At 42.6% G+C, this 144,179-nt stretch overlaps 1 protein-coding gene across 2 annotated transcripts; it reads left to right on the forward strand.

The window, feature by feature from the left end:
* The first annotated feature begins 19,627 nt into the window (after positions 1-19,627).
* LOC117711165 (histo-blood group ABO system transferase 1-like) lies at positions 19,628-87,890 on the forward strand. 2 transcript variants are annotated; one of them, XM_076937667.1, is made up of 6 exons: positions 19,628-19,725; positions 77,181-77,250; positions 77,838-77,894; positions 83,267-83,302; positions 83,820-83,954; positions 86,043-87,890. In XM_076937667.1, exons 1-6 carry the CDS (start codon positions 19,713-19,715, stop codon positions 86,728-86,730), a joined length of 999 nt encoding a protein of 332 aa, XP_076793782.1. In that variant the 5' UTR covers positions 19,628-19,712; the 3' UTR covers positions 86,731-87,890. The 2 variants fall into 2 exon arrangements, with proteins under 2 accessions (XP_076793782.1, XP_076793783.1); XM_076937668.1 differs by lacking the exon at positions 83,820-83,954.
* The last annotated feature ends 56,289 nt before the right edge of the window (positions 87,891-144,179 follow it).

Consider the following 144,179-nt stretch of genomic DNA (forward strand, 5'->3'; position numbering starts at 1 on the left):
GACACACTGCAGCTTCTGCAATGGTATGTTTTCTCTTTTGGGGATTGCAAGCACAGAGGTGGGCAGAAGGGGAAGGGGAGATGAGTAGGATTGGGGTGCATGGTGTAAAATTTACAAAGAACCAATGGTATTTAAAACAATAAACAAGAAATTTTGCTGGTCAGGTAACAGCATCAGGTAATTCTTGACTAGGGCAGGTTTATAATTTCTTAAGATGGTGGATTCACCCTGATCTTTTGATAGCTTATCTCCATGTATCTGTTTCTCTCTTGGCTATCCTTCAAATCCTAAGATGAGCAAGAGTGAAGAAGACCCTAGATCCTCCCAATGCAGAGAAAGACTAACATTAAGGAAGCATGACAATGCTGTCATTCTTTCACCCAGTGTCACAGAGCTCTGTCCTCTGTGTATGACAGATGTTATCTTCATCAGAGCAGCTGTGATTCTTGCAAGGGAATCCCAAGATCAGAATTCTTGATGTTGTTCCTTCATGGAAAGAAGTGGTAGGATCCTTACCTGAGATTCTGCCTACCCTCTCAACCCCCTCCCACACCTCCTATAGTTGCATGTAATTCTGCCACAGGAGCAGGTGGCATTTGCTGTTTGGCCGTCTACTTTGAATTGAACGGTTCCCTCTGGGAGGTCTTAATAAGCTCAGGAGATAAACAGGGTCACATGTCTGGGAAATAGAAACTTGGAAGATTCTGAAAAGCTCCTCCCTAGCTTCATAAAAGGAATAAGCAGGTGTTGTAGGAGGCTAACTGACCAGCCAGTCCACAGAGAGGACAAGCTGTGCAGAAAGTATCAACACTGCAGCTTTCTTGAATTGTCACCCATGTTGGCGTGAGATTTTGGTAGTGTGGCTCCTTTTAACTTTCCCCTGTTCAGATATGTAACCCTTTATCTCCACTCCTCTTAGTAATCCTAATAAAAAAATGCTTGCTTGCCATGGCTACCTCAGCTTGCTTTCTTACACAACACAGGACCACACACCTAGGGATGGCACTGCCAAGAGTTAGCGGAGACCTCCAACATCTATCTTTGATGGAGGATATTTCCAAAGACTTACCTATAGGCAATATGATGGAGGGATCATCTCAATTGAAGTTTCCTCTTCCCAGATGACTCCAGATTGTGTGAAAATTTCCAAAACTAGCAAACCCACTCACCAAAAGAAAAGAGCTCTCTTCTACAACAGTTTCCCTCACATTAAAAATTTTTCTCCAGGATGAAGGATGAGATGAATCCTCCAGTGATTTTAAAAACAGAAAATAGCAGTGGAGGGTGGGCACTCTGAGCCCCGAGCTTCAATGAGGACATTCTCGAACCTGTCAGCTGCCTTCAGTCTACGCAGCCAGCTCCAGAGTCACAGTCTTTGCCTGTGTTGGGGAGACTTTACCATAATACACCTGCTTTGGAGTCTTTCCTGCTTTTTGTGTAACCCCTCACCTACTCTCCTGTTGGGAACCCCAATAAAATCTCATTGGTTCATGAAGAGGGTCTTGGTTGCAATTGTTAATTTGGTCTGACAGCTCCCTGTTTATGGTGAATTGAATAATTTATTGCTTTACAGATTTTATTATATAAAAAGGGAAAATAGGAACTCCAGATAAGAGTCGAAGGCATGTCCATAGAGGAATGCTGCTAATAAGCTTGTTTTTTTCTGGCTTGAACAACCATTCTTATGTGGCCCAGGCCTACTTTCTTAAAAATGAAACTATCTCCAGTAGGTTGGGTCCTCGCACGTTAGTCAGCCATTTAGAACTTTACCTCAGATGTGCCCACAGGTTAATCCTTGGAGCAGCTTCTTCAGTTGAGGTTCCCTGTACTAAGGAATGTCTAAAGTTTGTATGAAGTTGATAAAACTTACTACAAGATGCCTCCAAAACTAACAGATAATTTGTTTTAAGGAACAGCTGTGCTCTGCTGAGTTTGGGTTTTAAAGTTGGTCTCAGTGCTAGAGACTGTCTCAGCAGTTAAGACTACTTGTTCCTGCAAAAGATCCAGTGTTTAGGTCCTAGCAACTACATAGTGGCTTACAGCCATCTGAAACTCTGGTTATAGGCTGAATGCCCTCTTATGTTCCTTTGGACATCATGCATATGTATAGTTCACAGACATACATGTAAATAAAACACCCATTCTATAAAATGAATACAAAATTTTAAAACTACTTATAAAAAAACTGAACTCATAGCCGAGCAATTTTTTATTGGATATTTTATTTACATTTCAGATGCCATCCCCTTTCCCCTTTTCCCCTCCCTAGAAAACACCTATCCCATACCCCCTTCTCCTTTTTGCTTTTATACAATTTTTTAAATGTTAACCATAAATTTGGTAATGCTCAATATCAATCAGAAGTATAACCTAATACCCAATCTAGATATATCAACTATCTTTGACTGGTGGAGACATGTGAATATCTGCCTCCATGTCTGCCTCTCTCTTTCTCTCTCATCACCTGGCTCCTCCTCTCCTTCTCCTCCTCCTCTCCTTACTCCTCCCACCTTAGCTCCTCCTACATATCACCCTTCCTGTTAAAATAAAACTTTTCTCTCAAAATACAGTTAGATCATAACTATACTAATTTATGTCAGTTAGGTGCAAGATAGACCTAATACCCAGTCCATCATTTTGTTAACTAAGCAGAACCTCTGTCATCTCTCCTAAATAAAAGACTTAGTTCTGAACCTGGCTTTTCCCCCCCCCTTGGCTTTAGAATGAATGTCAGCTGAAAACCATCCTCTCAAATCTTTTCTCTGAAAGTAAATAGCAAGGATTGGCTATCAGATTATAAGTTTTCATCCCCATCAGAAATCCAGAATGACTGAGTTAACTGAAATTATGGGAAGCACAAAGCATAATAGCTGAGCAATTTTATGAGGCCACACCCTCCCGTGATCTCCTCACTTAATGTACCCCTCCATCAATCTCCTTTTCTCATTCATATACCTGTGTTCTCCTATCCACCCTGATATGATCTCTTGATAGTTTATTTCCATGTGTCTGTCTCCTTGGTTATCCTTCAAATCCTAAGAATGAGCAAAAGTGAAGACCCTCGATCCTCCCAAGGCTGTTTTTTGAATCATCCCTGCTCCTAGAAGTCGCTGAGCCCTCGTGCCTGCTGTGGTTAGTAATCCCAATGAGACCTCATTAGTTGGGCTTTGCTCCAATCATGACATCATTCTTAATCACTATGTGTTCCCTTTTGGGGGTGAAAGACACAAATGTTGCATCATTTTACAAAAAAGCCACTCTTACACATCATGTGACTTTCTTCCTTAAACTCTTTAGGGCCTTCACAGATAGTCACAGAGGGGAAGAACTGGGGCTAGAGACAAGGCTCAGTGATTCTCAGTGATTAAGGAACACTTAGTGTCTATTTTCTATTTTCATTTTTTATTTATTCACTTTACTTCCCTATTTCTGTCCTCCCTCTGGTCCTCCATGTTCCATAGTTCCTCCCTCTCCACTTCCCCTTCTCTACTGAGAGAGTGGAGGTAACCTCTGGGTTTTCCCTGGCTGTGGCACATCATATCTCTGCAGGGTTGGACACTTCTTTTCACGCTGAGGCCAGAAAATAGGTGAGTTAAGGCAATGGATTCCATGGACAGGCATTAGGGATAGCCCCTACTCTAGTTGTTCACACCCACATGAAGATGCAGCAGCACATCTACTACATGTGTGTGGGGCCTAGGTCCATCTCATGTATGCTCTGTGGTTGGTAGTTCAGTTTCTGAGAGCCCCAATGGTCTAGATTAGTTGACCCTGTTCCCATCCCCTTTCAGAGTCCTCAATCTATCCCCTAGCTCTTTGATAAGAGTTACCAAGCTCCACCCAGTGTTTTGCTGTGGATCTCTGTATTTTGCTGAGTCAGTTTCTGGCTGGAGTCTTTCAGAAGACAGCCATGCCAGGCTCCTGTCTGCAAGCATAGCAGATTGTCATTAATAGTGCCAGGGATTGCTGCATGCCCAAGGGATGGGTCTCTAGTTGAGCTGGTTATTACTTGGCCATTCCCTCAGTCTCTGTTCCATCTGCATTTTTTTTGTAAGAAGGATAAATTTTGATTTGAAAGTTTTCTGGGTGGGTTGATGTCCCTATGGATACAGTGTGGTTCCTGCCTGGCTACAGGAGTTGGCCACTTCAGGACTGAAATGAGTCTCAGCTAAGGTCACCACTGTTGAGTCAGGGGAGCCTCCTCTAACCCAGGTCTCTGGCATGTCCTTGGAATGCAGACCCTACCCCTAGTTGCAGATTTCCATTCAATTTTGTGGGCACCTGCCATCTCCCCTGTCTCTGCCCATAACCAATCCTAGAAGCCCTCATTCCCCTCCCTGTCCCCTCCCCACCCAGTTACCTCCCTCCTTCTGTTTCCTATAAGCATTTTATTTTCCTTTCTAAGTGAGAATCAAGTATCCTCGATTGGGCCTTCCATCTTGTTTACAATTTTGGGCTTGTGGAATGTGGCTTGGATATCCTATATTTTATGGATAATGTTCATTTATAAGTAAGCACATACCACCCATGTCCTTTTGGGTCTGGGTTACCTCTCTCAGGATGATATTTCCAAATTTCATCCATTATGTCTTTGTTTTTAATGGCTTAATATTCTGTTGTATAGATGTGCCACATTTCTTTATCCATTCTTCAGTTGAGGGATGTCCAGGCTGTTTCCAGTTTCTGGCTATTATGAATAAAGCTGCTATGAACATAGTTGATCAATCTTCCTGTGGTATAATGGGGCATCTTTGGGTATATGCCCAGGCGTGTTATACTTGGGTCCTGAGGTAGAACTATTCCCACTTTTCAGAGAAACCCCTAAATTGTTTTCTGTTGGGCTGTCCTTTTATGGTCCTACAGTTTTCCAAAGTGGTTGTACATGTTTGCACTTCCACCAGCAGTGAAAGAGTGTTTGCCTTGCTCCACATCCTCACCAGCGTGTGCTATCACTTGAATTTTTGATATTAGTCATTATGAAGGGTTAAGATGGAATCTCAGTGTTGGCCTGATTTGAATTTCCCTGATGACTAAGGACTTTAAACATTTTAAACTGTTTCTTGGCCATTCAAAATTTCTTGGTTAAGAATTCTCCATTTAGCTCTGTGCCCCATTTTTAAATTGGGTTATTTGGGTTTGTTGGTGTCTAAACTCTTGAGTTCTTTATAAATTTTGTAGTATTAGTCCTTTGTCAGATGTGTTTGGTGAAGATCCTTTTCCAATCTGTGGCCTCCTAATTACAGTGTCCTACACCTTAAAGAAAAAGCTTTTCAGTTTCATGAGGTCCTATTTATCAAGTGTTGATTTTAGAGCCTGATCCATTAGTTTCTGTTCTGGAAGTTGTCTCTTGTACCAGTGAGTTGATGGCTATTCCCCTTGTCCTGTTCTATTAGAATTAGTGTTTCCAGTTTTAGGTTGAAGTTTTTGATCAACTTGGAATTGAGTTTTGTGCAGAATGACAAATATAGGCCTATTTTCATTCTTCTACATGCAAACATCCAGTAAGACTACCAACATTTGTGAAGAGCTTGGTTTTTTCTTTTTTTTTTTCACTGCATGGTTTTGGCTTCTTAGACAAAAATCAAGGATGTGGGTTTATTTCTGAGTCTTTGATTCAATTCCATTGATCAATCCTAAACCAATACCATGCAGTTTTTAATTACTCTGTAGTACTGCATTTGGTCAAGAGTGGTAAGACCTCAAGAACTTTTTTTATTGTTCAGAACTGTTTTAGCTATCGTGTTTGTTGTTGTTGTTTTTCCATATGAAGTTGAGAATTGCTCTGTGAATTTCTGTTAAAATTGTATTGGATTTTGGTAGTAATTTCACTCAATTTGTAAATTGCTTTTGGTAAGATGACAATTTTCACTGTTAATCCTAGTGGTCCATGAACACAGAAGGTCTTTCCATCTTCAGATATATTCCTCAAATTCTTTCTTTAAGGATTTGAAATTTTTTTCATTTTGGTCTTTCACTTGTTTGGTTAGGGTTACACCAAGATATTTTATATCATATGTATCTATTGTAATGGTGTTGTTTCCCTAATTTCTATCTAGGCCCCATTATCATTTGTATAAAGGAGGGCTTCTGATATTTTTTAGTTAATTTCATATCCAGCTATTTTGCTGAAGGTGTTTGTTAGCTGTAAAAGTTCTTTGGTAGATATTTTTGGGGTCACATATGTATAATATCAAGTCATTCAAAAGTATTGATATTTGACTTCTTCCTCTCCAAGTTGTATCCCCTTGATCTCCTTTCATTGTATTATTTCTCTAACTAGAACTTCAAGTCCTATATTGACTACATAGGGAGAGAGTGGACATCCCGTCTTGTCTCTGACTTCAATGGAATTGCTCTAAGTTTTTCTCCATCTAATTTGATGTTGGTGTACTTGCTGCTTTTTTCCCTAGAACTTTCAGGTGTAATTTTATATTCTGGTAAAAGAACTTTCTAATTTCTTCATGGAGGCACTTAGTGCTACAAACATTCCTCCTAGTACTGCTTTCATTGTCTCCCATAAGTTTTGGCATGTTGTGCCTTTATTTTCATTGAATTATAGAAACCCTTATTTCTTTCTTTGTTTCTTCCCTGATCCAGAGATCATTTAGTACAGAGTTGTTCATTTTTTATGAGTTCGTAGGCTTCCTGATGTTCCTGTTGTTCATGAAGTCCAGCTTTAATCCATGGTGGTCTGATAAGATTCAGGTGTTATTTCAATATTCTTGTATCTCTTGAGGCTTGCATTGAGATTGACTATATGGTTAATTTTGAGGAAGAATCCATGAAGTGCTGAGAAGAAGATATGTTCTTTTGTGTTTGGGTGAAATAGTCTGTAGATGGTAGCTATGTCATCTTGATTCATAATGTTGGTAGCTTTCATTATGTCCTTGTACATTTTTTGTCTGGGTGATGTGTCAATTTGTGTTGAATTCTTCCACTGTTAATATGTGGGCATCGATGTGTGATTTCAGCTTTTGCAATGTTTGGTTTGTTTGTTTGTTTGTTTTTAAATGTGGATCCCCTTGTGTTTAGGGCATAGATGTTCAGAATTGAAATATCATCTTGGTATATGTTTTCTTTGAAGAGTACAAAGTGACTTTTCCTGTCTCTTGATTAATTTTGGTTGAAAGTCTACTTTTTTAGATATTAGAATTGTTACTCCATTTGATCCTTGGGTCTGTTTGCTTGGCAAGCTTTTTCCAGCCCTGTACTCAGATGTAATGTCTATCATTTTTGCTGAGGTGTGTTTCTTGTACGTAGCATAATTTTTGGTCCAGTTTTACATCTATTATGTTAGCCTGTGTCTTTTTATTGGGGAATTGAGATCATTGATGTTGAGAGATATCAATGGCTAGTGATTGTTAATTTCTGCTATTTTTGATGTGAGTTGTCTTTGTGTGTGTGTGTGTGTGTGTGTGCGCACGCTCATGCTTGCTTCCCTTCTTTTTGCTGGTATGGAATTACTTGCTTATTGTGTTTGCTTGAATCTAGTCATCCTTGTGTTAGATATTTCCTTTTAGTATTTTCTGTAGGTCTGGAATTGTTTATAGAGATTGCTTAAATTTAAATTTATCTTGAGGTCTCTAATTTTCTCCATCTATGCTAATTGAGATTTTTTGTGTGTATGTAGTAGCATAGGTTTTCATCTGTGTGTGTGTGTGTTTTTAAAAAAGAGGTTGCATGATATCTATATGTCCAGGCCCTTCTAGCTTTTAGAGTCTCTGTGGAGATGATGGGTATAATTCTGATAGGTCTACTTTTGTATGTTACATGGCCGTTTTCAATTGTTACTTTTGGTATTCTTTCTTCATTTTGTAGATTTTGTGTTTTGTTTATTATGTGGTCCAGTCTAATTGGTGTTCAACAAGTTTCTTGTATGTTTATTGGCATCATTCTTTAGGTTGGGGTGTTTTCTTCTAGCTGGATATTTTATAATAAACTTGGTAATGTGGGAGGAGTCAGGGGAGGAGAGGAAGAGGAGAAGGAAGAGGAGCAGCTGGAGGAGGAGAGGCAGGATATAGGAGCCATGGAGAAATACAAACGTATCCAGGACAGTCCTGGGTAATGATTTATATCAAGGTTTTTATAAGGTTAGATATTGGGAAAAACTCTAATTGTGTGGGCAAATTGTTAATTGATCATTTCTAAATATATAGAGCCTTGGGTTAATAATTAAGCTTAGAGTCTCATTTCTACAGGGTACTGCATGGATGGCAGGATGGTCTGGGCTCAGCCCAGCCTTGTGGAGAGAGCATGGTAGATTGGCAGGGTCATCTCCCATGCTGGCATCTCGTGGGTGGAAGGGCCCGTGCTTCTGGCTGCATGAGCCGGTGGCCTGAGCCGAGCAGCCACTTGTGGCCTCAGGCCTTTTCTAGTCAGAAACATGGCAGTCTCATAAAAATAAGCCAGATCGCTTCACACCATTTTAAAATATTACCCATAATATTTTCTTGTATGATTTTGTTGAAAATATTTACTGGTACTTGGGGCAGGGACGTCTCATATTCTTCCATTCCTATTATGTTCTTAGGTTAGTTCTTTTCATGGTATTTCAGATTTCCTGGATATTTTGTGACAGGAATTTTTAGATTTAACATTTTCTTCGACTGATGTATCAACTTTTTCTAGTGTATCATTAGTAGATGCCCACTATGTAATCTCAGGGCCTTGATAATGTTGCTGTTATCCAGATGAGTTAACACATAAAGCAGAATAGCAGTCATCACAATAAGGAGAAATGTTTAGGTTAAAGGTTTTGAATATTAGACAAGTTTAGCCCCATATAAGCCCTTTTATTTTAATTCAGGCTGCCCCCAGAAACAATGTGTCTTGTCAGTTAGTGAACTGTCTGTCTTGTGAGTTCTTGTCCGATGCAACATCAGGCTGTGTGTCTAAGCATAACCAGCAATCCCCTGGACAATTTCTGACTCACAATAACTAACTCTATCCCCAGGGTTCTTTCCTATGGCACTGGGACTGATTTCCAGGTTCTCCCAGTTTTCCAAAGGCCATAACATTTTTCAAGAAGTTACAATATTTTTAGTTTTGTGGCTGTTAGATTACATTTTTACTTGTGCATTTCTTGGGAGGGATTTTATTTTCTTATATTCATCTGTGTTTTTATGTGAAGCCTTTGTTTTATGATTCATTTTCTTTTATGGGATGTAAACTCTCTTGTTCCTGTCAACAATGGGGCCCAAATGCATGGCATGTACAGAATTGTATGCATTCTGCATTACTATCTCAAAAAACAAATTACCACATCTTTCCTTTTCTTCACACAACCAGACACTCAAACCAGTGAGGAAAGGTCAAGATGGAATATGGGTTGCTGCTTGTCTGTAGCCATATTACCTATCTCCTCCCCTATATCTGTCTTCCTTAGTTGCCAGGTAGAAGCTTGAGTGTGGTAGAGGCTGGACCATAACCCTGTTTTTATATCAAGTAAAAGTGACAAGAGAAGGCAGTGAGGCAGGAAATAGAAGGGCCCTGAATATCCATTAATCTTTCATTTTAATGGGTCCATAGACTAGAGACAGTCTATGTGGCACCATCCATGGCTTCCTGTGTCTTGACCTGTGTGTGGTGGATGCATAGTATAATGACAGCTACTTTCACAGCCACAGAGATGGAGAGAATTGTCATGTAAGTTCTTTCTAAGTTGGTTCTAGCTAGTGTCCCTTTGGCTACCTGCTTGGTTGGTTTTCCAAAAATAATCTCAGAGTGGGTAAATCTTATCCTAGAAGGAGTGCAGTGAGCACAAAACTAGACTCCAATGAAAGTTTTCTTAGAGTTTCTTTTGGTTATCTATATTTCAAGTTATTATTACTAGCAGCATTAATACCTGTCTAGAACTCTGATATCTATATGCACAATGAAGGTTTTACTCTATGTGTAAAGCTTTAACACATTTTTGGCTGTGAAAGCCATTGTTAGACTCATTGCTAAGGAGATGCCAAATTGGAGAACCAATTTCTGTAGGAGCTTTTTTAGCTACTATTTGAGCAGTTTAGGTTCAGGTGGGAAATGCTTTCAGTCACATAAACATGGTATCAATATAACTTGCATTCTCCACTGGCAGGGCAGATCCCGCGATGAAGTTACTTTTTCCAGAGACTACCAGGATGTTTGTCTCTTATTTGTACCTCATCCTGGGTAACGGTCCTTTGTTTTGGACTCACTTGAGCACAAACCCAGCATCTGGTTGAGACATCCTGCACTATTCTGTCCAGTCTAGGTCTGAAGAAGTCAGAATGTTTTGTGGACCCCAGATGAGTAGCTTTGTGAATGTCAGTTACCAAAGTCCTCCTAGTGGTTTTTGGGAGAAAAAAAAACCTTTCTTTCTGGTGTCTTCCATCAACCACTGGGTACCTTCTTTACCATAGTCTCAGTGAGAAGTGGGTCAATGAATGTCCTGAGAATATTGATTGACCCCACTGGTCTTAGGAACATTTTTTATTTGTCAGGCAGCCATGTCATCATTTTAGTAGTGGAGGACAACAATTTGTAAGCGAATCCAGTAGTAAAATCATAACATCTGTCCATGTATATGGTGGTAGACTTTACTTTTCCTTACTTTAAAGTGTGGGTTAGATCAATTATTTCTTCTCTCCAGGCTGAGGTATCTGGCCTAGGCCCGAATGATTTCAGTTCAAGTACCTACTGCAACTGCCACATACCTGGTTCCATCCTTGCCTGTTGTATCCTTCTTCTGGGTCTGTCCATTCAAAAGCAAAGATGGGTTGGCTTACCTCTGCCAATGTGAGGCTGGGGAATGCATTTTTCCATTCCAAGCAGTGTATACCTGTTTCTCTGGAAGAAACAGGCTTATGAAAATCAGAGGTGCTAGTTTTCTTCATAAGCAGGATAGGTGTATTCCCAGGTGCCTGGCAGGGCATCAGGATGCCTGTGTTTTCAAGTTATGCACTGTGGTCTGAAGTTTCCCCATTGGTTTCCAGGGTCATTGGGCATTGTTTAAACTAAATGGAGGAAGCTGAACTGATTAGTTGAACAATTATAGATGCTTGGTGTTAGGCTAGGCTAGGTTAGGGGGTTGGTTTCTGTCCATATCACTGGAACTTTTATTGCAAGTCTGGGAGATAGACTGTGTATTTTGATTAAAGGCAGAACATTCAGCAGAAGATTGTCTTTTGCCAGAGGGTAAAACACCAAACTTTTTTTTTGGTGTCTGTAAATTTAACTGAGTCTCATTATCAAAAATGGTGACATTAATTTTCAAAAGTTCTAGTCCCAACCAGTTCTCTCTTATTAAACACATTTTGAGCTACCTCCAGCAACTGGAATCTATTTAAACTTCTAAAACATTCTAACTTTTATAAATTATTTCTAATGTCTGGGGCTGACTGGATGGCAAAGGACATCTTTTTAGCAGATGTTTCTAAACATTCTTTAAGGGACCTAATGCACCCTTGGTCAATATTAGACAGAATGGGACCCTGTTATTTAAAAGATTTATTTATTTATGTATTTTATGTATGTGAGCACACTGTCACTGTCTTTTTATTTTAAGAATTATTTATTTTCTTTATGTATGTGAGCACACTGTTGCTGTCTTCAGACACACCAGAAGAGAGCATTAGATCCCATTACAGATGGTTGTGAGTCTCCATGTGGTTGGGAGGAAGGAATTGAACCTATGACCTTTGGAAGAACACTCAGTGCTCTTAACCACTAAGCCATCTCTCTAGCACCCTGGAAACCTGTTATTTAGGCTGCACTGTCTGACAGTGATTCCTCTCTCCCAGCCCAGGAGTGAGTTTTTCTACTTTTTTCAGAGAATGGCAAGTTTAGAGTTATATGAAAATATAATCATCGGATAAAAAAAATTGACATAAATCTTGAAAAGAAAGAGGTGGAAATTCCTGTTTTCCTACTGGCTTAGCTAAGGAGGACTTTTCTCTTTCTCTGGGGATTCATAGAACAGGGAAAGGACAGAGGGATTGAGAGTCTTGGGGAACTATTTTCCTCTCCTTGTGTGCATTCTGCTTAGATGGCAGGGAGCACTGGAGGAGAATCCCAGCCCCTTCCCAACTTCACACAGGGACCAACTCTGACCAAGAGCAGGAGTCAAGCAAAAAAGACCCCCCCCACCCCCGCTTTCAGAGTGGAACAGGTTGATGTTTGTTTTTTTTGTGATAGGAGGTTTCTCTGAGCAACCTGGGAGAGATAAAATTATTTGGGTCACCAACAGGAGAAGTCACAGGTTTTAAGCTGGAAGGATCTCACACTAGAGAAAGTCACTATTCAGTACAGAGTAACAGAAAGACACATAAACAGACATACACAGAGACATATATTAATGAGAACCAGTAGTGGCCATCACATGTCCATCTACTGGAACAGACAGGGAACAGACACTGGATCAGTGTTGGTAGGTGACCTCTCCTATGATTCCAAATAAAAGACACCTTAAACAGACTTACCTCCAGAGGTGACAGATCAGGTGACTTCCTAAGCTGCCCACGCCTAGAAGTCCCCTGACAAACATACTTGTCCTTGCTCCAAGAGGCTCTGACACCCCAGGTGTCTTGAGGTCTAGTCTCTGAGATCATGGTGACACTCTCAGAGATGTTGTGTGCTCACTAGAGAAGAGTGTTCAAACATGGGTTTAGGCCAATAAAAAGTCTTAGCTGGCAGATGATGACACTGGCTGTTCAGGATCCTTGTGCAACACTGAGTTTTTCTTGGGGTCAGCTTTTTAAGCACAAAAGCTGTGTTCTGGGTTGATATACATCAGTTAAAAAGAGTAGTTAGCCAGAGGCAGAACTATGGAATCCAAAAAGGCAAGACTTTTGCAGAACTATGAACTTTGATGAATTAGGTCTTTGTTTTCTTTTTGGCAGGTAGTGCTGTCTGTATGCTGAGTTTTATGGCCTGAATGCTACTATCAACATAGAGTCAGTTGTGCTAAGGTCTGGGGCCCTACTGTGATCTGGGGCCCTAATAACATACATACAGACAAAAGAGTTATACACATAAAACTATAATATAAATCTAAGTAAAAATGGCCAGGCATAGTGGTATATGTCTTTAATTTCAGCACTCTGGAGGCTGAAGAAGGTGGATTTCTGTAAACTTGAGAAAGGTTTCAGACATGAAGATGACTTTGGGCTAGAACAGGGAAGTAGGCTCAGATATTTTGGTCATCCTGATAAGCCCGTAAAATCAGTGATCACGGGAGTGTTCATGGAACTTTGTTTATTGACTTGCTTGTTCCTTGACTATTTGCATCTATTGTGTGGCTAGTTCCTCAACCTAGATCTGACCTTAATACTTGCATGTAATTAAAATGGTATAAAAGCAAAAAGGAAGAGGGGAATGAGATAGGGAGTTTCTAGAAAGGGGAAAGAGGGAAAGGGGGTGACATCTGAAATGTAAATAAATAAAACATTCAGTAAAACAACAACAACAACAACAACAAAAAACAAAAATAAACAACAAACCCAAAATAATCTAAAAGTTTTTTAGCAAGGGAGAGGGAATGGAAAAGAAGAGAAAGCCCTGCCCAAGCAATAATCACGTGAAGTAATGTTCCTTCAGTGCAGAAGTGAGCACAATTCAGTTGAAGCAGTATTGAATTGGACACAGTACTGAGTGAATAAAGTACAGATGTGGACATAATACTGAGTAGACAAATTACTGCATAGGTACAGTACTGAAGTGGACACAGCATCGAGAAGATACAGGACTGAGTAGGTACAATACTGAAGTGGATACAATACTGAGAAGATATAGTACTGAGTAATAGAGTACTGAAGTGGACACAGTGCTGAGTGGATAAAATGCATAGTAGATACAGTACAGAGATGGACAAAGGCAGAGGACTGGACTCTACCCTTTTAAACCACACCAAGCTTTAACCCTTTTCTGCTGGGTGATGCAGCTATTGGCATCATGCACACCTCTAAAACTTTACAGTTCCTGGGCTCTACAATGTCAAATAGATAGTTTTATAATTGATCCCTGTGCTGACCTTGAGCTCAGAGATATGTCTAGGTTTGTTCTCAGGTGATGAGATCTATCTATGGTCATTCTGTGGGATAATCTCTGCCTTGCACTTCCCAGTTTAAGTCTAGGTTTTTTTTTTCTGCACAGAACAGGTGGCTGGTCACTGTCTGGCTTTCCTGGTTTCCATAACTGAGGCTCCATTCTTCTCCATACCTGGGGTAGTTCACTTTTTAACAAGACTCTTTGATCAAAATGGCAACTAGACATGGCCTTCTAGTCAGAGTGGTAATGTGGGGCTTCCCTCCCCCCCACATTGACCTGAAAACTGGAGGAATAACTAGCTGTCTTACCAAAACCCCAAACTGGATTTGAGGCTTGTGAGGGCTGAGACCTCTCCTGAGGGCAGGGCTCCTGACCCTCATCTGGCTTGCCTTCTGGAAGTGGTGTTTGTTTCTTCTCCCCCTGCAGGTGAGCTGCACTGCATTGCTGAAGCTGCTCAGCTTGCTTTTCCTGTAGTACACCTTCCCCCAACCCCCACTCCAGTCTTTTGGCTTCTTCCTGTACAATTTTATGAGTTTCTACAACCTTCTCTCTGTGTTTCTTGCTATTTTCTTTTAAAATTTGTACTCTCTTATTTACTGATTCACAGAGGAAATCTGCAATCTGCCATCTCAATGGACATCACATCAACTATGTTTTAAAGCTGATTGCAACACAGTGGCCTCCAGGCTTGTCTTGGTCCTCTGAAACCTCCTAAGCTGGGCCTCCACTGGCCACATTTCTTTCTGAATTCTTGATTTTCCAAACTTTAACAAAAATGACCCATCAAATTCTGGCCAGCATTCTAGGGATTCTATGGTTCACATCTCCACTGTTTTCTACTTTTCTCACTCAACTTATTTCCAAAGACCTTAAAATCCCATGGTCACATTGACCATAAGCATTTATCATATTTTCTTTGAGTTCTTGCCAGATGGAGAGATACAGTGAACACCCAGTGGCTTGCCTTGGGCTTGCTGCACAAACTCCTTGCAAGAGCCAAGTGAGGAACAAAGCCAGAAAACCACATTTGATTAACCTGTCAGGCAATGACTTCCTGGAAACTGTGACTAGCCTTTTATAACAACCTTCTCCACTCTCAGTCCTAAGAACTCTAGAGTCTAAAAAGAAACCCAACCAGACCAGAAAGAACATCACAGTTTATTTCCCATGTTCAGGTCACTGATTTTTCTGACTTAGGTTTTAGGTGTGCTGACAGCATGTGTGACACAGAGGATTCTTCATCTGGCTTCTGCTGTTGTATATGGCTAGAGGCCTCTGAGCATTATCTCTGTTCTGTGGATTTCACATTATGCCTCAGACAGAGGCTGCAGACATGAGTGGATGCATCTACTTATAAAAGAGCCCACAGATCAACAGTAGTCTTCCATTTACTGGGCTGGGTAGATTGAGACTGGAGACTAGAGAGAAGACAGTGCCTTGTTGTGTAGTCTGGATAAAGGGGCCATAGGGCAGGGCTTCCGACTCCTTCTTCCCTGGCCTGTATTTCTTGTGCTGTCAGGGATAAGCCTGCACTGGAAGTATATATTGTGGGCCAGTGAGAGGCAGCTTCACTCTGAGATGCACAGTGCCCTATTCTGGTTGAGGAACAAAGCTGGAAGTGCTTGTACCAGCTAAGGTCAGAAGTCATGCTCATGAAGACCTGGGTCACAGCAGCCTGTTTTTATGCCTCTCTTTTCCAACTCTTTCAAAAGCCCAGTATGTCAGAAGTGTCTATGACCAGGAGTTTTCCGTCTATTGTGAATTGCACAGTGTGGAAAATGTCACTGTCCAGTGAGTTATAAGGCAGATGTGCATTCAAGGTGCTCAGTGAGGGGAAATTATGCAGTGTTGGAGTCAGGAGAAGGAGGGCTTGGAACATGGGGTGCCACCTCCAGTGCTAGATAAACTTGGGTAGTCCTGCATGCCTGAGATCACAGCATTTGGGAAGTGGAAGGAGATGTGGGTCAACACTGTCCTAGAGAGTATGTTCAGGCCAGCATGGAAAAATGACACTTTGCAGAGAGAGTATGCGCTGAAGAGATGGGGTGAGATTGAAGAGAGAAGGGATCAAGGCGAGAGGAGGAAGAGGAAAAAGAAGAGAGGTAGGAGAGATGAGAGAAATACAGGAGAGCAAAGAGAAGGAAGGGAAAAACAGAGAGACAGAGGGATGAGAAAAGAGGGAGTGATAGGAGAAAGATGAGAGAGAATGCCCTAAGAAATCTCAACAACAACAACAACAACAACAACAACAACAACAACAACAACAACAACAAAAACAGGTGACAAGAGCTTGTGGGAGGGTTGCTACCTAGGAAGAAACCTAAGTGAAGAAGGCAGTGGGGACAGATTTGGGGAGCACAGAAATGTCCAGCTAGAGCATGATAGCACAGCAAGGTACCCACAATTCACTGGATGTGAGGTGTGGTAAGATACTGCCTGTCCTTGGGGGATTCCTGTCTGAGGACACCTGGTTCCTACAGATATAACTGGGCAAACCGGATGTCTGCCAGAATTCTTCCCAGTGCTCATGATGTTCGAGACTGGGTGTTGTCTCTCCTGATGGTGAGTCCTGCTGTGTGCTGTGTTCTGTGCTGTGTCTATAGAACTGCTACACAGAAAGGCAACCATCCTGGGCCTTGTCACGAACCTCAGAGGTGAGCTGGGTGGTGAGCAGGGGCCTGGCTGTAGGTAGCCCCATTGATTCCTCACCATCTGGTTGAGGCTTTACTGCTCCTGGGGCCAGAGGCTCAGGGGCAGCAGGGCCAGGTTAGCTGGGTCCTGAATCCCTAGGGTTACTGGATCTGTGTGTTTCTGCATGTGTACTGGTGAAGGGTGGGTAAGTTGGACAATGTTTAGGGATAGAGTGGTAAGTCCTCATTTCAGCGAAGCTGAAATGGAAGGACACTGAATGCAAATAACCTTTCTATCTCTTTATTGGGCCTCTCTTTTCTACTGGCCTTGGCATCCCAGGACACAAGTAGTCATGGACCTGGACTTTCAGGAGGTCACAGGAGTCCAGACCACTTGTGCAGAAAAGTGGAGGAAGGAAGCCAGGGGGAGGAATCTCCAGGTGGCTGAGTAACCAGTAATCCTCCAGGGCTGGAGAGGCGGGGTAATAGAAGGGAGGATGAGGCTGGACCAACAGCTCTCAGCTGCTCAAACCAGGCTCATTTTTGTTAGAAAACATAGTCTTGAATATTTTTCCAGAAGTGTTTGCTAACTATGAGCAAGCACATGAGAATACAAAGTCCATTTAGTTTTTATTCTGGCTCAAGTGACTGTCTCACCTTGCTTGTGGGCCTGGACCTTACAATCTGATGCCAGTATCGAATCAGAACAAAGGGTAAGGGTGTGTTAGAAGCCATAGGCATGTACACCAGAGTTATAAAATATTTTAACCATTTTTCTTTTCTCCAAAACAAAGGAAATAGATTTTCTTATTTATTTCTATGTGTGATATGTACACATGGGTATGTGTGAGGGGTGCAGAGGGTAACTCTGTGAAGGTGTTTCTCTCCTAATGTGTGACTTCTGGAGCTCTGACTCAGGTTGGCAAGCATGTGCAGCAAGGGTGTTCCTACTGAGCTATCTTACTGGCTAATCTTAGCAATTTTTAGAGAAAAGCTCAGTGTCTTTAAACACAGTCACACAAAGTGGGACCTCGCCATAGTTTATTTGGCAAGCTCAATTTAGGGTGGGGAGGATGCTCAGTGCTTCCACACCAGGGATGGTCAATGAGACCGGACAAGCATCCTGCTCCATGCGGGTGCCAAATAACCTAGGCTCTGTCTACATTAGAAAAAAAATCTATTGCCAAACTAGAACAGGTAGCTTCCTTAGCTGAGGTGGATTTACAACTCCGGAGTGTGCTGGACCTGCACTAAGAACCATAAGGAAGTTACTTTATGTTTTTAGGGGAAAGGTGTTTCTATGTAAACATTATGTAAATCATTATTTATAACTTGGCTGTGCTCTGGAACAAAACCCTCCCATTCAGAAAGAAAAGAGGCCCTATAGGGAAAACCAAAAAGTTCCTGTTCTCATTCTCAGACACAGCCCGGAAATTAACTCTGCTGTCAGACATTTAGGGCCACTTCCTTTGTGCCTGGTAATTGGATCTTGCACCATCAATGCTTTAACTACATTTATAAAATCCCTCTGAGGTGCTATTACCCTGGTGGTCATTAGGTTACAATTTGATCAGGTGCCCTGCACAGAGTCAAGAATTAGACACAGGGCACAACACAAGGACGGAATGTGGTGGCTAGTGTTATGTTCAAAAGTTTAAAATTTCTGTGCACAAGAGATCTTTAAAAAAATGGATCCCAAATGTTATGAGGTGTTGAGGGTTGAGTCTTAAAATTGCTTAGTTTTGTACAATTTTTAAAAACTCTTGGTTATGCAGGGTAATATATTTTAAAGTCAACCTCTGTTTCTTTTCCTGTAATCAAAAGCTTGTTTTGCAGGACATGACCTTCTGCTTGCATAAGAACAGAATGTAACTGTTGTGTTCTTTATGTTTATAAACACCATACATAGAAGACTGTGGGCAACATCCAAGAACTGAGAGTCCTATATGTAGAGCTGGCAGGAGTATATGAACAAAAGCTTTTCCTTTGATAAAGTTAATTAACGATCAGATAGGTGAATGTGTGAATGACCCTGGACCATAGCAGTAGGATTGGGAGCTGTCCATCTGATGAAGTGCTGTTCAACCTTGGTAAATATCTGACCTTTTAATACAGTGCCTCATTTTGTGGTGCCCCCAAAACATAAAGTTATTTTGTTGCTAAATTACCACTGTAACTTGCTACTGATATGAATTACAGTGTAAATATTTTTGGGGAAGGGTTTGTTAAAGGGATCTCAACAAACAGGTTAAAAACCACTGATGAGTGGATTACAATGTGTGGAAAGTATCACTTACCTGTGGGTTGTAGAGAGGATGTGCATTCAGGTTCTTAGTGTGGGGAAACGATGCCATGTTGGAGTCAGGAGAAGGAGGGCTGGGGACATGGGTTCCGTCTCCAGTGCTGGATCTACTTGGGGTGGTGCTGCCTGCCTGAGAGCACAGCATTTGTGAAGTGGAAGCAGACAAGGGTCAAGACTCTTCTAGAGAGTGTGTTCATGCCAGCCTGGGAAACATGACATCATGAAGAAATGATAGATGAAGAAATGGGATGAGAGAGAATGGATAGAGACGAGAGTGAGTGGAAGGAGTGATGGGAGAGAGGAGGGAGAGGGAAGAGAGAAGAGAGGTGGAAGGGAGAAAGACTAGGGACGAGGGAGAGAGAAAGGAGAAAGATGAGAGAGAGAATCGCTAACACAGAACAGTCAGGTGAGGAGAGCTTCCGGGGGGGTTACTAGCATAGGAAGGAAGCTAAGCTGCAACAAACATTAAAGACGGATTTGGGGACCACAGTCAGGACAGGTAGAGCATGACAGCAGAGGGGAGGCACACACAGTCCCTGTGATATGAGGTGTGGTGAGATACTGCCTGTGTCCTTGGGGATACCTTCTAAGGATACCTGGTTCCTGTACACATGCTTAAGCAAATCAGAAATCTGCCAGAGTTCTTCCCCGCCCACAGGTGTTCAGAGCTGGGTATTGTCTCTCCTGCGGGTGAGTCCTGTTGTGTGCCTGAGGTCTGGCCTGTGCCTAACAACTTGCTGCGCAGAAACTGAACCATCTTGAGTCCTGACATGAACCTCAGAGGTGAGCTGAGGGGTGAGAAGGGGGCTGGCTGTGGGTACCCTTCATAGATTGCTTACCATCTGGTTCTGGGTTCCTTGTTTCTGGGACGGGCCAGTGGTTCAGAGTCTCCAGGACGTGGTCAGCTGAGCCGGCAGGAACCCTGAAGGTCCCTGGATCTGTGTGTTTGTGTGTGTGTAGTGATGATGGGTGGGTAAGTGGGGCAGTTGTTGCCATGTTCACAGTGCAGCCACTGAACTGTTTCTCAGATGAGGGTGTTGACAAGCAGCAGTGGTGTCAGTGGTTCCCCTGAGAGGCACACTTACCGCAAGAAGCTAAAAGAGGGAAGCAGGTAGCAAGGCTCTTCCCTGGACCCTTCTATAACTGGGCCACTTCAGGAAGCTGTTGTCTACCCAGTTCATCAACTCATCACTAAAATGACTTCCCAGAGATGTGTCTTAGTTGATGCTAGTTCTTACCGTGCTAACAGTTACGTTTAACCACCACATTCAGGTTGGTAGGTTTTATGTGGCTGGAGTTTATGAATTCCTTATGTACTTTGGACTGTAGTCCTGGATTGTCTTTTGCAATCAGTACATTTCACGTTTTTTGCATTTATTATAGGAGAAAAACATTAATTTTAAGGAAGAGTAGCTTTAATCATGACTCTCAGGTATCTGCCCTTTGGTATTGTATCTGAAAGGTCATCACTAAAACTTCCATAGTCTCCATTTCCTCCTAAGTGGGCCTATAGTAAGTGGTTTGCATTTAAACCTGTGACTTAAGCTGCATGGAATTAACATTTATGAAGGCAGAGAAATGTTGTACCTGTTTGTTTTGCATGTGATTGTTCAAGGGATCCAGGACTGTCATTTACCCATTTTATTAGCCTCAATTCTTTGCTAAAGACCAGTGGACTGACTTATTTCTGTCTATTTCTGGGCTCTCCTTTGTGTCCCACTGACCTGTTTGTGTAGTCTTTCTAATACCTTGTCCCTACAGGTGTGAGTCCCCAGGCTATATCCCTCATCTTTGTGTTAGCTGTCCAGGGGACTTTGCTTCCACCACATAAAATTTAAAATTAGTCTTTTGTTCAGACTGAGTGTCTTATCTCAGGCTGATGTAGGATTTACTAGGTAGTCAAGGATGAGACCTTGACATCTTGACTTTCCTGCCTCTACCTGCAAAGTGCCTGGGTCAGTCTCTGCTGTGTGTGTGTGTTAGGGAAGCCACTATACAAAGGGAAAGAAATGCCCAGTTCTAAGTCAGTGTTTTGATATTTACAAGAAACTTACTCTACTGACTCTATATTGAAGGCTGGGAAGGGTAGGTAGGTATCTCCACAGCTTCGAGTCTTCCTGCATATAAACTGTGAGGCGTCTCCCTTCTAATGGGCTAAGTGATGGGAGGAGGGAGAATAGAATCATGTGATTTGCTTGGCTGTTTTCCAGTTCCCTGGAGAGAAAACCTCCTAGCTCTAAAGCAGGTAGTGAAAGCCAGATGGATGGCTAGGACGGAAGTGAGGGTCGATGGTGAGATATGCTATGGCCCTAAGGCTCCACGTTTCTGCCACACAGTGCGTTTCTATGCAGTGCTGTACTATGTCCATGGAGCCCATGGCTAACAGGAGTGGGAGGATCAAGGTTTACAGCAATTACATGACAGAGGAACAAGAAGTATGAATTAAAATTTAAACAAGTTTTGTGTGCACCAAACTTCATTCTGTTTGACCCTGTCATCTCTGGGTGACTCTGTGTTCTCACTACAAGTGAATTAGGAGAACACTGCTAAGAAACAGAAGTGTGAAGAGGTCTGGAACAGGCCTGGAAGCACTAGCCAGAATAGGACACCTGCTGGCACCATGATTCTTGTGCAGTCACTTCTACCTGCAGGGTTTGTTGTTCCTGTGAGTCTACTGGCCCTATCAGCCAGAGGACAAATTCTAGGTCTTGGTACAGGACTATGGGGCTAGGGATGCAGAGGGTACTGCTCAGTCCTGCAACTGGAGTTGTAGTGTGTAACCAACTGCTTGGACCTTTCAGAGAGCCAAGTCTCAAGGTAGGAACAGCTCAGGATGCTCTGGGGTGAGACTAATGATGGCAGAGCATATGCATGTATGTGTGTGTGTGTGTGTGTGTGTGTGTTTGTGTGTATGTGTGTGATATGTGAGATAGATAGAAGAAATAGACAAGTAGATAGATAGATAGATAGATAGATAGATAGATAGATAGAAAGATAGATATTCCTTAGGTGTGAGTGTATGCCCACAATAATGGTCTGGATTGCATAGGCAGGGAAGGAAGGGGCTTCTGAGCACCAGCCTGGGTCTCTGGAGGAGCCATCTTGGGTTCCCTCTTGGAACTTGGTCATTAGGGTATTGGGGCATCAGAGGATCTGTATTCTTGGATGTGTCCTTCCCTGCCTACATCCTTGTGGGACATTGGACTTGGATGCTGCAGTGAAGGAGTGTGGGTCAACCTGGAGCAGGTGTAGCATAGTGATAGTAGAAATGCCATTGTGTGGGTGACCCCATCTGAGCAGCCATATGCATCATCATCTGCTTCCCTTAAGGCTCTCGGCCTCAGGCACAGCTGATCATGTTCAAGCTCCCCTCTACTGTTCTTCTCCTCCCTGAGTGGGGGCACAGTCACAGGCAGACTCCTGGACAAGCTGGTGTCTTCAGCAAAATGGGAGCTACACCCAGAGTAAGCACAGAGAAAGGGAGAGGGACACAGGAAATCCCTTTAGATAGGGTGAGGACCGAGTGAGGTGCATCAGGCTTTTCTTTAAACTACTTATTTCCTCGAGCACTGGGCTTAGCTCCATCACATGTTCAGGTGCTCCTTCTCTTCTCACATAGGGCATTTTGTATTTCTCTTTGTCCAGCTTGCACCTTTCCATAATAGATCTGCATAAGGGTTACCACCAACAACCAAGTGCTACAGTCAATACTAGGCTGTTTTGTAATTGCCCATTTTACACCATTCATCCAAAAGCCTTCAATTGGACAAGGGCAGAAAGCTGCCACAGTCTTTAACAAAATATCTCAAGCATGGTCCTCAGGCCGCTCAGGGATATTCTTCCCTCTGAAGTGGAGCTGGGCTCTCATTATTTACATCACTGTCAGCTGCTGTCTTCCCTGCTCCTACTTAGATGCACATTAAATCCCCTTAAAGAGTTCAACCACATTTCTAGTCCAAAGTCCTAGAGTTCACATTGGGCCAACAGGAAGCATATCTCCTATGAACTTGTCCCTGCCCCAAAATCAGCCTTTACTCATGCAAATATTATCCAACAGGAAAACCAGTCTCAGGAGGAACTACAAGCTACCCTCTCCTGGCTACAACACATCCAATATGTAGCGGATCTCCTTCCCATAATGACCCATCCCAATTCCTCCCAATGCTTTTTCTGTGCCTCCCTCTCCCGACCATTATTGACTGCCGTTCCCATTAAGTTTTCACTTTACAACCTCCATGGACCTCTGTCCACCAGGAAAACACAGGACATTCCTCTCTTTGACCTACCCCCACCTCTTTGCCTTGTAAGACCCTCCTCGAAACCCCATCTCACATGTGCTCATGGCATCACCATTACCAAATCAGTATGTGTTAACCCTCCTGCCCTCCTCTGGTGCAAGGGCACTACAGGTGCCTGTATCTACCCTCATTTTCAAGGCTCCTGCGCCCCTGTGATTGTTGTTCCCCAGGTTTATCTCTACTAACCTGAAGAGCTCGCCTTGCAGATGGGAGGAAGCCAAAAGAAGAGAGAGATCTTCATCCCTCTGCTCATTGGACTAGGCCTTGCTGTTTCACTTGGTGCTGCTGGAACTGCTGGGGCAGCCCTTGTCCAAACACAGCATCTGGCTGACGACTTCCAGGACAAGCTTGACCACGCAATGGTCTCTACGACAGACAGCCTTGAATCTCTTCAAATCCAAATAACCTCTTTAGCAGGAGTTGCTCTCCAAAACTGGAGGGCCCTGGACTTGACTGTTGAACTGGGGGGGGGGAAGGGACTTGTGTTTTGCTGGGGGAGGAATGTTGCGTTGATGTCAGTGAATCTGGGCTGGTAGAACAAGATGTACAAATGCTCGAAGAGCTCTGGGGAACCTCCCAGCTTGCTATACTCCCAACACCCCTACCCCTTTGTATTCTAACCCCTTGATGGCTTGGATTCTTCCCCTCCTTGGCCCCATACTAGCCATTGCAGCCTTGCTGCTCTTGGCACCCTGCCTCATTCGGTTTCTAAAGCAAAAAATGAGTAACATTGCAACGGTAACTACCAATCAGGTCTTGGTTCAGTATCATTTCCACCACAGGAGACATTTATTCTAATGACACCTCTCTCTCCTTTATAAACGAAAAGAGAGGGAATTGTGCAGCGCTGAGCTTTGAGAGACAGCCAGGTGCCTGGTCAAATGAGCATTTGAATCCCAGAGAACCCCTGGGATGGAAGACGTTCAGCTCTGTTCCTGGGCCCCTGGCTCTCTCAGCTTCTGCCCTTCACAGCCCCTCCCACAGACAGAGGTCTATGGGTCATTGGGTCACATAGGAATAGTGCCCAGGCTCTCCCCACATGCATATGAGGCATCCCCAAAATCAGAGAGAGAAAACAAAACAAAACAAAACAAAAACAGAGAGAGGTCTATAGGTCATTGGGTCACATAGGAACAGTGCCCCAGGCTCTCCCCACATGCATATGAGGCATCCCCAAAATCTCAGACCAAGCCAATGGGATTACCTGCTGCTAAAATCTTAACCCACCCCAAACTGTATATATTGAGCTTAATTGAGAAGTAAAGGCATGCAAGAATCATCTCCATTGTCCAAGAGCTTCTGTCGTGGATCCTCCCCTCTTCACCAGCTAGCTGGGGCCACTTACCGACTCAACGAGAGCTGTTAACACTGGGCAAGACATCTACTCTCTTTCCCCACTACCTAGCTGGCACCTCCCGGCTTAGCAAAGAGCTGTAACACTTCAGAAGACGCTGGCTTTCCCGAAGCGCCTTTGGGGTTCTCTTCTCTCTGCTGCAGAGACAGTGACAGAGGCAGCAGCGGACCTTCGCTGCTGACACACTACCCTGGACTACCCGCGGGCAAGGGCAGTGGTAGAGACAATGGCTGTTTGCATCCTGACCTCTGCCAAGTCAGAGATTTTGTGGGACCCAATCTGGAGCTGGTTCCTGCACTTTTGAACCCTTAAATCCCATACCCAGTTACAAGCTTCCTTCAACAAGTCCACACCTACTCTAACAAGGTGACACTTCCTAATCTTTCTCAAACAGTGTCCCTCACCACTGACTAAGCATTCAAATATATAAACCCATTTGTGTCATTCATGTGTAAACTACCACACAGTCCATTTTCACAGATATGATTTTAATATGTGCACATGTTCCTCTGCTCTCAACTCACACCCATAATCTCATAGGGCCATAGGGTAACTCCTTTCTTATTTCGAGGAATAAGGATTTTATCATTCTTTGCTGGATGGGTGGTGCTGGACAGATGATGGAGCCCTTTATGGCAATGCATAGGCTGAGAGAACCCTGACTTATATAGTATGGAGTCACTCGGAGCAGGACACATGTGATTCCAACAGTCACAGTGTTAGTGCTCAGTCAGCCATGCTGTCTTTAGGCTCACTGATGTCTCAGTAAGTCCTTGGAGTGTGAAGGGGTGAGATGCTCCCTTCTTGCTATGGGAATAAGGTTTGGAGACACAGTGGGAAGGGTGAGTGGAATTGTGGTGATATAACTGCAACCCCTGTTCCTGTCATTGGGAATGCTTTCCTAGGATCTTGTCTGTCCTTTCTTTACCCCTCCACCCAGTGTTTAGTTGTCACCTTTCCTTCCCAATATATGTTAACAGTCATCCTGTAGTAAAAGACATAAAGTACATAATGTGATAACTTTCGATGTCTATGACTCAGTCTTCAGTCAGGATAAGGAACAAACCAGTTCCTGACTTCTTATGGCCTCAGGTCAGAGACTAGTCATTTCAGTTGTTCTGGGGTCCTCAGAGGACCTGGAATTCTGCAGTGGATGTCCATTCCATTCAGACCCCAGTTAAGGACCTGGCCCCTGTCTTGAGGAGACATCTTGGCATCTGGCATCAAGACAAATACCTTAAAGATTAATGTGTTCAGTTATCTGAGGCACTTGACAAATTAGGTCCTGTTCTTAAGCTACTCTCGTTGTTGAATCTCTTTTTATTCCAAGTGAAATTTAGTGAACACTGTTTGGTATGAGCAAGCCAGGGACCAGGAAGTGTGCCTGCCACAGTCAGCAGGAATAGGACATAGGCTTGGAGATGTGAGTCTCTGTGTAAGTGAGAAGCCTGGTGTGTAGGAGCCTATGAAGTGAGTGTGTTAGGAGGAGAGACACTGCAGAGGAGGCCCAGCCCCAGAAGTTGGTGCAGTGCAGGAGGTAGAGAGGACTCCCACCAGAGAATTTAAGCCTGGAGTTTACACACAGTGGTGGCTGGTTAGCTATGTGGCCATGGCTGCTGTGTGAAATGGCTTCTTAGAAAGTGCAGGCTCCTGGGGAACGGAACAATCAAGAATGTGGGTGCTTGTTGGGTCTCCCTCTTTGCTCTGGGTGTCCTCAGTGCTTGACAAGAATGCTTATTGAATATTATGCAAGTGATAACATGGTTTGCATCCTGGGTATCCTGTAGTTTTTTTTTTGGCTAGTATCTCCTTATTAGTGAGTATATACCATGTATGTCCTTTTGGGTCTGAGTTACCTCATTCCCAATGATATTTTCTAGTTACATCCATTTGCATGCAAAACTCATGATATCCTTGTTCTTAATAGTTGTGTAATATTCCATAGTGTAAATGAATCACCTTTTCTGTATCCATTCTTGTAGGGTTATGGGGTCCAGTGTCCTCTTCACCACAGGGCACAGCCACTGAGGATGCTGGATATGGGGAGTTTGACCACACTTAGCTTACACCATCACTGAGCGGGTGTTGGGCAGTAGGGAAGCCCCAGGACACCACTCCAGGGGTGGTGAAGCACAGTCTGAGGTAAGGGGCAGCTAGAGCTGATTTGGGTTTCAAGGCAGGGGCCATCTGGTTCCCAGGCTCTTGGGAATCCAGCCACCATTGGGAGCTGTGTAAGAGCTGAGAACAGAGTGGGACCTGCAGGCTGGATCTAGGAAGGGGCTGAGGGGGAAGAGGGGAGCACTGGCTGGCCCATCAGGAGAGTCCTTGGCTTATCGGAGGCAGCAGCAGGCTTGGCTTGGTTGCAGCCATGGCTGGGGGCACAGAGAGACCTTTAATGGGAGATTAGAAGGCAGCTCTGTAGGTGAAAGTCATCTGTGTGGGTCCCCACGGTGAATCCCTATGAAAAGAGACAGTCCATGGTTTTAAGGCATATACTGTCATATGATGGAAAGTGAATGTGTAAAACCATACCCCATTTCTCAGGGTGGGCCTGAGGTTAAATACCTTTTGCAGGGAGGAGTGTCTAGGAAGGAAAGCTTATTGGCTAAGCTTTCCAGTCATTTAGGTACCTCATTAAAATGGAGGTCTGTCTTGAGCCTATATGACCTCTCATTCTTTACATGTAGAAGGGCTTGGGGCATTGCCCTTAGGTGACTGATGACCACAAACCTATGGGGGAATGCAGCTCGTGACAGGGGCCTGGTGCACTGGAGCAGGCGAGGTGCCTATAGTCCCTTCAGGATTTCTGGAGTTTCGAGCCTTAGCTCAACTGTGAACCAAGCTACCTTTGATCCCACACATTCTTCTATTGTGGGACTACCGGGCTGTTTCCAGCTTCTGACTATCACAAATAGGGCCTCTATGAACATAGTGGAACATGCCCCAGTGGCATGATGGTGCATCTGGTGCATCTTTTGGGTATATGCCCAAGAGGGGTCTTGCTGGATATTCAGGTAGGTCTGTTTCCAATTTTCTGCGGTACCTCCAGACTGATTTCCAGACTGGTCATACCAGTTAGCAATCCCACCAACAAGGGAGAAGCATTCTTCTTTTTCCACATCCTTGCCAGCATGTGTTGTCACCTGAGTTTTTGTTCTTAGCCATTCTGATTGGTGTAAGATGGAATCTCAGGGTGGTTTTAATTTGCATTCCTCTGATCACTAAGGACTTTGAACATTTCTATAAGTACTCCTCAGCCCTTCGAGATTCCTCAGTTGAAAATTCTCAGTTTATTTCTGTGGTCCATTTTTAAATTGGGTTAGTTTTCTGGAGTCTAACTTCTTGAGTTCTTTGTATATTTGTGTTTATAGCCCTCTATCAGATGTAGGGTTAGTAAAAATATTTACCCATTCTACAGGTTGACATTTTGTCCTATTGAATTGACAGTGTTCTTTGCTTTGCAGAAGCTTTTCAGTTTCATGAGATCCAACTTGTCAATTGTTGATCTTAGAGCCTGAGTCACTGGTGCTCCGTTCAGGAAAATTTTCCGTGCCAATGTGTTTGAAGCTTTTTCCCAGTTTTTCTTCTATTAGATTCTGTGTATCTGGTTTTATGTCAAGGTCCTTGATTCACTTGGACTTGAGCTTTATACAAGGTGACAAAGTAGGTCCTATTTTTTTCTACATACAAACTGCCAGTTAGACCAGTACTATTTATTAATAGTACTTTCTTTTCTCAGTGTATTTTTTTGGCTTCTTTGGCAAAGATCAAGTGTCTGTAAGTGTGTGGTTGTATTTCTGGGTCTTCAGTTCTATTCCAGTGATCAACCTCTCTGTCTGTACCAACATCATGCTGTTTTTTATTGCTATTGCTCTGGAGTATAGCTTGAGGTCAAGGATCATGATTCCCCAAATGGTTCTTTTATTGTTAAGAATTGTTTTCACTATTCTGGGTATTTTGTTTTTCCAGGTGAATTTGAGAGTTGCTTTTTCCACATCTTTGGAGAATTGTGTTGGGATTTTGATGGGGATTGCATTGAATCTGTAGATTGCTTTTTGTAGGATGGCCATTTTTCTATGTTAATTCTACAAATCCATGAGCATGGGAGATCTCTCCATTTTCTGAGGCCTTCTTCCATTTCTTTGAGAGACTTGAAGTTCTTATCATACAGATCTTTCAATTATTTGGTTAGAGTTACCCCAAGATATTTTATATTATTTGTGACTATTGTGAAGGTGTTGTTTCTCTAATTTCTATCTCAGCCCATTTATCATTTGTATGAAGAAAGGCAACTGATTTATTTGAGTTAATTTTATATTCAGCCACTTTGCTGAAGTTATCAGTGGTAGAAGTTCTCTGGTTGAATGTTTTGGGCTGCTTATGTATAGTATCATATTGTCTACAAATACCTTGACTTCATTTCTGCCAATTTTTATCCCCTTGACCTCCTCTTGTTGTCTTATTGCTCTAGATAGAACTTTGTGTACTACATTGAATAGATATAAGGAGAATGGTCATCCTTATCTTAGCCCTGATTTTAGTGGGATTGCTTCAACTATCTCTCCAGTTAATTTGATTTGGGTGTAGGTTTGCTGTCTATTGCTCTTATTATGTTGAGGAATGGACCTTGAATTCCTGATCTTTCCAATACTTTTAACATGAAGGGGTGTTTTATTCTGTCAAATGCTTTTTCTGCATCTAATGAGATGATCCTGTAAGTTTTTTTCTTTGAGTTTATTTATATAGTGGACTACGTGAATAGATTTTCATATATGGAATCAACCTTCCAACCCTGGGATGAAGCCTACTTGATCATGCTAGATAATCTTTTTTATTTGTTCTTGGCTTCAGTTTGGGAGAATTTTATTGAGTAGTGAAATTAGTTCTCTTTTTTTGTTGGGTTTCTGTGTGGTTTAAGTACCAAAGTAATTGTGGCTTTATAGAATGAGTTAGGTAGTGTTCCTTCTGTTTCTATTTTATGGAATAGTTTGAGAAATATTGGTATTATCTCTTCTTTGAAGGTCTCATAGAATTCTGCTATTTTTTGGTTGGGAGGTTTTTAAGTGACTTCTTCTATTTCCTTAGGGCACTTGGGCCTGTTTAGATCATTTCCCGGCTCTTGATTTAACTTTGGTATGTGGTATCTGTCTAGAAATTGTCCATTTCATTCAGATTTTCCAGTTTTGTTGAATATTGACTTTTGTAAAAGGATATGATGATTTTTAAATATTTTTTCAATTTCTGTTGTTATGCCTTCTTTTTCATTTCTGATTTTGTTGATTTAGATAGTGTTTCTGGGCCCTTTAGTTAGTTTGCTTAGGGGTTTATCTATTTTGTTAATTCTCTCAAAAACCCCCAGTTTTTGGTTTTGTTGATTTTTTGCATAGTTCTCTTTATTTCTGTTTGGTTGATTTCAGCTCTGAGTTTGAGTATTTTCTGCTGTCTGCTTCCTTTGTTCTAGAGCTCTCAGATGTGCTTTTTAGTTGCTACTGTAGGATATGTCCAATTTCTTTACAGGGCACCCACTCCTATGAATTTTTCTTTTAGCACTGCTTTCATTGTGTCCCATAAATTTGGATACTTTGTGTCTTCATTTTCATTGAATTCCTGGAAGTCTGTAATTTATTTATTTTTTTTTATTTTTTTCCCTTACCAAGTTATCACTAAGTAGACAGTTGTTCACTTTCTATGGGTATGTGGGTTTCTTGTTGATTTTCTTGTTATTGAAGACCAGCCTTAATCTGTGGTGATCTGATATGATGCTTTGAATTATTTCAATATTATTGTATTGGCTGAGGCTATTTTGTGACTGATTATATGACCAATTTTGGAGAAGGTTCCATGAAGTGCTCAGAAGAAGGTATAATCTTTTGTTTTAAAGTGAAATGTTCTGTAGATGTCTGTTAAATGTGTTTGGTTCTTACTCTCCTTGTGTTGGGGTATTTCTTTAGAACCCTCTGTAGGGCTGAGTTTGTAGATACTGTTTGAATTTGGTTTTTGTCCTGGAATATTTTGGTTTCTCCATCTATGTTGATTGAGAGTTTTGCTGGGCTGGCATTTGTGTTCTCTTAGGGTCTTCATGACCTCTGTCCAGTCTCTTCTGGGTTTAGTGTCTCTGTTGAGAAGTCTTGGGTAATTCTGATAAGCCTGCCTCTATATGTTACTTGACCTTTTTCCCTTGCAGCTTTTTATATTCTTTCTTTGTTCTTTGCATTTAGTGTTTTGATTATTATGTGAAAAGTGGATTTTCTTTTCTGGTCCAGTCTATTTGGTGTTCTATAGGCTTCTTGTATGTTTATGGCTATCTCTTTCCTTAGGTTGGAGAAGTCTTCTATGATTTTGTTGAAGATATTTTTGGGTCCTTTGAGCTAGAAATCTTCACTCTTCTCTATGCGTATTATTTTTAAATTTGGTGTTTTTATTGCATCCTGTATTTCCTGGATGTTTTGGGTTAGGATTTTTTTATGTTTTGAATTTTTTTGACAGTTGTGTCAATATCTTCTAAGGTATCTTCTACACCTGAGATTCTCTCTTCTATCTCTTGTATTCTGTGGTGATGCTTACATCAGTAATTCCTGATCTCTTTCCTAAGTTTTCTATATCCATTTGTGTTTTCTTTATTATTTCTATTTCCACATTTAGGTATTGCATTGCTTTGTTCAATTCCTTCACCCATTTGATTGTGTTTTCCTGTATTTTTTAAGGGACATATTTGTTTCTTCTTTAAGGGTTTCTACCTATTTGCCTGTGTTTTCCTCTGTTTCTTTCAGTGAGTTACTTATATCTTCTTTAGAGGACTATGTTATCTTTATGAGATAGTATTTATGTCAGCTTTCTGATTTTCAGGTATGTTGAGTTATCCAGGGCTTGCTGCTATAGGAGAACCAGGTTCTGATGACACAAAATACATTGGCTTCTGTTGCATATGGTCTAGCACTTGCCTCTTGCCATTTTGTTATTCCTGATGTTAGATGGCCTGGGTGTCTCTGTCCAGTGCCTGCCTCTTGTGTTCCTGGGTTGCTGCCAGTCTCCTGGTAGGCCTGTGACCTTGGCTTTAGCAGACCTACTGTGAGGCCTTCAGATTGTGGGGTCTTCAAAGAGGCAGACAAGCTGCTGATTCATTGCCCTGCTGCAACAGGTCTTTTGTGAGTCCTTTAGACTGTGTGGTTTGTTGTCCAGTTGCCCTGTATTCAACCAACCTCTTGGAGGCCTTGAGAATGTGGTGTCTTCAGAGGAGCAGACAAGCTGGTCATCTGCCTGCCCAAAGGATCTTTATATATTCAGAAATTGTTTCTGCCTCCTCCACCCTCACAGTGTGTCTTGTTCCTGGAGGCTGGACATTCAAAGTGCTTATTGATTGCATTTATACCCCCCCCTTTAGATCATGCATCTGGGGTCACATCTGGGGCATCTTGGACTCAATTAATGTCACAGAGAATCAAACTTATGTTTTTTTTTTTTTTTTTTTACTGAGCATTTTCTATTGGCATTGCGGCTGCTCTTACATTTAGATTTTAATCACTTGTTTCTCAGCTTCCTTCCTTTCTTTCTTCCTTTCTTCCTTCCTTTCTTTCTTTCTTTCTTTCTTTCTTTCTTTCTTTCTTTCTTTCTTTCTTTCTTTCTTTCTTTCTTTCTTTCTTTCTCCGGACAGGGTTTCTCTGTGTAAATCTGGCTGTTCTTGAACTCACTTAATAGACCAGGCTGTCATTGAATCAAATACCCACTTGCCTCTACCTCCCTGGTACTATGATGAAAGGTATGAACCATGATTGCCTGCCCTGTTTCTCTGGTACTTACCAGTTAATTTCCTGATTTTGTTAATGATTTCAAAGAATTAGCCTTTGGTATTTTTTTTTTATTGTGTCTTTGTTTCTTTCTGGTTTGTTTAGTTTCACTCTTATCTTTATTGTCTATTTCCTTCTTTGGGGGTATAATTTTTTCCCCTTTCTGTTTGTAGTGACATCAGAAGCTAGCCTGGCTGCTTATTGGAGACTTTTTCATTGTTTTCTTGATTCTGAGCCTTTGTTCCTCCTAGGTCGTCAACTTGGCTGTAGGTACTATCCTCCATTTTTCTCTTGTCTGTGTCTATTTCTTGTCATATTAATTTTAACATAAATGTTTATTATGGTCTCAGTGTCATGAATGTTCATTTATATATAAACACTGTGTTATCTTTTCTTTTCATATCTATTTCTTTTAAATTCAGTATTAAAAATTATGAAAAAATAACCCTCAAGTCTTAAGCTGTGCAGCCATTGTTAGGTGTTTGGTTTCTTCTCTTCATGTTTCCAGTGCTGACTTTCCCTCTCTGTGTGTGGTCCCAGTTACCTTTGATCCTTTATACATGTATTTTCATGTCTCATCTCTTTATATGTTACATGCTCAGTGACTATGTCATCTGAACAAGGTTTCAGGAACCAAAGTCAGTGCCCAAATTAGTTTTACAGTATAATACTTTTAAATCAAAATAAAAAATTCAGTCATATCTGAAAACTAAAAGTACTTTTGGACAATTTTATAGAATTTTCAGTAAATCCTATTGAATTAAATGTTGCTTAAAGAAAAGAATACATAGGTACTCATGCATAGGTGGGAATATCTGATATTGCTAAGCTGCCTTCTGACTTGGCTGGTGGGTGGATCATGCATAATACCAAGGAAAACTCCAGAAGAATTTTTATAAAAATTAACTAATGGAAGCTAAACTTTCTATGGAAATTCAGTGGTCCAAAATATCCAGATATTTAAAAGTCCCAAAATAATTTAAAAAACAAAAGCATAGCTTCCACAGCCGGCACTTGAGACTCTGAGCTTCCCTCCCTTTACACCAGCACTGATTTTGTGTTCAGACGCACTCTCAGTATATAAACAAAGCTATATACTTGAGGTTTTCTTTTATTTTTTCATTAATTGCAGTAATCATGTATATCCTGAGCATAAATCCTTTCTAGTCTAGATACAACAGTATGTTAGTGAAGTTAGTAAAATTAATTATTAGAGTGGAGGACGTCTACCATTTCTAATGCCCCTGGTCTGCAGTGCAGGTCTCCTCTCTACAAGGCCAGAACTGAGTACAGTTCCAATAACTCATTAGGATGAGCCACATAACTGAGGTACATGTCAAGCAGCCATCATGTATAAATTACCTAAGGCACTCTGTCTTTAACAGACACCAGCTACTAAGCATGGTACTGTATGAATGCCATTAGACCAGGTAGATGGCATTCAGTAGCAGCTTCTTATGAATTGAAACAACATTTTTCCCTCCAGGAGAGAGGGTAAGACTCCCAAGACTCATATAGAAACATCACATGTTTAAAAAAGAAACTCACAATTTCTTAAAGGCCCCTGAGTGTCTGGAAAGTGTTATTCCCAGGCTGCAGAAACCCCAAAGATCATCAAGGAGCCAATTCTGATGCAAGTCATACAGGAGCCTTTTATTACCAGCTCTAGCAGGGACTCTTACCATCACCAAGGCAGTGGGATCAAAATGAAAGCCCTGAGCTCAGGGAGGCACAGCTTTTGTAGGGAACACTACACACTCAGTAATTTTCCACATAAGTCAGCTTCTAATTGGTTAGTATTTTATACTCATTTTCATGACAGGAACAGATAGGAAAGGTTACAAAGTGGTTACAAAGGTCAGGCCTCATGACTGTTGAGTCATTTATCATCAAGGCCACTTGCACCCCCTTAGAGAAACACAGGCTTTTCCTGATTGTTTCTGTGGAAGATGGCTCTGATCTCCTACTGAGGTCTTTTTCCAAGGACTAAGGAACAAGATACAATGTTGGGCCTGCATTCCAGAACTAGGTGAAAGGTAGGAACATGCTAAAGGCCTTCATTCAAAATGGAAGTCTCACCTTCAACCTTTTTCCAGTTCCTAAGGAAGCCCAATCATGGGTTCCTGAGTTGGCCTAATGGTAGGCCATGGTCATATGGTCTCTGTTCCTCATTGTTATTACTATCTCACCTTGAGTGCCTGAGCTCAACATATTGGGAGCAAAGAACAACTGACTGGATAGCTCCAAGCCTTTCTCACACAAAGGCAAAAAGTCTGTTTAAAATGCAGAATCCAAGGGTAAGCAAGAAAAGTAAGATGAGTAGAGGGCACAATAGAATCACTATTAAGTTTGTGGGCCAGGAGAAACACTTAAAGATAGACTTAAATGCTGGGATTCTTCTCACTCTTACTTTCTTTTTGCAAATTCCTCTCATACATTGGCCATGGACTCTTTTACTACCCATAAAGGGTCAATGTAGAAACAATGTTCTTCTTCTAGGGAGGGACATAGACCAACTCACTGAAGGAAAACTAGGTCTAGGCATCTCCGGTTCTTCATTACCACCTCTGCTAAGGATGACAGGGATTCTTGTAAGTGTTATATATAGTTTTCTAATATATATATATGTCAATGGCCATTCTGAGGCTGGAATAATGTTGACTTTGGATTGCTAGGAAGCTATCCCCATACCTGCTCTTGCCACTTCTAGACTGAGAAGTACAACACAGTTACTGGTTCTTGTCTCACCCAAGTTAGGTCCCTTCCTAAACTTCAGAACATTTCTTTACCAGTGTGGTAAATTATCCAGGGGACCAACTGCACCAATACACAGCAATCCTGTGTGCTATCAATGACACCAGTGTGTGCACAGGATATGTGGTCTATAGAGCATGCCCACCAAACATCCATAGGTGGGATAAGATACATATGGGTGGAACTACTGACCTTGACAAAGAAGTTGCATAGGGAAGGCAGAGGAATCAATGTAGAGCTCTGTATGCTTGGCCTCGTCAGGTCCCTGCTAGAGAGTTAACCCAGGCCTCTGTGGCCTCTGTTGTCTCTGGCATTTAGATGAGTCAGTAGATCAGCTATATTTACTTTCCATTGCTGTCTATTCATAGTAAGGGATTTGGGGGGAAGTGTTATCACACAGCCAGCAGGAGCAGGCCAGATCTGATCCAGAGGCATTGATAACATTAAAAGACCAGTCTAGTAGATTTATTAGGGGATCTTCATTTTTACTAGTTGTGTCAGGTACTCTCTTGAAGGTCTGTGTTCTGGTCATGTTGGGGAAGTTGTTAGCCAGAGCTTTGGGGGAAGTGTCCTAGTTGGTCTGGCTGGAAGCTGGAGGGCCTGCTTGGATCCTATTGCTTGAGGTGGAAAAAGTGGCTGAGTTGTAAGGTAAAAATAGTTCCTTCTCCATGAGCCCCATTATCCAATCAGCTGCCCTCACCCTCTTTCCTGCCTCAATGAAAGTCAACTTAATGAGCTTACACTGGGGGTATTGGGACTTGCCACAATCAATGCACAGGAAGCTTGTCCTTCCCATGTTTACAACTTTGGGCCCCCTGACCACCTATGGGTTCCTATCTACCTTAATATAGTCATTTTGGATGGAGTGTGTTCAATATAAATGTCCCATACTTTTGCATCCCCAAGATTTATAGAAAAAGTCAGCAGGGCTCATGCACTTGTTCTTTTTTGCTCATTCCATGGACAAATATAAACATATTTGGGAAACAGCTGCTACTGGCTATAGCTCCAGAACAGTGGGTGCAAGTCAAAGTATAGTTCTTGATACCATTTTCAGGGGAGCCACCCTGGAGGTTTGATGAATGACTTCTCCACTGGGTACATCTATAAGTCTCCAAGTTAAATTCAGGGGCTGGTGCATGTCTGAGGATGATGATCATACAGTTACCAACACAGCTAGCAGAGTCAGGATTGGGATAACTTGAGCTTGAGTGGATTTTCAGGATTTTTGGAGGCTTTTCATGTCTGGCTTGGTCCTTGGAGGTCTTCTTTCATGGCAAAGGAATCAGCTGGTGCGTGAGTATGATGGATCCACATCACCACTCCATTCACTTTCAGAGTCATAGGCATTGTCAGGAACATTAGGTAGGGCCTTTCCAGCTTGGTTCCAAGGTCCCTTGGTAGTCTCTTTGGACATAGACCTAGTCACCAGGCCAATAGCCATGTAGTGTTGGTGGCAGATCTGTCTCATACAGAGTATGTAATTTAGGCCAAACGTGTTTGTGTGACCATTGAATGCCTTGCAGATTTTCTAATAGTGGTTGATCCTCAGATTTAGCAATGACCTCTGCCTGCAAATTGGGAGTTATAGGGGGAGGTACACCAGATATAATTTCAAAAGGGGTAAATCCCATTTGATAGGGTGAATTGTGTACCCTATAGAGGGCAAAAGAATGAGAGCCATCCAGTCCCTGCCAGTTTCTAAGGTCTCCTTTAAAGTTCTATTCATTCTTTCTACATGGCCTGAACTTTGGGTTTCTAGGCACAATTTAATTTCCAACCAATCCCCAATGCTGTGGCTAGACTCTGACTCACTTTGGACAAAAAAACTGGTCCATTAGCTGACCTTATTAACTGAGCAAAACCATTCTTTGTCAAAATTTCTTCCAGGAGGTTTTTCACCACCACCATTGCAGGCTCACCTTTAGTGGGAAATACCTTAGTTCATCCTAAAAATGTGTCTACAAACACAAGGAGATACTGATACTGACATTTCCCTGGCTGTATCTTGGTAGAGTCAATTTCCCAATAGGCTGCAGATCACCTTTCCCTTAGCCAAGTTCTTGGTTGCACTGAATTTTGAGTGGAGTTAGTCAGCCAACAGCTAACCACTACCTTGTCAATCTTGAAGTTGACAATTTGAATATTAACCCTGGCATATTTAAACAAATCTTCCATTTTCCTGGTCCCCATATGGGACTCCCTCAATGACATGAGGAGTCATGATCATCTGTTCCTGCCCCAAATTCAATTTGTTGGCATCTTTTACTAGTTGAGTAACAGCTGCTATTATTTGGAGGCTGGGTGGCCATCTGGTGGCAACAATGTCTAATTTCTTTGATAGGTAGGCCACTGGGAAGTTCCAGGGTCCTAAGAACTGGGTTAGGACCCCTTTGCACATTCCCTTTCACTATTCATCTATGAATAAGTGAAAAGGATTGGTAACACCTGGGATTCCTAAGTCTGGGGTTGACAATAGGGCCACTTTGAGTTTCTCAAATACATTTTGCTGAACCTTAGTCTAGATGAAGCTGGATTGTTCCTTTGTGGCCTTGTGTAAAGATTTAGCTATTTCAGCAAAGCCTGGGATCTATAACTGACAGAATCCTGCAGTCCCTAGGAACTTCTGAACCTCCCTAATGGTCCGAGCAATGGGAATTTTCAGTACTGTTTCTTTCCTTGCTTGAGATAGACATCTCTTGCCATCCCTGAGGATATATGCCAGGCATTGTACCTCTGATTTACCGGAGCTCTTATAAGGTTGTAAGGAGTTGTTCAGTTCCTCTTAGACATTGTTCCTGTTTCTGTGCAGTGATGAGTAAATCATCCTCACATTGTAATAAACCCACTCAATTCTGGGTGCAAACCTTGGAACTCACCCACATCTTCATGTAGAGACTCATTTAAGAGGGTTGGGGAATTCTTGAAGCCCTGTGGGAGTCTGGTCCGTGTCAACTGCCTATTTATTCCTTTTTCTGGATCATACCATTCAAACAGGAACAGCTCCTGACAAACAGCTCCCGACTTTTCATCTGGCTTGTTTCCAGTTTGAGGTTATTATGAATAATGCTGCTATGAACACAGTGGAGCATGAATCCTTGGGGTATGGTAGTGCATCTTTTGGGTATATGCCCATAAGCAGTATACCTGAGTATTCAGAAAAAAAATTATTTCCAATCAACTGAGAAATGGCCAGATTGATTTCCTAGAGTGCATGTACAAGTTTGAAATCCCACCAGCAATGGAGGAGTGTTCCTCTTTCTCCACATCCTCACCAGCATCTTCTGTCACTTGTGTTTTTGATCTTAGCCATTCGCATTGGTATAAGGTTGAATCTCATGGTTGTTTTGATTTGAATTTTTCTGATTACTAAGGATATTGAACATTTCTTTAAGTGCCTTTTGGCCATTCAAGATTCCCTTGTTGAGAATTCTCTGTTTAGCTCTGTATGCCATTTTTAATTGGATTATTTCTGTTGTTGGAGTCTACTTTTTGACTTCTTTATATATTTTGTATATTATCCTTCTGTTAGGTGTAGGGTTAGTAAAGATCTTTTTCAAATCTGTAGGCTGCTGTTTTGTCCTATTGACAGTGCCTTTTGCTTTATAGAAGCTTTTCAGTTTCATGATGGTCCATTTATCAATTGTTAACCTTAGGGCTTGAGCCACTGTTCAGGATATTGTCTCTTGTACTAATGCAGTCAATGCTATTCCCCACTTTTTGTTTTTATTATATTTAGTGTGTCTGGTTTTATGTTGAGGTCCTTAATCTACTTGGATATGAGATTTGTTTAGGGTGATATATATGGATTATTTAGATTTTTCTACCTACATACATCCAGTTAGATCAGCCCCATTTGTTGAAGATGCTTTCTTTTTTCCATTGTATGGTTTTGGCTGTTTTGTCAAACATCAAGTGTCCACACCTGTTTGAGATTATTTCTGGGTTTTCAGTTCAATGCCATTGATAAACCTGAACCAATACCATACAGTTTTCATCATTATTGCTCTGTAGTAAAGCTTGGGGTCAGGGATGGGATTCCTTCAGAAGTTCTTTTATTGTTTTAGCTCTCTTGTTTTTGTTTGTTTTTCCATATCGAGTTGAGAATTGTTATTTGAAGCTCTTTAAAATATTGTGTTGGAATCTGATGGAAATTGCATTTAATCCCTAGATTTCTTTTGGTAAGAGGACCATTTTTTTTGCATATGTTTTGCAGATAACTGGCCTCAGCTGGCTTTAATCCCAGGCAGGTGGATCTGAGTTTGGGCCAGCTGTGGCTATAAACAGAAACAATGTCTTAAAACAATCAAAACCCTGGTTTGTCATTTATATCCTCTTCATGGAAATCATTAGTAAAAGGTGAAAGATTCATAAAATCTGAAGAGAAACTAGAGTATGATATTACTGCTCTGCTGAAAGAGGAGGAGGACCATTTTCACTTCACTAATCCTACTGATCAATGAGAATGGGAGATCTTTCCCACTTCTGAGGTTTTAATTTCTTTCATCAAGGACATGAAATTCTTGCCATAGAAATTATTTACTTACTTGGTTAGAGTTATACCAAGATATTTTATATTATTTGTGGCTATTGTGAAGGATGTTGTTTCCCTAATTTATTTCTCTGACTGTTTATCATTTGTATAACAGAAGACTACAGATTTCTTTGAGTTAATTTTATATCCAGCCACTTTGCCGAAGCCATTTATGAATTGTTGGAGTTCTCTGGTAGAAGTTTTTGTGTCACTTTTGTATACTATCATATTATCCAAGAATAGTGATACCTTCATTTCTTCCTTTTTAATTAGTATCCCCTTGATCTTCTTTTGTTGTCTTTTTGTTCAAGCTAGAACTTCAAATACCATGTTGAGTGGATTGACAGAGAGTGAGCAGCCTATCCCATCCCTGATTTTAATGAGATTGTTTCAAGTTTCTTTCCATTTTATTTGATGTTGGTTATCAGCTTTCTGTATATTGCTTTTATTATGTTTATGTTTGTGTCTGGAATCATCACTGATCTCTCCAAGACTTTTAACATGAAGGGGTGTTTGATTTTGTTGAAGGCTTTTTCAGCATCTTATGAGATGATCATGTGATTTTTTTCACTTTGTTTATATAGTGGATCAAGTTGATGCATTTTCATGTATATTGAACCATCTCTGCACCCCTAGGATGAAGCCTACTTGATCATGGTGAATGATGTTTTGGATTTGGTTTACGAGAATATTATTGAATATTTTTGTTTTGGTATTTATAAGCAAAATTGGTCTGAAGTTCTCTTTCTTTGTTGAGTCTTTGTGTAATTAAGTATGAGAGTAACTGTGGCCTCACTTTTGGCTGACCTGGAAGCAGTTGGAGCTGTGTGTTCTGGATTCAAGCAGGTCTCCTGTGAGGCAGGCAGAGCTGTGGGGTGTGGTGAAGTGTGATGATCTGCAAATGCAGGTGAAGGTGATGACCAGAGGGAGAATGGTGCTCTGAAGGGTGGAGCAGAGCCCCTGACTATTGGGCTTGCTAGTGTCTCAGCAGGCTAGTTTACAACTGTAATTTGCTACTGTTATAATTGTAATATACATATTTTCAGAGTGAGATTTGCTAAAAGGATGTAACCCACACAGTGAGAACCACTCAACTACAAAGTATGAATAGTATCCTTAAATGTAGGTTGTTTAGTGAATGTACATTACATACTGAGCCAAAAGATGCTCAGTATGGGAAAATGAGTTCATGTTGGAGTCAGGAGCAGGAGGGCTGGGGACATAGGTTCCATCTCCAGTTTTGGATAAACTTGTGTGGTGTGCATAACTGTGATCACAGCATTTGTGTAGTAGAAACAAAAGAGGTTCCAGGCTGTCCTACGGAGTGTGCTAAGGGCAGCCTGGGAAACATTACAACCTGCACTGAAACGGACTGGTAAAGAGTTGGTGGTGGAATGAGAAAAAAGAGAAAGAGAGATTAGAGGAAGAAGGAGGATAGGTAAACATAAAGCTAGTGGAAGGAGAGATGACAGAGAGGAGGGAGAGGGAAGAGAAAGGAAATGGAGCAAGAGAGGAGAAAAGAAGGAGAGACAGGAGTGAGAATGCCCTAAAACAAAACAGCCAGGTGTGGAGAACTTGTGGAAAGGCTGCTACTTAGGAAGGAATGAAAACTGAAGAAGAAGCTAAGGATGGAGTTGGGGGACCGCATCAAAGGCAGGCTGTAAGCCCAAAAGAGACAGCTTGTTCTGCACTGGGTTTTGGTGGCTAATTCTCACAGAAAACAAGATAAGCAGTCATGGCTGCCCTGGTGCCAGGGTAGCTGTGTTAGAGGCAGATGGGGATGATGACCAAATGGGATAAAGGCCAGAGCTCCTGACCTGAACAGATTTTTAAGTGTTTCTAAATAGGAAGCCCAGACTAGGTGATGAGGGTGGGTGAAGGAAGTCATCAATATTTTTGTCCCAGAACAAAAGTTTGGAAAGTTCATTAAGTAAATAGAGATTCCTTATTTATTTTATCAAGAGATAAACTTCCAGAACAGCAAATGTAGCAAGATGGAGTGACCCAGCACTCACTGGGAAGTAGCTCAAGTAAATAAAACATGTGAGGCGCCTGGCAAAGTGGAAGAAGAATGATCCATAGGAACAAAAGTGGTGTGCTCTGGGCATTATGGGATCTCATCACTGAGGTAATGATGTAAGATCTGTCCTGTCAAAGAGGATGATGTTTTTTTGTTTTGTTTTTTTTTTTTTTAAATGAGAGACCAAAAACATTATCTCTATCACTGTCTCTATTTATCTACATAATGATGGAGATACAGATGATATAGATATAGGTACATATAGATAGATGGGAGCCAACAAAAGGATAAATTTTCATTTTCATAACCAAATTAATCATTTACATTCTTTTCTTATGCAATATGAAATTAAGTCAATATATGGTGTAAAAGATCTTTGTGATTGAGATGGCAAATTTGTTCATCTTATGATGCTAAAGCAGGCGTGAAATTGTTACAGAATGCCAGCAGGAGTCCAGGTATGTTCAAACCCCAAAGCACACAATACCATCACAATCACCTTGTGTCAGGTGAATATTTTGAGTAGCCTTCTCAGTCATTACACATGGCAGTGATGATACAAAGAGAGGCTAGATCACAATCTACCTTAGCAACATAAAAAGGGTATTCTGCTGTGGCCATTACTAACACCACAAAATAATTTTTGAAAATTAATTCATATTTGTAAGTATGAGATTTGAAGCTCTACAATTTCAGAGTGTGCATAGTGTACATGAATCCACAATATATCACAGCTATTGAGAAGGTGGTATTTCTTTGCCTTTTTTTGGTATAATTTTGAGAACAACATTTTAAAGACAACTAATAGGATACTGGAAATCTGTAAACAGTGGGGTTTTCTTTAATAAGTAAAATGAATACCATACATACAATGTGTAATACAAGCTTTAAGGGTTTTTGCTGCATGGGAAACCAGGTCTCTGCCACAAATTGGAGCTGTTAATTATCTCCTGAGGAGGAAATTTCCATGGAAGTCCTTGTAGAGGTTCCTCCTTATTAAAGCAGGTACAGAACTGGTAAACTTTTCTTTATCCTGTTTGGAGATACACACACACACACACATGCACGCACAAAGACACACACACACACACACACACACACACGTGTGTGTGTATGTATATGATATATATATATATATATATATATATGCATTCTTTAATCTCTCATGATGAGAGGTAAGAGGGTAATCTGTAGGAGTGGAGTAGCAAATCCTGTTTGCAAAGGCCCCATGGCAGCATTCAAGTCTTGTAGTAACCATAATTTTTCTGATTTTGTTGGTTTGGTGAGAATAGGAGGATTCCAAAAACAGTTGGAGTGTTCTCTATGCTCTGCATCCAGTTCTTGCTATAGCATACTTTCAGATGGTCCATTTCCTTCTTTTGTTGGTCACTGATCAATCGAAAGTAGAAAATCAGACAACATGATGCTTAAAAAAATCACATTTAGGTTGATGATGCATTACCAGTGATCATTCTAATAAATTTGGAAACCCTAAACCAATTTGTGGATTTTAGCAGAAAATCTGGAGGGTAACATTAAACCATCTTCATTTTCCCCAATTTTAGGGCCATGGGTACCTAAATTCTATTAGAAAATAGAGTAACTTCCACTTGAAACAACAAATCTCTTCCCCTTATATCCTGTCACAAATAGCTCTATAGATTCTGTATGTCTTTTGTGACTTCTCGATACTAGCATCTCAGAACCCTGTGTTTTCTCCCAGTTGGGAATTGAATACCAGTCAAAGTGGAGGATTGTGATGGAGGATTACGCCATTTGTATCCAAAATCGAAGTTAAAATAGCAACATCAGCACCAGTGTTATGAAATATGAAGTGATGGTATAATGCAACAGAGGGAGTTAGGCAGTGCCTGGCAGGCCCCTGCCAAGGTGTCCCACTGAGAAATTATGTCATATGACAGGCATCGTATACAAGGTTTATGTAAGAAGGAAGGGAAATGGTGACCTGGAAAAATGTTGGGCCCCATTTTGGCCCTGGTTTGGGCCTTGAGGACAAACCGAGCCTGGCTCAAGTTTCTGTGGCCTTGTGGGAAAGCCCAAGCCTGGCTTGAGTTTTGAGATCTGTCTCAATCACTTCTGTATGGGGTGACTCAGCAAGACCTGTTTGGCCCTGCCTCTGCCTTGACATTGCTGATGTAAAGCTTTGCCATTGGCCCTGTCAGTCACCCCATACCCTCCGTCATCCTTCCCTGCCTCCTACATCATCTTATTCCACCCAACACCCCCCTCTCTGTGCTCTAAATTTATGTAAGTGAGAGGCTGATGCAATAAAGTTGAGTTCCTGCTTTGGCAAGACTCCCAGCTTGGTGTGTTTCTTTTGGGCCTTCAACACTGGCTATCCCACTCAGCCCTGGAGAGACCCGGACCTCTCTCCTCTCACCTGGACTTGCTGGCAAGGACCTGACAGATTGGTGCCCCATGTGAGGAACTTCTCCCTCCTTCTCCTGATGGAAGAATGCTGACGGGCTAAATCAGTCTGCAGGTGAGTGTACTCCCATAAATTATTGGACAGTGCAAGTCTAAGCCTGACCCGACACTAAAATCCTTGAGGGTCCTGCTTAAAAGCAGGGTTCTAACCCTTTCTGATAACCAAGCCCTCCAAGCTTGGGGATGCCTACTTAAGTTTGCTCCTTGGATCCTGCAAGTAATCTCTTTGACTGGGACACCTGGGACTGCGTTGAGCAGCTCATTACCCGAGCACAAAAGGAAAAGGGTGAGATACCTCCCCTGGGGATGCTCTCTACCACTGTAGCTCTGAGGAGCTGCTTTCCACCCCATCCGGTGGAAAAGAAGAAAAAGGCCAAGGAGCCTCCATCTGCCACCGAGGCGTCTGAACCACTAGAGAAACCAAAACATAGTCCTTGTGGGCCATCGCCCAAGGAACTTCTTTATCCCTTTTTGGACCCCTTTGACAGTGCTCCTTGGCCGGTCTCCAAGCAGGCGATAAAACCAGCCTCCCCAGACCTCTCAAACAATTCTTTTCAGAGTCCCTCTGTGTCGCCCACTGTCGCCTTACAATAGGGAGGGGTTCGGCACCCAGTATGCCATCAGCCTTTACCCAGTGAATGTCAACCCTGGCGGTAATCAGCCAGCTGTTTGGTATACTTGGGACCTCCAAGAGATTAAAGAACTCAAGAAGGCAGTGGCTGAGGATAAGCCAAACTTCCCTTGGGCTGAGACTATCCTTGAGGATCTGGTGCACCAGGCATGTGTCACCAGAGACTGGAAGGATTTGTCTAAGGCTATCCTTTCAGGGCCAGCATACCTTAAATGGACCGCCTACTTTCAAGAAGAGTGTCGAGTTCAGGGGGAGCAGAACTCAACCTCCAGTCCCCGTCACTGCTGGTATACTTGCTGACACAGCTGAGCAGTACTCCACAGGCATCCAACAAATGGCCATTCCCCTTCCTTACCAAGATCAAGTTCAAGCCTTAGGCTTAGCAGCCTGGAAGAAGTTCGATGAAGGGCCTGCCGAATCCCCAGTTTCGGGAATTAATCAGTAAGTCACCAAGGACCTTCCCTAGTTTATTGATAGGGTTTATAAAAGCCTAAAGAGAAAACTCCCCCCCCCCCCACGGTGATCTTCCAGGGCTATGCAACCACCCTATTGACCTGTGGATAATTGCTACTCTGAATGTAGGCTCCTCCTCCCACCAGACTCGAGCCTTGGCTACTGTTCTTAAAGAGGCCCATAAAGAAGACATGGCCATCCTTACAATTACCCTTCAACAGACCTCTGTTGGCTGGGAAGACTTGTTTTGGGTGTGGCAAAGAAGGCCACTTTAAGAGAGAGTGCCCCAACCTGTCAAGGGGTACCTCCAATCCATCTACTAATAGACCTCACACCCCTTGCCCTTGATGCAAAAAGGGCTTCCACTGGGCCAGGGACTGTAAGTCTAAGTTCGACCTAAATGATCAGCCTTTAAAGTGCCCCCAGGACCGACCCCAGCCCCCAGCCCCATTAAATAAGGAGAAGCCTCCAGTTAGTGCTAACTGAACTGTGCCTCTTGTCCCTGGGCTCCACCCTAAGAGGACCCTTGCCATTGGCAGGAAAACTTTCCAGATCCTCATTAACAGTGGTACAAACTGAAGGGTGATTAGAAAGAAGGAAGTCCCCCACTCTTGGCAGCTCATTCTGGTCTTGCCCTTACTGGGCATGGGGGGGGCAATCAACCTCATTGGTGACCACCTCCTGGCTCTCCTGGGAGGACCATGATGGCTACCATGGTGAAGTGTGCCCTCTCATGGTTTCCAACCTGAGGGCTAAACTTCTGGGCCAAGATATACTTAGGGAGGTTGAGGCCTTTATTACCACTGATCATAAAAAGTTTTATTTTGACCTTTTGGATACAGAAGAGTATGAATAGTCTTTTGAACAGGGACATATAGTGTTTCCAAATTATAAAGGTGATCCTCATTCTGAGAAGATGCACCAACAATGCCTCACCTTCAATTTTAAAGGCCACTGCTCAGTACCTAAGACCCACTGGAAACTGGGAGACCCCATATGGGTTGAGCAGTGGCCTATTCCTGCCCCCAGATTGCAACAATTACACCTTTTGGTACAACAGCAATTAAAATTGGGACATTTAAAAAAATGGGACATTTGAGGGCCTCTACCATCCCTTGGAATTCTCCCATTTTTGTGATTAAGAGAGCCAGTGGGTCCTGGAGGTTGTTACATGACTTGAGAAAAATAAATGAGAGAATGATTCCTTTTGGGAGCCCCAGAGGGGACTCACATGGATCCTGGTGATCCCTGACACCTAACATTTGACCATCATTGGCATTAAAGATCGTTTCTTCTCTGTTCCCCTACACCCTGAAAATAGTGAGAAGTTTGCCTTTTCTATTCCTTCTGTTTATTTTGGTGGGCCTAATTCTAGATTTAAGTGGATGGTTCTACCCCAAGGCATGGCCAATAGTCCCCCCCCCCCCATGTGTCAATATTATGTGCTTAATATTTTTCATCCTGTTAAGATGATTCCAATATTTTATTTTACATTTGTATGGATGATATTATTTTGGGTTCCCCAAGCTTTTTGAGCCTTCAGGAGCTTACTTAGGTGTTTCTCCATCCTTAAATATAATAATTTCTGGGTTGCTCCTGAAAAGGTTCAAAAGGTGCCGCTGTTTAAGATCCTGGGCTCCATGCCGTCCTTGGATGCTGTGTCCTCTGTTAAGCCTCAACTTCAAATTCAAATTTCCTATATCCTCCCACAGTTATGGAAGCATTTGGGAGAAATTAATTAAATGAGGTATTGAAGCTCCATTGCCACAGAAGATCTAACACCATTATTTGACCTCAAGGGAAATGACTTCTCTACCCCTATAGTGCTGACATCCAGCTGTTGAATAAGATTCAACAGGCCAATGATTTGGCCACCCTTAAATAATATGATCCTAACCTACCCCTTATTTTACATATTTTCCCTGGAGAAACGTTGTGCACCACACTACTTGGTCAAAAGGGTGAACCCTTCCATTGGGTCAACCTTTCAGTGGGAGGGGCCCCTTGAGTTTATTCTATGTCTAACCAGCTGGCTGATTGCATTGTTAAGGGGAGAGATCTTTCCATTAGGCTCTTTGAAACAGAGCCTTTTGTCCTCATTGCCCCATTTAAAAACAGATTTCCTTTGGTTACAGAGAAACAATAGCTGGGTCTCTCTGGCCCTAGAGGGCTTTCCTGGAGAAATTGATCCCCACTTTGGACCATATAAGTGGATGAGTTCCTTTTCCACACTTGAATGGAAGCCTCCCAGACTCTTTCTATTTAGCCCCAAACCAAATTATCCCACTGTCTTTACTGATGATGGGCACCTGGGGTCCTCCATTGTTTCCCCCCTTCTTCATCAGAGAAAGGTTCATCGCCTATAAAGTCAGACCTCCAAGAAATTGAGGGCTCTGCCCAATTAAAAGAATTGTTTCCAGTGGTTATGGTGTTAGATATGATTTCTGAATCCTTTAATTTGATTTCTGTCAGTCTCTATGTAGTAAACTTACTCCCTAATTTGGTAGAGGCTCATATTAGGCTCGATTCTAACCGCATTGCCCCCGATGATTCAGGCACATACCCTACTAAAACAAAGACAACATCCTATTTTTCTCCAATACCTTTGATGTTATCAAGATCTTTCAGGGTTCCTATCCTTGGAAAATTGCCTGGCAGATCAACTTGCCTTGGGCTTACAATGCCATACTGTTGCCAAGGCAACTCAGCTCCACTCATTAACTAATTTCAACTGGAGGAGCCTAAGACATAAATAACCCCAAGTATCAATAAAAGACCTTAAAAGGATTATCTGTACCTGTAGGTCTTGTCAGCCATTTTTACAGGTACTTCACCTCTAGCTCATGGGGAGCAATCCCCAGGGGCTCTGCCCTAATAATCTTTGGCAACTTGATGTTACTCACTATTCCACATTTGGAAAGTTAATATATATATTTGTGACTATTGATACCTTCTCCCATGCATGCTGGGCATTGGCCTATAACGGAGAAAAGTCTAAACATGCTATTAACCATACGCTTCACTGTTTTGCCATTCTTGGACTTCCAGATCAAATTAAAACAGATAATGGCCCATGTTTTACAAGCAAACCTTTTACAGAGTTTCTCCATACATGATACACAAATACATTCCTAGGATTTTGAGGGCTCTATTGACTCTATCAAAAGGTGGACAGGCAGGTATCTTCATTGCTCTGAGTCTTCCTGTATATAAAGTGTGATTTTGCTCTCCTAATGGATCAAGTAGATAGTAGAACCTTGAGATTTTCTTGGCTGGGTCCCGGTTCTCTGGAGAACAAGCTAGATAGCTCATAATCAGGTAGTAGGAGCTGAAGGAGTGACTAGGAGAAAAGTGAAGGTTAATGATGTTGTATGTTGTGGCCCTAAGACTCCAGGTTTCTAACACACAGTGAACTTCTATGCAATTTTAGACTGAGGCCCTAGAGCCCATGCCAAGCAAGTCAGGGAAGTGGGCAAGGGAGTGAGGAAAGAGACATGAATTAAAAAATTAATCAATGTATGGGCACACCAAACTCCATTCTGCTTAACTCTGTCACCTCTGGGTGATTCTTTGTTTTTGCCTGCTACAAATAGATCAGGATAATATCACCATGAAGCACAAGTGTGAAGCACAAGGAAGCATCAACTGGATTGGGTCACTTGTACATTTTCCTCCCTTGAGCATTTGATGTCTTAGATTTTCCCACAAGCACCATCACACAGAGGACAATGCTGAGTCTCCAGTTGAGGTGCTAGAACCTCAGAGGTATACAACTGTGTCCTGAGAACTTGAATTAAAAGATGTGAGTGTTACATGTTACTTCAGGAGCTTAGTCAGAACTTGGTCAGAATGGGATAGTATTACTAGGTGGGTCATGGGATTGGAGTCCCTCTACTAAGGCTGGGAGGAGCAGAAATTCATGGCACCAATCTAGGCCTCCTTAACCTTGGGTTCTGTCTGTGGAACATTTTCATGGGATGTATATCTAGACCCCTTGTAACAGCAAATGCAAATTTGCCATAAGCATCTCACTCCCTCCCTTGCCCACCACTTGGAAGGTGGTTATTTCTTCTTTAACTTTTGGTTTATTTGTACTAGCAGGGTTGTGACTTTGCTTGCCTATTAGGCAGATGCATGAATCCCTGATATTTTGTGTCTTGGTGTTCCCCTTCCCTAAATATATGTTCATGATGTTCCAATAAAGAGAAAATGAACTGACACAGGGCCAGCAATCATCCATGTTCAGGGAAAGACATACAATTATAAAGGATATCCTTTATAATAAGCTTAGGATTAATAACAGCAGAAGCCACTCTTGGCACCACTGGCACAGTAATAGCTAACATTAAATTAAAACAAACAAACAAACAAACAAACAACAACAAAGGATGCTGTCTTAGTTAGGGTTTTACAGCTGTGAACAGACACCATGACCAAGACAATTCTTATAAGGACAGCATTTAATGAGGCTGGTTTACAGGTTCGGAGGTTCAGTCTGTAATCATCAAGGCAGGAGCATAGCAGTATCTAGGCAGGCATGGTGAAGGCAGAGCTGAGAGTTCTACATCTTCATTAGAAGGCTGCTAGTGGAAGACTGACTTCCAGGCAGCTAGGAAGTGGGTCTTAAAGCCCATGCCCATAGTGACACACCTACTCCAACAAGGCCATACCCTCAAATACTGCAACTCCTTGGACCAAGTATAGTCAAACCATGCCAGATGCCAAATAGCCCAGGGTGTCTATATTAGAAAGAAAAAAAATAATTCCAAGCTAGAAGAACAAATGGTTTTGTTAAATGAGGTGAATTTAAAGCATGGGAGTGTGATTGACCTGTCTGCTTTAGGCAAATGCTAGGTATATGAATGCTAGGACCCTGAGAGAGGTTAGAAGGTTGTTGATTGAGTTTCGGTTGGTCAGGTTTGTTAGGTAGCTATGTGCAGAGAATAAACAAGAAGAATAATTTAGATATGCTGGTGATGAAGATCAAACTTGTTCCAAGTATTTAGACTCTCCTACTCAGCAGGAAGTAGACTAAAGATAATGTCTCCCCTCTTTCTGACTTCTGACTTTATTTAGGGATCTCTTTTCTTTCCCCATTCTCTTCCCTGTACTATATAACATTAGGGAGTTGAAAGGGTTGAGGAAAAAGGGTAGAGAAGTGTGGGCAAAAGAAAAATCCACAAAGTAGCAAGGCCAGCTACATAGAACTGTCAGCAGGATATGAATAAAAGCCTCTTCTTTGCTAAATCTTATCAATGTTCAGACTGGTGAATTTTAAATGACCCTAGATCCACAACAGTATGACTATGTTCGCAACCTTCCTGATGCCATGACCCTTTAATATACTTCCTAATTTTGTGGTGATCTGTGCCCTTCCCCAGCCTTGAGCAAGCCTGAGAGACCTTGCTTACCAAAACAGACCAAGTGATAGGATCTAGATGGAGTTACCCACCTTAGCTGCACAGAACACAGAAGCAGAACTGCCCCTGGGCTTGCCTTGGATTATCCCACCCATCTCCAGCTAAAACCAGGAGGGGTTGTGGGTTGGGCCTTCCTCTTTAAATTGAGAGCTGAACATTAAAGCTTGGAGCCTTGATCAGAGAACTTTGTCTTGGCTTCATCTCTTCTCGCCCTCCATCCCCTTTCATTCCCAGCCCCTCTTTCAGGTGAACCCAGTTGATTCGTGGCCGCAGGTGGCTACAGTGATCCCCAACCATAAAGTTATTTTTATTGCTACTTTATAACTGTAATTTGTTCCTGTTAAGAGTTGTAATGTGAATGTATTTGGAGAGAGGTTTGCTAAAGTGATCCTGACTCATAGGTTAAAAACCAGTGATCAGTGAATTACAAGGGGAAAAGAAAATTATTGTTGACCAGTTTGTTCACTGTTTAATGGATGTACATTCAAGGTGCACAGTGTAGGGAAATAATGGAGCCAGGAGAATGAGGGCTGGTGTCATGGATTTGATCTCCTGTGCTGGATAAACTTGGGGTGGTGCTGCATTCGTGTTATCACAGCATTTGGTAAGTGGAAGCAGATGAGGTTCAAGGCTGTCCTATAGAGTGTGTTCAGATCTTAGGATAAATGGCACCCTGCAGAAAGATAGAGAGATAATGAGTTGGGGGTAGATGAGAGAAAAAAGGGAGAGAGATGAGAGGAGGAAGAGAAAAAGGGAAAGATAAAGAGAGTGGAAGGTAAGATGAGAGAGAGGAGGGAGAAGGAAGAGAGAGGGAAGGGAGGAAGAGAAAGGGAGAACGAGATAAAAGATGAGGAAGAGAGGAGGGAGAGAGAGGAGAGAGAAAATACTTTAAAACAGAACAGTTATTTAACCTGAGCTTTGGGGAGGTTTGCTACCTTAGAAAGAAACCTAGGCTGAAGACAGTGGGGACAGATTTGCTGAACCACAACAAAGACAGGCTAGAGTATGACAGCAGGGGGAAGAGTCACAATCCCTGGAATATGAGGTGTTGGTGAGATACTGACCGTGTCTTTGGGGACACTTGTTTAAGGACACCTGTTTTCTGTAGGTACACCTGGACAAATCAAAAGTATGTTAGAGTTCTTCACTGCCCATAGGATTTTCAGGTATTTTCTCTCCTGAGATTGAGTCCTAGTGTGAGGCTGTGGCCACAGGATGGAGTTATGACTAAGGACTTGGCACACAGAAATGAAACCACGTGTGCCTTGCTGTGGACCTTAAGGCTAAGTTGAGAGGTGACGAGGAGCTGGTTGTAGGTCCCATTAATTGCTCATCATCCGTTTGCATCTTCATTGCTGCAGGGACCAGAGGCTCAGAGGTGGCAGGGTCATGCCTGCTGGATTCACAGGAACCCTGAGGATCCCTGGATCTGTATATTTCTGCATGTGTACTGATGAGGGGTGGGCAAATGGGGCAAAGGTTTGGGTCATAGTGGAAAGTATTGATCTGACTATGTAAGGCTGCTGTGGAAGACACTGACATTTCCTCCTCCACCCTCCTGACTCCACCTCACACCCATGTCTGGCCTTGACTTTGTAGAAAATCTTGAAAAATATGCCCTGGTCAGGAGCCCCAACCTTTCTTCCATCTGCTCATCATAGCTGCTTGCCTCTAAAGCAACTGCCCTGGTACCTGGGCAGTCATCACCTGTGTTTTCTCTTCTGTCCTCTGAGAGTTTACCCACCAGCCATGGTGGGACAACCAGTGGAGGACAAACTGAGTCCCTTGGGCTCTAGCCTTCCACATGCCCCTGGTTTTGCTGCCATGGTCACTCCTTTACATCATCTTTGTTTGCCTGCCTCCAGAGCAATCTCAGTGCTCTCCTGAGGCACCCCAACCCCCAAATGTTGTACACATGATCTACAGTTTCAGGTACAACTTGTTTTCTCACTGAACCTCAACCTGTTCCAAAGTTGCACTCCTGAAATGGAACCATCCTGGGCCTTGACATAAAAATACAGCAGACCTGTACCACCACACTGGAGCATTGTTCCTATTAGGTCTCAGTGTCCCTCTGTAGGGGCTGAGCACCACTGAGCTTCTGCCCCACCCTAAAGTCAGCTTACCAAGTAAAGGATGTCATAGGAACATGTAAGATGTGGTTTCAAGGAGGATCCTATAAGGCAAAAAGGGGGAAATTGAAGATAGTAATGTCCTGTGAATTCCATGTGGGTAAGGAGCCATAGAATTCATAAAGGGAAGTGTTACTGGGAACAGCTGATAATAGCGGTCAGGAGAGGGAAGCACAGGAAAAGCATTGGGAGGTTTGGGGGTGTGTTGTTAAGGGAAGGAGGGCAGCTGTATATTGGATATATTGTAGTCAGTGGAGAATAGCTTGGAGCTCCTTCTGAGATTGATTTTCCTGTTGAAAAGACTGATTTTGAGGTGGGGACAAGCTCACAAGAGACATGTAGGTCAGCTATGGGGTATTTGGCATATCCTTTAGGGTAGAGTTTACCCATGACTCTTGTTGACCAATGTTCATCCCATGGATCATTGATTGAAAGCTGAAATGAGTTTTAAGGTTGGCAAGTGTGGCACCACTGTGGCTGCTGGGTTCAATTCTGCAGCTCCAATATCTGTAATCACTATATGTGGAGACCTTCTGGAGACAGTCACCTGTGTATTGGTAAGGAAAGCAGAGGAAAGGGCTGGGGGCAGTGGAGATAGAATCCAGGTGTAGGGGGAATCTCAATTCTGGTCCATTATCCTTTAAGTGGGCAATCTTGTGTTCCTATAATTTTGTTGTGTCCCTTATAAATCTCTTTAGTGAAGAATTTCCAGTGATAAGTGTTGGGAAGACTGGAGAGAGGCTGGACAGTACAGAGTTAGTATGAAGAATGGCAAAAAGCGGCATGAGAGTAGAGGAGAGGGGAGCTTGTGGAGGGCACATGACCTGGGCAGCAGTCACCAGGTCATGGAAGTCCTTCCAGATCTTGTTGTTTCTTTGGTCTTGGTGCTTCCTCCTCCTCCTCCTCCTCCTCCTCCTCCTCCTCCTCCTCCTCCTCCTCCTCCTCCTCCTCCTCCTCCTCCTCCTCCTCCTCCTCCTCCTCCTCCTTGTCTATTCTTGATTTGCCATCGAGATGTAGGCCATTTTCATGGTTTGTGGGGTGGTGTCAGACATTTCTGGTGGAAAGCCAGATAGGCATAGGCTGGTTCTATGGGAAAACACAGATGAAACCCTCCCAGTTGTAAGGAGAGGGTCTGATCCCTTTCAAATCCCATACAAAGGATCACACCATCATACTAGGACGAGGAGGGGCTGGTTATTTTTGGTGTGTGCCAATGGAGAGAGATAGGAGGTGCATTAATTGTGCATTAGGGGCATAGGTGGTTTTCTTTTGTTTTAGAAGTTGGACTTTTAGGGTTTGATGATTTTTTTCTACTATTCTTTGATCCTAATGGTTGTAAGGGATCCCTGTGTGGAGGGCAATTTCCCATTGTGCACAGGTTTTTAATTGAGAGCTAGTGAAGGCAGAAATATTACCAGATTTTATCTGTTGAGGAATGCCCATGAGGGCAAATTTAGAGACTATATGGTGAATTACCCTTTTTGAGTTTTCACTCGTTTGGACTGTAATCCATATAAAATTCAAGAATGTATCTATGGTAACAAAAACATTTTATTTTTTCTACCACATTGGGAAATATGGGTGGTATTTGCCATAAGGCATTAGATTTGAGAACTTGGGGATTGGTGCCTATCATTTGTAAAGCTGGGGTAGTAATAAGGGATGCACATGAGAAGCATGTTTTTATTATCCTTTGGAGGGGGATGTGCAGGAAGTAGGGATGAAGCCCTTTTATATTTGTGTGTGTGTGTGTGTGTGTGTGTGTGTGTGTGTGTGTGTGTGTGAATAGAATTGGTCTGCTGGCTCAGTGGAGGCTATGCATGTTCCTGTTGATGCAGTTTGGTCAGCGATTACATTTCCCTCAGAACTGGGCCTGGCAGGGGATTGTGAGATCAGATGTGCTGGGTATAGATGGGGGAGGCTCTTTGCTGTAGGAGGGTGGAAACCTGTATGAGTAGAGGGGAAAGTGAGTTGGCATCTAGTTTGACAAAGGATCTTGACAGCCAGGGGAGCAGATTGACAGCATACATACTAAGAAGAAGTTAACGGGGCCCTTGACTTCTTTTAGGGTTAGATAGATAGCATATAATTCTTTGTGTTGGGGAGTGATACGACAGCTCTCTGAATTGGAGAATAGGGGATTCATACTTGGGGGAGTAGTATATTACTGCTGCAGCTCCCCTCTTTCCCCTATCAGTAAATATCGAGAGGACTCCAACTATGAGCTTTTTGGAAAATAGTTTGGGGGACAGCCATCGAAACAGAGGGAGGGCAGAGACCCATTTTTATTTATTTATTTATTTATTTATTTAAATAAAAATGATTTTCAATTTGTCCTGGGAATTCTATTTACCTGATACCAAAGTGACTTTTGATTAGCCATTGAATATGGGGAGGGAGAAGGGGGTGACAAAAATGTCAGGTTCTTTTCCTAAAGTTTGTATGGCTTTGTCCCTGCCATTCTTAACCATACTAGCAAGTGCATCCACCTCATTTGGAATTCAGGATGAGTCACCCACTGGGGTGTGGAGCCATCCCGGCACCCCTGGGGTGGGCATAGGGCTACTTCAAGTGTAGGGGAGGAATTAAAAGTAAGGAGCTGTGATGGATCCTTGGGACATATCTAGCAAGAGTCCTGTGTTTTAAGGCCACAGTAACAGAATTTAGGTTGCTTCAGGGGACAGTGCTTTGGGGGAATAGGGCTTTTTATTTCCTTTTAGAAGGTTAAAGAGAGGTTGAAGGATGCTTGTGGGAAGGGGGAGTCAGAGTCAAAGCCTCTTAAGGTTTCCAAAAAAGCTCTGGAGGAAGGTGAGAGTTAATTTTTGAGTTAAGGAAAGGGTAGGTTTGATGGGGTATATTGCAGTGACAAAAATTTCTGTTTCTAAAAATGCAAAGGGCAGAATAAGTTGGATTTTGTGGGGGGCTATTTTGAACCTTAGGGCAGATAGGGAAGATATTATCTGGTCTTTAAGTTGGGAGGAGGGAGGTGGAAAAATCCCCTGATATTAAGATATCAACCATTCAGTGATTACACACACACACACACACACACACACACACACACACACACACACACTGAGTCCTTTGTCTAAATAAACTTTTAATGTGGTGGTCACAGCCTCCTGGCAAATGGTTGGACTGTTAGCCATTCCCTGAGGGAGAAGCTTTCATTCATATCCTGAGGCTGGACCAGAGTTATTAATGAAGGAAAGGTACTAAAAAGAGAAAGCACTCACAGTCTCCAGGGTGGAAAGGTATAAAACCCCAGTGTTTTATGTCTATTGCTAATAGGGAGACATTGACAGGAATGGTTGAGATATGGGACAACCCCCTTTGGGGAGAGCCCCAGACTAGCATGGTTTTGTTAATTTTCCTCAAATTTTGTATTAGGCTCCATCCCCCTGCACTCTTTTTTGTAGTGAACACAGATGTTCCATGACAAGGGGAGTGGCAGATGTGTTGTAGTAGAAGCTGTTTTTCTATCAATTGTAGGAGGGCTTTAAGCTCCTTGACAGATGCCACTGTGGAACCCAAATGACTTTATTGGAACAATGGCTCTTAGAATTGAGAGTGATTTGGAGGAAGACAATTGGGTTCTCCTTGGATATAACTTTCTTTAAAGGTATTGCCATCTATTTTGATGCCATCTCTTTCTGTTTGGGTGGTAAGCACCACTTCAGGGTCTTGTAAGATATCTCTCCCTAGAAGATTGGCTACTTGAGCTACCAGCAGGTGTATGAGGCTGGTAGCTCCATCAGGATCCTCCCATCTGTAGGCTTGTTTGGTGATCAATGCATGAGAGGTACCCCCTACACCTATGAGCTGGGGCCCAGGCATCAGTTTCCAATTGTGTGATCTCTTGTTGTCTTAAAATTGTTTTGTCTGCTCTGGTATCAATAAGGCACTTGAATGGCTTGTTATCTATTTTAATGGTTAATTTGGGGTGGAGCCTTCTGAGATGCTGGAGACCCATAAGGCTTCTATGGGAGCTCTTATTTCAGGGCTGAGGGCTACACTCTCTTACGTTTAAAGGCTCCAGTGGCTTACCATCCTTGTCATATAGGGAGGTACAATATTTTCTCCAGCGGACACCTTTCCTGCATGGGGACAGATTGTCTTAGGGGCATAAGGATCTTTTATGGGAAGGGAGTTTTGTGGGCATTCATTCCTCCAGTGTCCTGTCTCTCCAGATTTCAAACAGATTCCTTCTGTTTTTACTGCTGCCACTAATGCCTGAGTGACAGATGTAATCTGGTATGATGTGGTTCCTATATCCTGGGTTGCCACAATCTGCCTGTCATAATGTTTCTCCCGGAGACCCTGGCAAGCTAGTCTGGATTCAGAAATCACATCTTCCCAGATGATGTTTTTAAGAAGGAGATTTCTGGCTGTGAGGTTGGGAATTTTTCTTTCTAGGCTCATTCTAGTTTCGATAATAAAATCAGATAGGGGTTCCCCTGGCTTTTACAGAGAAAGGAAAGGGAAGAGGCAGGGCCTTCTAAACTTGAGGGCAGGGTAAGCCTGTCCCAAGCTTGGATTGCACACAGGCAAACCTGTTCATAGTAATCTGCTGGCTGTGCTGCCTGCTGTGCTTCAGTGGAAAAGTCTCCCTGGCCAAAGAGTTCATTAAATTTCCATGGAGTGTCGCCTCGGCCCCAATTTATTCTGAGGCTTGGAATAGGTACCAGTTGAGTGGTTTAGTTCAATTGGGGTTAATATCAACTGAGAATACTTGGGTGTTTTGGGATCCTGGCTCCATATCAGAGTCCTGAGTAGAGTGTAAGGCAGGTTTTGCTTTTGTAACAGAGTCATGAAAATTACAAAATTGTAGCATGGCAGAAGGTTGATGATAGGGTAAGGCAGAGTTTGGTGGGCTTTTGTCAAAGTGTTTGGTACATCTTTGTCTTTGGTGGCTGGGGAAGGAGGAGAAGAGATACCTTCCTTTGGTTTGGTAGGGTATAGGTGGAGTAGGGAGAGGGGCCAACGGAAGCTCATTTGTTTTTCTAAGGGGGCAGGGATAGGTAAATGGATTTTATTACATATATTAATTAGGAAAGGGCTGTGAGATCTGAAATAGGGTGGGTTTTAGGACTTTGATTATTGGGCTTATCTGACTGAGGGGCTCAGGGGCTGTACTGTCATCAGCCTGTCCTACTTTAGATGGTTCTATACATTCACCAGTTGCAGCAAAAAAACCATTGGAGTGGGGTTTTCCTTCTTGGGTATCCCTGTTTTGGGTGAGAGAACCTGCTCCACGAGTCAGAGCTGTTAAGTGTTCCCATTGGCTATGCATGACATCATCTGAAGACTTCCTCCCAAGACAAGGAGGCTTGGTTTGTTTTCTTTTTGTCATGAATAAAGAGTGGGAATAAAACCATGGGATTTTAATAGGGCACATTATCTCCCTGCCTGTGGGGAATTTTTTTTTTTTTTTTGTGTTGATGAGTTGCCATGAGAGAAAAGAAAAGAAACGCCTTGTCCAATGGGAACGTTCTCTTGGCCTATTGGCTTTGTGGGATTCCACAAAGGTCCAAAATACTGAGCCTTCCCACAGATTTAAGAACTGGCAGCTGCCCTAGTATCTTAACTGGCTGCTGCATTACTAGTTTTTTTATTTGTTTGTTTTGCTTGGTTTGTTTTAAGGACAAATTGTCAATACCTGCTACAGGCTGCCAGGTTTTAGACAGGGACTAAAGGTACTTTCAGCCCACACCAGAGAGTAGCTCTGGCCAGAACATGTCAGTTGTCCCTTTACCTTGTACAAATCCAGATAATGGGCACTGATGGAAAGAACAGCAGGAAAATGATGGGTGGGGGTCGGGTCTCACCTTTCTGTGGAATCAGAGGTCTCACTGAAATCTCCTGGGCATTAGTTGCAGTGGGTCAGCTGTTCTGGTTCCAAGTAGGGCAGCAGTTCCAGTCTCTGTACAGGATGGTGTCCAAAGGGCTCCATGGAACTCTAGCCTGGTGGGAGCAGCCAGAGTCTCAGCTCTCTGAAGAAAAGCTGGAGTGAGACAGGTTGCCAGGCCTCTTTTTCAGCTGCTGCTATCTGAGAGTTGGTGGCAGGTGGCAGCTAGGGGCCACAGTTGGGGCCACCAAGCAGGAAGTGGCTGTGGTAGGCTCGAGCACCCAGGTGGTTGCGTCAGGTTGAGGTCCAGATTTAAGTTTGGGGAGAGAATACTATTCCTTGGAGTGTTACAGCTTGATAAGACAAGCATTCTCAGATGAGATCATTGGTGAAGTGATTTGTGCACTTTATTCCTCATGGATAGTATCTTATAAACATTGTAGGGTGGGTTGGGATTTGAAGGCTGATGCTGTCTGTTGGTTTGGTCTGAGATGTTAGGGATGCCTCATGTGCATGTGGAAGAACTTCAGGTGTATTTCCTAAATAACTGATTGTCACAGTCTCTCCACGGGGCATTGTGGTCACTGGTTTGGGACAGGAACTTGGATGGGAGTAGCTGTATATGCCTATCATTCTCAATTATTAAAATTGCCTGGGTTCCTGAACCCGCTCGACCTTACCACGTTTTCTGTCTGGTGGCACAGTCCATTGCCCAACAAACCAAGATGTGAAAGATAAAGTCTTGTTCCCCATTGCACAAGGGAAAGATGCATGCCATTTACAAAGCAATGTTCTCCAAAATAAACTAAGCTTAGTGTTTTAGTAAGGGTGCCGGCTCACAGTCATGTAGGGGCTGACCGATTCCTGAGCATAAGTACACATGGTGATACAGACCGTTACTTATTTACTGTTATGTTTAAATACGTAGCATTTTGAATTGTATCTTAGTTATAATTTCTACAATGTTACCACCCTAAACCGCCAGATATCTTCTTTCTATGTTAAGACCCAAATCACACCTTGAGAGTGGTTTATGGGGCTTACCCACTAGAAGACCACTTCATTGTATTACTAGAATGAATTAGCATGTAATACAAGTGATTACAGTACATTGTGAGTTCCTCTCCTGTGACCCAGCTATAGCCATCCCCCAATTCCCTGTGTGTTTCCCATTTTATCACTCTTTTTAGCTATATTTTTATAACAAGGATGATTGATAGCACACTCAGATTATCTTGAAATCTCATGTATTCAGAAGGTTCCTCTTGCCTATGATTAGCACAAAAAGGTCTATTTGGAAGATAAATGGCATTAGTAAGGACCCCAGGCTGAGATCCCCAAGCTGGTATAAATTTTAGCATATCTGTTACATCTTTCTTGGATACCCTGCCCAGCTACATAGTGGGGTGGGAAAGTAAAACCAATATTGTTGTAACAAAATCTATCCATGGGCATTGTGGCAAATAAGGGTTCAGGCAGGCATGCAGTATTATTTAATAATAATATTATTATTTAATAATAATGTTATTCATATAATAATTAATTATATTATATAATTAATAATAATATATAGTTATATATTATTATATATAATATATAATAATATATAGTTATATATTATTATATATAATATATAATATATTATATATCATATATTATATATTAAATATATATAATATAATTATTATTATATAATAATAATGTTATTATTTAATAATAATGGGGATTAGCAAGCCAAAAGACAGGGTGAACTAGAATGAGTTTAGGAATATGTCCCCAGGACATCTATCTGCCCATAAGAACACTGTACCTGTGATGAAAAAGACCCTAACAATTAACAGATTTGCAGGGGGAAAGGCTGGCCAAGAACTGTTAATTACTGCACCCCTTTATCAAACATCTCTTTTTCTTGGCCTCAGGCTAGCCCTAAGGCAAAATCATTTTATGGTCTCCATGGGAGGTTCTGCTGGATCAGAGTGGGGTATTTTTTCCTTGGACTAAAAATAACTTAACAGGCATAGCCCACACCTTAAGTTAGAAAGTCTCAAGGATTTTTTCTATGTTCATCTTGTGTATCTTGCCAGAAAACCTACAGGTTAAGTATCAGAATGAGAGAAGAACCCTGCATATTACCTAAGCAGGATGATAAGAACACCTGTCAGCATTATGGAAAAGTGATCAAGGGGTGTTACTGCTATGAATAATACATCAATGAATTTGAGGGATTACTTCTCATATTTTAATGGCATTGTATTTTTAATAGTGTTCATTATCGGTTTTGATCATGTGAGCAACTCCTAGAACAGCAAATGTAGCAAGGCAGAATGAGAAAAGCATTTGCTGAGCTGTAGCTCAGCTCAGGTAAGTAAGAAGGATGAGCGCACTAGTCAGAGGGGAAGAGGAAGGATTAACAGGAACAACTAAAGTGTGCTGTGGGCATTGTAGAGTCTTATTACTGGGGTAATGATTAAGATTTGTCCTGTAAATAGGTAGAATTGTGTTTGTTATAGGAGAGATGGAAAGCATATAAAGAAATAACTTGGGAGGCATTAAAAACCATAAATCTTGGTTTTCATAACTGAATTGATCTTTTATGTCTATTTTCTTTGAAATAAGGAATTAAGTTAATATATGGGTAACAGACCATTGGACTTGAAATGGCAATTTGTCCATCTTATCATATTAAGGGAAGAGGTCAATTGAGCCAGAAATGTCTACAGATATCGAATGAAAGTGAGGACCACTTCTAGCTGTGGTAGAGGAGAAGGTTTGTATTGTGGATGCAAGGGACAACTTAGCCAGAGGCATCTCGATGATTCCAGACTGAATATGGCCAGTAGAGTAGAACAAACCATAAAAGGAGAGAGATGGAGAGAGCAAGAGACGAAGAGAAAAGAGAGTAGGAGATAGGGAAAAACTGATGGAAGAGAGACCTAGGCACAGAGCCAAGAGCAAAGACCCAAGAAAATGTGTAGCCAAAATGGCTGAGTTATATAGGAAAGAGTAGCTGGGGGAAAGGAACTAACACTTAGAGCTAAAGGTATTTAGGGTATGAGGTAGAGGTGAGAAGTGAGGGGAGGACCTAGAACTCTGCAACATGTACTTGCAATGCTGAGAGAGACTGGTGGGCAGAGTGTGACCATGTAGGGCTAATGAAGTGTAGGCAGCACTGAGGAAGTCTAGGATACTGAGGGTCAGGCTGGTTGGAAGCAACCTTCAGAAAGCAACTATGGCTGGGAAATTTAGAACATTTTTCAGTATTCGCTTGATTGGAAATCTCCTGGGATGGATATAGACCAGGGACAGAAGTTAAAGTTAAGGAGTTTAGAGAAATGTCTTAATCTTAGATGTACATTCGAAACTTTCAGTCCCATGGTCCTGGTAGCTGGGGAAAAGGGAGGAATCTAAAGAATGGATGAAGGGCTCTTTTTGGTTGACAGACTTTTAATGATAATTTTTATTTCCATAGATGTTATAGTACTATTCAGATAGTTTACTCATTCTTGATTTAGCTTTAGTAATTGGTATCTATCTAGAAAATCATCCATTTCATTTAGATTTTCCAGTTTTGTGGAGTACTGGCTTTTGAAGTAAGACCTAATGATTCTTTGAATTCCCTCTGTGTATGTGGTTATGTCTCCCTCCCGATTTCTGATTTTGTTAATCTGGGTACTGTCTCTCCACCTTTTAGTTAACATGTCTAAAGGTTTGTCTATCTTGTTGATTTTCTCAAAGAACCATCTTTTAGTTTCCTTGATCTTTGTATTTTTGTCTGTTTATAATTGATTGACTTCAGCCCTGAATTTGATTATTTCCTGCTCTCTAATCCTGGGTATGTTTGCTTCTTTTTTTTTCTATAGCCTTCAGTTGTACTTTTAATTCCTTAGTATTAGAAGACTCCAATTTCTTTAGGAAGGGACTTACTGCTATGAACTCCCCTCTTATCATTGCTTTCATAGTGTTCCATAAGTTTGGGTATGTTATTTCCTCATTGTCATTGACTTCTAGAAAGTATTGATCAGTGATCATATAGAGAGTTTTTCAGCTTCCAAGAATATGTAGGCTTTCTGTTGTTTTCATTCCAGCTGTAATTGATGGTGGTCTGAAAAAAAGATTCATGGGGTTATTTCAGTCTTCTTGTTTCTGTTGAGACTTGCTTTGTGACTGATTATATAGTCAGTTTGGAAGAAGGTTTCATGAGGTGCTGAGAAGAAAGAATATTCTTTTATGTTTGGGTGAAATGTTCTATAGTTAGGTCCATTTGAGTTAGTTTTGTTATTTCTAAACAAACAACAAATAAAAAAACACAATAGCATAGCTCTGGCTAGTCAGCAACTCAGAGACACATACAGAGCTCTGACTGTAATTTTGACTTGTACTTCCACAACAGCAAGCAATGCTAAGCTAAGCAGTTTCTATTTCTTTGGTAAAAATGCCTGTTGTTGTTGTTGTTTGGAATGTTTTGCCCTTTAAATGAGTTTAAGGTATCCAGTTTTCTATTATCTCAGTTTTGAGAGTTCTTCACACACGCACACACACACGTACACGCACACATCCCCTTTGAGATAGGACTGTGGAGTCCTGGCTATCCTGGCACTTAGGTATTGGGCTGAACTTGAACACACAGAGATCTTCAGGCTTCTGCCGCCTAAGTTCTAGAATTAAGGACCTGTGCCAAGATTCCCAGTTCATCATATATGATTTTTTATTTACTTTACATTCCAACATCAACTTCCTTCTTTTCTCCCTACCCTGCCACACCCTGGCAAATCCCTTTCCCCATTGCCCCTCCCCTTTCCTCAGAGAAGGCGAATTCCCCCTTGGGTACCACCCTACCTTGGGACACATAGTTCCAGCAGGTGTAGGCATGTCCTCCTCCACTGAGGCTCAACCAAGCAGTCCAAGTAAGGGAGGGTATGGGATATTATCCAATGTCAGGGAACAGAGACTAAGACAGCTTCACTTGTTAGGAGACCCACATGAAGACCAAGCTGTACATTTGGTATAAATGTATAGGGAGTCTATGTCAAACTCCTGCACATTCCCTGGTTGGGGATCCAGACTCCGTGAGCCTACATGGTCCCAGGTTATTTGACCCTGTGGGTCCTTTGTGGTGTCTTGATCCTCCCTACTTGCTCATGTCTATGCCCAACTCTTCCAGAAGACTGCCTAGACTCCACCTAAAGTTTGGCTATGGGTCTCTTCATCTGCCTCCATCCCCTGCTGGATGAAGCCTCTCAGGAGACAGTTATGCTAGGCTCCTGTCTGCAAGCATAGCAGAGTATCATTAATAGTGTCAGGGGTTGGCTCTCTCACATGGGATGGGTCTTAGGTTGGGGCAGTCATTGGTTGCCTTTTCCCTTGATCTCTGATTAATTTTTGTCCCTGTACATATTGTAGGCAAGACACATTTTTGGTTGAAGATTTTGTGGGTGGGTAGATGTCCCCCTCCTTACACTGGAAGTCCTATCTGGCTACAGGAAGTGGCCACTTCAGTCTCTACATCCACTGCTGGTAGGAGAAGAATTTAAAGAAATGTTCAAAGTCCTTAGTCATCAGGGAAATGCAAATAAAATCACCCATGAGATTCATCTTACATCTGTCAAAATGGCTGAGATAAAAACTCAAGGGATAGCATATGTTGGAGAGGATGTGGAGCAAGGGGAACACTCCTCTGTTGCTGGTGGTAGCGCAAGCTTATGTGGCCACTTTGGAAATAAATATGGTGGTTTCTCAGAAAACTCTGAATACTTCTTCCTGAAGACTCAGCTGTACGACTCCTCAACATATACCCAAAAGATGCCCCACTATACCAAAGGAACACTTGTTCAACTATGTTCATAGTAGCTTTATTAGTATTAGCCAGAAACAGGAAACATGTGGATATCTCTCAACTGAAGAATAGATAAAGAAAATATGATCCATCTATACAATGGAGTAGTATTCAGATATTAAAAACAAAGACATCATGAATTTTTCAGGAAAATGGATGTAATGTGAGAATACCACCCTGAGTGAGGTAACCCCCAGCTAGCAAGACATGTATGTTAAGAATTCACTTATAAGTAGACATTAATCAAAAAGTGAGGGACAACCATGCTACAATCCATACAATCAAAGAAACTGGGTATTAAGGAGGTCCCAAGGATGCTGCTGCCTTGAATTTCACTCAGCAGGGGGAATCTAAATAGTCATCGGGGTGGATGGAGAGAGGGAAAGAGAGGAGGTGAGAAGGGGAACACAGATGGCAATCAGGGAGAGGGGGAGGCAGAGAAGACTCAGAGTGAGAATGGAAATCAGAGTCAGGGTATCTCTGTGACTAGCTGGAGGCCTGGGATCAGAGGGTATGTGGTGAGTTTTTTGGAAGTGACCCTAGCTTAGATTCCTACCAGAGGGAGATATAGAGACTGAAGTAACCATCTCCTATAGCCAGTCAGGATATCTAGTGGAGAGAGGGGGTTATCAATCCACCCATACAATCTTCCTATATTCTTAATGTACACAAAGTATGTATGAAAGCAAATATAGCACTGAAAATTGTTCCTGTCTTCCCACAGCATTCCTGGAGGCTGGACTTTTTAAGTCCCTATTGATTGAAGTTATCTTCTCCCCTTTCTGATTATTCATCTGGGGTCACATTTGGGGTATCTTGACTTTAGTCAGCGCCAAGGAGATTCAGACTTCATGCTGTTCTTTAATTTTAATTCTTGTCATTTGTTTCTCAGCGTTTTTGTTTGCTTGTTTTTTGTTTGTTTTGTTTGTTTGTTTGTTATTCTAGACAGTGTTTCTCTGTGTATTCCTAGCTGTCCTGGAACTCACATTGTACACCAGGCTCGCCTTGAAGTCAGAGATCCACTTGACTCTGCTTCCAGAGTGCTGGGATTAAATATGTGAGCCACTAGCACCTGGCTTGTTTCTCATCAGCTACAGGTTTTCTGCTTTTGTTAATTTTTTTCAAAGAGTTAAACTTTTTGGTTTTGATTTTGTCTTTGTTTATTTCTGGTTTGTTGAGTTCCACTTTAATCTTTATTGTCTGCTTCCATCCATTTGTTGAGGTTATCTACCATAGAAGACTACTCAGAAATTGGTTTAAACCTACAGAAGGTCTTTATTAGCTGGCTGCCAACTATACTGGTAGTTGCCAACTACATGATCCTGAAAGAAAATTTTGAAATAGGCCCAAACTAATAAAATAGCAGGGCCCTGTGATTCCTTTTCCTAACCTAAATAGTTAAAAATGCCTGTCAGCAGGTTTGGGCCCAGTTAATTAGCCACAGAAAATATAAAGTTACAAGACAATGGCCTATTAAATCATCCAAAGAAACTGACTGACCATGAAAGATAAAAAGTATACAAGGACATCCTTAGAAGAACAGAGATATGTCCAAATGAATAATGGGTCATCTGGTGTTCCTCCAGACCCTTTCCCCCTCCCCTTGAGGTCTTCTCAAGGTCCAAGAAACTGCAATTTAAGTTTAACTCGATACTATGCTAACTTAGACCGGTACAGTCTGCTGATGTAAAACAACCAATCATGTGTACCCACGTAAAAATCTCCCAATTCCCCCACCCCTTGGCTATAAAAGTCCCAATTCTTAGAGCCTCTAGGTCAGTCCCTCTATCCCCTATGTGAGATATGGAGATATGGACTGGCCCAGAGCTCTGATATTACACTGCCTCATGTGTTTACAGCAAGCTGGTCTCTCGTGAGTTTTTTGGGTGGACGCTGTCCTGAGACTTGAGTGAGAATCCCCCTCTGAGTTTTTTTAATCCCAGTATATCTTTGAGCTTGTGCTTTTGTATACCAAAACCATGTTCTGGGATGGCATACTTCAGTGAGCTGGAGTAGTTTGCCAGAAGCAGTACCAGAGAAGCAAAATGCAAGAGTAGTACATTTAAAGAAGGACCAGAGTGACAGGATTTGGTGGATTAGGTATTTGTTTTCATTCTGGCAGTTGGTGCTGTATGTGTGTAGAATTTTACAGACTGAATGATACTCCCTCAAGGATCCAGATGTGCTGAGGCCTGGGTCCCTGTTACTTTACTCACTTTGGGATTAATTTTCTCCCTTTTCTGTTTGTAATAATATTACATAGGAGCTTGGATGTTCAATGGAGACTTTTGTTTTGTTTTCTTGATCCTGAGTAATGTCCCTCTCAGGTCTTTAACTTGGGTACAGTCACCCACATCCATATTTCAGCCTCTGTCTCTTTCCTCTTTCTTTGTTAATTCTACCATAAATATTTATCTATGACCTTAGTATCATGAATCTTCATTAATATGTTGTACTATGTTATTACTGATTTGCAAATCTTTTCATTTTAAATTCAGTAGGACAGATTAGGAAAAGCTTTCCTTTAAGTCTTAAATTAAATTTTGCACTGACTGTTTGCTTTCTTGAGTTTTTTTTTCTTCAGGATCCTGACGGCTGGCTTTTCTTCTCTGTGGTGTGGCCTTGTTTTCCCCTGATAATTTATACTTCTATTTTAACATATCATCTCTTTACATGTGATGGCTCAGGGACTAAAGTCAGATAAACCAGGTTTCAAGAACCAAAGTAAACACATAAAGTGTTTTTTATTATTATTATACTTTTAAGAATACATTAAACATCAAAATAAAAAAATAAAAATTTCAGTAAAATAGGAAAACATGAAGTATTTAGGGACAAATTTGTCCAATTAGCCTACACAGTTAATTATTGGTTACAGAAAGGAAGACATAGATACATGTGCATGAAGGGAAGACCTGATGTTGCTAAGATACCTTCTGCTTAGTTAGGTTGGTGGTTGAAGCATGCATAATGCCAAACAAAACTCCAGAAAAAATTATAGAAATCAACAAACTGATTCTAAGATTTCTATGGAAATTCTAAGGCCCCAGAATAGCAAGACCAATTATGAAAAAGAAAAACACACCTGGACTTGGGAGAGTGGGCTCTGCATCTCTCCTGGGCAGTCCAGTAGAGCCAGCATTGGTGGCATGGTTGCAGGTGAACTTGCCTTGAGGGCATGATCTGGAGGCCTATAGCCTTGCCCCTTTCTGGCTGCCACATTGGTGAGCTAGTTGGAACAATGCTGGCACTGGTTGTGTGAGTTCTAAAGAGCTGTTGGATTGGCCAACTGACCTACCAGCCAGGCCAAGATACATGGCTCTGAGTTGGCCCACCTCAAATTCTCCCTCATCTATAAACTGCTGGGGTGTATAAAGGGATTGGTCTTGCAGATCAAAAGCTTCAGAACCTCTGTGATACAGGGTATCAACAGGATATCTGAAAGGAGTCCCTGTGGGCATCTAGTATTGGTAGTATAACAAGAGCCAAAAGTCTTGAGATACACAAAAGATTCATTTCACTGAACATTTGCAAGTATAGATATGTGAACAAAAGGGTATACTGTGTGATGTACTGTGATACACTGCAGCTTCCTTGATAAGACATTTTTGTTTTGTGTTTATTTTATTTTTTATTTTATTTGGAGGGAGAGATTCCCAGGGTAGAGGGTGGATATGTAGAAAGTGGACAGGGAGAATAGTGGAGTTGGCTGTGTCTTAGTAATGGTTAATTTGCATTGAAGAGAAATTGTGACCAAGACTCTCTCATAAAGAACATTTCATTGGGGCTGGCTTACAGGTTCAGAGGTTCAGTCCATTATCATCAAGGTGGGCTGGTAGTGTCCAGGTAGACGTGGGGCTTGAGGAGCTGAGAGTTCTATATTTTCATCCAAAGGTAAACAGGAGAAGAGTGGCTTCCAGGCAGTTTGGAGGAAGCTCTATCAAAGCACAATGACAAACTTCCTTCAAAAATGCCTCATCTCATAATAGTGCCACTGCCTGGGCCAAACATATACAAACCACCACATTCCATTCCCTGGCTACCATACCCTTGTTTAAACATATGGATCTATGGGGGACAGACATAGCCATAGCATAATAAAAAATGCACTAGAGTCACCTTCCAATGTCCCCATGGTCTGATAGCAGTCTCAACAATGTTAAAAGTCTGAAGTTCAAAGTCACTTCTGAGATTCATCCAATCACTTAACTGTAATCCCCAAAGCAAGACAGGAAACCAGCTGGGCAAACCCCAAACTCTGCATCTCCATGGCTGATGTCAAAGTGATCTTCAGGTTTCCAACCCCTTTTTCATCTTTGTTGACTGCAGCAAACTTCTTTCTCCTGGCTGGGTTCCACTCACTATTAGCAGCTTTTCTCAGCATATCCCAGGACTCTGGCATCTAGACCATCTTGGGTTCTCCAAGACAGCTTCAATGATACACCTTTTTGTTCTAGTGTCTGGGATCCATACATGGTCTTCTGGGCTTTTCCAAAGAGCTGGTGTCACTTCTCCAGCTCTGCCCTCTGTAGCACTGTAGAACCTGCCTGACTCCACTGCACTGCTGCTGCTGCTGCTGCTGCTGCTGCTGCTGCTGCTGCTGCTGCTGCTGCTGCTGCTGCTGTTCTTGGTGATCATCTCATGGTATTGGCACCTCCAATACACTGAGGTCTTATGCTGCAAATAGGCTTCACCAATTGCCTCTCATAGCTTCATGGTGCCAAGCCTCAACTCCTTTGTGTAACCCCTTCAGTCCTGGGTCATCAATTACAACTGAGACAGAACTTTCACCAAGCGATGACCATCCCTAACCTCTCCAAGTGCCAAGCCTCAGCTGCTCTTCATGATCTCTTCAAACTTTCAAAACCAGTACCACTTGGGTGATTCTTACACATTACCAAATCTAGATGCAGCAGGAGGGACAATATTGACTATTTCTGGAACACAGCTTCTTTGTGCTCTCAGAAAATACTTTCCAGATTTACCTCAGTGATGCTGATCTCTTCTTAATCATCACTAATATCTTCACTCCAGCTAACCAGTATCAATTGTCCTGGTAGTCTCTTCTATTAGTGACTCTAAAGCCAGAGCCACATGGCCAAAACTGCCAAATTCTGCTGCTTGCTGGAACTGGAATATGGTCCCCTTGTTTTATTACATTATCACCAACATTTTGTTTTCTGTCTCCTTCATTGCCTACACTTGATTGTCTTGGTACTTGCTCTGTAAATTGACCTTGAACTCAGAGATCTGCATGGCTTTGTCTCCTGAATGCTGGGATCAAAGGCATGTACTACTAACTAGACCTAACTTCTGTCTTAGGGTTTCATTCATCTTAGGCAACTCCTGTAAAGGGGCTGGCTTACAGGTTCAGAGGTTCAGTCCATTATCATCAAGATAGGGTGGCTTCATCCAGGAAGATATGGGGCTGGAGGAGCTGAGAGCTGTATATCTTCAACCAAAAACATACAGGAAAAGATTGGCTTCCAGACAGTTAGGAGAAAGTTCTAAGCCCACCTTCACAGCAACACATTTCCTCCAACAAGGCTATACCTATTCCAACAAGTCCACACCTCCTAATAGTATCTCTCCCTGGGCCAGTCACATTCAAACCTTGACAAGGTGCATGATGTGAAATTCATAAAGAATCCATACAAAGTCAACACACACACACACACACACACACACACACACACACACACACACGGTATTAATTTACAAGCAGCTACAGACACACGGTATTAATTTATAAGCAGCTACACACACACACATACACACACACACACACACACACACACACACACACACACTTGGCACTCTGAGGAATTGCTCACTCAAGGTGTATTACACTGTGGGGAAGAAATCTCACGGGCAGGGTGGAAGAGGGAGTCCGGGTTCCATGGTGGTCTGGCATCAGGGTCCCGGGCGGGCTTCCCATGCCGCCAGCAGAGGATCCCATATTGATACAGCCGCCGTGGGCTGGCGGTGGGCAGCTCAACTTTCCAAAGGCTGGGAACCTGGTGGTGGCAGATGACACGTGGAGTCCGGTTTTCCAAAGCTTTTATTGTTCATGGCATGGTAAATGGATGTAGGTGGTACGCACTTCCCCCACCAAAAGCCAGGGGAGACCAATCTTATAGGGAAGGGAGAAAGGGGAGGGAATAACTTAATTAGCTACGCCCCTGGCCTTTTGATAATTCATTAATATTTAAATCTCTGGAGGTGGAGACTTGTTAATCAAGCCCTCTACCTGTGTCCTATGTGACTAAAGGTGGCAGGTTAAATGAAGTTACCTCGTCCAAGGCCCAACATCCCACCCTCTTTTCTTTCATAAAAAGAGGGGTGGCTCTGTATTGTCTGTAGTCTGCAAGGTGCAGGTTAATGAGAGATGTGGACCCTGTGGAGTAGTCTGGAATCTGGGAGCATGGGGAGATAATTGCCTTTCCTGACAGGCAATGTCCTGTTGGGTTCCCCGGCTATCTCAAACCCAGTGCTGTATCAAGGGGGCCTAGGAACAGAGCTGAACATCCTACCGTCCCTCAAAGGGTCTCCGGGGTTCAAAGCTCGTTCAACCAGGCTATGTCCAAACCATGTCTTCACGGCCCAACATCTCACTGTTTTTTAGTGAAATTTTTGGATGAGGTGGTCAAAATAAAACACTATGAAGGCCATAGGGTGTGGCACAATTAAGACAAAGGGTGAGGGGAGCTGGGAGTGGGGGTTAGGAAGGCAATGGATAATTGAAACAATTGAACACAGGTGGTACAGTTTGAGGGTAATAACATCTGATTAATCTAAATAGACAGTATGTTTTCCTCACTAACATGTAAATTTAGCTATGTGACTTTGGCAAAAAGTTCATTTGTAGCTGGAAGGTCTGGATCTGTCTTCTGTAGTGAGTGTCTCTGGGTTCTGGCATGCATCTCTGGAGCCTGGTGTGGGTCTCTGGATCTCAGCATGTTCTGGGGTCTTCAGTCAGATGAGATGGCTGGAAGAAGGCAGCTTGGCAGGTTCCAGGAGGTGGCGCTGTCACTGGATCTCAGCGTGTCTCTGGAGTCTGCAGTCAGATGAGATGGCTGGGAGAAAGCAGCTTGGCATCTCAGGCAGGATCCAGAGGATGGCTGGACTCTGTTGGATCTGTGGGTATACCTGTGGGATAATCACAGCAGGGAAGCAGCATCTCCAGCAGGGAGATGTCTGTAGGCTGGATATGGAGCATTAAATTGCTTGGGAACAAGCACCTTATGGCCTGTCGTTAAGATCCTGGAAAAGCAAAGGTGTTTGAGGAAATTTAGTCTTAGAAGGTATCTTGGATGGCTGAGGGAGAAAAACAATGTTAATTTTGTATCTGGGATTGGCAGCAACAGTTTGCCTGTAAAAGAAATTAGTTGTTAATTAAGACTCAAGAAATGGTGATCAGCACGTTGACTTAAACTGTGGGAGGAAATTAGATGGCTTTTAAACCTTGAAAAAATTATGAAGGTTGAAAAAATAATGTTGGACATCTATCACGAGTATTAGAGAGAAAAGGCAGCATTAAAATAGAAAAAATAACAAAATTTTTGGTTGCAAAAACATAAGCATTGTTGTTCTAGGTGTTCCTGTCAGGAAGAAAAGGAAACGTTTAAAATTTTTGGTTGAAAAACAGGAATGTTTGTTGCAGGTCCTCCTGTTGGGGAGAAGCAGTAATGGCGGGTTTAGAAGCAGTGGGGGGAGGGGCCTTGCTCTGCCATGTGGCGTCTGGGTGCTCTGGCAGAGAGGTTCTGCATTCCCGCTTTTCTTTTTCTTAGCTGGTAAATTTTAAATGTAGAGAAGAAGAGGAAAGGCCAACTTTGAAGAAAAGTTTAAGGCAAGCAAGAAGCATTGGGGAGGGCTAAGAGTCAGAAAGAGTGAGAGTTTGTGTCTATGGGAAAGACACCTGGAAGTTGGATTGGAGTCAGGCAGCTTTGAGAGAAACTGGCAGGCAGCACAGGGGGCAAAGGGTGCAGGCAGGATTTTAGATCTGCTGCTTCAGGCAAGCTGGCTGAGTTAAGTAGCTTTAGTCAGCTGCAAATGACTGAGGGTGAGGGGAAGCATAGGCTTGCTAAGGAACACAGGGGAACAGGTTCCCCCCTGTTGCTTCAGGCAAGCAGGCTAAGCAAAATAGCTGTAGCCTGTCGCATATGATGGGGGAGTAGGGAAAGAAGCTACCTGGCAGGGCGCTAGGGGCTAGAGTTTGGAGTTGGTGGTCTTGAGAGAGAGAAAGAGAGAGAGAGAGAGAGAGAGAGAGAGAGAGAGAGAGAGAGAGAGAGAGAGGATGGTCTCAGCCGCGAGAAGGAGTCTCTCAGCCAAGGGAAAGAGTCTTAGAAAGAGGGTTACAGCAGGTGCTATGGCTTGAAGGACATCTATTAGCTGTGAAGAAACCCCCTCTGTGGAGCTGGGGGGATGGGAAGAGTGGGGGGCTAAGAAGCCGCCGCCGCCATCTTGCCCTTGAGCTGGAGAACACGTGGGGAGAGAGACCTAGTTCTTTTGTATTAGGCAGGGGTTAGGCTATAGCTAAGAATCAGAGAGAAAGAGGGGGTAGGGTGGACACAGAGAGAGAGAGATGTTACTCACGGTTTTTGCAGACACCAGCGGGGGTGGGGGGCGCTTGTGGAGCTGGCTCTGCGCACGTTGTCCACCACCTGTGGGAAACAATGTAGGCCCGTGCATGGGTGCACGAGTGTGGATCTCTGTCACTGGTCTGCATCGTCCTTTGTCAGAGATAGGGCTATTGTAGAGGAGCAGGGGCTAAGCAGGGCACTCACAGTGCGCAAAGCAGACTCTGCGGTAGGAGTCTCTCAGTGGGAAATCTCCGTTTTGGGCCCCAGCCTTGGTGGGGGGGGGGCGCAGCAAATCGGTGACTGGGGGCGCATGGCAGCAGGTCCAAGCGTGGAGATGGGCCTCCATCTGGGGTCTCGGACTCTGGCAGGATGGAGGCAGGGAGCACGCGGGGCGCTCTGAGAGAGGACCAAGAGACTTCACATCTCACAGGAAGTATACTTGTTTAGCAGACTCAGCCAGGATGATTCTTGTAGACGCATGGGTGGTCATGCCCCATGTTGGTTGCTCCAGCTGTGGAGAAGAAATCTCTGGGGCGGGGTGGAAGAGGGAGTCCGGGTTCCATGGTGGTCTGGCATCAGGGTCCTGGGTGGGCTTCCCATGCCGCCAGCAGAGGATCCCACATTGATACAGCCGCCTGGGGGTGGGCGGCTCAACTTTCCAAAGGCTGGGACCTGGCGGTGGCAGATCAGGCGACACGTGGAGTCCGGTTTTCCAAAGCTTTTATTGTTCATGGCATGGTAAATGAATGTAGGTGGTATGCACTTCCCCCACCAAAAGCTAGGGGAGACCAATCTTATAGGGAAGGGAGAAAGGGGAGGGAATAACTTAATTAGCTACGCCCCTGGCCTTTTGATAATTCATTAATATTTAAATCTCTGGAGGTGGAGACTTGTTAATCAAGCCCTCTACCTGTGTCCTATGTGACTAAAGGTGGCAGGTTAAATGAAGTTACCTCGTCCAAGGCTCAACATTACACAGCCACAATTTTTAGTATAGTTAGGAATTATAGTATATCTTCCAGTTCATTGACTGGATGCTTATTCCAGAAATGGACCCATATGCACATAGTTAAGTGTTTTAATTTTTTAATATTTAATTTTTTATTATTTTAAATTGATGTGAATGTGTATGTGTCTGTGCTTGAGTATGAGCACAGGTACCTGTGAGACCAGAGGTGTCAGTGGGCCCTCTTAGAGCTAGAATTACAGGAAGCTGTGAGTGACCTAATGTGGGTGTTGGGAAATGAACTTGGGTCCTCTGCTAGTGCAATGGGCTCTCTCTCTCTCTCTCTCTCTCTCTCTCTCTCTGAACTGCTGAGCCATCTCATCAGGCATTTTAAGATTTACTTTTATTTTTTGAGAATTTCATACATTCATATATATGCTTTGATCAAATCTATGCTACATCTCTCTCATCCAGCTCCTCCTTTATCCCCCACCCACTTTTGTCACAATTTCATGTGACTTTTCAAAAACAACAACAAAAAACCAAAACACTAAGTCCACTTAATTTTACCTGCATGTTCTTGGATGTAGGGTCATCTATTGGAGCCTGAGAAGCTCCTCAGGGTTGTCTTCCTGAAGAACATGGACTCTTCCCTCTCCAGAAGCTGTGGGTGACCAATGGCTCCTTGGATAAGAGTGGGACTTCATGACCCCATTACCATTAATGCTGGGAGTTTTAGTTAGTGGATTTTAAGAAAGGTGGTGTGTATATGCATCTCTCTCTCTCTCTCTTTCTCTCTCTCTCTCTGTGTGTGTAAGAGAGAAAGAGAGAGAGAGGAAGAGAGAGGGAGAGAGGGAGGGAGAGAGAGAAAGAGAGAGAGAGAGAGAGAGAGAGAGAGAGAGAGAGAGAGAGAGAGAGAGAGATATTATGGGTATCATTAGAGAATCCAAAAGAGGGCATCAGGTGTGCTCTTTCATCAATTAGGGCCTCTCTCTGAATCTGAGGCACAAGTTTCTCAGTTCTGCTGCAAAGCAACAAACCCCAGTGATTCTCCAAGAATCCACCCATAATCCTGTTGTGGGTCTCCACAGCATTGTGCTATGTAAAGAGCCAGACAAGAGAACACGTGTCTCATGACCCTACGTAGCTGAGGAGGGAAATGTAGGATCATAGACAGCAAGGAGGTTTCCTTGTTTAAAGCCTATCAAAGTATATCTAAATGGTCACATTTCATTATATATAAATTATATTTTAAAGAACATTCTTATTCAGATGGTGATGGCACAAGTCATTAACCACAGCACTTGGGTGGCAGAGGCAGGAAGATCAGCCTGATCTACTGAACAAGTTCCAGGACATCAAGGGCAAACTCTGTCTCAAAAAAAAAAAAAAAAAAAAAACAAGAAAGATAGTCCTTTTTTTAAACTTGTATTTTTATTATATGCCTGCATGTATATCTGTGTAGCAAGTATACCTAGTGCCTGCAAAGGCCAGAAGAGAGCATTGAATTCCTTGGGAGTGGAGTTAATAACAGCTGTGTGATGACAAGTGGATGTTGAATCCTGGACTTCTGGAAGAACAGTCAGTGCTTTTAACTGTTGAGCCTTCTCTTCAGTCCAAAAATTGAAAAAGACCAACTATTACAAAATTGGGCAAACATTACTTTTAGTTAGATTTCTCTATAGCTAACCTAGTAGCTATCAAAGGGGGAGGAGAACATAATGAGAAGAAATAACATTCAAATGTCACCTTCTCATTATGTTTTTAGAGTCTTTTAGAAATTGTGGGAGGATTTGGAGACATGGAGAGAAAACATAAAAAGTGACAAATGAGATGGCTCAATAGGTACAGGTCCTTGCTGTCAAACTTGATGACCTGAGTTCAGCTCCTAGATCCCATATTATAAAATGATAAAACCAACCCCTGCAGGTTGACCTCTGACCTCCACTTGTAGTCTCTGGCATGCACAGGTACATAAACATACAACTAAATGAATACATAAAATGTACAAAACAAAGTACTGAATTAGGTGAAAAGGGAAAGTTACTGGCTGGGACAGGGAGAGGCAAGCATATTTAGACATAAGCCTTAAAACATATCACTTGAGTGTGGGTGTGCCTGTGATGGTCAGAGGACAACCATGGGTATCCATCTCTGGCTTTTCCTCGTTTGAGGCAGGGTTTCTTCTGTTGTTCCTCACATGGTAGGTGTTAGTTTTAAGAAATCCTACCGCAGTTCAGAACAGACCACTCCAGACCACGCGGTTCCAAGGGGGAGGAGGTTTATTCAGGGGATAGGGCAAAGGTGGGGAGAGGAAGGTGGAAGAGATAAGAGATCGAGTCAGGGGGGTCCTGCCTGTTTTATATGGGCGGTGACGTAGTATCTCCCAGGTAAAGGTGAGGTAGCCAGGTGGATTCTGGGAGTGTGCGGCTGTTGCCTTGGCAACGATGTGGGGGTTGCCTAGATGTGATGTCACTGGGTTCGGAGCCTGATACCAACAGTAGGCTATGGTTTTTCATCTGTGAACTTCATGGATTTTCCCATCTCCTCCTCCTATCTTATTACAGGAGTGCTGGGATTACAGCTCTGGGGATATGCTTGTGCTTGTGTGGCTGTGGGGAAAGCTTTCTCGACTGAGCTCTTTCTCCAAAGGTGGCACACGAGTTTATTTAGACATATGTCTTTTAGGACTGATTATGAAAATATATAACTTCTAGAGAAATCAAAATCATCTGAGTTATTAGGGATATAAATAAGTGGTGGAACACTTACAAAGTATACATCAGCCCTGGGTTTCAACCTCAGTATGAGTTCAATTTACTAGAAAAGACCAGCTGTTGTCTCTGTGGATGTCTGCATACATTATCCAGATGGGAGCTGGCCCTAGCTTCATGTGATAGAGCCTGTAGGGGCCCAAAACTCTTCATTTTGGTTTATTGCAATTTACCACAGTAAGGATTGCTCAGTGGCAGGAGGACCTAGGACCCCCTGAGGATCTAGGGGAGCAGCTGGAGTCATGAGCTGGAAGCGAGCAACCTTTAATCTCCTCTGAGTGCTCAGTGGGACTGGAGATCAACTGAAATTGGAGCTGCTGAGATACAATGGTGGCTGCAGGGCACAGGATGACCTCAGGAGAGGCCTGAAGGGGAGTCAGGCCTGAGAAGAGGGGAAATAACTGAATTCTGTGTTGCTGTTTTTCAGGAGGATCTAAATGCTACTCGCTTCACCTTGGAGTCCTGCCCTTCATAGTGCTTGTCGTAGTCTTCTTTGGGTAAGAGTCCAGGCTGGTGAGGAAGGGCTGAGACCATGATGTGGACCCTGAGCTGTGTGCATCCCCACTAGCACAGTAATGATGAGGTGCTCTTCGTTCAAAACCCAGAGCTTCTGCTTGTCCACATGGTGCAGCCTCTGACTCCACCAGGGGAGCTGGAGCTGATGTGCAGCCATCTGGCTCTAGCTGTGAGGAGCTGAGGAAGGAGAGGAGGGGCTGGACTTCAGCATTCTCCCTATGAAGATAGTCTGTGAACCCTAACAAAGTAGACACTACTTTTCTACTGGGACTTTTGTAGACATGGCCAGAACATATTCCTGAGGTGGTATTGGGTTTTTGGGTCTGGCACATTTTAAGGGCTGTTTGCAACTACTTAAGTTGTCCAGATGCAGGCCTTGTTCCCAGGGCCCTCTTGCCACCTCTTCCAGTGGGTTGAGGATGCTCAGTCCTGTCCCCTTGCCCTGCTTCCCCATTGGGAACTTCTCAGCTCACTTTGCTGGAAATAGTAGTGTTTCAGGGGGAGGAACAGACAGCTGGTCTCAGATCTGTGTCCTGAATAGCTGCTGCTATGCCGATCCTTCTTACAGCTATGGGCTCCTGAGCCCCAGAAGTCAGGAGTTGGGGGACCCAGGAGCTGTGACTAGGTAAGTGGGAACTGAAACGTGTGTGTATCATTAATATGTGTGTGATGTATATGTGTGTATGATATATGTATGTGTCATTCCTGTGTATATGGGGGGGGTGTAAGTTACTTGCAGGATGAATTTTCTGTTAGATGATACCTTGTGGCTTCTGCCAATACCTATATATGGATAGCTCTAGATCTTCTCCAGGCTGCCCAGAGTAACGTCACCTGTTCCCTGCTGCCTTCAAAAGGTGGATATGTTCTCTGGCTCATCCTCCCTTTTGTACATACTGGAGCAGCAATATGAACAGGTTCCTTTCCCCGTCCTCCTCCCCAGTAGCCTGTTCAGTGCAAAGTCTTTTGCCTTCTACAACTGGACCCATATTTGGGGCCAGTTCACCTCCAACTTCCTCATATCCTGTCAGTTTGAGTTCTAGAAAAGCATCCTCTGGCTTTGCTCTGCATTCCTGGTTCTGCTGTGCTTCAGCCACATGCTTGTCTGTCTGTCTCAACCCTACTTTTCTACTAGTAGCTAATGATCCTTCACAATAGAAGTCAGGATGAGTTGGAGCCTGCCTGCTGACTCCCTCCAGCAGCCTAGGCCTGGGTTCCTGATTTAGCCATTCATGCTGTTAGGCTGGGGCTCTGGCTTTGATCTTTGTCTGTGCTGTGCTTCACTAGATTACAAGGCCTCCCACCTCTCTTTGTTCTCACCAGATTCCTCTTGTGTTTGTTTTCCACGATTACAAAGCACTCTGTCACACCCTCATTTATGTTTGGAGGCAGTCACACCTTTGATGACTGTGACTCCAGAGCTTCCTGGGATTGGCTACCCAGGTGGGTCTCCATGGAGTTCTCACACATTTCTGGTAGTTGAGGTTGTCCTTGGGCTGTGGGTTGGGCTTCCTTTCAGCCTAGCTGGAAGGCTCTACACCGGTGACTTATTGTCATCTCAGGCTCCTAGAAGCTGGGTTTGAAGTCATCCAGTATCACTGCTGTCTCAGGTTATCTCTTCAATGACAGAAGTAGAGTCTACTTCTTGATGGGAGGGGGCTGGGAATCTGTGATATTCTTGAACTCCTTTTCTGCTCAGATTCCACTCAGGAGTGGTTGGTGTGTGGAAGGCAGTGAATCTTGACAGCAGTGTTATATTTTGCATTTATGTGTGACTGCATTTGATACTTATGCTGCTAGCATAATGCCTAGGGTGATATGTATGGTACTCTTCTATAATTATAATAGAGGTACTGTACTCTCAAGCACAACTTTGCCTTTTTACCAGGCTCTGTGTGCTTGAACCCTAAATCTTCCTGTGTTCTCTATCTCCTGTGTTCTCTTTCTGCAGCATGTTTGTGGGAGAGCTGAATGTCCAGGAAGTTGTAACCCTGTCAAGGTACCTGAAGCTGTCCTCATTAGGTTTTGACTTCTGTGAACAGACACCATGACTAAGGCAACTCTTATAACAGACAACATTTATTTGAGCTGGCTTACAGGTTCATAGGTTCAGCTCAGTATTATCAAGGTGGGAACATGGAAGTGTTCAGTCAGGCATGGCACAGGGGGAGCTGAGAGTTCTATATATCCAACCAAAGGAGAACAGGAGAAGAATGGCTTCCACACAGGAGAAAGCTCTCTCTAAGCCCACACCAACAGTGACCTATTTCTTCCAACAAGACCATACCTCCTCCCACAAGGACATATCTCTTGGGCCAACTATATTCAGACCACCACATTCCACTTCCTGGCCTCCATATGCTTGTTTACACATATAAGTCTGTGGGGGTCATACTTAGCTATAACATAATAAAAATGCTTTTAGTCCAACTTCTAAAGTTCCCATAGTCTATAGAAGTCTCAATGATGTTAAAAAAAATCCCAAAGTTCAATGTCTCTTCTGAGATTCATCCAATCATGCAACTGTAATCCCCAAAGGAAGACAGGAAACCAGGCAAACTCCAAAATCTGCATTTCTGTGCTTTATGTCAAACCAGTCTTCAGGTCTTGAAATCCTCCTTCATCTTTGTTGACTGCAAGAAACTTCTTTCTCCTGGCCTGGTTCCACTCTGTTAGCAGCTTTCTTTGTCAAGTATTCCAAATGGCTCTGGCATCTTTAACATCTTGGGGTTTACAAGGCAATTTCAACTTCACAGCTTCTTGTTCCAATGTCTAGGACCTACACATGATCTTCTAGTCTTCTCCAAAAGGCTTATGTCACTTCTCCAGCTCTGCTGCTTGTAGCACTCTAGACTTTGCTTGACTCCACTCTACGGCTGCAGCTGTTCTTGGTGGTCATCAAATGGTACTGACATCTCCAATATGTTGGAGTTTTCTGCTGCGAATAAGCTTAACCAATAGCCTCTCATAGGCTCTCTTCATGGTGCCAAGCCTAAAATTCTTCACATGGCACCTTCAGTCCTGGGCTGTCAACTGCAACTTTGTCTACACCTGTACCAATGACCTCCCCTGGCTTCTCAGTGCCAAGTCTTAGCTGCTCTCCATGACTCCTTCTTGCCTTCAAAACCAGTTCTACTTGGGTGATTTTTACACATTACCAAGTACTGCTTCAGTATGAGGTACAACCTTGGCTATTTCTGGAACACAGCATTTTTGGGATCTCAGAAAATATTTCCAGAAGATTTCATCTCAGTGATGTTGGTCTTTTCTTAATCACCACTAATTTCTTAGCTCCAGATAACCAGCATCAATTGTCCTGGTAGTCCCTTCTATTATTGACTCTAAAACCAGAGCCATGTGGCCAATGCTGCCAAGTTCTGCTCCTTGCTCAGACTGGAATATGACCTCCCCTTATTCTATTACTAGCTTTCTGTTTTCCAACTCCATCCCTACCTAAAATTGTCCTAGAACTTGCTCTGTAGATTGACTTTAAACTCAGATCTGTAAGGCTTTATTTCCAGAGTGATAGGATTAAAGGTATGTACCACTACGTCTGAATTTTAAGCTTTTCTTCACCTAGAACTTACTGTGTCCCAGGCTGGCCTTGAACTTAGAGATTTGCTTGGATTTGTCTTCTTGGATTGAAAGTGTGTATTAGTATGCCTGAGCCTAAACTTAGCTTAGGGTAGTATCTTGCCCTAAAGTCACCACCCCTCTATCTGTTTTTCTCCTTGAACATAGGATTCTGCTTCATTTCACTTCCTTTTATTACTTGAACCATTCACTTTATATTTCTATTTCCTTAACATTTGTTAAAATGTTCTTCATAATGATGAACTTTAAAAACCACAGATTCATTTATACTAGGCTGTTTTGAGACTTCTTTTGTCAAAGCAAGTAATCTAACTCTCTTCACACTAGCTTCAGGCAGACTCTTTGAACAATGGCAAAATGCAGCCATGTTCTTCACCAAAATATCACAAAGCCAGTCTTTGGGCCATATACTAAAGTTCTTCTCCAATGACACATTTTTGACCAGGTCTGCATGGTTTAAATCACCCTCTGCACCAATGTTTTCCATATTCCTACTAGGATGGTACAATAAGACATACTTAAAGTATTCTATTGCTTCCCAAATTCAAAGTACCCACATCCCCAGTCTTCCAAACCAAAGCATGATTAGAGCTATCACAGCAACACCCCAGCTCCTGGTACCATCTGCTGTCCTGGTTAGGGTTTTACTGCTATAAGCAGACACCATGACCAAGGCAACTCTTATAAGGACAACATTTAGTTGGGACTGGCTTACAGGTTCACAGGTTCTGTCCATTATCATCAAGGTAGGAGCATGGCAGTGTTCAGGCAGGCGTGGCAAAGGAAGAACTGAGAGTTCTCCGTGTTCATCCCAAGGAAGCCAAGGGACAGACTGCCTCATGCAGCTTGGAGGAGGGTCTCAAAGCTGAAACCCTCCCCTGCAGTGACACACTTTCTTCAGCAAAGCCACACATCCTCTAACAAGGCCATACTTTCCAGTATGGAAAAGCACATTCAGACTACTACAGACCTTCACATGGTACTCTGCAGCCCTGGGCTGAGTGGTGTGGAGGATGTCTCTGTCTCTGTCAGTCTCTCAGTCTCTCAGTCTCTCAGTCTCTCTCTCTCTCTCTCTCTCTCTCTCTCTCTCTCTCTCTCTCTCTCTCTCTCTCTGGAAGCTAGGAAGTACATTTCTGTAACTGAAGTGAAACATATAGCCCTTTGGTGTTTGAAGAGCCAGGCTGGCTCATCTGGTACAAAGCTGAGTTTATATGTATGTCCCACCATTCCCAAGATATTTTGCAAAACTCATGAGTTCATCAGCCTCCCCACTGCAACAGTTCACTTCAGCAAACACATTCTTGCTGTGGTGCAGCCAACATCACCATTCATGTTCAGAGTATTTCACCATGTAAATTGTGCCCATTGAACACTGACTCCTACTAGGGGTCCTGACACCTACCTTGCCTCTTCTGTATTGTTTCTCTAAGCATGGCTACTTTGTAATAGTGCCTTCTAGGGATCGATTCCTGTAGGGTTTCTCTTTTGGGAACTGGCCAGACTCATTCATTAAGGTTTCATTCTTCAGGTCTCATCCCTGTGAAGACATTCTCAGTGTTATTTTCTGGCCCATTCTCTGTCTTTTTTGGAAGACAATGTTTATTTTTTGATTTATATGCACGAGTGTTTTGCCTGCGTGTGCGTCTGTGTACTACATTTGTACTTGTGCCTAAAGAGGCCAGAAAATGTCCCAGGTCCCCTTGAACTGGAGTCACAGACAGTTGTGGGTCTCCATGTGGTTGCTGGGAACTGAATCCAGTTGTTGGAGAAGAAGAGCCAGGGCTCTTTCTGCCGAGCATCATTCCAGACCAACTCTCTGGTTTGCACCATCATATGGCATGCAGCTTGCTAGCAGAAGTGGATCTTGTCCACTGGGGCTTGACATCCATTGTGGGAACAACCCACTTTCATACATTGCCCCAGGAGTTTTATGGGAAGCATTTTCTGCTGTTCCTAGGAATGGGAGAGAGAGAGAGAGAGAGAGAGAGAGAGAGAGAGAGAGAGAGAGAGAGAGAGAGGCCTAGATTCTAGATTCTTTGTGCCACTAACCAAGACAGGTCCAAAGCAGACTGCAGGCCCAGGAGGGACAGTTGGCATCTACCAAGGACAGACATGTTAAGTCTCATACAGCTTGCAAAATTAAGTCGTCCTTATACTACGTTAGAGCTCTTGGCCTTAACTGGTTGGAGGGGTGTCATGACTTCCTCTCCCTACCTTATGTCAAGTAAGACTATGATTTTCCTGCTTTGGCTTATCCTTGGATCCAAAGATCATGGGTCGAGTGGGTAGATTTTTAAGTGTTTGACACTGCTTAAACAGGGTTGTTTGTCTGGTGCATGGCTTCCAGTGACATGCATCCAATGCCTGACCTATCAACTTGAGTTCTGGTGTTTTCTTTTTCAGGATGGCCTATTCCCAACCCAAGGTGCTAACACCCAGGTTAGTAGATTTAGTAACTTCATATGTAGTGTAAGAGTCCTGAAGGACTAAAGGATGATTTGATCGCCCTATGGGAATAGTTCAGTAGCACACCTGAAACCCTGAGTCAGTTTCCTATTTGGAAAAAAAAATCTAAACTCAGAAAAAAACCCCAAAGACTTGATTTTAATCTACCTTGAGCTTGCATCACCAACCCTTTTAGAGCCTTTTGGTTGTCTGATTCAGTTTTGGAGCCCAGAGCATCTTCTGTCTCTCCTTATGCATTTCAGCTTCTGTCCCTTGCTTCCTGCCTCTGTCATCAGGGAGTTTTAGGGATGTTGTGGGTGTGGTGGGAGTGAACTCAGTTGCTTTTGTGGCATTATGTGGGAGTAATCAATGAGAGATACTTTTGTTTGGCCCATGCCCCATTCTGGGTGGGTAATCACTGCTGGGAGAAGCTGAGGGTAGAATCTGAGAAGGGTTTCTGCATGATGTTTGGTCACATGTTGCCAGTGGCTCTGGCTCTCTCCTCATGTAGTAGGAAAGATGTTCTTGTCTTGACACCTTGGCTGGCTCCCATCATCTGGGAGGGGACCTTCAACATCGACATACTGAATGAACAGTTCAAGCTTCAGAATACCACGATTGGACTGGCTGTGTTTGCCATCAAAAAGTAAGCAGCAGGGACGGGAGAGATGGCTAGTGGAGGATGAGGACATGAGTTTGATCCCTAATATATGGAAAAGCTGGACATGGTGGCATCCCAGAACTATAGGCAGAGGGGAGAGACAAGTGGCCCCAGGTCACAAATTGGACAGGCTAGCTAAACAGTGAGCTTTAGAGTCAATTATAGGAGTCTGAAGAACATAAGAGATGAGTGGCAGAAGAAGATACCCAAAGTGTGGCCTTCACACATGCAAGTAAACTTGTATATATATGCCTAAACTTGTATATACTTGATTTTGATTTAGTTTGATTTGGTTTTGATTTAGGCTTGCCCTTCTGTTTAGGATATATATATATATATATATATATATATATATATATATATATATATGGCATACTAACACCACCCACACATATGCACATACCACAATGGTCAAAGTCAAAGTTCAGGCAAACAAAGCACAATGCTTATATTTAGGTTGCAGTTTGTGTGAGACTTGATCACTCTGTCACCCTTCTGAGCTCTGGTGGGCTCACAGGTAAATGAACCCAGATCAGCCTTCTTCTAAAACCCCACCCAGGTCAGCCACCCTTTTCTCTGTGCTTTCAGTCAAGTGTCATTTGCATTTCTCAGCACAACTTTGAGATCCTCAACCTCAGAGCTAGCAGCAATGAACAGGATGCTAGCAAAGTTGTGTCCACTGATATGACCCCAGATGCAGGACAATGTAGACAACAAGGGTTAGGTAGTAAATCTATGAAGCTCTGAGACTGGATCAGGCTGCCTGTAGGCAGGAGACATGCCCTGTGGGAGCTGCAGGGAATCATGACAGGACAGCATTGCACTGTGGAAGACTGTGGGGACTAAGAGAAGCTATTTCTACTGTCTGCATATGAACATCACTTTGTGCTTCCCTAAAGTGCTGGCTGGGTTTCAAGCATACCTCTAAGGCTTTTGTAGGAATCACACTTGAGGGAGGTTTACGATTTAGGAGGAGGAATCTTATGCCCCTTGAGAATGTCTACATCCCTTAGAGACGAATGACTTGACAGTAGTAACAAGGCACAAATACTACCTTGTCTATCTGCTAGCAAGTACATGAGCAAGAGTCCTGACAGCGGTGGGCAGGTGCTTTGTGAGAAGGCCTGTGAGGGGACTAGCTGGTAGCCCTGTGTTCACCTCCTTTGCACTGGATAAGCAGCAACTTGCTTGTTTCTGACACTGAAGTGGATGTTGGCACGCTTGCCAGGTGATGAAGAGCTGTCATTTCATGGTGGGATACATGACCCTAGGACACAGCCATCTGAAGCAGGTGAAGATTTCTTGGGCTGGGGGAATGACATAGAACCTGGCCTATAAGCCTTTTGTACTTCCACTTGAGGGTTTTGATTTAGGCTTGCCCTTCTGTTTAGGATGCCTGTCTCCTCCTCCCTCCTACCCTCTGAAACTGATTCTTGCTCTTGTGGAGTTGTTGTAGGATGATTCTTGGGGACATAAGTCAATCACTGAGAGCTGTGTACACAGGCACCTTCAAGCCTCTGAGGAGGAGGGCCTGGGATATAAAGGCACTTTGCTTTTCTGAGACAGGGCCCTGGCAATTGCCACAAAAGAGGGGTTATAGTACCAGCCCTCAAGGATCCATACAGTTACATCAGAGTTTAAAAGTAGGGCCCTGTGAACACAGGCTCTTCTCAGGCTAATGTAAAGGTGCAGGGTATGGGATGTCGTGGCATAGAAACATAATTAGTGGGGAAAAGGGACAGACTCATTGAGAGGTGGCTTGCTGAGGGTTTGCCAAGATAAGAAATACATTCAGGGGATTTTCTAGAACTCCAGGTTTGGAGTTAGCCCCGCTGCCTGGCTGAAAGTATCCAGGGTCTAGTTCAGCATTTCTTGCTAAGATGGAGTGCTGATGTACCCTTCTGTAGAAAAAGAGGGTAAGGTCAGGTACACCCTGAAGACTGGTAAGAACAGCTATAAAATCAGGGGACCAGTCATCTGGGTAGCCATGGTTTCTGCAGCCTGGGCCTATGCCCTGATAAGTCTTGTTCTAGCTGTATTAAACCTCTCCATACACTTTGCCCTCCCTCACAGGTATGTGGTGTTCCTTAAGTTATTTCTGGAGACGGCAGAGCAGCACTTCATGGTGGGACATAAGGTCATCTACTATGTCTTCACTGACCGGCCGGCGGATGTGCCACAGGTGCCCCTGGCTGCAGGGCGGCGGCTGGTGGTGCTAACTGTGCGCAACTACACCCGCTGGCAGGATGTGTCCATGCACAGGATGGAGATGATCAGCCTCTTCTCAGAGCGGCGCTTTCTGCATGAGGTGGATTACCTGGTGTGCGCAGATGTGGACATGAAGTTCAGTGACCACGTGGGGGTGGAGATTCTCTCAGCACTCTTTGGCACCCTGCATCCTGGCTTCTACGGTAGCAGCCGAGAGGCCTTTACCTATGAGCGAAGGCCAAAGTCCCAGGCCTACATCCCCAGGGACGAGGGTGACTTTTACTATGCAGGGGGCTTTTTTGGAGGGTCAGTGGTGGAGGTGCACCATCTCACCAAGGCCTGCCACGAGGCTATGGTGGAGGACCAGGCCAATGGCATTGAGGCCGTGTGGCATGATGAGAGCCATCTGAACAAGTACCTGCTTTACCATAAGCCTACGAAAGTGCTGTCCCCAGAGTACGTTTGGGACCAGAAGCTGCTGGGCTGGCCCTCCATCATGAAGAAGCTGAGATATGTGGCTGTGCCCAAGAACCATCAGGAAATCAGGAACTGATAGCTGAATTCCTGTTGGAGAGGACAGGCTGATAGCCAGGTGGCACTCCAGGCTGTGCTGAAACTGAAAGGATGTGAGAGACAGTTGTCACCCTCTACCCCACCTCAGAGTCCATTGGGAGCAGTATCACTTACCACACACCTGAGCCCTGGAGTGGCAACCACCTTCAGCTCTTCTGTATGTCCCTAAGCTCCTTGTATTGAGTGACATGGTAGATGGAGCCTTCAGAACATGGAGAAACTTTGTCACCTGAGGGCCTGTGAATCCTCACTCAGGCTTCTTTCTTCCTCTGCTGTGAGGATTGACAGAGGGCCCGTGCCCATAGGAACAGGCAGGAGGGCAGGAGAGTCAGCCTGCAGTCCAGAGGTGCTTAGCTCCTTTTCAGCTCCTTAGGGGCAGATCAGCACTCTGTGCCCATCACCTCTGCTCATTTTTGGTTTATTTGGGAATAGCTAATTATCCATTTCTGGAAATAAATGCATTTCTAGGTGATATAGGAAGTTTTTAGTTCCTTTTCCTTTTTTCTTTTTTGAGGTACTTGGGATTGAACCCAGAGCCTCATGGATGTTACCCAGGCATGCTACCATTGAGGTGTATTCCCTCGAGACTCTATCTTAGAGACACATACTGACTGAACTTGCTAAGTGCTACGTCTGCTACATTATTCTTATACTCTAACCTTTATTTAACATTTCCAATATAAGGGATTTTTACTTTTTTTCTTTTGTAGTGTTGGGATCAGATTCAGTTTCAACCCTCAAAATTTATATATTTTTGCGGTTGTGGTGGAGTATTGTTGATTGTTTTTTATTGATAAGGTCTCTAGTAGTTCAAACTGGTTTCAGCTTTACTATGATGGCCTTGAGCTCCCGAGCTTCCTGCATCTGCCTCTGGAGTGCTGGGACTACAAGCTTGCCACCACACCTAGCTCTGCTGGTCTCAGTTTTCTAAAACCCCATTTTTCTTGTTTCAAAATAGTTTCTGAGCACTGAAGTACTTTGTGTGCTTGTCTGGTTTTCCATTTTTTACATCTGAGAATTTTATTTTCAGTGACAGGATCCCTATGTATCTCTAGACCAGGATGGCCTGGAACTCAAAGAGATCCACCTCCCTCTGCCTGTCCCCACACCTGACCAGAATATATGTTTTTAAAAACTGTTTATTGATTCTTTGTGAATTTCATGCACCCCAGTCCCACTCATCTCCCTGTCCCTCCATTGTTAGCATTTCCTCAAGGATCCAACCAACAATTACTTAGCAACAGCTTGCATCTCCACCGCCAGGTACAAGCCAGGAGTCAGGCATATAAGACCTCTCATCTCTCTCTCCATCTCCTTTCTCTCCTCCACATATCCCTGGCCAGCCATGTCCTTCCTCTCTATTTCTGTCCTTATCTGTCCCCCTTATTTCTCTGCCTCTACTCCCTTTTCCAGGTCTCCTTCTTGCCAACAAACCTCCTTTTATCCTAAGCCTGTTGTATAGCTGAATCCCTTGGCTGTACACACCAAGGTGTTCCCTCCAGCCACATCACTGGTGCCTAAAGACTCAGTGTTTCCAACGATGAGCTTTCAGGCTCACCATTTGCTCATCACTCCATCCACTGACAATTAGGTAACCTTCCCTTTTGGTCTTTTTAACATCTCCCAGAGTCCACGGAACTCTTTCAATGTCCAGAAGTCTGATACTCTTACATGCAGCAGCACTTTCAGCTGCAGCCCTTAAGGCTGACTTCAGTCCCACCCTCTTCACTTGTACCTGTCCCATTACAACTGAAGCTGCAACTCCGTGGTTTCCATAGGCCCTGCTGGGCTATTGCATCCCTTTCTGCTCTTCTCTTACTCAAATCTTTCCTGTGGATAGGACCCCTTTCTGGAGCTTGGTTCTCTGCCTTCTGTCTCTCCAAAAGTCCTGGTACCAGGCACCAGGTCTCCTTAGCTGGGCTAGGCTCTGACCCTTGTTGAGTGCATGATGCGACTTGTTTTCATGTTTTTTTTTTGTTTGTTTGTTTGTCCTCCCTGGGTCTGGGGACACCCAAGACTCCAGGCTGCAGTGACACTCCACTTCCCCTTTCCCATCTATAGGAACAGGCCTCTCATGGATGCCTCTCAAAAAACCTCAGTCTTAAATTTATTCACCTTTCCAATAAAATTATTACAAATAATATGAGTGATTGGGGAAGTAGAAAGCAATTCTCTATGTCTCTCCTCTGGGCCCTGATTCTTTCTGCCTGGTCTCATTCCTGAGATGTATAGGTCACTTTCTGATTTAATTCCAAATTCTACTGAGGTTGATTCCCTCCACATGACACTGGCTTGCCCATGTGGACCTGCATTTGCCACCCCATCCCCCATCTCTCTTTCTGGTTTACCTGCCTGCAGAGGTTTGCTCACTCTCCAGATTTTATTTCTGATTTCTGGATTCTCGCTGTGAATGATTCAAACAACTTTTATACTTAACTCACTCTGCCTATTCTTAAACTTCTACTTTCTAAATTTTTTTTATATCTAATTTCTTTCCATTCTGCTTATACAAAAAATCTTTAATTATGAAACAGCAATTATAAAATGTCTTAATCCCAATTAACTGTTTATTATAGAAATCTCCTTTCAGACTAAGAAAACAAGGCTTGTATTTTAAATTAATATGGATTTTTGTATGATGATAAAAATTTAAAGTTATATATTATATATAATATATCATTATATATATTAAAGATTTATTTTTTTATGTATGAGTACACTGTAGCTGTCTTCAAGACATACTAGAGGAGGGCATTGGATCCCATTAAAAATGGTTGTCAGCTACCATGGTCCTCTGAGGACCTCTGGAAGAGCAGTCAGTGCTCTTAACAGCTGAGCCATCTCTCCGTTCCTCATAGTTATATTTGTACAACATGCTATGTATACAATTCAACCTGGTTTAAAATGTTTCTTATATGATGATAAAATTTCAAGATTGAGGTCCATCCAGATTAACAAAAGCTAATTTAAAGTGTGTGTCTAGCCATCTGCCTTGCTGTTAGCACAAAGCCAATGTGTGCTTGTGTAATGAATGCTGTTCCTTTCAGATGCTATTTAAACATACATAAGCTTAGAATTATTCAATACTATTCTACTATTATCCTATGGTGTTTTAAAGAAGTTATTGCTCGCCTTTTCAAACTCAGACATGTTTTAAAGTTCAGGGCCAAAATAGTAATTAAAATCTCATGTTCAGGTAATCTTAAATCCCATCCTGGGATGTAACCAACACTTGACTAGTTGCCATCTTTGCTAAGGGCTGGAAAAGGAAGAGCTATAGCTTCACTGCCATCTTGGTTGAGGCTAGCCATCTTTGTTTTGTGAAGTCCTCAATTCATTGTTGTCTTGCTTGAAGGCAGCAGCTAGTGACCTAAGCCAACTAGGAAGGCAGACACCCAAAGATACTTTTGAATTGAGATAAGATTCTTATATGGTCTCTATCCTGTTTGGGTAAATTGTCACAATGTTGTTCTATGTTTTCACTCTTTAAAAGAAGATTTATTTTAATATCACTTTAGAGGTTTGCAACATTAAAAGGTTTAAAGATCACTGCCTTAAAGGTATGTTTTTGCTGATGTTATTTTATAATGTAGCTTTGTATTTTATAAGCTATTGATACACCGTGTAAAAAGCTACTGATACTTCATGTAAATATCAAAGTTTCTCAGTCTCTTTTAGAACTATGTTTTTAGATTTGATACTAAACAAGCTTCAACTCAAAATCATAATTTTTAAAGCTCAAACCTAACAGGCTTTAGTCTGAAAAGCCAGTATAACAGCTCTAGTCTCATAAAAGCTATTATAATTAAAAATACAAGCTGATAGTCAGTAACCATATAAATGGTCATATTCTCTAATGTGTTCAAAATATATTTAAAGTCATGTTTATAACCAATGTAGCTAATTAGACTGTTAAGCTTCAGGCCCCTGCTTTATATTTGCTAGTTACAGCTAGAGCAGATAACTAAAAACAGACACAGATTGTCTAACTCAGATATGCTCAATAGATACTAGTTCTCAATCCTGTCAGAGATCTACTGAATATGGCATTAATAATTAATATGGCTTATTATGACAGATAGAGTCTCCCAAATTCTAACTGTGACCTTCCCCTCCCAAGGTCTCCAAGAAGATATGGGCATAGTGATAAAGGACTCAACTTGGATTGTGCCACACTAACCACTAGATAACACTATCCCAATACCTTGCCCACTGCCAGGCTTGACCTGAACTATGGACAAACAGAGTACATCCAGAGAACTGAATGTCTCTTATTGGCTGGGGCAAGGTGAGGTCATCTCTTCCATGTTCCTCTTCCACAGACAAAAGCCTCTCATCTTCTGGGCCTGATGGCCAGACTGCCTCTGCCTGAGTTTCGATGGAGACCACAGGGACCTGGGAAAACTGTTTAGTGTGGACTATAGAACAGCCTCTGTCATTTTGATTAATATATGACATCTAGATTGTAATTTATCCTTCTCAGATCTCTGATTACATTGACAGTTAAACTAACTGCAGCTTGACAGCTAGAGAACAGGCAATAGTCTTGCTGCAAGGTAATCCACCACCGTGTTAACTTAATAATCAGTTAATTTGCTCGTTAAGACTACTAGATCTCTTGTCAGAAAGGCAAACAGGTTTGCCTTGCTCACAGGCTTCATGATAAACAGATGTACAAGTTTCAGATGTAACCTTTTGCTACTTTCTTACCTAAAAAAATTAGTTTTCAGTGACTGCTTCACAATGATCAACCATCTATGTCTCATTATAAATAATTAGATGGAAAAAGGTATAACTTTTATGCAAGGTATGAGGATATGAAACTTAAGTTATGAGGATCTAAGAAATATTTGAGGGTCTAAGAAGGTGTTTTGAGGTCGGTAGTTGCAAGATATAAAGGTTGGAGGACATAAAAAACTTGGATGGTGATAGAAAATGATTTAAAGGTACAAAATGCCTCAGCTTTCTTCCCCTCACTATGCCACTGTTATATTAGGACTTTGAAAGTTCAGAATCCTAACATTAATCAATGGAGTTCGATAAATTATAAGCCTAACTCCACTATACCATCCATTTTTCATAATCACTAGTTCAAGATTTTAAGTTTCTTTTGGTTGTCTTTTAATTATAGACTTAAGGTGTTTCTCATGCTAAAACTATACAATCAACTCTCATAGTCACAAGTTCACAATTTTAAGTTTGCCTTTTTTTAAACCATAGGCTTAAAGATGTTTCTCATGCTAAATTTATGTACATTCAGACTTCTGGATAGAGGGGAAAAGCCCCTCTTGCCCCTTCTGCTCCATGAAAGGCTTTTGTCTTTCTGAGCTTACCTTAAAGACTGTTCATGCTGTTAACAATTTTTTTCTCTTCTTAAAAGATTCTTATAAATAAAAGAACTTTTAAGAACTTTTAAGAACTTAAAAGTTCTTAAAAGAACTTAAAAGATTCTTATAAGCTTCAAGAAACACACATGGATTGACCTCTTATGAGTCAAGTGAATTCCATCCGGATAAGTACTTCTGTCAATCAATAGTCTAAGTTCCACAACTTTTGCCTATTCCTGAGGGTAGGATTCCTCCCCGGTTCCCTGGTTTGGGGACTCTCCCAGCCACCAAGATTATGGGCCTAAGGGTTTCAAATGTACACTCAAGAAAACGTTTTTCTCTCAAACCAACTTAACTTTATTTTCTACCTTTAATATGTATGTATATGTTTCAGCATACTGGCAAGTCCAGGTGTTTACTCAAAATCTGAATCCAGGACAGCTCCAGAGAACCAAAGCACAGATGCTTCTTCGGTGCCTGCACTTTCTTAGCCACAGATGGTGTCACAGACCCCGGACAGCAATGAAACGGCCATCTCTCCTAGGTCTTGACCAGGATCCCTATCCCAACTAAGTTTCCAGAATACAACCATCACTCCAAAGTCAGCAGGGAGTAGTTAAGGAACACAATGACCCACTCCTGCCTCACCATCACCTCTTTCTAGTTTCTCATTTTAATTAAACCAAAATGGAGGAATATTGGCATTTCCTCTAGGCTCCACCCAACAGTTACCTAGCAACAGTGTGCATCTCCACCTGGCAGGTATGAGCCAGGAGCCAGGCATCATGTAAGAAGACCACTTGTTCTCTCTCTCTCTCTCTCTCTCTCTCTCTCTCTCTCTCTCCATGTATCTATATCTATATCTATATCTATATCTATATCTATATCTATATCTATATCTATATCTATATCTATATCTATATCTATATCTATATCTATATCTATATCTATATCATCTATATCTATATCTATATCTATATCTATATCTATATCTATATCTATATCTATATCTATCTATCTGGCTGGCCTCTTTCTCTGTCCTTCTCCCTTTTCTGTCCCCTTCCTTTCTCTGCCTCTCCCTTCTTCTCTAGATTTCCCTGCCAATCAACTTCCTTTTACACTAAGCCTGTTACATGGCTGATGCCTCAGGGGAACACATAGGCTCGGCCTGCCAAGGTGCTCCCTCCTGCTGCCTTGCCACTGCTGTTTTATAAAACACATTTGTATCTGCCCTCTGTCCTTGCAACCTCCCCTAAATGTGAACAAAAAAATAAAGATTAAACAAAACAAACCCCCAAAACATCTCATTGTGGAAGCTGTAGTGTGTCACTGTGTGTCACACGTATGCCCTTTTGTCCTTCGTCTTTACTTACAAATGTTTATTACGAGTCATTGATCTGGCATCTGCTATGCTATCTATCAATACTGAGTCCTCACTGGGACTCTTCTTGGATGTCCTGTTGTCGCCCTGTGTCATGGAGATGCTGCAGTTTTGGCTCTGTGGGATCTGCCCCTTCATATACTCCAGCAGCTCATACATGGGGTAGATGTTGGGGTGGGCCAACTCAAAGCCCTGGATCTGAGCCTGGGTCAGTTGTTCAATCCACTGCTCTCCAGCACTCTGGGTCTCTAGCCACTGAGACCCAGCCAAGCAAGTTGCCATGACCCAAGACCCTCCTCCCCGCAGGTGAAGCCAGAGCTCATCCATCCTCCTCACCCCTTTGGCTGCCGGCTGATCTAGCCCTTATGCCCCCACCCCATCTCGATCTTTTTGCAGCCTCTCAGCAGTGCCTGAGAGTCCAGAGGCCTGAGAACCAAATGGTCTTCAGCCTCCTTTTGGCCTGGGGGGCCCCCAACTCAAGAGCTCCAGCCCCGTGGGACCTCAGACTGTGTTCTGTGGCTTCTCATAGACCTACGTCTGCTTGGCACCAGCATAGAGTGAACACAGTCAAATTCCCATGCCTCTGTCCCTCTGAGCCCTGGCCCTAGCCCCTTGGAGGGGCAGTTGCAGGAGCCACAATTCAACACAACAGGACACATGCAAGCTACAACCCCACAGAATCTCTGGAAGAGGATAGTAGAATGGACAGGGGAGCATGGACAGGTCTCTGCTAATGTGTCCTGTGAGGACTGGATGCTCAGCCTTTGCTCTTTACTGGCAGGTGTGACATCAAAGGGCAGAGCTATCACTCTAGGCTGTCTTGGGGTGGATCTTATTTTTCTTTTCTGAGTCTTCTTGGTCACCTTTATTGTGTCATAATGAGACCCTGTGAGCCCAGGATGCTGTTCTGGCCACTGCTGTGCTCATGTCCATAGGCTTATTCCATCCTACCCTGTGCTGAGGGCTGCACACACAGCTTTGGTTCTACCCCCTTCAGACATCTGTTTCCATTCTCACAGTTCCTGATGATTCCTATCCCCATTAGGTCCCTTCCCTTCAACCCTCCTACTTACTGTTCTGGGTCCTTTCCCAAGCCCCCAGTTTGGGAAGGAACACTCCAGCATTTGTTGATGACTTCCCTTCGCCACTATCTCAAACACAGCTAAACAATCCTGCCAGCTTGGCACACCTAAGCTCCACTTCTATCAGCCTTTTCTAGGCCACCCACCACCATGTTTTCCTGGATGGTGGACAGTGGCTTCTTGGCTGTGCTGTGTCTACCCTGTCAACTGCAGGTCATTCTTCCCCCAGTAGCCAGAGTAATTTCTTGAGTATATCCTCTTCTGAGGTCTTGGACCACTCCCATAGGCTTCAATGGGCTTGCTCCTCTGTGTCCTCTTCAACACCTCTCTCCATTACCACTCAGGGTATGAATGTTAGGGGATGGATGCTGAGAGCTGTGAGTCCTAAAGGAACTGGAAAATTAAGGTACAGATCTATGTATTAATATGGAGAATGTTAGATACTCCTTTCTGTTAGCTTCCCAGGTGCCTTTCTTTCCCCCTTCTCTCCAAACCCCATGCAGGCTGCCACCTTTATTTTGAGAAGAACCAAAATGACCCACAAGGATGCCATCAGTGGGGACAGGCCCAAGGTCTCTTGTTCACTCCACTGTCCTCTTCCTAAGACCCCTTCTGGCTTTTTGTGGTGTCCCTGATGCCTTCCCTCAGTCCTGTGCTAATGTCACACTAGAGACGCAGCCAGTAAGGCAGCCTCTCCTAGCCCCTTAGTTCTGCTTCACTCTTTTTGTTTTTAACATCACTTTAAAATGCTTAAAAGGGGTGTGGGAGGCAGGAGGATCTAGCTTAAGGTCACCCTCAGCTTCTTAATAAGTTTCAGGCCAGTCTTAGGTACATGTGACCAGATCAATACACACACACACACACACACACACACACACACACACACACACACACACACACAATGTGTAAATGACAGTCATTAATGCTATGGAAAGAATATCACAGACATTTACCCAAGCTTCCCTCATTGGTCCCCTCTACCTGACTGTACTATGATGTCAGAGCCAGGAAGCTGTGTCACACTGCTTTCTTGACTAAGACTCCTGCAGGAGGAGTGTGAGACCACCCTGACAAATTCACCATAACAACCAAGGGAAGAGAAAGGGCAATTAGAGACACAACCACCCCACTGGTCAGGCTGTTCCTGATAGCAGGGAGAAAGTTAAAAATATATTCAGAGAAAAAATGAAGAATGTACTGATTAGTACCAGCTGTGTCCTCCACAGCCCTAGATAAACATAGCCCACCAGAAATAACTGCCTGAGTGAGTGTGGTCAATAAGTTTAAAGGCTAAGCAAAGTGTCCAATTAGGTTTAAATAAGTTTTGCTGTTGCTAAAGTCTGCCTATGCTAAAGTATAAAAGGTGTGTGCTTCAGAAATTTGGCGTCCTTCCTCCTGCGAGAGTGAAGTGACCCCAATGACTCAGAATAAAAATTCCTCTTGCTGTTTGCATCAATCTCAGTCTCCATGTCTCCGTGCACTGCGTGTCTCTGTGCATTTGTGTCCCGGAGTTGAGACTTTCAGGTCCAACAGGAGCAGTGCAGACTCAGCTGACAGGATGGCCCCCGGTGGTGTCAGTTTCTGACCACAGCCAGTTGCTCTGGTTGCTAACACACATTCTATGCTTGGATATGGCAGTGCATCTATCTACTCTGGTGAGTCCCTTACTGAAGCCCAGTTTGAGATGATTGCAGACATCAGCACTGTGTGAGGTTTCCTTCTGGAGCTACCATTTTGGTTCATACCTTGGAGTGAGGTGGAGATGCAATGGTTAAAGGGAAGAACAATGAAGTGTGACTTCCCTGAACATGCCCTGTGCCGTTATATCTTGGAGGTGAAGCTCATTTGCCCAGCCAGGGGTCCTTTTGGCAGCTAAGTATGGCTGCTGGAGATTCATCCAATGCCAGTCATCAATCTTCAAACCCAAGCAGCTGGGCTTCTGGTAGCTGCTACTAGGTGCAATGCTATCCTGTAGCCTTTTGTCCTTAAGCATGACCAAACAACTTGACCTGAATTCACTGAGTTCATCAAGGAACGGGAGATACACAGAGGCCCCATGGGAACAACCCTAGGATAATGAGGTGGGATTGCTTGGGAAGAATGAGTCTGAGTTACAGAGAACTAATAAGGGATGCTCCTATCCATTCCTCTGTAGCCAACACTGATCTCCTAAGGAAGTAATTCACTCATTAGACAGGATATTCTCATGATGTGTTAGACTTTGCTAACATGTTACTTTAGTGTCCACTTAGTTACTGACTCCTTCTTGGGATGGATTGTAATGGACTTTCGGAGTGCTGTTCAGAGGTTTTCCTCACAGCCCAGCTACTTGTCATGGCTATGGATGGTGGCCCAGTCCCTTGTTTCCTAACCCTGCTCATCCTTTGTAAAATGTTTTCACAATGTAGACAATACCATGCTATCCTGGAGTATTTAACAGATTTGTAAACTCATTTGAGAGACATTAGGTCATACCTGGAGGTGCAGGGGGGGGGGAATGGAAACCTTGAGGAGAAGAAACAGGGTGTCAGTTGATGGCTGAACTACATAGTGTTCATCTCCTCCTCTTACAGGAGAATGGCTTCCTGCCATACAAATGTTGTAGGTATCAAGGATTTCATTTCCAGAGGAATGGATTCCCCAGCAAATTTCTGCTTTGGAGATATGCAAAGACTGAATTTTCAGAATGATCATCAGGGGGCGCAAGAAATCAGGAGACGGGTATTTAGATTGAACATAGACACAGTGAAATCTTGCTGTGTGCTTACATGTGTGACCTCCCTTCTCTATGTACCTTATGACTTCCCATTACTTGGCTTCTATTTGTACAGCCTGACCCTGTAAGGCTGACATCTGAGTGAATCTCATACATACAGGGCTTATCGATGTGCCATTTCACCTGTTTGTTCATACCTTTGTGTCCTCAGGTCTGTGGCTCATGTCTTTTCATATGAGTTCTAGATACTTTATTTCTGTGGGGCTTCACCTGTGCGAGTCTGTCCGTGAGACTCACAACCACGTCTCCCACCTGTGTGGGAGGGCAGTGTCTGAGCATGAAAATGGGTATCTGGGTAGCCCCTGTCCCTGGCCATGTTCCTGTAGTTTCCTTTGTTATTCATAATTCACAAACTTTTCTCCTTAAGCCAGGTGACAGAGGATGTGGCATTGGTCTGAATGTCTCCAGTGACAGAAAGCTTCAGGAGAGTACTTGTGCAGGGTGAAGGTTAGTGGACAGGACCATAGCCTCAAACAGTGTTTGCTAGTCAGGCAGGTGAGTTCTGTTTCCTGGGTGTAGGGTGGATTGAGAGGTCAGCCATTATGTGCTGTGGCACAGAGATCAGCAGCTGTGGCCCAAAGCTCAACCTGACATGTGTGACTTGGATATTCAGTTGATACTTGTCTATGACATGCATAGAAGCCAGGTTTACCTTGGAAGTCTCCTGACATAGTACATGTAAGGCATGCATTGTCAGGAGCCATAATGGGATGAGCTAATAACTAGCAGGTGATCATCCTGAAATGGCCTGCCTTGGATTAGTGTATAATCTGCCACAGGTGTGCCCTTATCAGCAAGGCTGTAAAGGATTCATTTTAGGAAATATTCTTGCTATTAATATGCTTTTCCTACTACTATTAAACATACATAACAATCACTAACTAATAGCACACCCCTTTGGAGCAGATCTCTGCAGATATATGAAGATGTATTGTCTTGTAGTGATTCTATATAGACCGATAGATGACTTCTTAAATCCTAATGATGATCCTATAAGAATTATCAATAAAATAATATCAATGATTATTAAGCTCTTTTATAATGGGACTGCTATTAGGTCCTTTTCTGACAGTAAAAACTGCAATAAGGACTCTGCCAATCTCCCAAGTGTCACCAGTTAATTGCTCTTATATAGTAACCAGACTTTCTCCTACTCAGAGCGCATTTCAAGAGGTTGTAAAACAATTAACCAAAGGTCATAAAAAGGGAACTAACAATTTATTATAGGTGCTAGGAACAGAAGATAAAATATTAACTGGGTTTATCTATACAAAACTTCACTAATAACTTAGTTATGGTTTTAAACCTTCAGTGAACATGTGGAGGTGTAACAGGTGATGGATGGTTAGCCAGATAATTACTCTTAATGCATATGCATGTAAACACTCTCTGTTGTAAACTTCTATTTCAATTTATGATTTGACTTTTTGTATGAACTTGTGATGAACTTTGTAACATGTGATCATGTATTCTGAAAGATGTATAAGTACTGAACACAAAGAGAAGTCTCTCTCTCTCTCTCTCTCTCTCTCTCTCTCTCTCTCTCTCTCTCCTTTTCCCCCACCTAGAAGATTTTTTTCTTTACTAGAATGTTTTCTTTTCCTGACTTAGGAGCTTTCTGCTTTTTCCCTTAGATGGCTTTCATAGGAAACTTTTAACAACTTAGTAATAAATGCTATAACCACTTCTAAGTGCCTTTTTCTTCCTGTGACTTCTGACTTTCAGGTTGAAAGTTAGAGCTCAGCAGTTTCTGTTGAGATAGTACAAATGCTATTTACTTTTTTAAAGAAGAGAACTTCATTTATAATAGCAACCAAAATAAATAATACAAATCTTAAATAAAATAAATAAATGAGTAAAATAATAAGGTATAATTTTAAACAAGGAAGTAAGAGACCTATATACTGTAAACCATAGAAAAAATTCTGATACAGGGTGGAAAACTCAAATTGTAAGCTATCCTCTATTTATGGACAAATAGAATTAATGTTGAAAAATTATCCATGCTATACAAACACATTTGAAACATATTCAATGCAATCTCTATTAAAATTACAAATTCATTTCACATACACTCAAATATACAAACATATGGGGTGAGGGAAGAGAGAGAGAGAGAGAGAGAGAGAGAGAGAGAGAGAGAGAGAGAGAGAGAACATAATTATTAAACTGGTGTGAATCAAAGCTGGGGACATCATCCTCCCTTAGATGAGTCTTTAAAACTGCAGAACTGGTTCTTTCGATGCCTGAAACCCAAAGCTATCTGAGAAAGTTCTCCATCCAAGAACTTCCCAGGTGCTATCCTACAAATGGTGCTTTAGAGAAAATCTTTTTTTAAATGCACAGTGATCTTTATTTCTCAATATTTTAAGAATATTCAATACTCAAGATACAGTTGGTTCTGTTCCAGGTGTGCTAAAGCAAAAGTGATGCAGTGAAATATCATTGTTATCAGCCACATGGGCACCATCTCATTGCAGTTAATGGAAACAAATGTACCATTTAGTACTTTAAATCATGAAGCAACATAACTGCCTTCTATTAGCACTGACCTTTTGTTGCTCTCATTATTTCCTCACTTCAGATGTCTGCACCTGATCTTGTTGAGTCAGCACAAGAACTTGCATACAAAAGGCAGAGGTGAGGCACAGAGAGGTGAGGAAGTCAGGGAAAATGGAGTCTGGCATCTTGTGAGTAAAGAGAGACCACCAAAGATGCCTCATCCTTTGCTCCTTTGCTCTATCATCCTCCTAGTGCATGCTATTGCTTTTATACCATTTTAATTACATGTAAGTATTAAGGTCGGTTCTAGGTTGAGGGACTAGTAATACAATAGATGCAAATAGTAAAGGAACAAGCAAGACAGTAAACACAAATAGTCAAGGAACAAGCAAGACAATAAACACAAATAGTCAAAGAACAAGCAAGGCAATAAACAAAATTCCATGAACACTCCCATGATCACTGTTTCTAAGGGCTGACCAAAGTATCTGAGCCTACTTCCCTATCCTAGCCCAAAGTCATTTTCATGTCTGAAGCCTAATTCCTTGTTCTAGCCTAAATTTTAGATTCCTTCCTGAAATTACTTATTTGTTATAGCCTAATTCAGATTCCTGCCTGAAGCCTACTTCCTTGTCCTTGGACAATGTCATATTTCTGCTAAGCAGCCCATTTCCTTGTCCTTGGCTCATGTCAGATTCTTGTCAAGCAACCCCGAAGGCTCTCTGCCTCTCCCCTTTTTATTTCTTTAACAAGACTGAGTCTGTCTTAGGTCATTCTGACAAGAATGCCTTCCTTACCCATTATGGAATATGCATAATCAAAAGCAATGCACTTTTGTCTTAGGTTGGTAAGGCTCTGTGCAGAATTTTACCTGTCCTTGGTTTGCCAGCCTTTTAATTTAATAACTCTGTCTGGGGGGTCTGTTTTTAGGTTCAAGCCATGTACTTTGGCTGTCAACATGCTGATGTTGTTAAAGAGAAGCTTTAACATGGTGGGCAGGAATAAAAGAATTCCCAGGACAAGAAGGGCTAGCATGATCAAGCTATATATGCCATTCTTGAAGCTTGATCAAATCAGAAATACTGACCTCAGGCCCTGGGTAATTTTATCAGCAGTATCTACCGCATCAACTCTCAGCAGAGCAGCATTCTTGAAATTCATAAGCTCACTATGTAAAGTTAAAACGTCCAGAGAGGTGTTAGAATTATGCCAAATACACTGCAAGTGTCTTTAAGGCACAATCACCATATGCAAACACAGTTATGGATGTCCAGAAGTGCATGCTGACAGGAGTCTGATACAGCTGTCTCCTGAGAGGCATTGTCAGAGCCTGACATATACAGAAGTGGATGCTCACAGCTAACCATCAAACTGATCACAGGGTCCCTAGTGGAGGAGTTAGAGAGAAGACTAAAGGAGTTGAAGGGGTTTGCAGGCCCATGGGGAGAGTGACAATATCAACCAACCAGAGCTCCCAGGGTCTAAATAGCTAGCCTGGGAACACACATGAAGGGACCAATGTCTCCAGCTGTATATGTAGAGGAGGATGGACTTGTCAGGCATCAGTGGAAGAGGAGGGCTTTGGTCCCTTGAAGGATGGATGCCCCAGTGAGGGGGAATTCAAGGGCGGGGAAGTGGGAGTGGGTGGATGGGTGGGGGCACACCCTCATAGAAATAGGAGGAGGGAGGATGGGTTAAGGGGTTTCTTGGGGAGGGGAATGGGGAAAGGGAATAACATCTGAAATGTAGATAAATAAAGTATCCAACAATAATTAAAAAACAAAACAAAAAGGAAAAACAAACAAACAGACAAAAAACCAGATAATGGAACTGGCTATTGCAGTCGAACATTTGAGACTTTTTGGCAGCAATTTTAACATTACCCTTATTTACCGGGATTCCTTATAATTGTCAAGGACAAGAGACTGTGGAAGGGGCCCATGGAACTTTAAAACAATATCTTCATAAAATAAAAAAGGGGGGGTATATATCCCCGTACACCACAAATTTATTTAAATCATGTTTTTTTTATTTTAATTTTTTAAAAACAAATTTGGATGCCAAGGAACTTTCTGCTGAGTGTCTATGGCATTCTACAACGAGGCATACTTAATCCTAGGTGAAAAGGATGGATCCACTTACTGGCATAAGGCATGATCCCGATCAGGTATTAAATATGGGGAAGAGGGCATGTTTGTGTTTTTTTCTGCAGGATGCTTGAAGGAGCATGGTGATCACCAGAGGGAGGGGTGAGACATGCTAATGCCAGGACAAAGAATGATGCTGACCTGTGAGCTTGCTGAGTGCCCTGACAATGGTGACTGGGAAGCTGTATTGAACATGTTTCCAACCCACCATTGCTTACCTATATCCCTGATGGGACAAACTGCCTTGCCTCAAGATTTTAGACCTTGTAGAACAAAGAATCAAAAATAGAAGTTATAATGACTCTTGTATTGTTCTTAAATGTGACCAGTTATTCGGACTCAATCATATACTGATTTAGAAACCAATCCGATATTGGAAATAACAGTCTTCATTTGGAAGTCTGGTTCTGGACATTTTCAGAGACATATTTGGAAGTTAGCTGTAGTTCTCTATGATGTGATCATAGCAAGAGATAAAGTTGGGGCAGGATCTGGATTTCAAACAGGTGTTAGCACAAGTGTTAAGGTTCTTTTAATTGTCAAGTTAAAATTACTTTTGTTTCTTCTACAGTATTTAATGTAACTTGCATTGATTGTACACTTTCTAATTGTGTTAGTGTGTTGAAACCCAGCATGGCTGTTATGGAGGTCTATCAACCAGCTTTTGTTTTATTGCCCTGAGTATCACAGAACCTTGGTATTCTAATAATAGGTTGCAAATACTGGAAGAATTGAGTCAGGCTTTAAGCAGAAGCAAGAGGGTAGTGGGCTTGATTATTGCTGGTATAACAACTTTAACTACATTAATTGCTAGCACTACTGCTCCTGTAATAATTGATTTGACACAAGAAGTTAAGACAGTTACTTTTGTTGATCATTTAGAAAAAATGTTACTAATGTGTTGAATATACAAGAGGATTTAGATAGGCATTTGGAAGAATGGACTAATGTTCTTTATCTTATTCAAATTATTGGAAGGGGGTTCAGAATTTAAGAGTAAGGAGCCATCTAGAGTGTTATACCAAATATCATTAGATTCATGTTAGTTCTAAAATTTACAGTGGTAATCATTATAATTAGGAAAAAGTTTAAAGGCTGTTTACTTAATCCTTTGCTGTTTTTAGGATGAGATGCTAAGTGCTAGAAGCTGCAGTTTCTGGCCTCAGATGATCACAGAAGGCAGGTCAGCTACAGTAGCATAGTAACTTAGAATTAGATAAGTAAACTTTTACTATACAGCAACCATAAATATCGCATAAAACAAAGTCTTACCCTCGAATCTCATAAGACTTACCCTCTAAGTCTTACCCTCTTTTGATGCTCTTCCCCCTCTGCTGCCTCAAGAAAAACTGACAAGAAAAAAAGAACCCCCTACGCTGGGGCTAGCCCAGCATAGGGCTACTCCCAGTGCATAGTGGCAACTCCCAGTGGGGGAGGTGTGTGACCGGGCAGTGTTCCTCACATAGCATTTGTTGTCCAGGATCTCATGCCAATGGTGAGAAATGAACTCTGACTTAAGAGCACAGATGAGCCTGGCAGTGTACAGTGAGTGTGGAGCATCTCAGAGCTACACTCTAATAATCTGCAGGACAGTGGGGCTTCATTGGGGCTCTGTAGGTGCCATTGGACTTGAGGACCTTGCTCTCCCTTTTGACCATGTTGCTCATTATCTGCTCTATGGGTCATTTCTCCTTAAAGTTGTCAACAGCTGATACCAAATACTTGTGCCCAGGAGGGCCTGCACTGTTTAGGTTGCTCCACAGCTAGTGACTGAGCCCATAACAGGGCCAAGAGCAGGGCTGTATTTGGCCGTTTGAGACTGAGCTGCTCTAGCTGTGACATCGCAAATGTGATTCCTATAGTTTTTTCAGCAAATAATGATTGGGGAAGAGCTACCTCTCAGGTGTGTTGGGTTTCTTGGAACTCATCTGACAACTGACTTGGTGGAGGAACCTGGGTGAAGATTTCTGGAGGTTGTGGAAGCCAAGGGTTATTCAAACTGGGTGTCAGGTCCCTTGGGATCTTTTCTGAAAGGTCGGGTGGCTTATTCAGATGTTCCCCTGCAGATGGGGGCACACATGGTGTACATTATAAAGTATCTAGTGAAGGACTACTGTATTCTCCATGGTGGGGAAAACCTGGAGGAGCATCAGATCTGAGAGGCAAACTTGTGGCAGAGTCAAGTTATCTCTTGTTCTTTGCTTATCCTCTCCCCTCCTGGGAGAATTCACTGGCATCTGAGACCCACAAGACCTTATCCCACCACTAGGCTGAGGATCTAAGGTTGCCCATTCTTGCTCTCTTTTAAGGGAAAGCTAGAATATGTAAACTGTGACATGGACACTATAAACATCACCACTGTAGTGAAGTTCTCATTGCAGACAAAAGATCCTGATTACTGTAGGCCTTGTCAGGGAAGAGGAATGGGAACAGAAACAGGAGTCAGCACGTAAAACCAAGTCCCAAGCAGAAACCTGGTGTCATTACCATTCAATGGCTCAGAAGCTCCTGAGATTACCCAATGGCCAAGCAAATGTGAAAATAGAATAGGGAAGGGAATGGGCCCCTAGTCCCATTTGAGGCATTGCTGACATTCCAGTCCTGCATAGGGGAGGCTTAGGTATGCTGAAGGGAGTGTCCCTTGGTTTCCCAGGTCAGCTTTGAATACCTGGAGTTATTATTCACTGGTACTCCTTTGTTAGCTGGGCCACAAGAATCAGGGCCACACAGGTATAGAAAAGGTGTCCCTTCCCTTATCCACACCAGCAGCTTTTCAGTCCTTTAGGCTAGAAGGAAGTTACATCAGATCCTCATCTCTGCCCCCCTACAATCCTGTTTCTCTCTGATCTCAGCTGCAGGCAGTGACACTCAAACCCTATCCTCCCAAACCAAGAAGCTCTAGGGAGCTTTAAGAATGTTGAAAGATAGGAGGAGCTAAGGTGGGAGGGGTACCGAGAGGAAGAGAAGGAGTAAGGAGAGGAGGAGAAGAAGGAGAGGAGAAGATAGGTGATGAGAGAGAAAGAGAGAGAAAGAGGGGGGGATATGGAGGCAGTCGTTCACGTGTCTCCACCAGTCAAAGATAGTTGATATATCTAGGCTGGGTATTAGGTTACACTTCTGATTGAGCATTACAAAACTTATAAAGCCTTTGTTTAACATTTTTAAAAAGTGTATAAAAGCAAAAAGAAAAAGGGGGTATGGGATAGGGGTTTTCTGGGGGGGGGCGGTGATGGGGAAAGGGGATGGCATCTGAAATGTAAGTAAAATATCCAATAATAAAAAAAAGAATGTTGAAAGATTACTTTATTTCCTCTTCTGAGAGAAATGCAAGCATCTTCTGTTGGGCCCTCCTTGTTTAGTTTTTTTGGGTCTGTGGATTGTAGCATGGATATCTTGTACTGTATGGCTAATATCCACTTGTAAGTGAGCATATCCCATGCATGTCTTTTTGGGTCTGGGTTACCTCACTCAGGATGAAATGGGTGAAAACCCATTTGCCTGCAAATTTCATGATGTCTTTGTTTTTAATAGCTAAGTAGTACTCCACTGTGTAAATGAACCACACTTTATTTATCCATGCTTTGATTGAGGGACATCTGGATTGTTTCTAGTTTCTGGCTATTATGAATAAAGCTGCTATAAACATAATTGATAAAATGTCCTAGTGGTATGGTGGAGCATCTTCTGGGTATATGCCCAGGAGTGGTATAATTAAGGAGTTAGGGAGAGGAACAGCAGTGAGGAGTGTTAGGTGTAGGGAGATTCAGGGAGGGAGGAGCCTGGAAAGTGAATGGAAGTCAGCAGCAGGTGGGGGGGGTGCATTTCTAGGAAATGCCAGAAACTTGGGATGGGGAGAGCTCCAGGGAGTCTACAGGGTGATTTTGTTGAGTCTCTTAGCTGCGGGGGATATAGAGTCTGAAGTAGCCACTTTCTGTAGCCAGACAGAACTCCCAGAGGAGGGATAAGGATACTACCCATAAAACCTTTAACACAAAAATTGTCCTGCCTACAAGAAGTGTAAGGACAAAGATGTAGCAGAGACTGAGGGGATGGCCAACTGTAGGAAAATGGCTAATTAAGGTCAAAGTCTACCATTGACAAGATAGCTTTGTGGAGCTGGGTGCTATATGGAGGCCTCCCTTCATTGGCAGGGCTTCTCCTTCCCTGATATTGTCTTAGGAGTTCAAAATCCTCCATACCTCTACTGGCAGAATGTTACATAACCTTGGTTCAGATTACAGGTTCAACTTTCTTTCTCCTGATAAAAACCGGTTCAGCTAGCACCTGAGATTCTTGAAATGCTTCCCTATGCCAATGGGGGCATTTCAGGACCCTACACCTTCAGCCAATGACCTTCCCTTCCTGAATATTCCTTCTCCCAAGAGGTATACAAATCTCTGGTTCACCCCCAATAAAGTACATTCATTCACATACACCATCAAATAAAGCAATATGAACAAGCAAGGTTTGTTTCAGAGAGCTGTTTCATTAAAGATCACAATGGGGAAGGCCTTCACCTAAAAGAGCCATGTCTAAGACTCCCAAGGAAGGCTTTCTACTCTCTAGCACCTGCCCCAGTCTGCAGGGTGGTGAACTGGGACTGGGGGACCATCTGAAAGAGAACAGGGGACAAAGGCATGCAAGAGATGGATAGCCTGTCTGGAAGTCTGATAAAGTTGTCAAAATTTAATTTTTCCACACGGGGATTATATACACATAGAAGCAGGATGTGGGGAAGGAAATGACGTAGGGTCTTCTTTGTTTCTGGGGAGTTCAGGTGATCTCAGGGAGAGTACAGATGTTCTTCAGAACAGGATATTGGCTGGGTGAAGATTTCACAGAAGAAGCAGGGCGGAACAGGTCACCATGTACCTGTCCATAAGATCTATGATTATTTGTTCTTATCTAGGCTGGTACTTTCCCATCAGGGCTACCTGTCTACAAGATCTATAGCTATCTATTCAAGGGTTAGTACTTTCTCACAGAGACCAAGACTTTGTGTCAGTAGGCACGTATGGCTGACTTAGGCCATTAATGCATAAGCAAGGTCTCTCCCAACAAGCACCTATGGTACTCTGCACTTGCTCCCAATCAGACCAGATCCCACTTTTTTGCTTGGCGTGAAGGTGCCCCATGGGAAAGGTGGACCTTGGACCCCTATTTCTGACTTCTTTTCTCAGTGGTATACACATAGTGCCTGGGTATCTAGAGAGGAGATCAAGAAACTCAGCACTCGTCCCACACCCTGCTGTTTCCTCTTCACATCTGTTATGTAGTGGCATCTGATGCCCCAGTGGGAAACATGGATGGCAGACTACCTGATCTGGAGGTATCCTGCCTCCTCCAGTCTGCATGGTAGCAGTGCATGGGCCCCTCTTGGCAGAGAGACAGACAATGGTATGACAGCCACCCAATAAGTAGCCCAACTTGAGACCCATTTCAGACTAATCACTGATACTATTAATGATACTCTGTTATGCTTGCAGATAGCCACCTCAGAGACATAATTGTCCTCTGAGAGGCTCCACCCAGCAGCTGACTCAGATGGATCCAGACACCCACAGCTAAAACAGTGGATGGACCTTGGGGACTCTTATGGAAGAACAGGAGGAAGGAGTGTGGCCTCTAAGGGGATAGGAAATCTACAGGAAGACCAAAAGAGTCAACTAACCTAGGCCCCTGGGGGCTCCCAGAGAATGAACCACAAACCAATGAACATGCATGGGCTGTACCTTAGGCCCGCCTCCTGCACATATGTAGCAATGTGCAACTTTTCATGTGAGTTCTCACACAACTGGAACAGGCACTTACTCTGACTCTGGTACCTGCCTGTGGATCATGTTCCACTAACTGGGTTGCTTGTCTGGCCTCACTGGGAGAAGATATGCCTAGTCCTGAAGTAGCTTAAGGTGCCAGGGTGGGTTGGTACCCAGGTGGGCCTCCTCCGGGAGGGGCTGTTTGAGAGGGAACTGGGAGGAGGGATTGTGATCTGGATGTAAAGTAAATAAATAAGATAATAAATAAGATAATAAAATGGGGAAAAGAATGTTGAAAGTGCCAGAGGCCTCAACACAGAGATAATCTTCATCCCTAAGCAGAGGTTTAAGAAGAAAGTTTCTGTGCCCACCCCTATTACCCAATGAATGAAAGTGAGCAATTCACCCAGGGCAATCAGCTGCCTTTCATTCTGGCTTTTTCCTTTAGGGATTTGGATGAGAATGGTTGTTAGAGTGGCCTTTGGGCCCTGATTGAATTCTCTGGGTCTTCTGAGTCATTTTTCCTTCTTGAGCAAAAGCCTGCTCTCCAGGAGGCAATGAGCTCATGTGCCTACGTATAGAGAGGACTCTTGAGATCATCCTGGTCTAGGGATTGGATTGAATTCAGGAGGTTCTGTAGTACATGTCCTTGTTAGGAAAGCATCTACTCTCTACACAGGTGTGCACCATGCTTCTGGAACTTTCTCTACCTACATGCATTGTGCTCATAATTTTCTTATGAATATCATTTCTGTGACACTAGGAGTTTACCATCCTGAGCTTTCTTGTATGGAGACTTTCTGGAGACGAAGATATCCCTTTAGGAAATTCCTCCTTAGGACTTCATCATCCATCTGTGGCCACAGTGACTCTATTTTCTCATGAGTTTCTTTGTAGAATATTTTAGCCATGCTCAGGGGATGTCATGATTCCTGGGTCTGTCTGCTGTGTGATGTAGGTTTCATGCCTTGCCTTAGTCAGCAGCCCAGGTGTGGTCAGTGCCAGAGTCAGTGCATTCTTATTCATTTTTGCCATGCTTCTGTCCTGGGATCATTTCTTTCCTATCACATATGGGCATGGGACCTTGTGGGCAGCCTAGGGCACTGGCTTTTCTCCCACTGTCCACTGCTGAGTAGAGCTCTTGAGATTCCAGATCTGCTTTTTCTAATTCACCCTCTACTACCCTGCCCTGCTGGCTTCAAATATTCTCTCTGTTTTTCCATCATAAACGATCATGTTGCACATTTCAGTGTTAGGGTGCTCCTTTGAAGTCCAGGGTAAGAGATTCCATGTATGGTGATTGACAAGTCAGATGTCTGGTGTTTCTGATACAACTGACATGTTTCAGTGTCATTGTTGATTGTCACACAGCAATCTCAATACAGTTTTTGCCTCAAGCTGTGCAGGCAGAGGATGTTGTTAACTTGTGTAACAAATGTGGAGTCACTCTTTGTTGAAATTTTTCACAAAATGGGGTAATTCAAGTCAAGGCAGTCACTATGAAAATAGAATAACTCAAGACTAGGCCCATTCTGAAAGTTGATATTGCCTGCAACATGGAGGAATCTGTAGCATCTCTGCCTGAGGTCTTCATCAGGCTGCAGCCTGAATGCTGAGCTGTCTTGAAATCTCCACCAAACAAGTGAGTCCATACCTATTCAGTTCAGCTTAACTCAAACTGCCAGGACGTCAGGCGAGTGTAGCTACAATTTTTATTGTGGTGTGACATGAGGGACCATTAGCCCTGATGTCATCCTCACTCCTCTCCTAACCTCAGAATCTTGGTCTTTTTTGCCTGAAGAGTCCAGTCTTTGGAGATTTTCAGAATGACTCACTGAGCTGTGTGTATAGTCTCATAGGTCCTCTCTACTGCACAGCTCCTGACCCTCCCTAATTTCCTTTGCACCCTAGTTTCTAAGGTCTAGAATGCATATGCTCAGGCTTCTCAGGGCAAAGATTGAACTTCCTGGTAACAATTTCACACCCTAAATTTTCTTGACACTGTGACAAAACACACAACAGACACAATTTAAGGGATAAAGGGACTATCTGGCTCATCATTCTGGAGACCCCAGTCATAATGTTGAGGAAAGCAGAGTGCTTGAAACAGCTCAACCATGTCAGCAGGTGCTTGGTCCATGGCTTGTTCACATCATGGTGCATCAGGAAGCAGAGAGCTTAGAGCTGACCCAGAGGTGGATTCCATTGGCTCCCATGTGTTCTAATGAGGCCAGAATGGAAAGTTTCCATTCCCAAGAAAGTGCTCCCAGTTGGGGACAAGTGTTCAAACCCTGATCCTGTGGTGGTCATTTTAGATTAAAATACTGACATCCAGGAAACTAACACACACAGAGACAGTTGTAAAAAGACACAGATGTATAAAGACACACAGACCCTCATGCATCATGCACATGTACACACGGAGCTGCCCACACAGTCACATACACACAGACATGATTATACACTCACAATGATACAAGTTACATAGAGACACAAACATTTGCATACACATGCACAAGCACCACTATATTGTATCTGATATACTCAGAAGTGTGCACATAAAGTATTAAATACACACAGGCATAAATGAACACACTCACTTGAATAGGCACAAACTGAAATGCCAGAGTTAGTTGTATACATGACCATGCAGACACATATGTCAATGTGCTCTCTCACTCAACTACACAAACACACATACACAGTTGTACACGTGCATAGAAACTGGATAGTGTATTTATTCTCTGGTGTGGCATAGAACAGAGGACAAAGGAGAGGTAGAGACCCCATGCAGCTTCATTCTGGTCTGACGTCAGTCTTCTCTCATGGAAAGAAGAAAGGGAGAAGTTCTGAGAAAAGGTGAATTTAGTTTTGGGGCATGTTCTAGGGGTCTAACTACCGGGTGTCTGTGGAGCAGCAGGCAAGATAGCATAGCTAGTGTAGAATGCAGAAAGCAAGACAACATGGGAGCCATGGAAGAGATAACTCACTTCTCATGGGGGTGGGGAAAAACTGGATGTCACCATAGGGATATTGTCTGGAGAGGATCCAGATTATGTGCTTTGAGTTGGAAGCTAAAAGAGACATGTGAATGTGTGGGGGTCAGTTTCTAGTGGAAATGGGACCTAGATATGAAATTGGTGGGAACACAGGAGCCATTGTTTTCCTTCTGGCTCAGGGTTCTTAGGTGTCACGACCCATTCTGATAACATTCTTTCTTCCAACAATGTTTCCTGAGAATGAATCAAAGAACAAACAGGAGTCCAATTACAGAAATTAGCACCATGTATTCATGAGGTCTAAACAAAACAGTGCAACTATCCTATAGCATGGATGGGGGCTTTGTGCAGACCGGGTGTTACATAGTGCAAGATGTACATGTTGCAGGGAGGCCAGGAGCACAGAGGCCCCATGGTGACCATACAGCTCCTGCTTCCTGTGGGCCTGACCCTTTGTGATGCAAGCAGATGAGAGACCTGCATGGTTGTTGCCCCTTCAATAAGGTGTGATCTGTGGAAGGACTTAGATAGGTGTCCATGTACATGAGCCTAGATTGGATAATAGTCTCAGTCTGTTGATGGGATTCACGGGTGGAGATCAGTGCATTGCTCAGTGTTATCCCCTAAACTCTGTCTTCCAGCATGGCATTTTTCTGATATCTGTAGAGTGGGTGCATCAATAGGCTGAGGGATGTGTTGAAAATGTCCATATAACTGTTCTGCCACACAGGGACCCATTGCTTCCCACTGTCAGCTTGTGGGCTTCCAAGATGTTCCACAGAAATGAGTCTTTCAGAATTTCTATTTTACAATGAAAGCTTTATGCAGGAGGAAAATGTGCACAATGCTGTCCTGCTGTTTGCATAAGCCTGAGACTGTTGGGAGGAGGGTGAGAAGGACGAACTTTCAAGAGTTATTGTTTAAAATTTATTTGGGATCTTAGAGGGGGAAGGAGAAGTGAACACATGAATACCTTTGTAAGCCAGAAAGTCTCCAATGGATAACCACTTACACATTAATATTTAGTTTTGTCCAAGGGAGTTTCACTGGGGAATCAAACTACTTTTGAGCATAGAATGCATTGCCTAGCAGTAGTGAACTCAAGGGCATCTATAGAGGTTCCTTGTCACAAAATGTAGTGTCCAGACATTTCTTTTGCTTTGTAAAATTAAAAAAATTATTTATTATTTTTATTTTATTAATGTATTTTTCCTTCCATCTTTTTTATCCTACAGGTCTTTTGTGAATATATTATGAGTTTCAGTTTAGTGCTTGGTTAATTCTTTTAAAAAAGTTATTATTATTTATTATTAACTTTAAAAATATTATTTATTATAATAATTATTTATTTTACATCCCCATCACTGTTTCTCCTCTTTCTTTTTCTCCCAGTCCTTCTCTCCACCTCCTCTGCCTCCACATCAACTCTATCTCAGTTTTTCTTCAGAAAAGCGTGGCCTCCCATGGATAGCACTCAGCCCTGGTATATCAGCTCACAGTAAGACTAGTTATCTCCTTTCCTAGTTGAGGCTAGATAAGACAACCTAGTAAGAGGAAAGCATCTCAAAAGCAGGCAACAGAGTCAGAGACAGCCCCTGATCATAGACTCTTCTTAGGAGTCTTATAAAAAGACCAAGGGCACACAACTGTAACATATATGTGGAGGACCGATAACAGACCCATGCATACTCCCTGGATGGCAATTCAGTCCCTTTGAGCCACTATGGACCTAGGTTAATTGATTCTGATCTGATTCTAGTTAATTGATTCTTGTGCTGTTCTTGACCCCTCTGGCTCCTACAATTCTTCTTTTCTACAGGATTTCACAAGCTCTGACTTACGTTTGGCTGAGAATCTCTGTATCTGTTTTTACCAGTTGCTGAGTGAAATCTCTCTGATGACAGTTACAGTAGGCTCCTGTCTTAGAGTATAGCAGAATATCCTTAGCAGTGTAAGTGGTTGGCTCCCTCTCATGGCATGTGCCACAAGCTGGACTAGTCATTGGTTGGCCATTACTTCAATTTCTTCTCCATCTTTACCCCTGCACATCTTGTAGTCAAGACAAACTGTAGGTAGAGGGTTTTGTGGCTGGGTTGCTGTCCAATCCCTCCATTGGAACTCTTGCCTACTTATAAGGGATGGCCAGTTCAGGCTCCATAGCCCCATTCCTATGTGTTTTAGCTAAGGTCACCCTCATGGATTCCTGGAAATTTCCATTGCCCTTTGATTTCAGCTTACCCCAGAGATGCTGAACTACCCCAGTCCCCTCCCTTGACCACCCACAATACCTAATCTATTTCCCCTTCTTAGATTCAAGCATCTGCTCTTGAGCCCTTCTTGTTACTTAGCTTCTTTGGGTCTGTGGATTGTAGCAAGCATATTTTTTTTTTTAACTTTATAGCTAATATCCACTTAAAAGTGAATACATACCATGTTTATCTTTCTGGGTCTGGGGCTACCTCCCTCAGGATGATCTTTCAGGTTCTATCCATTTGCATGCAAATTTTATGATGTCATTGTTTTTAATAGTTGAGTAATTTTCTATTGTGTAAATGTACACGTTCTATTCTTAAAAAAACGTAATCAGAGAGCTGATCTTCTGCCACAATGCTCCATACCCAAATACCAGGAGAGAGCTGGTCTCCCAAGAGTGTAGACATGCCTGTGAGCATAGGTAAGACCACCACTGCTGCTCAGAGGGATCTGCCCACAACCCTCAGGACACAGGAACTGAGGAGCAGCCTGGGACAGGATCCTTCATGTTTCTATATGCTTCTGGAGCTGATCCTGTGTTGTGAGCCACACTAGTCCCACGTTTGGGCGGCCAAAAAATGTCACGGCCCTAGCAAAATGTTGAGGCCCGGGCTGCCCCACTTTTGGCAGCCACTGTATCCCGGTTCAAGCTGCTGCTCCGGTCCACCAGTTGGGGTTCAGCAAGAGAGAGAGAGTGAGGATGGACTCGAAGAATGGAGACCAGACAGAGTGTGATTCAATCCTGTTTATTCTTCAGTCTCTCTTTCTCTAAGTGTCTGATTCTCTCTCCTCTCTTCTGTCTGCTTCTCGCCTTTATATGTCTCACTTCTAAGCCATGCCTTTTGGTCACATCTTTAATCATGCCCTTAGGTCTTGTCTCTAAATCTGATCTCTACACTTCTAAGTCACACTCTTAAATTACACACCTTTAATCTCACACACCTTTAATCTCAAGCACCCAACGTATCTAAACCAAGATTATCAGAGTGTGCTCAGCTGTTGTAGGCTATTATAATCCAAGTCTCATGTCAGGGTATATGGCTCAAGATGGCTGCAAAGCTGATAGCCACTTTCTGCTAAAAGTCGGCCCCCAACAATCCTGTGCCACAGTGCTCCATACCCAAATACCACTGGGAGAGAGCTGGTCTCCCAGGAGTGCTGTCACCTGTGAGCACAGGTAAGACCACCACTTCTGCTCAAATTCCTAGCCCAAGGGGGCCTGCCCAGAGCCATCAGGACACAAGAACCAAGGAACAGCTTGGAATAGGATCCTTCTGGTTTCTGTCTGTACCACAGAGCTGATCCTGTGCCATAGCTCCTTATACCCAAATTCCTCTCAGAGAGAACTGGTCTCCCAGGAGTATTGACACACAGGCTCATAGGAAGGAGAAGCCACAGTCAGAGACAGCAGGACCAGCTAACACCAGAGATAACCAGATGTCCAGGGGCAAGGGCAAGAAACTATGCAACAGAAAAAAGGCTACTTGGCATGATCAGAACCCAGTTCTCCTACCACAGTGAGCCCTGGATATCCCAATACAAGAGAAAAGCAAGACTCTTATTTAAAAATCACACTCATTATGATGATAGAGGACTTTAAGAAGGACAGAAATAGGATGTAAGGATGATCAGGCTGTGACATCTGTCACCCCATTGATCGCCAGGGTTGATTTGGCTGATCTGGCTGGTTAGTCAAGTGTCCCCTTCCTCCTTCACTGCTCCATGGGTATCCCTCCAGAAGCTGTGTGCTCAGTCAAAGAGGATGACCTTCTCTGACTAGAAGAGGACCAGTCTTCTGTCAAGGGTATACAAGTAGCTGTACTACCCTGATAGAACTGCTAAACAAGTTCTCAAGAAGGACATAAATAACTCCCTTAAAGAAATATAGGAGAACACAGGTAAACAGGTAGAAGTCCTTAAAGAGGAACCACAAAAATCCCTTAAAGAATTACAGGAAAACACAGCCAAACAGGTGAAGGAATTGAACAAAACTATCCAGGATCTAAGAATGAAAATAAAAACCATAAGGAAAACACAAACGAAAACAATCCTGAAGATAGAAAACCTAGGAAAGAGATCAGAAGTCATAGACACAATCATCACCAACAGAATACAAGAGATAGAAGAGAGAATCTCAGGGGCAGAAGATACCATAGAAAACATTGACACAGCAGTCAAAGAAAATGCAAAATGCAAAAAGCTCCTAACCCAAAACATACAGGAAATACAGGACACAATGAAAAGACCAAACCTAAGGATAATAGGTATAGAAGAGAGCAAAGATTCCCAAAATAAAGGGCCAGTAGATATCTTCAACAAAATTATAGAAGCAAATTTCCCTAACCTAAAGAAAGAGATGCACATAAACGTACAAGAAGCCACCATAACTCCAAATAGATTGGACCAGAAAAGAAATTCCTCCTATTACATAATAGTCAAAACACCAAATGCACAAAACAAAGAAAGAATATTAAAAGCAGTAAGGGAAAAGGGGCAAGTAACATATAAAAGCAGACCTATCAGAATTACACCACACTTCTCACCAGAGGTGATGAAAGCTAGAAGATCCTGGCCAGATGACTTACAGACCCTAAGAGAACACAAATGCAAGCCTAGGCTACTATACCCAGCAATATTCTCAAGTATTGGGATATCCCATGACAAAACCAAATTTACACAATATCATTCAACAAATCCAGTCCTAATAATAAATGGAATAATAGTATAACAGATGGAAAATGCCAACACAAGGAGGGAAACTACACTCTAGAAAGAGCAAGAAAGAAAGTAGTCTTCTTTCAACACACCCAAAAGAAGATAGCCACACAAACATAAAAGTAAGAGCAAATATAGCAGCAATCAACAATCACTACTCCTTAATATCTCTTAACATCAATGAAATCAATTCTCCAATAAAAAGTTGTAGATTAACAGACTGGATACATAAACAGGACCCAGCATTTTGCTGCATACAGGAAACACACCTCAGTGACAAAGACAGACACTAGCTCAGAGTAAAGGGCTGGAAAAATTTTTTCCAAGCAAATGGTCAAAGAAACAAACTGGAGTAGCAATTATAATATCAAATAAAATCGACTTTCAACCAAAAGTTATTAAAAAACATAAGGAAGGTCACTTCATAATTGTCAAAAAAAAAAAAAAAAAAAAAAACCAAAAAACAAAACCTACCAGGAAGAACTCTTAATTCTGAACGTCTATGCTTCAAATGCAAGGGCACCCACATTCATAAAAGAAACTTTTCTAAAGCTTAAAACACACATAGCACCTCACACAATAATAGTGGGAGACTTTAATACCCCATTCTCCTCAATGGAAAGATTATGGAAACAGAAACTAAACAGAGACACAGTGAAACTATGGGAAGTTATGAACCAAATAGATTTACCAGATATCTATAGAACATTTCATCTTAAAACAAAAGAACATTCTTTCTTCTCAGCATCTCATGATACTTTCTCCAAAATAGACCATGTAAGTGGTCACTAAACAGACCTCAATAGATACAAGAAGATTGAAATAATACCATGCATCCTACCATGGGTTAAGGCTGGTCTTCAATAGAAACAAAAACAACAGAGAGTCCACATACACAAGGAAGCTGAACAATGCTCCACTGAAGGATAACTTGGTCAAGAAAGACATAAAGAAAGAAATTAAAGACTCTTTAGAATTTAATGAAGATGAAGGCACAACATACTCAAACTTATAGAACACAATGAAAGCAGTGCTACGAGGAAAACTCATAGCTATGAGTGCCTGAAAAAAGAAACTGGAGAAAGCATACACTAGCAGCTTAACAGCAGACTTGAAAATTCTAGAACAAAAAGAAGCCAAGATGAGTAGATGGCAGGAAATAATCAAACTCAGGGCTGGAATCAACCAAGTAGAAACACAAAGACCAATACAAAGAATAAACAAAACCAGGAGCTGGTTCTTTGAGAAAAATAAAAAAGATAGATTAACCCTTAGCCAGGTTAACCAGAAGACACAAAGACAGTATCTAAATTAACAAAATCAGAAAAGAAAAGGGAGATATAACAACAGAAACTGAGGAAATTAAAAAAAATCAGATCCTACTATAAAAGCCTATATTCAACAAAACTGAAAATGTGGATTAAATGGATGATTTTCTACACAGATACCAGGTACCAAAGTAAAATCAAGATCAGATAAACCATCTAAACAGTCACATAAGTCCAATGGAAATACAAGCAATTATAAAACCAAAAAGAAAAGCCCAGGACCAGAAGAGTTTAGTGCAGAATTCTATTAGACCTTCAAAGAAGATCTAATTCCAATATTCTTCAAACTATTCCACAAAATAGAAACAGAAGGAACACTACCCAATTCATTCTATGAAGCTACAATTATGATCGTACCTAAACCTCACAAAGACCCAACAGAGAGAGAAAATTCCTTATTTATCTTATAAATATTGATGCAAAAATACCCAATAAAATTCTCTCACACCTAATCCAAGAACACATCAAAACAATCATCCATCATGATAAAGTAGGCTTTATCCCAGGAATGCAGGGATGGTTCAATATATGGAAATCCATAAATGTAATCTACTACATAAACTCAAAGAAAAAAATCATATGAATATTTTATTAAATGCTAAAAAATTTTGACAAAATTCAACATCCTTTCATATTAAAAGTCTTGGAAGGATCAAAAATTCAAGGCCCATACCTAAACATAGTAAAAGCAATATATAGCAAACCAGTAGCCAACATCAAACTAAATGGAGAGAAATTTGAAGCAATCACACTAAATCAGAGACTAGACAAGGCTGCCCACTCTCTCCTTATCTATTTAATATAGTACTTGAAGTTCTAGCCAGAGCAATTAGACAACAAAAGGAGGTCAAAGAATACAAATTGTAAAGGAAGAAGTCAAAATATCAGTATTTGCAGATGACATAATAGTATACTTAAGTGACCCCAAAACTTCAACCAGAGACCTCCTAAACCTGATAAACAACTTTAGCAAAGTGACTGGTTATAAAATCAACTCAAAGAAATCAGTAGCCTTCCTCTACTAGAAAGATAAACAGGTTGAGAAGCAAATTAGGGAAATGACACCCTTCACAATAGCCACAAATAATATAAAATACCTTGGTGTGAATCTAACCAAGCAAGTGAAAGATCTGTATGAAGAGAACTTCAAGTCTCTGAAGAAAAAAAATCAAATAAGATCTCAGAAGATGGAAAGATCTTCCATGCTCATGGATTGGCAGGATTAATACAGTAAAAATGTCCATCTAGCTGAAAGCAATCCACAGATTCAATGCAATCACCATTGAAGTGCCAACTCTATTCTTCACAGAGTTAGCAAGAGAAATTCTCAAATTCATAACAAAAAACCCAAGATAGTGAAAACTATTCTCAACAATGAAAGAACTGACTGAATCACCATCCCTGACCTCAAGCTGTACTACAGAGCAATAGTGATAAAAACTGCATGGTATTGGTACAGAGAAAGGCAGAAGATCAATGGAATAGAATTGAAGACCCAGAAATGAACCCACACACCTATGGTCACTTGATCTTTGACAAAGAAGCTAAAACCATCCAGTGGAAAAAGACAGTATTTTCAAGAAATGGTGCTTCAGCCTTCTGGCATAGGATCATCTGACAGACCTAGTGATGCAGAATTATTAAGGGCTGCTTACTCTGTCTGTGCCAATACTCTTAACATGTCTTTTTTTTGTCCAAAAAACAGCTAAAGTGCCAGAGTGACCAACAGATTACCACTGTGTGCTCAATCTTCTCTGTAACCTGGTTTTTGACTATCTTCATCTCTCTTCCCTGCCATCTGCTTCACCTGCCTTCCAGTTACCTCCTGTCACATCTAGGCTACCTCTGCACTTTCCATGCCCCATGAAATTGTCATTTCACCTGGACTAGTTCTTCACTTCACTCATTCATGGCTCTTTCCCTTCACCATCTTCAATTATGTGTTTAAATGTCCCTTTTGTGCAGCTGCCTCAGAAAATTCCATGTAATATATAAACTCCTCTCCCCTACAGTTGATCTCCAACTTGTTCCATTTGGGGCTACCTCATGGTGTTTGACACTCTTGTAATAATATATAATTGAGTAATCAGGAATTGAACACACAGTTGACTGAGCAGGGATGGCGAATATAATAGACACTTAACACAAGTGTAAGGAGAGGTAAAGACAGGAGGGTTGCAGATCAGCAGAGACAGCCATTTGTGCTGGGATCCTTTTCACATCTCTTGTTCCACCTCAGTGGGGAAGGTGTTACATCCAGGGACCTTGGCCAAGTCACTTTAAGTTCTGGTTTTGGTTTTAGCCTCATTAGATCCTTCCACAGAGACGTTCATGCCATCCCCAAAGAGGGCCTCATTTCTTCCTGTAAATCCACATATTTTTTGTTTTCCTTTTAACCCTAAGAATAGTTGGACCTTTCTGCATTGTATTACATGCACACAGGAACAGTGACACACTCACTTATAGTATCACAGTGATACTACAAAGAGTGCAGCATTGCACGGTAGGAATAACATGAAGGAGAAAGTCTATTTCCAACAGTTTTTACTCAGAATTTTGTCAAATTATTTTCCTTCATTGATTGATTGACAAAATACAGAATGTTTTGTACTTCAGTTGTTAAAATGGTAGTTTGTTTTTGAAGGCAGAACCTACTGTAGCTGAGGCTAGCCTAAAACTCAATATGCATCTGATAAAACTCAATATACATTGTACTCTTGATCCTCCCACCTCTGCCTCCCAAGTGCTGAGACTGTAGGTGAGCACTTCCAGAGCAGGCTGCTTTTATTCAGTTAGGAAATGCCTTAAATATCTGTAGTAATTCACGACACATATGAACTTCACCAAACTGCATCACTGGAAACATAAAAAAAAAAGGAATGCATAAACCAGAAGTGGGATCATTGTGACAGGCACTGTCTTCAAAAACTGCAGGGAGACACAGAGGGTCAGTCATCACCCACCTTCAAATACAGTCAACTATTGTGCTGACTCACTTATGCTTCAAACTGTGTTTATTTCATAACTGAACTATCAGAGTTATGGGGACACAGCTTCTAAAATAATTAATGAGGAGCTGGAGACACAGCTTATTGGTTAAGAGCACATATAGTTCTCATAGTGATTTTAAGCCCTGTTCCACCAACTCCCCTGAAAGCATACGCAGCAGTGGTAAAGTGCACCCCCACGCCCTGTGCTCCAGTTACCACTCTATAACTTTGCCTGCTTTCCTGGAGGCCCACTTGCACCAGGGACACCAAGTAAGTGGTTCATCCCCAAGCCTCTACCCACCAACTCACCTGAAAGCACATCTAACAGCAGTAAACTGTACCTCATATCCTGAGTCCTCACTCTGCTCTCCAGGAGGTCTGCAGGCTCCAGGGACAACAAGTAAGCCCCTTCCCATATCAAGCCCCAGGAAAGTACACTCAACAGTGGTAAATTGCACCTTATACCCAGTGCTCCATTTCTTGCCCTATACATTTTCTGACTTTCCTGGTGGTCTGCTCTCACCAGGAATACCATGTAACACTCCCCCACCCCGAGGCTCTTGACCCTCAACATCCAACAGTAGCAAACTGTACTCCATATCCTGTGCTCCATTTCTTCTTTTTTTGGTCTTCGTTTTCTGATTTATTTATACATGTATTAGAGCTGGATTTTAAGGGGCCAAGCAATTGGTATGCATAGAGTTAGTGGAGGCAGGAATGTGAAAGATGAGGAGGAACTGTATTATTGTTATATATGGACAGAGTAATAGTTTACTTGGTCTCTGTTTTACATTGAAAGTGGCAAGAAATTGTGTAGTCTATCTTTTTAATCAAGCCTTATAGTTTCCCCCTTTTCTTCAGATCATACTTCACAACCAGAAGTCTGGTTAACAAAGGCTTTTTCTTAACAGTTTGTTGTCTCAATGACTTGGAAATAATTCACTCTTATCCACCAGTAAACATCTTTCACATATATGAGTTTAGGTCTAATTTTCTATAATTCTTAAAATAACATTGAAACAGCAGTTGTCATCCAGGGTCTTATTCTCTCAGGCTCAAGATATGTATGTGCAAATTACATTTGCTAGGCTGCAGCTCAGTGACTCTGCTTATGTTGCCTGTCATCAGTGGTCTCATCTGCATCTTTCAAAGTAGCTGACTTATCTGAGCATCAATTTTAAATTATGCCATCAATGTACATAGACAGACATTACTTTATTTACCAAGAACAGAGGGAAAACGGTCAGAGATACATAATATGATAGAAGGTAATTCAAAGAAGAAAATCATTTAAATAAAATTTCATGCCTACTCCATCCTTTAGATCAAAAATCTTACTCTCTGTGATTTAAAATTATTATAAAATGCCACAGACATGTTCACTTCAAAATTAATCTGGAATTTAATGAATCAACATTTTTATATAGTGAAATATTTTGCCCTGGCCCCTTTAAGCATGTTAAAATAAGTTTAAATATTAAACCAGAAATTCTCTACTTGAATATTTCTGGGCAAGAGAAAACCTTTCCCAATTTTTTATCTTCACCCTTCAAAGAAGGTATCCCCTGTAAAGAACTTAGCACAGTGTCAGGTGCAGTTGCTATTCAGTCACTGGTTACCCTTAGCACTATAGTCATACCTCATTTAAAGAGCATTGAGCAACCCAGCAGTTCTGGCTGTAAGGATAAGGAAATGGAATTTGATATAGATTACAAGGTCAGAAGTACTGTGAGTTCTGGTTCATTGACTATGTCTGCTATGTATATTAATAACATTCAGTGAATTATTCATAATAGTAGTAATTAGGCATTCTGCTTTCACTAAATATTTCTTTCTTTGTAGTGTGTAGTTTTGTTTACACTGTTCTGTTGTTAGGAGCCTCGTGAGTGTGACAACATTCGCCATTACAAGATGGCGCGGGCATCCCGTCCTCCCACTAGTAAACATCTGATTGCGCAGGTGCAAAAGGCAAAAAGCGCGCCAAAGTCATTGCCCATCCTGGGGCGTATTATGGGTAATGAGTGAACAGCCAATCAGGAGTGAACATGTCACTCTAGGGTGTATATAAGCAGTGCCTTTTCCGGGCTTTCCGTTCTTTCCACTTCTGCTTATACAAGAATAAAGCCTCGCTGTGGTAACCACTAGAACACTGCCTCACGTGTCTTTTTCGTGGGCGAAAGGGACATGGAGGGGCTCGGAACATTCTGTGTTCCTGGCTGGTCACAGGCACATACCCACCAAGGAACTATCTGGTATCTATGAATAGAAAACACACACACACACACACACACACACACACGCCAGTTATTCTTAAAAAGCTTTGGCTAACACAATGACTGGGTATGGCTAAACCTCTCTTGCTACCCCAAGCCCAGTCAGGGAAATGGCTACTCACATGTCTGGTTGGCTTTATGTCCCCCATTACTCATTCCTTTCTCCTTTCTCTCCCCATCTCTCTTGATTCTCCTACTTGTGTAACTCTCAGTGTCTTGCCTCATACTCAGTCATTGGCGATTGACAACGCTATTGATAGATCAAAAACTAATTGAGGGCAAGAACCTTCAGCATCAGTAAATAGATTCCTGATCAAAGCACCAGAACCACTCTACACTTTCCAATAATGGTAAATAATGAGTAAATATTTGTACACAGTTAGGCAAGAGTGCTGACATAACACTTGTGGGGTCATCTTATCTGATACTTGGTGAAGTATTCTATATGTAGAAACAACATTCAAATGTCACAGCAATGTCTGTGTACCACATACCTGGCCTGATGCAGTGGCCAGAGAGGACACAGGATCTTCTGGAACTAGAGCTACAGACACTTTTGAACTGACATGTACATCCTTGGAATTGAACTCTGATACTCTAGAAGGGCAATCTGTGCTCTTAAACTAGTCACCCATCTCATATTACTTTCTTTCTTTTTTTTTAAATAATAAGATGTATTTGAAAAGTATGGGGGTGTTGGAAAGAGTGGGAGGAAGAAAAGGGAAAATTATGTAAATACAGTGTTCATATATCAAATTCACAAAAAGGAATCCAGTTTTTAAAAAATGTTCACAGATTAACTAGCATTTTACAATATGAAAATAAATATAACCTATAATTATGTTGAAGGACATTTTAACTGACTACAAACTTTGAAATTTAAAATGAAATCAATAAAAATTATTTTACCCAGCATACTAACAAAAAACACAATAACGTTTTATAATTCAAAGTATTTCTGAGAACAAGAAAATGGATTGTCAGAAGCTAAGTCAGCAGAGCCTGGGGGACACTGTGTGTTATTTCCTTTCCTTTTCTTTTCCTTTCTTTATTATTATCAAATCATAATTTTTACTTTTTAACACAGGGGTTATAAACATGAAAATGCAGGATGTGCGAAGGGGATGACACAGGAGCATAGGTGTTCAGGGGGAGTACAGATATCTTTCAGAACAGGGTATCAGCTGGGTGAAGGTTCAGGGGTCAGGTCACTATGACTCTGCCTATGATTCACTTGTTCTTATCTAATTTGGTACTATCCACCAAGGCTGCCTATTTACAAGGTCTATGACTACTCAGGCTGGTAAATTTTCACAAAACATGTCTATTTACAATAGTTTATAGACATCTGTTTCAGTGTTTTTCCATAGAGACACAAGACTTTGTGTTAGCAGGCGTGTATATGAGGCCTATTGTTGAGTTTAGGCTTATGGCTGATTTTAGGCCTTCAGTGTATAAGCAGGGCTGCCCCTGACATCTCCTCCCTTCTCCAAGTATAGAAGGGCTGTGGCGATTCTAATCTTGCCAGGGTGGGGATAGAGCAATTAACGGGGATTAATTAAATTAAATTAAATTAAATTAAAGGGTAATTAAAGGGGACCTTGTAATGGCTCCAGTCCTCTTGTCGTTGTCCAGTGAGGCATGAGGGCCATGCCCATCTTGATGTCTGTTTCCTGGATAGGGGATACTTTTGACATCAACCCCTATGCAGTCAGGCTTGTCCCTCAGGGAACCCAGAAACATATATGTAACTTTTATTTATATTCCCTTGCAGTGCTTAGCCTCGCAGCCTAAGCAAGAATTCAGATTGCCAGACAGAGGGGGTTCTGGGCGGCCCCTCTCTGCTTGGTCTAGAGGTGGAAGTCCCCTCTTTTAGGTTGGGTGGAGATGGGACTTGGGAGCACCCTGGATAGAGTAACATCCTCATCTAGAGTCTCGTGGTCCTCCATAGCTAACTTATGGTAATGTATCTGAATAGATTTTGCTATCAGATCATCTATCTGTTGTTTCACAAAGTTAGTCAGCCTATTTAAGGCCCAGGGACCAAAGGAAATAAGCAAAATAACCTGATTAATGGTCCCAAGATGGAAGGAAGTAGGGTTAACAATCATGGAGAGGTTGAAGACCAATTCTTGTGCAAGCTCTCATTTTTTTCTTTCTCTCTCTGTCTTTTCTCAAGACCTTCCCTGGCCTTTTTCTTTCCCTCTTTAATCATCCCTGTTTTGTCTATGTAAAAGCAGCATTCTTCTTTAAGGGCTGTAGACAGTCTAGAGCTGTACACAGTCTTTTCTATTGTAAAAGAGAAAATCAAGTTCAATAAAGTCCTTTGCAATTTTGGGGGATTGAATCAGACAGCAAAACGAGGGATTTCTTCAGATTAGTGGTGTCAGTCTATAGCTGTTTGATGTCCTTGTCAAAGGCCCATTGGAGGTCTAAGTAGTATAAGTCCGGAAGCCAGCATCAGGATTAGAAGTCCTAACAGCAGACAACATGGGTGATTAATTTTTACCTGGAAAGTAAAAAAGAAGGGAATTCTCAGGGAAATTTCTCTTCCCTGGATGTCAATTATTATTCATCTTATTTATAATTGGGCCTGGTTTTGTGGGGGTATCTATTTAATTCATTAATCTTTTTGGCAGCCATTTAGCTGTGCCTTCTGTGTTATCAGACAGGCATATCAATCCTCGGCCCCATATAGGAAATGAGTCCTGGACATTCCATTTAAGGGTAAAAGGGTCCTTCCACATAGTTGTGGCATAGTTTTTATTGGTCTCAGCAATGCCAGAGGCAATCATTGGCAGATTTGCTGCCGTGAGCTTTCAGTTTTAGAAAGTTAACAGTAAACAAGACATGCTCCTTCCACCCTCGGAGAGTCATGAAGACACTATTTAAAGAAATATAATTCTTTATTAATAATATCTTTTATCAAAGGACTATTATAAAACAGCCAACAATTAATCAATCTATATAATATATCAATTAATGAGAGCTTCTTCTACTTTTTGCAAAATTACTCCTCTTTTGTCAATTAATTGTTGAGGGAAATGAGGATTTGCATTTCTCTTGAGAATATTAATTTTTTTGCCAGACCCATTATCTGTTTTTTATTGGATATTTCCCATATTTACCTTTCACTGTTATCTCCTCTTCCTTTCTCCCCCCAAGCCCCTTATCCCATACCCCCTCTTCTAGTTTTTATGAGGGTGTGCTCCCACCATTCTCCCAATCCCGCCCCCCTGCTCTTGCATTCCCCAACACTATGGATGCAATCTTTTGGGGACCATGGCCCTCCACTTCCACTGTTGCCTAACAAGGCCATCCTCAGTTAACTATACAAGTGGAGCCATGAGTCCCTCCCTTTCTGTTCTCAGGCTGGAGGATTATACCCTGGGAGCTCTGGTTGAGTATTTTGCTACTCCTTCTAAGAAAAAACCAAAGGACCCACACTTTGGTCTTCCTTCCTCCTCTTTAGTTTCATGTGGTCTATGCACTGTGTCTTAGGTATTGTGAGCTTTTGGGCTAATATCCACTTATCAGTGAGTGCATGCCGTGTATGTTCTTTTGTGATTGGGTTACCTCACTCAGGATGTTATTCTCAAGATCCATCCATTTGCCTAAGAATTTCATGAACTCATTGTTTTTAATAGCTGAGTAGTAAACCATTGTATAAATATACCAGATTTTCTGTATCCATTCCTCTGTTGAAGGACATCTGGGTTCTTTCCAACTTCTGGCTATTATAAATAAGGCTGCTATGAATATAGTGGAACATGTGTCCCTGTTATATGTTGAAACATCTTTTGGGTATATGCCCAGGAGTGGTATGGCTGGGTCCTCGGGTAATACTATGTCCAATTTTCTGAGGTACTGCCAGACTGATTTCCATAGTGGTTGTATCAGCTTACAATCCAACCAACAACAAAGGAGTGGTCCTCTTTCTCCACATCCTCGCCAGCATCTGCTGTCACCTGTGTTTTCAATCTTAGCCATTCTGACTGGTGTGAGGTGGAATCTCAGTGTTGTTTTCATTTGCATTTCCCAGATGACTAGGGATGTTGAACACTTCTTTTAATGCTTCTCAGTTGAGAATTTGTTTATATAGTGAATTACATTGATGGATGTATATTGAACCAACCCTACATTTCTGGGATAAAGCCTACTTGATCATGATGGATGATTGTTTTGATGTGTTCTTGGATTCTGTTCATGAGAATTTTATTGAGTATTTTTACACCAATATTCATTAGGGAAATTAGTCTGAAGTTCTCTTTCTTTGAAGTTGGGTCTTTGTGTGGTTTAGGTATGAGTGTGATTGTGGCTTCATAGAATGAATTGGGTAGTGTTCCTTCTATTTCTACTTTTTGGAATAGTTTGAAGAGAATTGGTATTAAGTCTTCCTTGAAGGTCTGATAGAATTCTGCACTGAAACCATCTGGTCCCGGACTTTTTTTTTTTGGTCAGGAGACTTTTAATGGCTGCTTCTATTTCTTTCAGGGTTATGGGACTATTTAGATGGTTTATCAGCTTCGGATTCAACATTGGTAACTGGTGTTTGTCTAGAAAGTTGTCCATTTCATTCAGATTTTCCAATTTTGTTGAATATAGGCTTTTGTAGTAGGATCTGATGATTTTTTGGATTTTCTTGGTTTCTGTTGTTATGTCACCCTTTTCAGTTCTGATTTTATTAATTTGAATATTGTCTCTCTGCCCTCTGATTAGTCTGGCTGAGGGTTTATCTATCTTGTTGATTTTCCCAAAGAACCAGCTCCTGGTTTTATTGATTCTTTGTATAGTTCTTTTTGTTCTATTTGGTTGATTTCAGCCCTGAGTTTAATTATTTCCTCCTGTCTATTCCTCTTGGGTGTATTTGCTTCTTTTTGTTCTAGACCTTTAAGGTGTGTTGTTAAACTGCTAGTGTGTGCCCTCTCCAGTTTCTTTTTGTAAGCACTTAGAGCTATGAGTTTCCCTCTTAGCACCGCTTTCATTGTGTCCCATAGGTTTTGGTATGATGTGTCTTCATTTTCATTAAATTCTAAAAAGTCTTTATATTTTTCCTTATTTCTTCTCTGACCACATTATCATTGAGTAGAGTATTGTTCAATTTCCATGTGAGTGTGGGCTTTCCCTTGTCTTTGTGTTTGCGTATCCAGCCCGTTAGCCTATGTCTTTTTATCGGGGAATTGAGTCCATTGATGTTAAGAGATATTAAGGAGAGGAGATTGTTGCTTTCTGTTATTTTTGTTAACAGTGGAGGCATTGTTTGTGTGATTATCTTCTTTTGGGTTTGTTGGAAGAGGCTTACTTTCATGCTCTTCCTATAATTGCCCTCCTTATATTGGTGCTTTCCTGCTATTATTCTTTGTAGTGCTGGGTTTGTGGCAAGATATTGTGTAAATTTGGTTTTGTCATGGAATATCTTGGTTTCTCCATCTATGTTAATTGGGAGTTTTGCTGGGTATAGTATCCTGGGCTGGCATTTATGTTCTGTTAGGGTCTATATGACATCTGTCCAGCATCTTCTAGCTTTTATAGTCTCTGGTGAGAAGTCTGGTGTAATTCTGATAGGTCTGCCTTTATATGTTACTTGGCCTTTTCCCCTTATTGCTTTTAAAATTCTTTCTTTGTTTTGTGCATTTTGTGTTTTGATTATTATGTGATGGGAGGTATTTCTTTTCTGATCTAGTCTATTTGTCATTCTGTAGGCTTCTTGGATGATTATGGGCATCTCATTCTTTAGGTTAGGGAAGTTTTCTTCTATAATTTTGTTGAAGATATTGGCCCTTCAAGATGGGAATCCTCACTTTCTCTATACCTTTTATCCTTAGGTTCAGTCTTCTCATTGTGTCCTGAATTTCCTGGATGTTTTGTGTTAAGAACTTTTTGCATTTTGTGTTTTTGACAGTTGTGTTAATATTTTCTATAGTATCTTCTGCACCTGAGATTCTCTCTTATATCTCTTGTATTCTGTTGGTGATGCTTGCATCTATGACTCCTGATTTTTCCCCCAGGTTTTCTATATCCCTGGTAGTCTTTCTTTGTGATTTCTTGATTATCTTTACTTCCATTTTTATGTCCTGGATGGTTTTATTCAATTCCTTCACCTGTTTAATTGTGTTATCTTGTAATTCTTTAAGGGCTTTTTGTCTTTTTGTCTTTCCTCTTTAAGTGCTTTTCACCTGTGTTCTCCTCAATTTCTTTGAGGGTGTTATTTATGTCCTTCTTAAAGTTCTCTATCATCATCATTAGAAGTGATTTTAGACCTGACTCTTGCTTTTTTGGTGATATGGGTAATTCAGGACTTTCTAATGTGGGAGAACTAGATTCTGATGAAGCCGAGTACTCTGGGTTGCTTGTGCTTGTGTTCTTGTGCTTGCCTTTTGCCATCTGGATCTCCTTGGTGCTACCTGAGCTGTCTCTGACTGGAGCCTTGTCTTTCCTATTATCTTGGTTGTGCCAGATCTGTTTGGGATGAGTGTTACTGCTGGGGTTAGAGCTGAGGTCCAAGATCTACTCAGTGTTCAGGCAGAAACAGGAAGGAACCAGTGCTCTGGGCCAGAGGTGAATTTCTGGGTCGCTGTGGGTCCTGGTTTCTCCCTGTTTGGGTAGATTATTGCTGTTTGCTGAGCTGAGATACTGCCCAGGTTAGAACTCCTGGGAGCCCTGCCACCTCTGAGTTTTGTGAGGTTGGGTACAGAGCTGCCTCCTGGGTTCTGCTCTGTGCTCGGGGCCCAGACAGGAAGGAACCAGTACACCCACCCAGGAGTGAATTCCTGGGTCCCAATGGGTCCCAGTTACTTTCTATTTGGTGTGAGTGTTGCTGCCTTCTTACCTAAGATACTACCCAGCTTAGAGCTCCTGAGAGCCCCGCTTCCTCTGGGTTCTGTGAGATTGGGTGCAGACCTAGCTCCCGGGATCTACTGAGCACTCAGGCCCAGACTGGAAGTTACCAGTGCTTCTTGCCAGGAGTGAATTCCTGGGTCCCTGTGTGCCCTGGTTACTCTTCTGTTTGGGGTGAGTGTTGCTGATTCCTTACCTGAGATACTGCCCTGGTTAGAGCTCCTGGTAGCCCTGCTTCATCTGGGTTTTCTGAGGTTGGGTGCAGAGCTGCCACCGGTGATCTGCTCAGTCCTCATATTCTCCATTTCTCATCTACAACTCTGCTTGCTTTCCCAAAGTCCTGACAGACCCAGGGACATCAGGTAAGCCCCTACCTCTTCAAGCCTGTCACCCAAGTTTCCTGAGAGTACCCCCAACAGTGGTAGACTTCACACTATACACCGTGCCCCATTTTTCATCCACAATTCTCCCTGCTTTTCTGGAGGCTTGGTGGCACTAGGGACACCAGGTAAGCTCCTCCCTCAAGTCCCAGTCTGTTAACACACTTTAAAACACACTCAAAAGCAATCCCTGAGAACTGTCAAGGGTCCAGGTTAGTTGACTCTGTTAGTCTTCTTATAGAGTTCCTGTCTCCTTCAGAGCCTTCAATCCTTCCCCCAACTCCTTCATTTGAGTGTCTGACCTCAGTCCAATGTTTTACTGTGGGTATCTTTATTTGTAGCTGCTGGGTAGAGCCTCTCAGAGGACAGTTACGCTAGGCTCTTGTCTGCAAGCATAACAGAATTTCATTAATAATGTTAGGAATTGGTGCTTGCCTGTGGGATTGATTTCAACAATTGTTATTGAATCTTTATTTTTGTTAGAAGAGGTATCTGGTTTGTCTTTAGAACCCTCAAATTCTTTATCATTATATGGCTCACTTTCCGTATCTCCCTCCTGGGTATCTGCATCTTCTAAATCGTCTTCTTGGCTTTCATCCTGCCCTTCCAACTCCATAGTGGCCTCATCCTTAACATCTTCAGTGCTGATCACTCCCTGAGGAGATTCTGTAACAGAATCTTCCATGACATCCTCAAACTCAGCAAAGTCATTATCATCATACTTTTCTGTCTTCTTCATTCTTGAAATTGTCAAACTTGGCTGCACTCAAGGCTGCAACCAGGCCCCGGGGTTCCTGAGGCCACCACCTTGCCTGCCTTTGTATGGTTTCTGCCTTCAGGTCACAAAGATATCTGAAGGCCAGGATGTCACTAAACAGCCCAAAACAGGTAGCTCAGTCACAGCACAAAACTCTTCACATAGCTTCACGTAGTTACTAGAATGGGAACAGCTAGTTTGCGCCTGCCCCGATGATTCTTAAACAATTAAAAATTGAGGCATAGGGCTACAGCACAGCACAGTCCAGGTGCATGCTGCATACTCTCATCTTGGAAACAATGCAATGATTGCACAATGGTAGTTCTGAATTAATGTTTGTCTTGCAAAGAAAGTTTGAAGAAATTATTAGAAAATGAAATAGAACAGACATTGGGACCCCAAGAAAGGAAAAAATATTGAAGTTATGAAATAAAATTTGCACAACATTTAAGAGTGGTTCCTGGATAAACAAGTATAGAATACATAAAATTATATACTGGTAAAACTAAGTCAAAACACTGGGAATCTTACAAGTCATTGTGTGCAATGTACAGTAGCAGAAAGCTAGCCAAACTGCTGAGTTAAGGGTTAACTTGATTCTTTTTGGCCATTTTCTGGCAGCTTTGCCCATGACATTTACCAGTAGAGCTTCACAAGAAAATTCAAGTAGCTGACCTTGGAGCTCTGAGCTCTAAAGTATAGTAAGTCAAAAGTTAAAGTTTTAATAATGTTAAGTTTGCAATTATTATTATTTTGGCCACAGGCCTGAGAATAGGGGAAACTTGAAGCTTTGGGGAACAATTGTAATTCTTGAGTCTTTGTGGGATGTTGTTATTCTTTTGAAATTGATTTGGCAATGATTATATAATGTATTTTTTTCTACCTGCTTTTGGAGTATCAATAAAAGACTAGGGCAAGAAAAAAGCAAAAGAGTAAGTGGAGAGCAAATGAGGTCAGTGTGAGGTGCATGTGATGGAGAGAGTGTGAGGAGAAGAGTGTGTGTGTGTGTGTGTGTGTGTGAGAGAGAGAGAGAGAGAGAGAGAGAGAGAGAGAGAGAGAGAGAGAGAGAGGAGTGTGTGTGTGAGTGAAAGGGAAACTCAATGAGGTGTGTAGCAGTGTGGGAGTTCAAGAAAAGAAAAGCGCACACAGGAGAAAAGTAGACTGCACAAGAGAATGCAGAGTGTGTGCAGCATCAAGGTGAGAGAGAGAGAAAGAAAGAGAAAAATTGCCTGTCAGTTTGTATCCCAAAAGTAGTGTGTATATATTTATTATGTGCCTTCCAGATATCCCTGCTTCCAGTTGAGAACTCTGATCTTGTGTCCAGGCTAGACCCCAACAGTTTTACAAAGAAATAGTAATAAAAACCACATGATATTGGCATAAATCAGCCAGGTTTGATCAAAGAAATTCAAAGATGCAGAAGAAAATCCATATACTCAAGAACACTTGATTTTTAACAAAAAAGCCAAAACTATATAATGGAAAAATAAAGCATTTTCAACAAATGGTGCTAGTCCAACTGGATGTTGATATATAGAAGAATGCAAATAGATCCTGCTCAAGTCCAAGTGGATCAAAGATCTCAAGATAAAACCAGATACACTAAGTGTGATAGAGGAGAAAGTGGGGGAAATAGCCTTGAAAATATTGGCACTCGATATGGATGTCAGGAAGTGCATGCTGATAGGAGCCTGATGCAGCCATCTCCTTGAAGGTCTGCCAGAGTCTGGCATATCAAGAGGTAGATGCTCCCAGCAACCCATTGATCTGATCAAGGGTTCCCAATGAAGACATTAGAGGACTGAAGGAGTTGAAAGGGTTGGTGGCCCCAAGAGGAGAGCAACAGTGCCAGCCAACTAGTGATTTAAACCCCAGGGTTTAAATCACTAGCCTGGGAGTACAAAGAGAGGCACCCATGACTTCAGCTGTATACTTAGGAGAGGATGGTCTTGTCAGGCATGGGTGGAAGAGGAGATCCTTGGTCCTATGAAGGCTGAACACTGAGTGGGGAGGAATTCAAGGGTGGGGAGGGGGGAGGGGGGGTAGGTGGGGGCACGCCCTTGTGGAGGCAGGAGGGGGGATGGAATAGGGGGTTCCTGGGTGGTGGGGGGAATGGGGTAAGGGGATAAAATCTGAAATGTAAACATAACATCCAATAAAAAATATAAAAAAGAGAAAATATTGGCACTGTGCTGTGACAGTTTCCTGAACAGAACACCAACAGCTCATTCACTAAGATTAACAATAATAAATGGGACTTTATGAAACTGAAGAGCTTGTGTAAGGCAAAAGACACCATCAAAAGGAAAAAAATGGCAGACTGCAGATTGGGAAAAGATCTCCTCAATTCTTCATCCAACAGAGGGTTGATATCCAAAATATATAAAGAACTCAAGAAACTAGACATCAACTAACCAAATAACTCAATTAAAAATGAGGTATAGTGCTAATCAAAGAATTTTCAACAAAGGACTCTCCAATGGCTTAGAAGCACTTAAAGGCATATTAGTTGTCCAAGTCATCAAGGAAATGAAAATCAAAATGACCTCGAGCTTTCATCTTACATGAATCAAAATGGCTAAGGTAAAAAACTCAAGTGCTAGAACATGCTGGTGACTATGTGGAACAAGGGAATTCTCCATTTCTGGTGGGAGTGCAAACTTGTACAAGTACCTTAGAAATGAATGTGGCTGTTCTTCAGGAAACTAGGAACAGTTCTACATCAAGACCCAGATATACTACTCCTGGGCATATACCCAAAAGATGCCCCAGCATACCACAGGTACATTTGTTCAACTATGTTCATAGCAGCTTTATTATTAATAGACAGAAACTGGAACCCTTAAGTGGAAACTTAAGGGTTCTTTGGAAAGTCAGCTGTGTTGGATGGTGTTTTCCTGGAGCAAACACATGAAGGAACATTTTGCTGAGGTGGACACAGGTAAAAGGTTAAGGCAGAGTTGTGAAGGAACACTTCTCTAAAGCAAACAAACAAAGGACACGTGATGAAGGATTGGTTGCTAATGACACACATGTGTTGGTCCGCCTTACATTGCATAGTTGAGCTCCATTTGCCTGGACTCCATAGAGAGAAATTCAACAAAAAACTTCTGGTGGTGTCCTGTAGCTTGGTGCTCCTTCTGTAGATTTGGGCTGATTGGCAAAGTAATGTCAACAGAAACAGACTCATATGGAGTTTTTCTAAGACAGAATCACATGCTGAGGCAAGACACGGTAAGGCAAGACCTGTGGAGGACACATGATGTTTGGAGGGGTATAAATAGGACTCAATGAACAGTGATAGGGGCTTGGTTTGGCTTGCAACACTTATTGGTCTCCCATCTTCACATCTTTACTTTACTGAGAGAGGCACAGCTGAGAACTTCTGGTGTTTCTGTTGACCCTGGTCCCCTCTGCTGACTTGTGCCAATTCAGCTGAGGCTTGGCAGTGTCTGCTAGGTCATGACACAGGTGCTGCTATTCCAACACTACTAAACTGGGCTGCAGGTATATCCTTGGAGTGTTTGAGAATGGATCAAGCTGCCACTGCTGACCTGTTGTTCCGCACCCCTTTTTGAGTCCCCTTCTCCAGCGAAAGAGACACGTGAGGCAGTGTTTGGGTGGTTACTACAGCGAGGCTTTATTCTTGTATCAGCAGAAGTGGAAAAACCCAAAGCCCGGGAAAGGCACTGCTATATGTACCCTAGAGTGGCGTGTTCACTTCTGATTGGATGTTCACTCATCACCCCATATTACGCCCCGGGGATGGGCAGTGACTTTGGCGCGCTTTTGCCTTTTGCACCTGCGCAGTTAGTTGTTTACTTGTGGGAGCACAGGATGCCCGTGCCATCTTGTAATGGCGAATGTTGTCATGCTCATTGCGGCTCCTAACATCTCCCCCTATCTATATATTTAAGATGGAACAGCCTATTGCCTATCAAGCACGGCATTAACTCAGTGAGGGAAAGCAGAGGCCTGATCCCCTGTGCAAAATGAGATATTGTAATGGGTTTCTTCTCTCGTTGTCGTGCAATGAGGAATACTTCCCATACCCATCTCGATGCCTTTTGGTGGGGAAAGGGAGCCTCCACCCTGGGGCGCCACCAGGGGAGGTTTCTTGGCATCAAACCTTTGTGCAATCAGGCATACTTTCGGGAAATCTATCCACACTCGTGGAACATTCCCTGTCAAGTACCCACTCACAAACACCTCTAAATATTCAGGTACCAGTTATTCAGGCAAGGGCTGGCTGGACTTAGACCTCTCATCGATCCAGTGCAATGGGCTGAACCCTTGGGGTGCATCGACTGAGGGTCTCAGTCATCAGCTACTTTCTTGGCCTAGATAGCCAAATTTCAGGGGGAGATGTTTGCTCCAAGGCTACGAGTGCTTGGGCGATAGCGACCTTGTCACGTTTTTGTTGGGCTCTGAGCTTACAGACCAACCATCATGAACACTAATCCACAACATCAACATAGGGCTGCACCAAGCAGGCCTATCCCCACCCTTTAAGAAAGAAAGAAAGAAGGAAAAAGCAGAGGTAGGCTAAGAAGTAAAATCGCCAGGGGTAACAGGGTCCACTCGTGTTCCATCAAGGCTCGAAATCCGGATTTGTAATTGCTGTTGCACCTGGTCCAGCTCCCCAGTCCAACTTCCTTTTAAATAAGCAGAAAGATTATGGTTTTGAATAAATGTATCATTCACAAATCTCAGAGGTATAATACCTGGATGTGGGGTTGCTGACACGCAGCTTATTTGAACCACATCCGTGAGCTGCTCCACATGGGCTTGGAGCAAATCAACTCTCTGATTGACCAACAGGATGCCTGATATGCATCCACTTTCTATAAAATGGTCAAAGCCTCAGAGGTCTTTTCTGAAATTTGATTAACAACAGTAGCTGCTGTAACCTGATCAGCCAAGGCCATGCCAACTGTCGCAGCTGCAGTTGCAGAGATGGTAATAGCAGTGATAATGGCTGCAGTTATATCAAAATCTCTCTTCTGTCGAAATAAAGTTAAGGTCCCAGACGTCTGAACGGGGATAGGGATCAATAGTGGTATACTGGCTATTAGGGCCTGCTTATAGACAAGAGCAGACCAGCACTGGGACATAAAGCAAGTTACATTGGTATAAGTTAGCAGAAGCGGAGCCTTTTAAGAAGGCAAGAGCATAGGTTTTGGAAAAGCAGATAGGATAGCCATCGAAATTCACTATATATATTAGGAACCCAATTTAGGAGTGTCCAAATGAGAACTGAGAGCGTCTGCAGATGAATCCTTCGGGTGGGGGCGGGGGGGGGTCATTTTCAAGAACCACGTGTCGCCATGTCAGTCGCTCTGGCAGCCAAAATGGGTTGTCTTCTTCCTGTGGAAAAACACAAACCTCTCCCCTGGATCTTATTAAAATAGGATCCAGGCCTTTCCATTGACCAGTCAAAACATCTATCCATTTTATCATTTCTTTTGGCCTAGTTGGTTCTAGGCAATGGCGATCAGCCGCTGTATTGCCCTGACTGTCCAAATTCAAAAAGTTGAGAGTAAAAAGTGCCAGAGAAACAGTAACCTGTGGCACCATGGGCAGAGCTTCCTCAACTTCTCCTTTTTGTTTTATCAAATAAGTTTTAAGGGTACGATGAGCACACTCAATGATGCCCTGTCCCTGAGGGTTGTAAGGAAGACCCGTCAGGTGTGTCACCTCCATATGGTGACAAAATTGTTGAAATTTTTGAGAATTGTAGGCTGGTCCATTGTCAGTTTTAAGGATTTTAGGCTTTCCCCAGGCACTCCAAGCCTCGAGACAATGTTGAATAACATGGGCCGCCTTTTCTCCGGTCAATGGAGAGGCGAACATAACTCCAGAACAGGTATCAATGGAGACATGCAAATATTGTAATTTGCCAAAGGATGGGATGTGAGTAACATCCATTTGCCAGATCTGTAATGGCCTAATTCCCCGAGGGTTAATTCCGGTATGGGGAACAGGTAGGAATTGACAGCAGTTTTGGCATTGAGTCACGATATCTCTAGCCTCTTTTCTAGTGATGTTAAATCGGCATCGTAGCGTCTCAGCTGTCACATGAAACCTTTTGTGAAAGGCTTTATCCAAATCCAATTTTGGCGAAAGGGCAATTGCAATCAACTTTGTGGCTCGATCTGCTAGGTCATTTCCATGGGACATAGGTCCCGGTAAGCCTGAGTGAGCCCTATATGAGTTATAAAGACAGGGAATCTTCGTTTAGCCAGGGTAAGCTGAATCTTGAAAAACTTCTACAAGTCTGCTAGATGTCTTAATTAACCCAGCAACTTCTAATGCTTTCACTGCATTAACCACATAGAAGGAATCTGAAACAATATGTAAGGGACCTGGAAAGATTTCCAGAACCTCTGACACCACTAAGCATTCCACAATTTGAGGTGAGGTTTCATGGTATTGTTTGGATGTAACCTTATCATTAACCACATAGGCACCCACTCCTGTTTTAGACCCATCTGTATAAACTACATTCCATCTGGGAGTGGCTCCTGAGACACAATATATGGAAATATAATAGCTTGAGTTAAGACAAATTGTAAGATGGGATGCTTAGGATAATGATTATCTATTTGACCATTGAAGGAAGTAACCAGCACTGCCCAAACATCAGAGGTCGCAGTTAATATTTGGACTTGATGGGCAGTATAAGGCACTATCAAAACCTTAGGCTCCCTTCCAAAATGGGTAATGGCTGCTTTTAGTCCATGAAGGGCAAGCTGAGCAACTGCATCTGGATACCTTTCAATAATCTTTGCGGGAGAAGCATTGGGATGAATCCATAACAAAGGCCCCTCCTGCCATAACACAGCAGTTGGTAAGTGTCTAGTTTTAAAAACACATAAATCAAAGGTTTTGGTTTCATCTATACGTTTTAACTGGGCGTCTTGTAAAGCATTTTCTACTGCTTGCAGAGCACGGCTCACAGCCGGTGTTAAGGCCCTTGGTGAAGAAATATGAGCATCCCCTTCCAAAATATCAAGTAAAGGTTTCAGCTCGGCCGAGGGAATTTTTAAAAATGGTCTTAACCAATTTATATCACCTAATAATTTCTGAAAATCATTCAAAGTATGTAAATGGTCTCTACGAATCTCCAATTTCTGAGGAATTATCTTTTCTGGATAGATAACTGTCCCTAAAAAGGAGCCAATTTCTGAAAATTGAACTTTCTCAGTAGCAACATGTAGACCCCACTGTTCCAAGGTGTTCAACAATAAGGGGTATGAGGTCTGTAAAGCAATCAAATCCTATCAATGGCATCACCTGTTCTGGGTCACCAAAAATCCTACCCGCTGCCTTGGTCATTCGGGCCACAAAATCAGAAAAAGACTCATTAGATGTCTGAACTACCTTGGACAAATAAAGGTTACTGCCTTCCTTCCTAGGGAGAGACTTCCATGCCTTTATTGCAGCTGATGCTATCTGTGCATAGACCTGCCCGGGATGAGTGGTCTGGTCGTTCACGTGTACACCAACTCCAGCCAGCATGTCAAAAGTCCATAATTGCTGTCCCTCAGTGTTTGCATTAATTCTGGCTTGTGCTTGCAGTGCCTTGTGCCACAAGGCCTTCCACTCTAGGTATTGGCCCATATTGTTAAGTACCGCCTTCACTGTGTCCTGGCAGTCTCCTGGCATCATAGCAGCTGTACTTAATCTCTCCACTTGAGATACAGTAAAATTAGCCCCAATTCCATATGCGTGTACTGCCTCAGCTAATTCTTTGACCTGCCTATACTCTACTGGGGCATGAACATGGACGCCTTCTGCTGCTTCAAAGACTGGAAATGCAAGCTATAGCTGTCTGCGATCTCCTGGGCTGAGAAATGAATTAGAGGCACTGCCCAGGGCATAGGACAGAGGCAAGGACGGGGCCGAGGGATTCAAGGTCTTTCTTAGTCTTATCCCAGAACGGCTACCCTTTGCACAGGCAGCTGCTTCCCCCTCTAAGCTCTCCTCCTCTGGGCTGCCAAGGTCTATGAGGGCAGGCTCCTTAATGGGGTACAGGAGGGTCCCCCCCCGATCTCCACTCTCTCTTCAGCAGCCGGTGAAGGGTCCTTAACCTCAACAGGCCCTGCAGTGGCCCCTATTCCTTTTGAGTACTCTTTTCTATGACCAGGCTCCTTGGCCTGCCTCTGTCGCCCAGGCTTTTTTGCCTGCTTCTCCTTTCCAGACTCCTTGGCCTGATGCTGGCTAACACGCTCTGTTTCTGATAGCCTGGAGTAGACCTCTCTTGAACCTCTTGACTTGCCCTAATAGCTGTGCTGCGGGCTGGATCCTCACAACACAAATAAGCTAAAAGCAAAAGCAACACAAACAAGAGGCCAACTACTGCTGCGGCGGCAACGAAGGCTTCAACCCCAAGCATACCTCTCAGAGATGTACCTCGATCCTGTAGTTTTTTAACCCACCCCGAGTCTCGGGGGGTCTTACACTGTCTTATCATTTCTCTGGCCCAAAACCTGAGGTTCATTATAAGCTTTAAATCTCTTGGCTGCTTGGTTGCACTCATATCTTAAGAGTCCATCTGTGCATTTAGTCTGGTAAGTCTTTTGTTTTCTGGGGAGTATAGTTCTCCCTTCTTGTGTGCACCATTGCCTCTTTTCCTCTAGATAGTAGCTAGCAGGATGGCTAGCAATCTGAGTTCTTTCTCTTACTCTGTGTTTTAAGTGAGGCCATCTCTTAGGCCCCAAACTGGGAAGGGCTCCTGTATCAAGCCACTTGAGCTGTCCGGTTATTGTCTCAAGCCACTGAGTCTCCTCCCTTTTGGTGTCTTGGGCAATGAATATTTACAGATGCTGGCTTCATCAGGGTTTCCTCTCTTGGTATATAGCCCTGCGGACATGGGCTGTGGCAAAAACATACCTGCTTGTCGGCCCCAGGTTCCAAGGTTGCTCTCTGCACCAATGATCCCAGGGGTGGCGAGTCAGCCCAGATGACATTTTGTCCACCACAGTAGTGCTGGCTTGTCTCTGACCAGCATGGAGAAAACTGCTTTTTTTCATCTGTAAAGCAGGTTACCTCGGCTCCCGGCTGGAGTCAGTAGGAGAAGCTTTTCTTCTACCCATGAGTTCTTGTCAGGTAGAAAGTGTATCTGGACCCCCATCCTGGGGAGTAAGTCTCAACTGGACAGAGGGTAGAAACAGTCTAGGATGACCATAAATGAATGGGATACCCAGCCCACCTCTTAGTCCACCATTTTTGGGTAGTCCATGAATATATTTTGGCCCATTGGCCTGGAGGAGGACTCTGTGTCTATCAAGAGTTGGGTGGCTCCAAACCGCCCCATCTATCTCAATAGCTGTCTTCACACAAAGCTAATATCTTCACCATTTGGGGTGCTTTTTAAGGCCTGGGATTTCCTGGCCCTGGCTTCTATTTTGGGGGGCCCTCTTGGTCCCCGAAGCTGGCTCCTTCACTTGCAATGTGCACACTGGTCTTTTTAAAGGAGTTTCTTATCTCCCTTTGATTGGAGTCCCTCTTCTCTGCTTTCTGTAAATTTTTTCCTGTCACCTTTCTTTTTCTTCACCTCTCTCTAGTCTCAGCAACTTACACGAAACCTTTTATCTTCTCTACACTTCTCCTCTAGACTTACACTAAACCTTCTCCACTCCTCCACCCCTTTCTTCTAGACTTACAATAAACCTTCTAATGACTTACCTTGTAGTCTCTCTAGCCTCCCTGTTTAACCTCATGTGCCTTGGGTCTCATGTTCTTACACAAGATCTATCAATGGGATCTGGCGTGGGCCTTTGGGTGTCCCTTACCTTCTGTAGCTCGCTGTTGACCATGGCCTGATCAATTGATGGGGTCCCCATGTCTGAGGGAACATTCTTTTTCCAGTGTCCTCTCTTGTTCTTCACTCCTGAAGACCAAAACCTACAAGGATCTTGCAGAAGAAAGGCTTTTATCGGGGGGAAGGGTATTCCTCCACTATATTTATCTAGGTGACTATATTGGGCACTAGATCTAGGTGTCTGAGGGATCCTGGCCTATCTATTGCTTTGATAACTAACTTACTTTTTACTATAAATTTGTATCTGTACCAAAATGGAGGCCTATTCTTTTGGCTCTCTGACTCAGGACAGCCTGTAACTTCTTGTAGCAGGCAACCTGTCTGACCTGTCTGCAGGCAGTTTTGTTGGTTCAGCATTTCTAAGCTGGAGTCATATCATGTGACTTGTCTCAGTGCTACTTATTTACTTTTCCTTTTTTAAAAATCTCAGTGCTATTCACTCACTACTTTTTAATAAAAAATATATATAATTATAACTCTCAGGTGAATAATCTTGCTGGGGCTGTTTGTCTAGCTGCCCTGGCTCTATTGCCAGATTTTTAACCACCTGGGCCCTATCTATCTTCATAGGTGGCAGGTGGAATGCCACCGATTAGTTACAGCAGTGACCCCAGGTCTCTAGTACAGTTATACACACCAAATTAGGTGGTGGCCAACTTGTGTGGCTGTGCTGGGGAACCACAAGCTGTTTCCCACCAAACACGGGCTGAGCGAGGGCGCCCTCCATGTGGTGTTACCTGGAGGATACCCTACATGTGGTAGACGGGCTGTCTGAACATGAACCGCGGTGGGTGTTCCTTACTAAAGGACCTGCCCGCCTCTCTGCTCTGCAGCAGTACTCTTGTACAGGCAGCTTCATCTCTTTCTCTGCCAGTGATCATGTTACCTATTTTAAACTCAAGATGTTTAACACAGTAGATTAACAGCTAACACACAGATGATTTGTCAAGAAAACACAAAAAGCAACACAGATAGCTCACCCCTCTCATAAACCAGGTGATATAGACAGTTTTCGCCCCTGTCACTGGCACAGGCCAAGTTACACAATAAGGGCATAGAAAGACAGCCAGAAATCTGCCTGCCTCTGCCTCTCAAGTAAGACTCCAATAACCAGACAATGTGGTCAGTCTTCATAGATTCAGATTTAACAGATTCAGACGACTTGGCCAGCCTATGCTGGACCAAGTCTAACAGATTTATAACACACCAGCAATGAACAACCCAAAAATAGACACACTGTCATGAGAGCACAACAAGTGCTGTCCTAGGCTGTGGTGGCCATTTCTGACCTTTCCTCTCTGCCCCATTGTTAACACATAAAGGGACTAACAAAAGCCAGTTACAAACACCAGTGTCAGCCGAGAGGGATTCCACATCCTCTTCGGGACCTAGATGAACCCCCAAACGTCTCTGGGGGTGCGGCAGCTGGTGACTCCCCAGCACATCTGCTAATCACTCACTTATCTCAAGACAGAAACGGTTTACTGTCCCTCACGAGACAGAAACAGCTGCCAGTCCAAACTGAAAGTGCACTTTTCAGAAACCAAATAATTCAGACAGACGGGCACAAAAAACTTAGAAACCAAACAACTTAGACAAACCTAGACAAAACAGCACATGAGAAATCAGACGATTTAGACAACCCAGCACATGAAAAACCAGAAACCAGGCAATTTAGACAAAAGGTCACACAACAACCAGACAGAAAACTGTGGTGTTCCCTCACCTCCCAGTGGGGTTCTTGGATTAGGGTGGTCACAAAATCCAGGACGAGCCCCCAAATGAAGACCCCCAAACTCGGGAGACCCTTCCTCAAGTCTCAGAAAATCACGACCACCCAAAAATCACAAGAAACCATACCTGGATGCAATCAGCAGAGGTTTATTGGGGAAAGTTGGTTAGCCAAGGTCAAAACTGCTCACCCACGTAGGAACAGATTTTTGACTGAAAGGAAACTCTTTGTCTCTGGAAGAATTTAAGAAATTCACACAGCACTAAGGATTCCTGAAAGAAAGCATCATTCTGTTTGAGTACAGAGATAAAAGAATTCTGTGCCCATACCCCTTCCCCATATTCTGTGTTAGCCATGGTACCCCAGGGTACCATCCTGACCTAGCACATCAAGTTACTGTAGGGCTAGGCACAACCTCTCCCACTGAGATCAGACAAGGCAGCCCAGTGAGAGGAACATGATTCACAGGTAGGCAACAAAGTCAGGGACAGCCTTCACTCCAGTTCTTCGGGGACCCCCATGATAATCAAGCTGTACACTTGCTACATATGTGTGTGTGGGGTGTTGGCACAACTCATGTATTCTCTTTGGTTGGTGGTTCAGTCCCCTGGAACCCCCAAGGGTCCAGGACAGTTGACTCTTTTGGTTTTCTTGTAGAGTCCTTATCCACTCAGCGTCTCTCCATTCTTCCCCCAGCTCTTCCACAAGACTCCCTGACCTCTGTCTAATGTTTGCCTTTGGGTCTCTGCAGCTGTTTCAGTCATAAAGATGTTGGAAGAGATCTCATACTAGTAACTTAATAGCACACCTGAATGCTCTAGAAGAAAAAGAAGCAAACACATCCAAGAAAAGTAGACAGCAGGAAATAATCAAACACAGGGCTGAAATCAATAAATTAGATATTTACATCATTATTCATAGCTAGAAATTATAATTATAAATTATATTCAACCCTGAGTGGAGACCTATCAGACTGGATTTCTGGTGAAGCACAGAATGCCTGTATATGATGTAACTGTGTCATCCCCCACAAAAAAGGAAAAAAAGTTGTCACATATTTTGTAAATTTATACCTTGTAAAGTCACAAAAATAGTTTTTAAAGGGAAAAGTACAATATTTTAATAAACTGGCTTGCAGTCTGGTAGGTCTACAACCCCATAGCACAGCAGGTTTATAGAGATGTATATAGAATTATAGTTCTTATTTTTTTCCTTTGTGTGAAGCCTTTTATAACAGATTAACAATCAACTGTATAAATATTATTAATATTTTAAAAAGAAAGTTAAGTTGTATTTTGGTAATTCACAAACTATCATGCAAAGAAAAACTCAGAAAGACAGAAAAGAATAAAAATGATTTGAGATAACATTATTTACAGTGGATGTGGTTTTAATAAAATTACTGCCCTATAATGTCCCTGATGATGTACAGAATTGTATATACTTAAAATTGTAATGAGTTAGAAACAAAATCTGTGGGGAAAAAATCTCGAGGGCGGTGGGGAGAGGGAGTCTGGCGGCCGGGTCCCAGGGCGGTCTGGCATCAGGGTCCTGGGCGGGCTTCCCACATCGCCAGCAGAGGGTCCCACATTCACGCAGCTGTCGGTGGGCGGGCTGGCGGCTGCCTTGGCAAGGTTCCAAGGTTCCAAAAGCTGGGAATCTGGTGGAGAGACCATGGGACACGTGGAGTCCGGTTTTCCAAAGCTTTTATTGTTCACGGCATGGTAAATGGATGTAGGTGGGCACTCCCCCCCCCCCACCAAAAGCCAGGGGAGACCAGTCTTATAGAGAAGGGAGAAAGGGGAGGGAATAACTTAATTAGCTATGCCCCTGGCCTTTTGATAATTCATTAATATTTAAATCTCTGGAGGTAGAGACTTGTTAATCACGCCCTCTACCTGTGTCCTACGTGACTAAAGGTGGCAGATTAAATGAAGTTACCTCATCCAAGGCCCAACAAAAATCATCGTGCCACTTCCATTCAGTTAAAACTGCACCAAATGAAAAGTTAAGTTTCACACTAACTTTTCAATTTGGTTTTCAACAAGAATGGATGGAGATTTATATTTTGTTCTAATTATAGAATTACTAGACTGTTGAGGAAGTGTTGGTTTATTCTGCGTTTTCATAGTAGATACATAAAGTAGGAATCTGATGGAGGTGAGAGAGGCTGCTGAGAAGTGAGCTGATAGCTCAGCATCTATGTATGATTGCATACTCAGAGAGCTTTTTTTCCTTCATATAAATAAGCGCATTGTGTGTAGGGGTAGATGTAAGTTTACAATTTGAAAGTAGATCATGTTTCAGTGTTTGTTATGAAAGCCTTGCTAATTTTGTAGTGACTTTCCTTGGTTGTACAGGTGTACAT

This window comes from Arvicanthis niloticus, chromosome 6 (genome assembly GCF_011762505.2).
Source record: "Arvicanthis niloticus isolate mArvNil1 chromosome 6, mArvNil1.pat.X, whole genome shotgun sequence".
NCBI lineage: Eukaryota > Metazoa > Chordata > Mammalia > Rodentia > Muridae > Arvicanthis > Arvicanthis niloticus.

Coding starts and splice junctions, on each gene's coding strand:
- LOC117711165 (XM_076937667.1), top strand. Junction 77,895..83,266: donor GACCCAGGAGCTGTGACTAG/GTAAGTGGGAAC, acceptor TTTCTTTTTCAG/GATGGCCTATTCCCAACCCA. Junction 83,955..86,042: donor GCTGTGTTTGCCATCAAAAA/GTAAGCAGCAGG, acceptor CCTCCCTCACAG/GTATGTGGTGTTCCTTAAGT.